Source organism: Pseudopipra pipra, chromosome 8 (assembly GCF_036250125.1).
Source record: "Pseudopipra pipra isolate bDixPip1 chromosome 8, bDixPip1.hap1, whole genome shotgun sequence".
Taxonomy (NCBI): Eukaryota; Metazoa; Chordata; class Aves; order Passeriformes; family Pipridae; genus Pseudopipra; species Pseudopipra pipra.
The window spans coordinates 837,722-976,699 of record NC_087556.1 but is presented as its reverse complement, the minus strand read 5'-3'; the positions used below and the strand labels follow the sequence as shown (position 1 = coordinate 976,699).

The window sequence follows — 138,978 nt, the reverse complement described above, 5'->3', positions numbered from 1 at the left end:
GAGCAGATGGAGCAGCCCAGGCAGAAGGCCCTGGGGGTGCTGGTGGGGCAGAGGCTGGACCTGCCCCGGCCCAGAAACCCCCCGTGCCCTGGGCTGATCCCCCAGCGTGGGCAGCAGGGCAGGGGGGGATTCTGCCCCTCTGCCCCTCAGGGGAGACCCCCCTGCAGAGCTGCTCCAGCCCTGGGAACAGCCCAGCAAGGACATGGAGCTGCTGGAGCCAGTCCAGAGGAGGCCCCAAGAGGATCAGAGGGCTGGAGCAGCTCTGCTGGGAGGAAAGGCTGGGAGAGTTGGGATTGTTCAGCCTGGAGAGGAGAAGCTTTGGGGTGACCTGATTGCAGACATAAAATTACCTTCCATGACATGAAGGGAGCCTGCAAGAAAGATGGAGAGAGACTATTTATAAGGGCCTGGAGTGCCAGGATGAGGGGGAATGGCTTCCCCCTGACAAAGGACAAGGTTAGATATGGGAAGAATGGGATATTGGGAAGGAATTGTTCCCTGTGAGGGTGGGGAGGCCCTGGCACAGGTTGCCCAGAGAAGCTGTGGCTGCCCCTGGATCCCTGGAAGTGTCCAAGGCCAGGTTGGATGGGGCTTGGAGCAACCTGGGCTAGTGGGAGGTGTCCCTGCCCATGGCAGGGGGTGGCACTGGATGGGCTTTAAGGTCCCTTCCAACCCAAACCATTCTATGATTCTATAATTATTTCCTCTCCTAAAACCACAGCTGGCCACCAGATAATAAGGGATGGCTGCAAACCAGCAGGAAGAGATCTTTGCTTGGAGATCCATTCCTTGAAAGTAAAGGAATGAGGTTGCATGGGAAAGAAAACAGAACACAAAATTCAAGGGTGACACCTTTTCCTCCCTGGACCATGGAATTGATATCATTGGGTTCTAAGGCGTTATACAGAGAGCTGAAACCTAGAACCACTCCTGACCTTTACAGCTGCAGGCAGGCAGTTCTGTAGGATGGGAATGACCCCAAGGCTCAGACTGGCCACGGGAGCAGTTTCTTCACTCCTGAGAAGACCAGGTAATAGCATACACTCAGCCAGGGATGCAGTAAACTATGGTTTTTCTGCCCTTTGACTGCTAAAGAAATATATCACCATTAATTGCAATTACAGGCCACCAAAGCACTGAGGAGCAGGAAGGATTGATAAGAAAAAAGGTGCTTTCATAAGAGGTTGGTGCATTAACTTCCTCGGTCATTTGGAACGTAGCTTGGGTGGGAAATTGAGGGACACCTCTATGGAAAATCCACAGATGAAGCAGAAATAAAGAACTTGTCCAGGACAGGACTAATTTGACTGCACTCTCTGTAAGAGAACAAAAAAATGCTACTGAATGGAAACATGAGTCATGAAATAACCACCCTCAACATCACCACACTTGGAAATGGAAAGAAACAAAAAAGATAAAGGAGAAAGGGAGAGAGAACAATCTGATAATGTTGCATTTGGAACAGGCATGTTTGTAAATGCTTTTGGCTTCTAATTTAAACACAAACAAGAATGAAAAAGAAAATGACAATATTGTGGAGGATGAAAATGGTAACATGGCTGTTGTGTAAATGCTTTGTCCGTGGTTTTGGGATATGAACTGGACTTGTCCTGACTCCTTATAGAGTGATATCTTATTAATGGGATTATCCATGTCTTAACAGATACATAGAAAAAAATCCTGTGAAACCATTCAAATGACATAACTGAACAATTTAATGTTCAAACCAACTTAAGACACTATTTTCTGAAAACTGCACTGTAAGTAGTTCCATGCTGGTTTTGTTGTAACAGATGATGTGCTAGGAATTATTGTGGTAGATGTGCCTCATATAAACTATGGAATTATGTTGGAGTATTTGCATTTTATCCCCTCTGGACCTGTTTTCAACCTGAAATCCAAATTCATTCTCTGTGCTGGTCTTGAAACGCTTACTTACCAATTTAGTCCAGCCTTGTAAAATTACAAAGCCCCCGGAATAATTTTTGAGGAACCATTTAAATCTAAAAGACCCACACTTAAACAAATGATAAAACCAGTTTTGTTTGTCTCACTGTTCCTGAAAACTACTGTTTTATAGTGGTGTCCTCTTTTTTAAAACAATAGCCAGTGTTTAGCTTCACCTTTGTGCACAAACTGGGGTTTAACCCTTCCCAGCACAGCTCCATGAGCAGTGAAATGCATGTGCAGTCATTAAGAGTTTGTTTACCTGCTCGACGTGGTGCTGGCAATTAAAATGAGGTGCAATGGGGTTTCCACCTCTGCACTGGGGAGATTGTCCTCTGAATCACCATGGAATTTGCTCCCTCTCCCTTCACACCCTTCAGTGTGGCTCACACACAAGGGTCTTGTGATGGAACCCCCAGCAGAACAACCGAGGGCGTTACCTGTCAAGTGAGATGAATTTGAGGACAGCTGGTGGTGTTCAGACATCACAAATCCAACCCTGTATTATCTTTATGAAACAAACGGCACAAAATCCCCCCCTGTCCACAGTTCTTGCTCTATACCCTGAAAGTTGCCATTCTGCTTGATAAGATGTAACCTTTCACACACTACAGAGGGTCAAGCCAAAGCCTCCAAGAAGATAATGTAGTTTGCAGTCATACTTTTCCTTTCCCAAAGCCAGCAGGAAACGTGCCAAGTAGCCCTGCACAGTATCACTGGCAGACAGCTAAGTCTGCTTAGCTTTGAGAGCCCATAACCTTGCCCAGAAGCTTTAAAACTTACTTATTCCCATATTTTCTCCCATGAAAATTTATTTATTCAGTGAAAGTTGTCAACTGTGTAAGCAACAGCCTGACTGTGTAGGCAGGGAGTAAAATCTGCCTGTATAAAACATAGGTCTCCCCAGGACATCCTGTGGGCCAAAAGCTAAGCCTTTCTCATGAGACTGGAGATGTTTTTGTTAACAACAAGCCTCGCTTTTTGCTACAGATAACTCTGTTTCCTTAGCTACAAACTGTTACCTATTCAGAAGTGAGGGTTTATGTGAAAATGGGTATAATCAGCACTGGGGATGTTTTGCTTATGCTTTTGCCCAAATGGTTTTATAACCTGATGTGTCACCAGCGTGCTCAGGCTTTTCCACAGGATGACTCTTTTTATTCTTTGCTTTTCTAAGCCTTTCTAAGCTTTTCTGGATAGATTATTACAATGCCTTCATTCCATGCTGCCAGCAGTGCCACGGGATGGGATTGAGTATCTGCAGGGAGGGGGCAGAGGATGGAGCAGGCTCTGCTCAGGGGGCCCAGCAATGGCACAAGAGGAACGGGCAGGAACTGATGGCTAGGAAGTTCCAGCTGGACAGGAGGAAGAATCTATGCAGTGACCAAGCACTGAACAGGCTGCCCAGAGAGGGTATGGAGTCTCCTCACTGGAGATACTTCAGAGCTGTGTGGACACACTCCTGTGCCCTGTGCTCTGGGATAGCCCTGCTGGAGCAGGGAGGTGGCACCAGATGCCCACTGTGGTCCCTTCCAGCCTGACCCAATCTGATCCTGTGATTATTACCAATACTGGTGGCTCTCTGGATACCTGTCCTGGCTGGAAGCATCCCTGGCTGCAAACTCTGTGCTGGCACTCGTTTTTCCACTGCTCCATATTTCCACCTGTTCCTGCTGGGAACACAAAAACCATGTTAAACAAAGTTGGACTCCTCTGAGGAGGCTCAGGGATGTGTCTTATCATTGTCTGCAACTCCCTGACAGGAGGGGGGAGTTCCCTTGTTCCCTGGGAGCAGAGCCCAAAGGACAGGACAAGAGGATACAGCCTTAAGCTGTGCCAGGGGAGGGTCAGGTTGGACATCAGGAGGAATTTCTTGCTGGAAAGGGTGGTGAGGCCTTGGCAGGGGCTGCCCAGGGAGGTTTGGAGTCCCCAGCCCAGGAGGTGTCCCAGGAAGGCCTGGCCGTGGCACTCAGTGCTCTGGGCTGGGGGATAAGGGGGGGGATCAGGCACAGGTTGGACTTGATCGTCTTGGAGGTCTTCTTCAACCTAAATGATCCTGTGATTCAATGATCCATATGGATCCCTTCCAACTCAGGATATTGATTCTATGATTCTATTGAAAAAGCCACATGCCCCACACTGCCAGCCCCTGCAGCAGTGACACACAGTCCCCTCACAGCATCACTGCCTGTGTTTTGAGTGCAATCCAACTGCTTTTTGGCAAAAAAGGGGCCAAAAACACCCTCGAAAGCCCCTTCTTGAGTTAGCTTACCCATGTTGGAGGACAAAGTGGGCTCTGAGGGAAGCTGTAGCCTCTGGCAGCATTCCTGGTTTGGGATGAAATTTTATCATGGAAAAGCACAAAGAAAGAGAACGTGCTGACTTTTTAAAAATCTATCTAAGCCAAGGCTTTTTTGATGCTGGAGATAGGAACACCTTATCTGAAGTTTTCACACAGCTCTGAGAAACAGAGATAGCTCTAAAGTTTACTTCCACATCCCCACTTGCCCAATTTCCAGCATGGCCCAGGTCCAGGGTTTTGCTGAGGCTTATGTCTTAATATTTAGCTAATTTAAATGCTAATTAGACTAATTTGTTGAATAAAACATGGTAGGGATTTCTCAACAAGTTTCTGCTACTGCTTTACATCTACAGAGAGATTTTCTGAAACAGGACACCAGGGACAGTACCACATCTGTTACCAGTCAAACAAGTTGGATTTTCTGTAATCCTAAATATACTGCAGAACTGCAGGGAAGACGGAGGAGCAGTATTAAATTCTTGAGACCTAGCACATCTGGGACACAGGAGCCCATCTGCTCCATGGGGTTTGCTTTGAGTTTTATATGCAAAGAAAACGTACCTTTTCTCTGCCTCTCATTCCTTACTGCAGTCGATCCAGTTGCTCTGCCTGGCGTTATTGGCGCCTGCACAGAGAAAATAAACCTTTCCCCTCGTGTCTGATACTGCGGGTAAACCTCTATGGGTTTAAGGAGCTCCGTGCAGTCCGTGAGGCTCCACAGAGGCAAAGGAAGTACAAAAATAGGCCTGACGGCTCATGGCTCCCCTCAGGGGTCCCGCCGCTCCCTCGCCGGGTGCGAGTGTCCCGGGCTGAGGCGGGCGAAGCTGTGAAGGGACAGCTCTGTACGAGACCCCGGGCTGAGGGGCGGCTCCTGAGACGGGTGAAGCCGGGAGGGGACAGCTCTGTACAAGACCCCGGGCTGAGGGGCGGCTCCTGAGGCGGGTGAAGCCGGGAGGTGGGCGGCTCTGCTTCGCTCCGCCGGAGTACGAGAGCCCCAGGCTGAGGCGTGTGAAGCCGTGAGGAGAAGGCTCTGCTCCGCCTGGGCACGAGACCCCCGGGCTGAGGCAACCTGTGAAGGGGCGGGTGAAGCTGTGAGCGGTTGGCTCGGCTCGGACTCGGTACAAGACCCCCAGACCGAGGCGAGTGAAGCCCTGAGGAGGCGGTTCCTTCACCTGGCTCTGAGTGTTCCGGGCTGGGGCGGTCCCGGGGGAGGGTGCAGCCGTGAGGGCGCGGCTCCGCTCCTCCCGGCTATAAGAGCCCCGGGCTGGGGCGGCGCCTCCCGCGGGTGAAGCCGTGAGGAGGCGCCGCCGCTCCGCCTCTTCCTGCGGCAGTCGCCGCCATGGCGCCGTGCCGGGCAGCCGCTCCTCTCCTCCTGCTGCTCCTCGTCCTGCGGCCGGCGAGCGCGGGCTTGAGCGGCTACTTCGGCACCAAGTCCCGCTACGAGGAGGTGAACCCGCACCTGGTGCGCGACCCGCTGTCGCTGGGTCCCGGCGCGATCGAGTCGCCGCCCGTCACTTGCGCTCCGCTGCAGCTCCGCGCCGTGCTCCGGCACGGCACCCGCTACCCCACGGCCGGGCAGGTCCGCCGGCTGGGCGAGCTGCACGCCCGGCTGCTCCGCCGGCCCGCGGAGCCCGCAGCCTGCCCCGCCGCCGCCGCGCTGGCCGCCTGGCCCATGTGGTACGAGGAGAGCCTGGACGGGCGGCTGGCGCCGCAGGGCCGGCGCGACATGGAGCAGCTGGCCCGCCGCCTGGCCGCCCGCTTCCCCGCGCTCTTCGCCGCCCGCCGCCGCCTGGCGCTGGCCAGCAGCTCCAAGCACCGCTGCCTGCAGAGCGGGGCCGCCTTCCGCCGCGGGCTCGGGCCCGACCTCAGCCTCGGCGGCGACGGTGAGTCCGGCACACCCGACCCCGTTCCCTGCGAGAGCCCCGCGCCCTCCTAGAAGGTCAGGGGAGTCCCACACCCTCCCTGAAGGACTCCCAGCTCTCCCGAGGGGGTTGAGGGGCTCCTGTGCTCTCACCGAAGGAGCCCCCCCTGCTCCCAGAGGGAGACCCGTGCCCTGACTGAGGGATTCCCGTGTCCTCCCAGTGGGGCCGGGGAAGTCCCTGGGAGGCCTTCCCTGAGGGATTCCCGTCTCTCCCCAAGGGGATGGGGCTGTCCCGTACCCTCCCAGAAGGAGAGAGGCTGAGGACTCAAAGAGGGTCTCAAGACAAGAGGGCATGGTCTCAAGTTGTGCCAGGGGAGGTTTAGCTTAGATATTAGAAAGAATTTCTTTACAGAGAGGGTGGTCAGACATTGGAATGGGCTGCCCAGGGAAGGAGTGGATTCTCTGTCCCTAGAGATTTTTAAAAAGAGACTGGATGTGGCACTTAGTGCCATGGTCTAGTAACCGCAGTGGTAGTGGATCAAGGGTTGGACTTGATGATCTCAAAGGTCCCTTCCAACCCAGCTGATTCTATGATTGTAAGGGCTGGCAGAGTCCTGTGCCCACCCTGAGGGAGCTGCATGTCCCCCTCCGAGAAACTCCCAAGCCCTCCTTGAGGGATTCCCGGTTCTGCCAAAGGGCCTCCCATGCCCTCCATGAGGGAGCCCCCAGCGCTCCCTGAGTAGCTGAGGGAGATGCATGCCCTCGCTGAGGGATTTCCAACTCTCCCAAAGGAGCTGGAGGAGCCCCGCGCCCTTCCTGAGGGGTTGCAGGTGTCCCATGCCCTCCCTGAGGGGCTGGAGGAGCCCTATGCCCTCTCCACTGGCCTGTGGCTGAGGGAAGCCACGAGCCCAATGCCATGTCCCCCATGCCCAGGCTGAGGGGACCTCGCACTCTGCATGCCCTTCGTGGGGACACTGCAGTGGTGGGCAGACCAGGAGGGTGTCGGGGTGGCCGGGCGCTGATGCCCTTGGGGATGGCGGTGCTTCTCCTGATGCCCCCGTTTGCTTTCAGAGGTGGAGGTCCAAGTGAACGATTCCTTGATGCGGTTTTTTGATCACTGTGCCAAGTTCGTGGCCCTGGTGGAGGAGAACGATGCGGCCATGTGCCAGGTGAGCGCCTTCAAAGAGGGGCCCGAGATGAAGAAGGTCTTGGAGAAGGTCGCGAGTGCCTTGTGTTTGCCAGTGGAGGAGCTAAATGCAGGTAAGGGATTCCTGTTACAAGTGACTTTGGCTCCGAGTCTGGCCCAGAACAACTTCCAAGGCTTATAGTTATGCAGAGTAGGTAATTTAGAGTGTGCTGTAAGTTGGAGATGCAGCCAATAATTAAATGCGTGAGGCTGTAAGTGTATGTTGGTGTTGCAGTAATGAATGGTTGTTAGTTACTGGTCACAAGAAGATGATGTTTGAAAACATCTCTCCCTTAGATTGAACCGACTTTACCTTTGTTTGGAGGGATTTGAGTGTTATTCTTTTAATTCTGCTTTCTGGAGTGGGCAAGTTGAGAGAAAGTTGCTACTTGTGTAGCAGTGCTTTATCTTTTGCTTGTTTGTTGGATTTGTTGCAGATCTTGTTCAAGTGGCTTTTCTCACCTGCTCTTATGAGTTGGCTATAAAAAATGTGACCTCCCCATGGTGTTCACTCTTCACTGAAGAAGATGCCAAGGTATGTGGGGCTCAGAGCAACCTGGAATAGTGGAAGGTGTCCCTGCCCATGGCAAGGTGTTGGAATTAGATAATCTTTAAGGTCCTTTCAAACCCAAACCATTCTATAATGCACTAAAAGGGAGAGATTTGAGAAGCCTTCAAAAGATGCCATAATGTTCAGATTTAACTCTTTGCACAGTCAGAAGTTGTGTTTTGTTAAGTCAAGAGGCACAAAACTTACTTTGTTCTCCAAAGAACTCTGAATTAATCAAGCAGCAAGACTGAAATATCCTTTATTCAGACTTGAGTGCTGGTGCAGTCTTGATTTGTCCTGATATAAAGTGTCTTTTCCTGTTGTGCTTAATTCATATAATACTTATTTCTGTGACATCAGAAAAACTCTGGACAGCTTTCATATGATAAAATTTGTTCCAGATAGAATGATAGAATTTATTCTAGAGGACATCAAATGAAGTCTTCTAGGGACTCTTTTTATATGGTTTTGGGGACTATCAGATACCTAAATCAAACGCATGTTAATAAAACCCAGTAGAACCCAGATAAATGAGACAAATTTTTGTTTTTCCTCTTTCAAAAAGTGTTTGATGTACTCTTTGATGTTCTGTAAGGCTTCTCTGAGGCTGTTAAGGAAATTTCCACCCTTAGGAAAGCGAGGAGATGTGCATGGGTAGGTTGGCTAAAGGGTAGGCAGTGGAGTCAGAAGAATCAGGATCACCATGGGCTTCTGCTGAGACCCACTCTGTTAGATGTGTTTCTAAATAACTCGGCAGTGAGATGGGAAACAACTTTGATGGCAGGAACTGCAAGCAAAGGAACAGAGAACAGGGAGAGCACCGTGTGCTCCTGCATAAACCCAAGGCACAGTTGTGTCTGTTTGAGGTGTGTGCACATCTCCAGAATGTCAAAGCAGAGAAGCTCAGCTAAAGGTGTGGGATGGCTTCTGTGGGAAGGGTGGTGAGCTCAAGGCACAATCAGAAATGCTAAAAAAGCAGTGGATAGTGGCTGTCCTGTGATGTGCAGCACCTCACCTGGCTGTGAGGGTGGTCAGATGCTGAATGTGGTGGCTCTTCAGCTTGATCTATTTTTTTAGCTCTCCTTTTATGCTGAAGTTTCAACTGGAGCCTACATGTTTGGGGTTGATTTTGCATCAGCTTTGTCCATTTCTTTCAGTGTTAGCAACATCATTGCTCCAGGTTGGGGGGCTTGTTTTCCCTCAGAGCTCACAGGTGTTTATTATTGCACTACTTTAGGTCCTGGAATACCTGAATGACCTGAAGCAGTACTGGAAGAGAGGGTATGGCTATGACATCAATAGTCGCTCCAGCTGCATTTTATTCCAGGATATCTTCCAGCATTTGGACAAAGCAGTGGAAGAGAGCAAAAGGTAAATCAAAAGGCTTCAGTGTTTTGAGTATTAGTTTTCTATGGTCAGTCCTGAGCTGGATATCATGTGAATAGAAGCTCAGTACTTTACTTCCAAATATGACAATATTAGGAGAGTTTGAGCCAGGTGAATTTTAACAGAGATAATGCAATTTTTAAGGGAACAGTATTACTTTGAAGTGTATATATTTTTTTTTTCATTGATGCTCTTGTGCCCAGCTCCTGTAATTCCATCCTTTAACTTGCTGATCCACAGAGGCCTTTGTGGACAGCCAGCTGCTGTCTGATAGTGGTGTTCTCTTCCTACACAGTTTGAGGAGAGACCATTGAGTTAAAGCAATGAGGTTGTTTTGTTTAAAGTGTCCTTGTTAAAAATCATTTGTGGCAGAAATGGCAAACTGTGGGCTGAAAGCACCCTCATAACACATTGTGACAGTCTGTCTGTCTGTCTGCCTATGTTTGCCTTGAGTCTCTTGTGTTACTAAACCTTTCTGTTCACATTAAAGGCGTTGAAATGCAATTACAGAAAATAATTATTACAGATCAATCCCAACAGTGACTTTTAGACCAGAACAGGCTGCTGCAGGATCCAAGAGGCTGGAGAGGGAACTGCAAACCAGCCTTCTTGTAACCTGCTTTGTTGGAACTAGGGAAGGGCAGACTTTAGGGGATAACACTCAGTGTCTTGTAAGAAGAGGAAAAAGACACTTCTCCTGAAATTGGGTTCACGTGACAAATCAAGCCATTTACAACACAGTCAGTAGTTCAGCCCATCAGTCTGAGACCTCTGCCTGGGGTATTTAGTTTCCCACTGTTTAGGATGTTTAGTTTCCCATCCTCTCACAGCAAAGACATAGTTTGGGAGCAGCACTGGAGCTGTAGGAAGATATTAGGCTTTACAAGCAACCGTTAGTAGACTCAAAGATGCAATACCCAGGTGCCCTCAAAGGCTGGTGCCCTGATAAAGTCATTTGTCTTGGATTATTCCCAGGATTTGACAAGCCACTCTGTGTCAGTGGAAGAACAGTAGCAGTGGCACTGCAACCACTGTGTTGTGCAGTCCTCAAAACTGCCTTTGTAGTGTCATGGACCTGACTGTCCCTGTGCTTGCTCAAAAATGACAGGGGAGATGCCTGTGCTATTTTTGGGTGGTGTTCACTCCTCTGAGCCTGTAGCAGTTGGGGTTTGGGAGTTGTTTGGTGTTGCTCTTGTCTTGTGTGGATTGGTCTGATGGGGAGAAGTAAAACAGGGACAAAAGTGGGATCAGTTTTGGTTCAGTTACAGGTTGGGATGTCTGTGTCACAGAATCACCTGCATTTGCTTACGTGTGCTGATAACTTTTGTTGAGAAAGCTGCTTTAAATGGTAATTTATGATCTGTGTGCATGTTCCTCTTGCCAACTGAACAATTGCAAATTCATAGTTCAGTGATCAGTCACATGAATTAATACCTTGGCAGATTAGCATGGAAATGTTGGAAAAAAGTACATGATATCAAGGATATGACCATTAAATACTTGTGCCGTTAAATACTTGCTAAAAATTCATAAGTAACTTTGAATTGCAACCAGCAAACTCAGCTTTGGGGTTGATATGTAAGCATTGGACCCCTCTAGAGCCAGGCTGGGTTGAGGAATTGTGCTGTGTTGTCTGGAAGTGGAAGGTTGGTGTGGGAGTAGTGAAACCTTGTTGGTAGGGATGGAGTTAAAGCAGTGGTTGTGCTACACCACTGTTTATTTAAACTCCTTCATCCTTTCTTAACACCCTGTTGGGAACAGAGGATTGCTGTGTCTGTCAGGATGATCAGGAAGAAGTGCAGGTTAACAGATAAACAGAAAAGGAAGGCCCTTAGACTGCTCTGTCCTTCTGAAATCTGGGGGGGAAAAAAAAATAATAAAAAAAAACCACAACCAACCCTGAATCACAGACTTGTTAAGCACAGAAAGGCCCTTGAGATCACTGAGCCATGTCCCCAGGTGCCACATCCAGATGTGAGGATGTACCTTGAGTCATCAATTTTGTTTCCTTTCAGTGGAATTTACTCTTTGAACAGTGACAGCCTTTCCATCCTTATATTCCATGCACTGGTCACAGCTGTGTGTAAGACATCCCTGTAAGTTAAACAGTAATTTAAAACCCCCCAAAAAAGCTGTAAGAAAATGCTCTTATCTCCTGAGCACTGGGTCAGCAGTGCTGCATTAGGAGCTGGGAAGAGCAGACGTTGAAGGTATCCAAAGGAACGGTGTAACTGCATCCTCCCTTCCAGCCTTGGCTGGGGAAGTTCAGTTGCAATCCCCGGGGCTCTCGTGGTGTTTTGCCACCACAGAGGGAAGCGGGCAGTGAGTGTGAAGGGTCGGGACCCTAAATCTTGCGACATTCCGAGCTGGGTGAGCGGGCTCGAGGATGAGCATCCTCCTGAGCAGGAGGCGGCGGCTCCCGGGGTGAAGCAGTGTGTCACTCCGCTCCACAACGGAAGGTGGCAGTCGTAAAGCACCGGAGCCACGGCAATAACCTGGCTGGGTAACCCTGCAGAGGATGTGGGAATCTGCCGCGGCGTTGGAACGCCTTGTCTCTCTCGGGATCTAGGGAGCGGAGGTGCGGCTAATCCTTTTCCAGCTGGGAGAGAGGCTTAGCCCGGATGCCGCGGCCACCTGAGAGTACAGATGAAAACAAAATGTACGACACCAGTGTTAATAACAGAAAATATTTGTGTGTGAGCATCTCTTCTTTCTCTTTCAACTTCGGGGCAACGGGTTAAATATTTTTGCAGCAATTCCTTACTCAGAAAATGAACTGTTGTGATGACAAAATGTCTCTTAGAGGAATGCTGTTCCAATTTGACAGTGTTTTGTATCTGGCTGTTTGCTCTAAAAATTTAAGAACAGGAAATTTACTTCCAATTGCCCCAAGATCTCTTTTCTTTCTGGAAAGCTTAGCTTGGGCTATCCAAAAGTAGAAGGAGAAGCATTTGTGTTCCAGCAAGAAGCTGAGGGATCTGGATTATCTGTTCTGCTTCAGGCTTGGCAGTAGAGAACAGTGTTGGCAAGGCTGTATTTCTGTAGAATACTTTATGTATTTCTGTTGAATAGCTTTGTCCTGTTTTCATTGCCAGTTACTACAGAATTAAAAAGAGCAACGTTGCTTTTATTGTGACCCTTTTTCTTCCATTAAGTGGTTGCTGACCTTGCAACCTGCTCACCTTCTTACAGTCTGTAAGGAAGTGTCATGAGCCCATTTCTAGGGAGAGATTGGGAAGCAGGACTCTCTTCCATACAAATTTTCTTAAGTACAAAAAAAGGTATTAATTAAATGTACCACAGGGTTTGCACATAAAATGAAGCCAGGTGATTTGCTGTGCTGAAATGGCATTCTTGGGCAGTGTCTTAGTCCATAAAGCACTTTATTTTTGTGAAGGCATAAGAACTGTGGTTTTCCCAGGTCTTCCTCTTAGGGATAGAAAATAGTCAGGCTATGCAACTATGTGGCAAAGAAGTTAACTGGGAATTCTTCCTCACTTTTGATTTTCCCAGCAGTTTAGTGAAGAGTATTCTGCCAGCAGTGTGTGTTGATGAGAAATCTGTGTGTTTTGGTAGTTAATGTAATATGAAGCTGCTAATCTGATTTTAAAAGCCTTTGCAACCACACACTTGGGCAAGGGTGGATTTGCAAATGGGTTGTGGCACTATTTAAACATACCAGCTATTCACTATAACTGTTTTAAACTTTTTTTTTTCCTTTCTAGCTTCAAATATTTAACAATTCTGCCTTTCTTGCTCGTGAAAGAATATGAAATCCCAGTTATTATGGATTGCCATAAGGATCTGGAAATTGGGAGGCATGCTTTGGGCAGCCTTCTCAGTATTTATAGTATGGATGGAAAATACCAACCAGGCTACACATATACATGGCAAAATATTTGGGGGTTTCCTCTGAGTGAAAGCAGGTTCAAGGTATTTAAAAAAAAAAAAAGACTTATTTGAATGTAGTTCAAGATCAAGTGAAGGTGATCTTTGTGAGTTATACCAGGCGAAGCTGTAAGGTAAACAGACTAATTTGGCAATTTACTGGTAGTTTTTATTGTTCCCTGTAATTTGCCATCCTCTTTCAGGTCACTTCCCCACGCAATTGGTCACCTTTCAGTAGTCATTGACTCTCATTGCTCCTCCAAAGCTGTGACTCAGTGCAAAAGAACACAGTGCGTGATCGAAAATCACTTAATTATTCAAAACTCTTTTTATAGCCTGTACAAAGGGACCAAAGCCAAAGCTTCCCAAAAGGGAAGTAGAAATGAAATAATTTAAAGAACCCTTTTGTTCAGATCCGAATTGTTCCATCATTTCTTTTGCTAAACCCCCTTTGTTGCTGCTGGGATCCCACGTTTGCACAGTGCAGGGCTGTGGCTCCGGGTGCATCAGCAGGTTCAGGCTGTCCTGTGAGCTGTTCCTCTGTCTGCCTAGCACTAGATATTTCAAGTGTTTCTTGGGCCTTTCAGTCTCCCCAGGATGTGCTTAAATCTCTCCTTAGTTACCCAAAGTGTGCTTGCTCAGGACTGCTCTGAAAAAGTATCTCAGCAACTTTTATGGAGTTGTATCCTTTCATGTAAGCAATTAAAAGCCCAAACAAAACAGTAACAAAGCTAACACACCAAGGGACTGATCTAAGCAGTGTCCACCTTGGGCAGGAAGTGGCAAGACCCTCTTGGTTTGGTTTGGGCTCGTTGTAGTGAATCAACATTCAGCATCAATGTGCTGCTGGTGCATTAATGCATCTCATCTCTGAGGTGTGAAAGAACAGAGAGGTGGGATCAGCCAAAAAAACAGCCTTTGGAAGTGCAGGAGCTCTGAAGTGAAACCCAGTAAAGCCTAATTAGCTGAGTGGTTAACTCTTTCAGGACTCCATAAGAGCTGTTGGTTTTTAATGAACTTTGTGTAGTCCCTTCAGCTGTTCCAGTTTGCCTTTGTCACAAGTGAGCTCATGTGGGGCCTTGTTGGAAAAGAAGAAACATTTTACCTTGTCAGTATTTGCAGTTGCTCTGAGCAACACCACTTTTTAATATTTCTGCTGCCCTTTGAGTCCCACCACTGCCACTGCATTCCCTGTTCTCTGCTGTTTCCGTGTAGGTTTAAGGTTCCTCCAGCTGTTTTTCCCAGAAATAAATCACAGGGAGGGGAGGAAGGATGAATTCATCCTACAGCTGAAAACAGGTTTTGGAGTGTTTAGTCCTGGCTCTTTTATTAGGGAGAAAAAGGACAGAATGTAATCTAAGCTTGCTTGTTAAATAGGTGTTAAAACTTACATTCTCTGAACTTGTTGGAGGGATTTTTACATGAGGTTTGAAGGTTTTGCTGTAGGAAATGTCTTTTGTGTTATCTCTAACTGAAAGTCATATCAGTTCTTAGGAAATACAGTTAAAAGAAATATCACTTTGGATATGGAACAAGTGAACTCTCAGTAGTCCTGGGAAAGGTAGGAATGCTGTGCTGTTGAGGGTGGGTGAGCTGGTGCAGAAGATTCTGGGTTAAACCCGAATCTGCTGAGACCGACAAGAAGTAGAACTTGCCTGGCTGATAAATCCCATGTCTCTGCTTTTCCACCATGCCTTATTTTTTTCCCCATGGTGAGACTTGGCTTTCAGGACTGTTCAGCTGTGGTGAGATTTACTTAAAAGGTAAAACTAACACCTAAAACCCCAGTGTGGGTGGTTCAGTGGCTGGAGCTGCCACATGTCTCCAGTGAACCCCGAGCAAGCCCTTGACAGCCACTGCTGCTCCCTTGGAAGTGCCCCATGAAATGGGTACAAAGCCAACCTGCAGCAATCACTTTTACACAAGCTCTCAATATTTTATGGTCGAGTTTTATGCAACTGCATTCCAAGGTGGAGGTTTATGCAGTGGGCTTTCCCTGCTGAGTGCACAGCAGTGGGTTGAAGGACCGGTGGCAGTTGCCAGAGTGCGATGTCGAGAACTTTGGTGCTTCCAACACGATGCTGAGTCATGAATTGATTGTGAAGCAGATTGAGTGAGTGTGGAAACATCAGGCCTTTCTTCTAATATTTATTAGCCTGTGCTACTGTTCTGAGTTTATCAGTGGTTTGTGGCTTGTCCTGCCTTTATCAGAACTGTAGGGACAGCGGTAACCTTTGCCTGCGTGCATTCTCTGAAGAGGCAATCTCTCACTCTCCCCATAATTAAAAATATTGCTGCTTTAACCTTGATGGCCACTTTTATTGTCATCATTAGATGATATGAAACCCCATCTGAACTGGAGTCCTGACCCCAGAGGCTGATCAGGGAGTGCTTGAGCAGTCTGGGAAATGAGACACCAAGACACCTCTACTGTGTTAGAGGGTGTTGAAGACTCAGGATTGTGTCGTATCAGGAAACAGTTTTAATCCTCATTAAAATAATCCAGTGGGATACTTGTGAGTGGGAGAGGTTTGTTTTGCCTCCCAGGACGGTTTGACCACTCAGCATGAGCATTTCATGAGACTAAAGCAGGTGAGGTAAAAACTCAAGTTACAGTGAGAACAAGCACCTTGTTTAATCCTTCTTTTGTCTTCAGGAGCTGTTCTTTCCTTGTCCTTATAAACTTTTCTCTGTATATGCTATAATTTGTTTCCTGCTTTGGAAACATATGTCTTGCTGTTTTTTTTAACTCAGATATTCACCATCTTTTTGGTGATTTACTTCCATTTCAACATCCCTGCTAGCTGGAAGACAGAGCCAAACCTTGCTGAAAGCCAGCACTGATAGCCAGAATGTTAATTTATTTTTTTCTTTTTTGGTCTTAGCATTTCTGAAGCATTTTTTGGAGGGGTGGGATATGAAATCCACTCCCCGTGGAATGAATAATGTCTGTGTAATGCTGGTTTTGGAGACTTTAGCAGCATATTTACATTACTGGCTTCCTTGCTTAGTAAACTGTAAAACTAAAGAGACCACCACGCAGCTGGGAGGACATGAAAATGTGCCAAGTTGCTCGAGCTGGGTGATATTACCCCAAGAGTGCTAAAAACTTGAAGGAAGTAGCTGAAATAAGAGCCAACAAGCTTCTGGGGCCTGGCAGATGTGATGATTTAAATACAAATAGTTAAATAAAGGGGAAATGCAAAAAGCAGCTCCAGGAGCAAATCAGAATTACAGGCCATTCTTGTAGAGATAAAGCCCAAAACTAGTTTTGGTGAGCTCCCTGATGAACATGAGTAGTGTCAGTGAAAGGAAATCATGGCTCTTGGAGCTCTTAGGAAGGGTCAGGGAGTATAAAATAGGGTGTTATGGGAGCCACAGTCATGATTTCCAGGCATCTTTCCACAGGTTTCCTTATCTAAAGAAATCATGTGGGTGGGGTTAAAGGGGAAAGGTCCTTACAGGGGTAGAAATGAATAAAATTACAAGAAATGGAGGGTAGGGACAGCTGATGGATATTTTTTTTCCTGGCAGAGATGGATCTGGAAGGATTTGCATGTTGTATATATAGAAAAAAGGAGGTGAGAAGTTCAGTGGCACTGCAAATGTGGCAGTTTCAATCAAGATAAATAGGAGGGATTGTTTCTACTGGGAAGATTGTAAAGTTGGTGAGACCAGCAGAGCTTTCAAGTAATCCCCACAGGAAAAACCATCTTATCACCTGTCAGGTAGAGTCTGGGATAAGTCACTGCTCAGGAGTCCAGTTTTGAGGTCACTGTAGCTGGAAAGAATATTATTGCAAGGCTGTAAGTAGAAAGGATTAAATGGGCCACAGCCTCTACAAACAGAACAAATTCAGAGCAGTGTGTGAAGCTGGGCAGCTCCTTGCCATAGGATGCTGCGTGTTAGAAACGTGTGTGGCTTTAAGGAGAGATTTGGCAAAGGAAAGGTTGATTAGATGGGTGACCCAGGAGACCTCTGAGCTGGAAATTGCACGAGATCAAAGGAGCAGCCTTTTGTCTCCTAACATAGGCATCTGTGTTTTGCTGCTGCTCCTCTTTGTTGACTGACAGAAGGGATGTGAACGTGTCCCAAAACCTAAAAATACTTCCCTGCAGGTGTATGTGGACGGGCAGGAGGATATACAGGAACTAGTCAAATGAGTAAGAGGGCTGAACAAAGAACAGAGAGGGAAGAGAAAGGCACTGATGGATCCAAAAGCTTGACAATTTTAAAATGAGCGAAGAGGTCATAAATAGCAAGGGGAGAAACACTAATTTTGGAGAAGCTGGAAGAGGGGCTGTGGTGAATGTACAGCTCCTGGTGCACCAAGGGTGGGAAAAACAATGTCCTCCAGACAGAACCCCTCTGTGTTTGAATGCTGCTTCTTCTGAAGGGGAAGCAGAGGCATGGTTGGGTCTATCTTGGGATGTTTTGCCTGAGGGGAGAGTCTCAGACACGTGTGTACGTACGTGCACAGGAGTGGAGGCAGAAGGGCCCGGGTTCCCTGGGAGCAGCATGGTGCAGGGCAGGTCAGGCTCCCAAACACCATGGCTCCATGGAGCTGGTGGGACCCAGCCTGTGCCAGCACCGAATTCCAGCTTATCTGATCCAAGTTCCAATCCACAGGCAGGTCTCCCAGTTAACCAGTCTGGCACTGCTTTAGGTTGGAGCAGAGGAAACACCTCCTCTTCAGGCCAATCGAGATGTGTCTCCCAAAAGCCACGTATTTACACGTGCTAGATCAAGTGACCTGGGCTCTGTGTGCCACCTGGAATTGGTTCCCAAAAGCCATGATCCTCCTCTGGAGCAAGGGTCAGGTTTTCCTCTTGGCTGGTGCTTCCTGGCCCAGCAAGCCAGCTCTTCTCTTCCCTTGGGCTGAGCAGTGTGTGTCCTTTTGTTGCACAAACGCTCCTCGTTTTAGGCTCTGTTCTTGGTAGAATCAGTGGCTTAACTGGCTGTCCTGTGTGCTGCTTGTCCTTGACTAGCTAGTATCCTCATGACTTGGGAATAGCAGTATTCCTGCTTATAATTTGGACTAATAAATTGGGGAAGGACAACTGTTTTCTTCCAGTGACTGGACTGCTGTCTTCAGACTAAATTTGGGAAATGCTGCTGATGATCGGAAGAGGACTCTCACATCTAGTGAAGGGCTTGACTCTGTATGTTGGCAAAGCTTTGCAGTGGGCTTAATGATCTGCTGACCTTATCTGATGGGAGGAGGCAGTGCTATCTAAAAATCTGACACTTAATCCAAACCTGTTCTTCACTGTTGCTTGGTCACTGGATCATCCCATACTCGGGAAGAGCACAAGTGAGCAGGTTCACACCAGGAGTCAGAGATATGCTGAGTATAGAGATGCAAACCATTAATCTATTTCTTACTTTTGGTATTCATATTAGGCTCTAGCAGTAGCCTAACTGCATTTATTACAACTTAGAATCCCAGAATCATTCAGGCTGGAAAAGGCCTTCAACACCACAGTCCCCCCTGTGCCCGATGCCCACCTTGTCCCCCAGCCCAGAGCACTGAGTGCCACGGCCAGGCCTTCCTGGGACACCTCCAGGGGTGGGGACTCCAAACCTCCCTGGGCAGCCCCTGCCAAGGCCTGACCACCCTTTCCAGCAACAAATTCCTCCTCCTGGCCAACCTGACCCTCCCCTGGCACAGCTGGAGGCCGTTCCCTCTCCTCCTGTCCCTTGTTCCCTGGCAGCAGAGCCCGACCCCCCCCCCAGCTCCCCCCTCCTGTCAGGGACTTGCAGAGCCAGAAGGTCCCCCCTGAGCCTCCTTTTCTCCAGGCTGAGCCCCCCCAGCTCCCTCAGCCGCTCCTGCTGCTCCAGCCCCTTCCCAGCTCCGTTCCCTTCCCTGCACACGCTCCAGCCCCTCCGGGTCTCTCCTGTTGAGGGCCCAGAACTGGGCCCAGCCCTCGCGGTCCCTCAGCGGTGCCAGCACAGGGACGGGCACTGCCCTGGGCCTGTGCCCACACCATGGCTGGCACAGCCCAGGGGCCCTTGGCCTTCTTGCCCCCCTGGGCACAGCCGGGCTCGTGTCCAGCCGCTGTCACCAGCACCCCCAGGGCCTTTCCCAGCTTTGCAGCCCCTCTGCCCCAGCCTGGAGCTGCAGGGGTTGGTGTGACCCAAGGGCAGGACCCGGCACTGGGCCTTGTTGTCCCTCAGCCCAGGGATCCAGCCTGTCCAGCTCCCTCTGCAGAGCCTTCCTGCCCTCCAAAGGTCAGCAATCCCACCCCACTTGGTGTTGCCTTACTTAGAGTGCACTCTACAGTTTCTGTAAGAATTGATGCCTTAAACTGAGACAAAATTTAGGAAGCTGCTTTTCAAACTGTGATAACTGATATTCCCAAGCAGGTTTTTCTCAGGACTAAACCAGGCTCAAGGTGTCCCTGGGCCTTGGCTGCTGGCAGCTGTGCCCTGTGTCGCTGTGTTGGTTTGAAAGCCCAGGCTCTCGCTCATCCCTTGCGCTTTTTTCTTTTGTAGTTCAAAACCCATTTCTTCACCTCTGATTGTCCAAGTTGGGCATGCAGAGACACTCCAGCCCCTGCTTGCCCTGATGGGTTTCTTCAAAGACAAGGAGCCTCTCCTGGCCAACAATTTCGCCAGGCAAACGCACCGGAAGTTCCGCAGCGGCCGGATCGTGCCCTACGCGGCCAACCTGGTGTTCGTGCTCTACCACTGCGACCACGTGAACGCCTCCAGGGAGGAGTACCAGGTGCAGATGCTGCTCAATGAGAGACCAATGTCCTTCCATCACTCCAACGAAACCATCTCCACCTACGCCGACCTCAAGGACTACTACAGGGACATCCTGGAGAACTGCCACTTCAAGGAGGAGTGTGAACTGCCCAGAGTCAATGTGACTGCTGTGGATGAGCTCTGAGGGTGTTCTGCTCATTGATCTCGGGTCAGTTCAACAGGCCCTGCAAACAAGCACTTTGGATGTTTTGCTGCTGCTGTGTTAACTTCCTAGACTTGCAGATGGGGTGGGTTGTCTCAGCTCAGTGTGCTGGTTCTCTGTTGCATAAGCAGAACTACAAAAACAAATGCTGTAACAGGGAAGTTGCTGAGCATTTGTAACAAATATGTGATGCAAGACACAAGTCCCTGTGTGTTTATATGTACCAATAAGCTAAGTTCATTGGTCAGTCCCTCTATGAATATGCTATAGATGGATTTAAGAGCTAGGGCAGCTTCTGTTTTATCAGAGCTGCAGGTGGTTGGACTAATTCAATGTTGCTTTGCACTGCCTGTGTTGCTTGCTGCTGTTTCCCTGTGCCAGGCATGAAATACTTCAAACCTGTGAGCTTTTTTTTACTCTTTTTCCCAAGTTTGTAGAAGGGAGAGAGTACAGAGCCTTTCTTCACAGCTGCACAACTTCTGCCTGGACAGCACCATCTCTTTTTTTTTCTTTGGGCCTTTTAAAGCAGGAGGAGTTGCAGTGTTCCTGCATGCATTACCTGCCTGAAAAGGGGTGAGGAGTTAGAAATCTTAAAGTCCTCACCGACCCATCCCACATGCCAAGTTAGCCTCCAGGGTAAGTAAATCATCTTTAAAAAGGAGTAAAAATAAACAGAAAGAAGTGAGGGAGTGGAAAGTAGCAACTCTTCCTTTAAGTTGCTCTGGGAGATGCAGCAGTTGTTCTCTAAAATAATCTGGGGTGTCCTTTCCCTGTCACCTTCCGTTTCTGGTGTTGAATCCTTGGGCTGGGACATTTGGGTTAAGCTCTGCTATGGCTCTGAACAGCTTGGTCCTGTCTAGGTGCTGGCAGTTTTCCCAGCAGCTCTGGATGGAAGGGATCTCTGGATGTCTCCAGCCTCCTGCTTGAAATGGGATTAATGCTAACCCTAAATCCAGGCAGGTTTTGGACTATATAAAGATCTGGGTGAGACTTGACTTCTGCTGCCTTTAAGCCACCACATTTGGTGCCACTTACATAGGCCTTATATGTTTGATGTGCCACCTTGGTTTTGAAGTGCAGCTGGTTTTAAAGAGATGAATTGTGTAGAAGGACTGGTGATCTCTTAAAGCAACTGCACTTTAAAGTTGTTTCACTTGTGACTGAAAGCTGGGAAGTGTTTTAGAGCTCTGCAGTGTGGCAGAGAGAGGAAAACTGAAGATAACTGATGAGATGTGTCTGAAATGCAGGGAGTCAGATAAAATTCCTTCCTCACCTGGAAGGGAATGGCTGTGTGAACAAATGAAGCAAATGAAGGTGTGGATTTATGGTGCTGGTAACTCCTGAAGTGTGTACTCTCACCCCACAGTGAGTGTTCCAGGGCTCAGCCTCTCAAGTGAGCCATGTTTTGCTGTGTTTCCTGGTGAGGAGGGGAAAGGTTGGAATAAGTGATTACCACAGCATATCAGGAGCACTATATGTTTATACCCTCATTTGCTGAGGGCTAAGTTCTTTTTGTGGGCTCACCTTCAGAACTGGGAATTTAACTGCTGCAAAAACAAGAGCAGAAAAGAGAAAGCCAACCTGGCTCAAAGCTGAGGAGTTAAACTTAGTGTGGGATATTTTTTTTTTTTTTTTAATCTTTCTTGAGGACTTAGGCTTCTGTCACTCCTTTGCAGTATGGCTTGTGGAAAAACACTTAAGATTTACATACCTGTGAGTTAAGGAGCCATCAAACACCTGGTTTTTACTGTTGTTCTTGGAGTTAAGGGCTTTTCCCTACCTGGGCACGTAGGGCCCTGTTTCATTAGTGCACCAGCAGCTGCAGAGACCAAGAGATTACTGAATATACTGGCAAAATCTGGTGGGTGTTCCAGCATTAACATCCCAGTGAAACACTTGGCCTGTGATGGCTCTGCAGCTCCCTCTGAAGCTGGTGACAAGGCTGGGGAGGAGTTCAGTGCTGCCACCAATGTAGGGATATAGGTCAGGGTAATTGTCAGGCCCTGCATCTGACTTTACTGCTCTATAAGCTTTGCATGTCTCCTTTTTCACATGATCCTGCCTTGGGACCAAGTCAACTGATGGTAATTGCTGTGACTGATGCCAGGTAGGGACTTGGTTGCAACATTTGAGGCGAGCTACAAAGAAATGAACCTTTGTTTAAAGGCAGCTGAGTTTGGAAATAGCAGATAGCAGAGTGAGAAAATCCACCTCTGAACAAATATTTTTTTTTTTTTCTGTGAGTCAGTCGCCCTGAGATGATTCATGGACAGAAAGGATGAAAGCCTGACTATGGGAGATGGATGGAGGATTCTGTTGTCAGTTCAGCAAGACTGACTTTAAGACATCACATTTGTTAAAAGATACATCCTTTTTCCTTGTGGAGGGAGGAGTACAGTGCACTTGACTGCTTTTTTGACTGTGTGCCAGGTGAGGTGGAGGAACCAAAAAATTCCTTCTGCAGTGGAGTATCACGTGCTGCTGCATTAGCAAGTTGATGGTGTGCTTAAATTTTGTGCAAAGGATGGTTCCTCAGGGGCTATTCCCTGTTTTACCTTGGACTGCAGGTCTGTCACCCCTCCAGCCAAGCACATCTGGCTTCAGTGGTGTCAGCAATTAACTGGAAAGGGAAATGTGCTGCCTGGGCTCTGGTCTGGGTTTAGAGGATGCTCTGACTCACCCCTTTGGCACAACTGGAGGCTCAGTGTGGAAACTTTGCACCAGTAGAAGTGTTGGGACATGTAAATACTCTGGGCACTTAATGTGATTTTTACCACTGGGGAGGTGACTTCACTCTGACCCTTTTATCTGGTTAACACAGACACTTGTTTAGACACTGGAATGGATTGAAATATTCCTATCAAGTTGGGCACTAGCTCAGTGTGAGCAGTGCTTGAAGAGGCTGCCACATCTCCTGGCATAGCACATTCCCACACCCTGCAAGAAAAACAATGCTTTCTCCTCCTTCACCTTGCCTCTGGATGCCTCATCTCAGTCTTCTGTCAAGGACTCCTTGCAACCTTTCTCAAACTGGAAGCTCTCACTGATGGAAAATACTGACAGTGTTCTTGGCTGCTGGCCTTAAATATCTGTGAAATGTGTTTTAATTTGTTAAATGTCTAATCTTTCTGGCAAATCAGTTTTTTTTTCCTCCTAGAAGGTACTGCTGTCGAGCTGGCCAATGCCAGTTTGTAATAATAATGGCACTAACTGGATGAATTTTGAGAACTTATGTGGATTTGTGGTGAAATAAAACTGCACCCTTCTTTCATCTCTATTTGATGATCTCCAGTACCATGGCTGTGTTCTGCTTCAAAATACATTTGGTGGGTTGATATTACTTATGTTGGTGTCTCTGATTATTTTAAGTGTTCAAATTAATGGTTAATAGAAAATGCCTCAATTGGGTTTTTACTCTCATATTTTGAGGGAAGTGTAAAGATTTACTCTAGTTTCCAGGAGCCCTGGTTTAAAACAACAGCAGCAGTTTTGTGGCAGGGTTTTTGCAGATGCAGAAAGGATGTGATGACTGAACAGCATCTTTGATCAAGTGCTGTTTCTGCATTTTCTATGAAGATGTGTTAGTCTGTAAGGTGGAAATAGAAAATAATTGAGGCTGTTTTTTTTAAAACAAAGAAACCCCCCCAAACTCTTTAGGAAAAGGAATGAAATGCCTCAAACATGAAGACCCCAAAACTGTATAGAACCTTCAGGGGGAGGAATACAATCACCACCATCCATCTCCCCTGCTCTGTATTTTAGATGTGGGTGTGTTTTGCCACCTTCAAAGTCATCTTCACCAAGACTCAGCAACTCCTTTGTATCCAGTTCAGCTGCTGAGTGCTGTTTGTCTGCCTGATTCCTCAGGATTTGGGATCCAGTAAATAGAAAGCTGTTTCTGATGTTCATAGTGTTTTTGAAGAGGTTGGTTTTTTTGGCTGTGGAATATATGCCAGGCCAGAGCTGGGTTCTGCTTCCAGATCTGATACAGGGATGTGTTTATAAAGGTCCTGTGACTTTATTCCCCTCCCTTGTTTGCATCTAGAAGTGGAAAATGAAGATTATATATAGATAGTTAGTTACATTTACAGCTATTTTTTTCCCACCCAACTTATTTCAATACCTTGAAGAGTTATTTTTATGTAAAATCAAGACAGAGGAGGTTCAGGCTGACACCATATGAAGTTTATGGTGGTGGATTCAATCACTTATTTATTTTAACAATCCCTTTCAGAAGGGGTTTAAAGGGAGCATTGTTTTTCTGCCATTCTGTTGAAAGGTTTGAGCACACCTCTTACTGTGTTCAGTTAACAGAAACAAATCTCTGCTCTTCAGGGAAGGGATTATTGTTGAAGGGCTAGTATGGAAGGAGCTGAATTCCTTATTTATTCAGGGGTCAGAAGAGCTCTGCAGACTTTTCCACACCAATAACCTGCAGCTCTCAAATGGCTCAGTGGATGTGATAACCAGTCTTGAACCTAGTACAGCAATGGAAGGTGCCCAGCTGATCCCAGGAAGCACTCCAGAAAGAGGAACCAGCTTGGATGGGGCTGAAGGTCCTTTAGCCTGGTGACCTCTGGTTTTTGGTAGGAAGTGGTGCCTGAGCAGATGCACAGGGATAGAGCAAATATTTCCCATACACTCCTGGCTGTGGCTGTGGGGTTTCTTTGAGTTAAGCAAAGTGGATTTGTGTTTAGCTTTTTATATGTCTCATAAGGAATTTCCCTTTGGCACAACTCTCCTGACCCAAAGCTGTGATCCTGCCCCTCTCAGGTGAGACCCCCCCCCTGCAGAGCTGCTCCAGCCCTGGGAACAGCCCAGCAAGGACATGGAGCTGCTGGAGCCAGTCCAGAGGAGGAACCAAGAGGATCAGAGGGCTGGAGCAGCTCTGCTGGGAGGAAAGGCTGGGAGAGTTGGGATTGTTCAGCCTGGAGAGGAGAAGCTTTGGGGTGACCTAATTGTGACCTTCTGGGGCCTGAAGGGGCCGACAGGGAAGATGGAGAGGAACTGTTTGTACTCCAAGGTCTGGAGTGCTAGGACAAGGGGGAATGGCTTCCCACTGCCAGAGGGCAGAGATGGATGGGATATTAGGATGAAATTGTTCCCTGTGAGGGTGGGGAGGCCCTGGCACAGGTTGCCCAGAGAAGCTGTGGCTGCCCCTGGATCCCTGGAAGTGTCCAAGGCCAGGTTGGACGGGGCTTGGAGCAACCTGGGCTGGTGGGAGGTGTCCCTGCCCATGGCAGGGGTGGGACTGGGTGATCTCTTAGCTCCCTCCCAACCCAAACCAATCTGTGACTCTATGATTTGCTTTGCAGTGGGATGTGGATGCTGCAGCTCAGCTGGAGCTTTGGGAAAGTTCAGCTCCTTCCATTTGAGCCTCCTGCTAGGCTGGAATTTCAGCCACGGTTTTGGGAGCTGTGATTTTTTAGAACAGTAATAGCTTCCAGCATACTCAATTAGCAGAGTTGATTACCACATGCAAATGGTAAAGCTAAAGCTTGGCATGTGTTCTGGAGCAGTTCTTGTGATACAGATCTTGTTTCAGTGTTGTGTTTTCCTGAACACCAGCAATCCATCTGATTCCTTGGAGCACTTCTCCTGGGAGAGGAGTTAAACACTCGATCTCTTTGCATCCCACCTGTGCTACTTGGGACTTGTTCCCCCCCCCCCAGATGGCAGTGGCTTATCTTGCTTATTTGTTCCTTGTGCTGAAATCACTCTGTTCTTCTCATGGTTATCATTGCTACCTTCATTTTTGGCTTGGTGTTACCCTGTGCCTATAAATACTTTTCCTGGGCCGGACTTGCACACCCTGTTCAAGGTGAGGCTTCTCTGTCAGCTTGAAAAGGGGTGAAATGATAATTCCTGTGAAATTTTCTAGGGTTTTATTTCACACTTCCCCCACACCAAATAGCATCCCAAAAAAACCTCTGTCCTCTATGTATAATGTATTCCTCCTTCTTGCTATTAGAGGCTATTTACTGCTCTCTGAGGATTTTGGTTATGTAAAAATACCTGTGCACACTGGAACAGCTTTTTATCCTCATGTTTACAAATTTATGGTATCCTGTATTTTTTAACTACAGTATTTTGAAATGAATAATTGGTTCTTTAAAATAAACAGGCAAGGGATGAACGGTAGAGGGAATATTTTCAAACCATCAGGTAGTTCTGGCCAAAGCACAGGGAGGTGGCTCTTAATCCTCTGTGATCATACCTTTGCTTGATCAGCCCAGGACACAGTTGGCTTTCTGGGCTGCCAGCACACATGGCCAGGTCACGTCCAGCCTCTCCCCCCACCTAGCAATTTAAAACCCCAACCCCCTCAGCTCTAGTTCCTGGTGTCCCTGCCAGGAGAGATTGGAAAACCTTTGTGCTTTGATGTTCAGCCTGCAACTTTACACTTGGCCTCTATCTCCCAGTTCTGTGTTTGGACATCCAGTCACTGACCTGCCTGATCCCTCTGGAGATGCCACTTGCCTCTGACTTCAGTCTTTGCTTTGCCAGATCTGATAGGTCAGTCCTTCATCTCCTCCTCACCTGACTTATTTCTCCTGGTTCGCTTCACTTCAGTTCTTTTCAACTTAAATGCCCACAACTGTACTTGGTTTTCCAGATGAGGTCCTGCTGGCAGGGAGATTTCCCCACCTTCCCTTTGGGAAGGTTAATCATTATGCAAGTGGGGTTTTTGTGTTCATTTGGTTGGCCGAGGGCTGTTTTCTGTGGCACTGGGAAGGTTTTGTGCTCTGGCTCCCCTCTTCTGCCACAGAACCTTTTCACCAGGTGTCACAGGCCATTTCTTGTACTTTGATCTATGTAGAACAAAGTTTTGTTATAATATAAAGAGTATTACTGATTATACTCTGCATGTCTGCTGCCCTTAGGATCCAGTACCTGGTGTCCTGGGGCCTTGTGCTTCCAGCCCTCTCAAGCATGAAGCATCTGCCAAGTCCTGCTGTGATTTGGCTTTGCAGGAAAGCCTTTGGGACTCAGATTTTATTTCACATAACCCAGAATTTAGAGGGCTATTCCTCAGCCCTCACAGGCAGTGGTGTGGCAAAGAATGGCACATCTTTCCTCTGCAGGGAATTCAGGCTCTGCCCTGAACCCACCAGCCTGGATGTCTGGTTTTACAGGGATCGATTATCCCCAGGGATAATCAGAAGGTTCTTCCTTTGCCTTTCCTTTTCTGGGTTTGAGGTCAGATGAGATGGATTCTCCAGTGTTGCCCTGCAGATCTGCCCTGTCTCCATCTCTCAGCCTTCCATGCAGAATTGGTAGCACGTGTCATTCCCAACGTGCCATGGCCTGGCTGTCCCGTGTCCGTGTGCTCTGTGCCCCTGGTCAGCCAGGTGAGAGGTGGTAAATCAAACAGGTTCTCGATGAGTTCAAGTTCCTCTCTTTTCTTTTTCCCCAGAAGGTTCTGCTGCTCCCAACCAGCTTTTGGCACGGGGCTGGAGTTGGGTGCCAAAGCCAAATCTGGGGGTGTTGCTTTGAGCCTCAGGCTTCCAGCTGGATGAGGCAACACAAGGAACAGCAGAGGCTCATGTGACCTAATTCTTAAAGCTTGCAGCCTGCAGAGCAGAGACCTGGAGACAGCTCTCAGAGTAAATGAGGAATTGCTTCCATCCTGCATGGCCATGGAGAGCTTTCAGGGTGTTTTTAACTATCATGGTTAATGGGCCACTTTGCCCAGAGAAGCTGGGGCTGCCCCTGGATCCCTGGGAGTGTCCAAGGCCAGGTTGGATGGGGCTTGGAGCAACCTGGGCTAGTGGAAGGTGTCCCTGCCCATGGCAGGGGGTGGAAAGAGATGGTCTTTAAGGTCCCTTCCAACCCAAACCATTCTGTGAAAATCAGTGTTTGGATAAAGCACCCAACGGGTGTCATAACTAGTAAATGACAACCCGAGTTTTAAAGCTTATCACCTCCAATTAAGGATGGCTTTTCTAGGAGAGTGGTAAAAAGGCTTCTCTAGATTACTCTAAAAATTGCAAATTAAAGTTCCCCGAACCTGGAAAAGTTTCCCTTCCCGTGGTTTCCTGTAGGAACAGTCAGTAACCTGTGTGACAAATCCTGCTAGGAAATGGCAGGGAGGGAGAAGTGCTGAAATGCAGCAGTGTATTGCAGATCCAAAATCTGTCCCTGCACAGGAGTGAAACAGGTGAAACCAGAGGGGACTGTGGGGTTGTTCACTGTGCTGGCTGGAAAAGTGCCTGGTGCTGGAGAGCTCCTGTTCCCAACTGCCTGGAGTATGGAGATGGAGGGAGTGAGGGCTGGGAGCTGCTGTCACACACAGCTGGGTGCTTTGGAAAAGGATTAGGATGAAATTAAACTTGGGAATGTGGTAGGAGCTGATTTTGCTTACCTGCCTGTGCTCTTCTAGCTCTAACACTGCCCAGCCCTGGAGAGGCTGGATTTTTCCTTGGCCTTTCCTTAGCCTCTATTAATTCCCCTTCAATTGTGACTGCTCTGGCAGCACTTTTGTCTGCAAAGATCCCAGAGTGGCTATTTTATGCCTTTTTCTCTGTTAACTTGCTCTTAGAAGAAGCCCCATGTGGCTTCTGAGTTCCCAGTTTAGAGCAGCCTGTAGGGAAGTGAGTCTGAAAATTTCAGGAACTGAGATCTTTATTCCAGTATTGTAAAAGGAACAGGGTAGGGATATGGGTCAAAGTCTGTGATAGGGATAAGAAATTACACGGGGCAAAGGCAGTGGACCTGTAGTAGATAATGACACTCAATAAATAAATAAATATCTTTACTGCAATACGATACAGCACAAAAATGATAAGAATCTTTGCTTCTGGAGAAAGAGATTTGTGAAATCAATACTCCTTTCCTTGTGGAATGTTGTCTGAGCCTTGGTAGGAGTGTATTTTACATATTTTATATCTTGAAGCTGTGGCCTGAGGTCTCTCTGCAAACAGGAGCTGGGATTGCTCCAGCCTCGCCAGGGAAATCTCGAAGGCACTGGAGGTTTGTGAAGGCAGGCAAAGGAAAAAAAGAGAAATAAGAACAAATAGGTGAGTGAGAAAAATCAAAGACCCCTGTTAGTTTACAGATCTGGTGGGCACAAACTGATGTCCATGAAGTTCCACCTGAACATGAGGAAGAACTTCCTTTCTGAGCAGCGCCCAAGCACTGGAACAATTGCCCAGAAAGGGTGTGGAGTCTGCCTTGCTGGGGATATTCCAGAAGTGTCTGGATGAAATCCTGTGCCATGTGCTCTGGGATGGCCCTTCTGGAGCAGGGAGGTGGGCCCAGGTGTCCCACTGTGTCCTTTCCAGCCTGTGATCCTGTGTTGAGCGGTGCTCGGAGGACAGGACACGTGTTTGTACCCACTCCAAAAAGCAGAGTGGCAGAAGCAGCTGTGGGATTGTGCATTTTTCCTTAGTACCATTCCCCTAATGATTATGGGGATTTGCTGCATTTGGGCTGCTTGTGTGGGATCCTATCCCACTGGCTGGCCCAGCTGCACTGGGCACCTTCAGAACTGTCAGGCACAGAGCAGAGAGGGTGCAGGAGAGCAGGATCCTCACGGTGCTGAGCATTAGTGGACATGTCACTGGGGCAGGGCCATTCAAACCCCCCTGGCAGTCCCACATCTGGCTTGTTTCAGGTGAGCTCTGCAGCACAAGGAGACCCAGGTAGGTGCAAAGCTCCCTCCTGGCTTGGGCTCGTTTCTCCCATTGTGAAATCCTGGCAAACTGGTTTTGAGCTCAGTTTCTGGCTGGCTGTGGCAGTCCCCACCAGCAGTGGGAGTTGCCAATGCTGGAGGTTTCAGTGGCTGATTTGTTGTCCCTTCTGGAGCTCATGTTTCTCTCCAACAGCTTTCTGAAAGTTAGGGATGATCACACATGTTTGAATTGTAGAACAAGGAAAAGGAAAAAAGTTTCCTGCTCTCATTGAAGTCCTCATTGCTTGTGCCAGGAGGTAGTGCCTTACCAACCTGTATCTCTGGTGCTTCCATTAATCTGTGCTTTGTTTTTGTGGTTTCTTTCTAATTTGTTATCTCACCAGTGAGGTTTTAGGGCTGCAGATCCAGACTTGACTTACACACAGAATTCACAACTCTCTTTGAAAGGCCCTGGGTGAAAGGTGAGGTAGATAAGCTGGAACTGCTTGTTGGGGCAGTTCAGTATCGCTGTATCTCTGCGGGCCGATGCCAGAGGTATTACACGTGTTCACTGGGGAATATTTAGGTTTCAGAAGCACTGATCTTAATGCATTTGGGATTGCACGAGCAGAATTCCACTCCTGGTGACTGGAGGATGCTCCTTTCACTGGGGTGACAGCCTCCCCTGGGACTGCTGTCTGCATGCAGCCAAAAGCTGCTGAGCCTGCATCTGCCTCGGGTGTTCTGCCACTTGTTTCCTCCTGAGAGCTGTCTTTAGGCTGTGTGCCCTCTAGGATCTCAGGTGGGGAACTCCTGGAGAAGCACTGTGACAGGTGTGGATTGAGGGAGCGTGGAAGTGGAAGTGCAGGCACTTCACTCTTCATGTAGGAGAACAAACAAAGCCAGAGAGTCTGAGAAAGTGCTGCTGAAGATGACAACTGTGTCTCCTTGGAAAACTAAGCAAAGTGCTGAACCTTCATCTGCAGGTTCCCCAGTTCTAGGAAAGCAGATAAACAAGAGCAGAGACACTTGTAGTAGTTTGAGTGCAGGGTGGATGTGGCCAGTATAGCCCTGGCACATGGGAAAGCTTGGCCATCCTCCCTGCTTCCTCCACCCTCTGCTCCCGCTGTGCCAGGCGGACAGCAGGGAGCAGGCAGGGGCCAGGGAGGGAATGGTGTCACTAGTAACTTCACAGCTGGTCTCTGGGCTCCTTCTCCAGAGGTTTGATGCTAATTTGGGTGGTGCTTTTCCAGCAAGATGTCATCAAGGGGGAGGCAATTCCTGCAAGGATTCAAGAGTACAGAGTTGTGCCAAGTCAGAGACAGTGACATTCCCCAATTTCCACGTGGGAGAACACTGCAGGGGACACCCCTCTCCTTCCATGACACCTGCCCAAAGGCTGCAGCACCTGGGGGTTGATACCACTGAGCAAAAAGGATGTGTGGCCTGTTTTAATATCCACCTCTACCACCTTGGTGCTGGTGAACTTGTTGGGCATGTTGAGGTGGGTGTTCAGGAAACCAGCGCTCGTGCCTGGCTTTGTAAACACTCACAGGAGTGCTGGCACTTTGGGGTCATTTCTAGGGTTCTGCTAGGACAGGAATTTCGATTAAAAAGGTGATTTGGAACAGGAAGATGGCTGTAGCAGAGGCCTCCCATGCAGCTGCTCACGGGGCCTGTGGTGGTTACACACAGGCTTTGCTCTCTGGGGGTCCTGTTGGTGTAACAGGTCACACAGCAGGCTCTGAGAGAGCTTTTGGTCAAGGGATTTATTGTCTGTCTGAGATCAGGGTGTTGGGGCAGTACAGGCTTCCCAAGGAAGTGCTGAGTCTACGTGCACAAGGGCAGGTACCCAGAGCATGACTTTCTTGTGTCCCTCTCAGTAGGGAAAGGAACAAGTCTCCCGTCCTGTAAGTGTGGTGAGAATCCCCCCCAGATAAAAATATTCCCTGGAATGAGAGAATCATAGAATGGGTTGGGTTGGAAGGGACATTAAAACTCATCCAGTCCCACCCCCTGCCATGGGCAGGGACACCTTCCACTGTCCCAGGTTGCTCCAAGCCCTGTCCAACCTGGCCTTGGACGCTTCCAGGGATCCAGGGGCAGCCACAGCTTCTCTGGGCAACCTGTGCCAGGGCCTCACTTCCCTCAAAGGGAACAATTTTATCCCAATATCCCATCTAACCATGTTCTCTGGCAGTGAAAAGCCATTCTTCCTTGTCTTGGCACTCCAGGCCCTTGGAAATGGTCTCTCTCCATCTTTCCTGTTGGCCTCTTCAGGCCCTGGAAGGCCACAATTGGGTCACCCCAAAGCTTCTCCTCTCCAGGTTGAACAATCCCAGCTCTCCCAGCCTTTCCTCCCAGCAGAGCTGCTCCAGCCCTCTGATCATCTTGATGCCTCCCTGGACTCTCTCCAGCAGCTCCATGTCCTTGCTGGGCTGTTCCCAGGGCTGGAGCAGCTCTGCAGGGGGGTCTCCCCTAAGGGGCAGAGGGGCAGAATCCCCCCCTGCCCTGCTGGCCTTAGGTACCAGTGCTGTAAGTTGCCAAATCATTCCTGAAAGTGCTTGTTATCAAGCAAGGCAGCTGCTCAAGTGCCCTTTTCTTTCCATCTGGAGAGATTTTGCCCCCATGTCTGCTCTGCTGGAGTGCTGCTGCTTCTCCCAGCTGTGTCAGCTGAAGTTCTTACAGCTTGTTCAAGAGCCCAAGAAGTTCTTCCATGGAAATGGAGTGTCACTAATACATATGTCTCCTGAGGTAAGCAACTAGATTTTCTTCTTTTTTGCTTAATTTCTGATTCTGTTTCATCATCACTTCCTTGAAAAGCCCACACAAATTAAAACTTGAGGCAATAGACACATGTATTTAGTTATTAGAGGTTCATGTTACAGAAGTTCATACCATTTTTTGCATTATACTTGGGAAAAATTGGAGAGGAAAACCCCCTTGATCTTTGGTACAGAAAATACTAATTGTCCCAATTCTTAGGTAGGTTGTGAGCAGTCAATTTAATTCCTAGAAGGGAAATAACTTTGAAGTTAGAAATGAAGAATGATGCAACAAATGGAGATCATGTTGACTCATTTTCTGTCTGATAGATATCTAAGGGGAACATGGAGGTGTTACATGTTTTTGATGCTAATTTTTCTGTTACATAGTAACACAAGTTTTTTGTCTTTCCCCTGACCTTCCTACTGCTTATTTTTAGTGAGAACTGCTTTTCCTTCCAAAGTGCCCTCATTGGAACCAGTTGTGTGTCAGGCTGGAATGGTTTAGAGTGGTCAGTGGTTAGAGAGGCCCCTCTTTGTGACTTGTCCTCATAGACACCTTCTTGCTGCTCCTTTTTCTTCAGTAAATGTATTTCCCCCCTTGCTTTGGTCTGTTGGGCATGTTTTACTGAAGGTACACAGAGGCAAAGTAACACAGAAAGGCTGCAAAGATGTGAGCTTAAAATTCATCCCACAGAAGCAGAAGATTAAATGTTTTTATCCAACTAAACAAACAAACAAAAAACCCCTTAAAAGTAATACTTACAGGAATCAAAATGCACAATTGACTCATGAGAGATGACTTTCAGTCATTTAACTTGTCTTTCTCCTGGTGTCCTCCACTGGATGAGATGTAGCCTGTGTCCTGTCCAGGCAATGGCTGTGGGAGGGTTCCTTGTGCCAGATGTGCTTTTCCAATGGATATTGTGTTGGGGCTCATTTTCCTGTTCTTCCAACTTTGCTGTATTGATTTTTATGGCAGAAACTTTAATCTGCCCTTAATTGAGGAAAAACCCCAACCCAGTGTAAGGAAAAGCACGAAATGAGTGATGCTAAAAAGCGACCCTGGTATTATTTAGCTGAGCTAATCCCGAGTGTAATGCCATGGGTTTAACTGGAATTACACTGGGGATTAGTGCAGTTGATAGCTGATTGCACTCTAATAGCTGCCTGGCTCCAGGAGCTATTGGTTGACTAAGTGCTGCTTGCCTCCTTCCAGCCCCATTCCTTCACTTCCATGTTTTCCCTGCTCCCACGGCAGAGCCCAGTTCTTCTTCCAACAGGAACCCCACCTATTCCACTGTCTCTCCTCTCACCTCTGCCCTGGGGTTTCCCACTTTCTGTTTTAAGGGTTCTTCGGGAGAACGAGCCTTTTTTTCCTCTTCCACTGAGGGGCTTCACTCAGGGCATCGTGACTTTAAACTGCTGGAATGAAGGACAGAGGTGGAACGGGAGTGTTTTTATGGGGAGGGACATGCACGGCTGGTGGTGGCTGTGTGCTGAACAGGTACTAGGAGCAGCCCAGAGTCGGCTCGGCATGTTGGACCTGTCTGAGAGATATCTGAGAGCACTTGCTCTTCTGGGCACGATGAGAAGTGAGTTATCTCCTCCTAGAGGAGAGGCAGCACAGCGTGCACAGCCATCCTGACAGCCCTGGGCTGGGTGCATGGATGGATGGGTATGGATCAGGAGACAGTGGTCAGAGGACATGTGCCATGCTGGACCGGGCTGTGCGTGCCCAGGTGCAGAATTACACACCCATGGGGATCATTTCTTCCTGTCTCTGGCTCCTGGGCCATCCCAAGGATGAACGGTGGTTTCCCTCCTCCAGCACACTGCCTGTCCTCCAGTTCAGCAGCATCCTGGGATTTGAGCTTTTCCGGTGGTGGAAAATGGCAGATTTGGGGCAAAGCTGTCAGGTGTGGTGTTTCTGCTCCCCTCACATGCTGAGCTTTGTGTGCTGGTAGACTCCTCCGTGTTTCTTTTTAACTTCCTTTGGCATTTTGGCCAAACACTCGGGGACTATCCTCCAGCACTGCTTGGTCTTAGACATCATCATCATCATCCTTATCATCCTCCTCCAGAGGTGACTTTTCGAGTCGTTTCGTGCAGGCTCTTGTTCCTGCTCTCCCTCCCGGAGCCCGGACTGGTCGGAGCTGATTTTAGGGCAGCTTTACGTTGTTGCCCAGCGCTCCGGGAGGGTTCCCCTCGGCCCTGGCCGGGTGGGTGACACGTCCCCCCGGTGCCGGAGCGCCCTGCCCGCTGCCCCGGGGGGCCGGGCCGGAGGAGGCGGCGGCGGGGGCGGGCGCAGGGCGAGAGGGGCCGGCCCAGGGCCGCGCTACGTGTCGCCGAGCCCTTATAGCCCCGGCCCGCCCGGCCCTGCGCGCCGCCCGCACCATGTCGAGCACCGAGCACACGGTAGGGACGCGCCGGGGGGGCCCTGCAGAACCCGCTGTGCCCCGGGATCCCCGCGGGCATCCAGCGCCTCCGGGAGCCGGGCCGGCAGAGCATCACCCGGGGGTGCCGGGATGGGAGGACGCTCCTGGCAGCGGGCAGGGGCGTGCCCGGCCATCCCTGCCAGGGGTGCCACGGGCTGCCGGCTGCCATCCCCGCCGAGGCAGCGGGAAGGCTGAGCCTCGCTCCTCGGGGGGCTTTTTGGGCGTCCTCTGCCCCGCTCCCACCCCGGGGAAGGCAGCCTGGCGATGGGCTCCCAGCACCCTGCACAGCCGGCGCTTTAAAAATATGTAACGCGCGCAGAGCGATGAAAAAATAAGCGTAGCCAGGGCAGAGTTCAGTTAGAAATTAAAATTGCAAATCGCACTCGCAGCCTGAAGTCGCCTTCCGCTTGCCAGCTGCCCTCCCTTACTCCTTGGATTTGGGATGCGAGCCCCGGGTCCCTCCGGCTGCGCCATACGTTTTCCAGGTTTTAAATCAGAACCAGAAGAAATCTTGACGGAAGTCTTTCGGGCTGCCGTTGCTGGTTGATTTTTACTTTTTTTTTTTTTTTTTTTACTTCGTCGTACGTTTTTCAGATGCGTTTTGGGCACCCCGGTAATGTGTGCGGGTAGGAATGCAACCCCAAACCACGCGGAACAAAGCGCGCCTGTGCAGCCGGGTGTTCTTGGGCACGCGAAAACCTGTGGTTTAGGGATTATTTCAGGGAGGGGAGGTGCAAGCTCTGAGCTGTGCATGGGAGTTCTGTTTATTGCTGTGTGACAGGAGAGAGGCATTACTGAACTTCCAGAATAATCCCTCTCCTTTGCCTCCACCCTTGGCTGGAAAAATGACATTTATAAGCAAGTTTGCGGCTGACCTTTGTACGGTGACTGTCAAAACAGATCCTATCTGGGTGACAGTTGTGGGCGGATTTTCGTGTGCTTATCTGCCAGGTATCTGATGGACTGAGAAAAGGCGTGATTTCACTAATTACCAGAGGTTTTGGGGATGGTGATGAAATGGTGATGTCCCATTAGTGATGTGTTGCACAGAGCGTGGAGGAAGTTCTCCCCCCTCACGCAACCTCAGCGGCTTCTCGGTTTCAGCCATCTCCAGCTGATATCAAAGGCACGGGATGAGGGATTTCCCTTTGATAGGGATCCTTTGATCAGCACGATTATTTGCATGTGCACGTGGACGATTTCTCCCGACACTTTCTGTAGCTGCAGCCGAGGCAGTTCCATTCGAAAATGAAGACGGGACACACAATAATTTGTCCTATTAGGATGGGTACAGCCCCCTTCTTAATCCCCATTCTTCGTTCTCCCAGTTGCATGAATCGTTATTACTCCTAAAAATCCCTGTTACTAATAAAATCCCAGTTTTACCACGTTTCCATGACGTGGGTGGTGTGTTAATGTTTCTCCCACAGCCCAGGTTCTGTGAGGCTGGATGTTAGCAGCATTTTGCACTGGCTGAGAGTATGCCAGAGCCGGGATTTGCAGGTGATGTCGATCAGCTGTGAGCCTTTGAAAGGCATAGCAGTGCCACCTGTGGCAAGATGGACAGCTGTGTTATTTGACTGTGCTCCTCCTTTTGTAAATTGAATAATTAGAAGCCCAAGATTTAAATCCGAAATTCAGCCTGAATGCCCTTTGGAGTTTGAGGATGGTTTGAGGATGCTTTGGCTGCATTTATTAATAGAAGCTTCTGGTAGGGTGCAGAGAAGAAAACTTAGATTTATTTTTTTTTTTTGCTTTTGCATGTGTTGTCCTTGAAAATGACCATGGCTCCTTAATTCTGCCTTGTCTGAGGACCCAAAACTTGGTGTGCAGGAATCTCTGTGGCCGGTTAGTTTGGAAATGCTTTGTGCTCTTTGTTTCTGCTCACAACGTTGCAAGAGGCATGAAGTCCTCTGTGTGCCAGGCAGCATCCTCCTGTTCCCAGACCTCGCTGACAGAACACATTTATTACTGACCTGTTTCAGGGCTGATTTTTGGGGGGAGAAGAACGTTCTTTAACGATGACCTCAAAGACTTAATGTTCCTCACACAGCCCTCCTGTGTGCTCGCAGGCAAACCCCAGCTCTCAGGAGCGAGCACACGGGGAAGGAGTTGCAGCGAGGAAGGTGGAGCTGTGGGACTGCCCTTGTTTATTGTGTGGGCTCCTGCACAGCGTGGCATTCAGGGCTGAGGGGTTCTTTTAGCTCTGTCCAGACAGCAGCCTGTTCTCCCTCCACCTGCGGCGTCCCTGGTATTTCCGCAGCCCGGCCCCAGCCTTTCCAGGAGGATACAGATGGTGCAGTGTGCTCCAGGCGAGTTGGCCACGGAGCCCAAAGCCACAGGCACGGCCTGGGAAGGGCTGGCCCCTCGCTGGGGTGACTGCCTGCGTGGCTTTGTGTCCCTGTGGGTGCATGGAAAATGCAGCTCAGTGCTTCTCGTGGGATGGAGGCGTTGGGAGTTCTGTCCCTGGCAGGGGAACGTCCTGAGTTTCTCTTAGAGGTGCTTAGGGCAGAATGAGAGCCTGGCACTGAAACTGCCCTTTTCAGGGTAAGTGTCACAGCTTTGTGAGCCCCCTGCCCTTGTCACGGCATCTCCAGGAATCCCACTGGAGTGTGGCATCCCTCCCACTGGAGTGTGGCATCCCTCGCTCTCACCGGGATGCTGCCGCTGGAGCCTGATGGGGCACAAAGCTGTAACTTCTGCTAATTCACTTCTGTTTGTGTAGGGCTTATGTGCAAATGGTGTGGGCTTATTTAAATTTATTTAAAGAGAAGGGGAAAAAACCACAAGCTCAGATGACAACCCTGAAGAAAGAGGCTTAGTTTCTTTGCCTAAAAACAACTCTCGTGTTGAAAAAACTGGGGCCACGGGGCAGAGTTCAGATGGACTGAGTGATATCCCAGGCAGAGCAGTAGCATATGTACAGCTTCATCAATTTAATTGCTAAGCAACATAGAAGAAAAAGCTTATTAAAAAAACCCAGACTGGGTGTTTATCTCCTCTCAGGCTTCCTCTTAACTGTTGCCTTGAACACAAAGAGCGAAACACCTTTAAAGGTGTTTATTTTCCAAGCAGTTGTGAATAGCTCAGCTATTCACTGACACTTGTCCAGGTGACAGTGCACCCTGATTTTGGGGAATTAGTGTGGCTTGCTCTGGGTTGAATTACTCGAGGAAGAGTTTCTCAGGTTTTATCCAGCGAGTCACAAGCCTTGTTCTTACAGCATGATTTATTTTGTGAGATACAGTGCCTAACTCATTGCACCATGACAGTCAAAGGAGATGGTTTTCCTGCTGCTCATCACGTGCTTAGGATTTCTTGGTTTATATTCTATTATTTTTTTTGCTTTACATCTGTTTTCTTTGAAGATCAGGGAAAGGTGAGGTGATTAACTTTTGTTAACTGTAGCTCTCTCCCCTTTTCTCCTCATTTCTTTTGAAGCCCTTTGCTATTAACAAGTTCCCTTTCCAGTCTGTTGCCCACACCTTGCTGTTTCATTCACTTGGGCTGCCCCAAGACCCTGTTTGGTAACAATATCCCGCTCTGTTGGGGAATTCAGGGAAGAAAAGCCAGAAAAAGTTGCAGTCTTCTAAATATGAATGCCTTTTTCTTTCCGTGGCTGAGCCCTGCAGGGGTTGGGGAGTTAAATAACCACCTTGGTGTGGTCCAGCCCCAGAAGCTGCAAGCTGGGGACCTTGGGGGACCTTCCCCAAGTGCAGGAGGGCTTCTCTGGTGTTCCCTGGCAGTGCCATGGCAGCAGGAGCAGCGGGGTGTGTTTTCCAAGGAGCTGCCTGGACAGACCATCTGCCAGGACCGCAGAAGGACGTGCACGTGGAAAAGTAGAAGGGTTTTTCTGCTGGGGTGGGTGGTTCCTGCCTGAACACCCCTTCCCTCTGAGGAGAGAGGCAGACAGGGCAGGCCTGATCCCTGCAGGTGAGCTTGGAGGGTAATCTTTCGCTTTCCCAGGAGGAACGGTGGCTCTGCAGGACATCTCCATCTCCCGGGGGTCACCAGCTGAGCTGCTGCTGTGGGTTGCTGGGGTGGTGGCTCTGAGTCAGTATGTCCCTCCTGTCCTGCTCCTGAACTCCTGGATAAACACAGACTCCAGCCTCATCCGCTTTTCAGGGTGCACAGATGAAGTCACAGCCAGTTACAAATCCGTGTCCAAACCTGTGACACAGGCAGAGGTTTCCATCCCTGGGCAGCCCCTACAAGAGCTTTGATGCAAGATAAATGATGTTGAAGACCCCCCACACCCCACACTACCCAGACATGTGCAGTGCAGCTGCAGCTTGGATTTAGGCCACGGGGATTTTGTTTTTCTGGAGGGTTTTCAAGAGAAACACTGGCATACTTGCCTTTTTTTTTGTTTGTTTGTTTTGTTTTTACTGGGCTAATGTTGATCCTGGAGGGTGTCTCGAAATAGAAATGAAAAGACCTTGCCTATCTGAAACCAGGTGTTTTAGATAAACTTCCAGCTGTATGTGCCCCCAGAAGATAAGTGGTGTGCAGGGCCTGTGTTAGTGCTGGTCCTGCTATGTCCTGCCTTGAGCTTGTACTTTGGTCACGCTGCTCCTACGCTTTGATATCTTAAAAAGTCCATTAAGAAGGAGGCTGTTCAGTTCAGGTTTGCATTCATGAATTTTCTGTTATCGTGAGCAGGGTGACTACTAATGGTTATCTCTGATTGAGCTCTGAATCACAGCTGGGGGAAGTGAGAAGTAGTTCCTTAATGGTTTCACAGCTTAATAATTTCCAAGGGAAAATTTACCCCGAGTGTATCATTAACAGAAAGGAGGGATGCGAAAAGCCCGGTTCAGGTGTTCTGTGCTGGGCCTGCGTCACAAAATGGGGTGTGGGAAGTTGGGATTTGCCTGTGGGGCCGGTAGTTCCTTGCCAGCCCTGCCTCCCATCCCTCACAGAGCGGGCCTTGCTCCTTTGCTTGCAGCTTGGCTCAGTTCCAGTGATATGTGTCAAAAGCTTTGTTTGCTGACTCGGTGCCAACGTGAGCTTGAGAAAGGAGTTGGTTTGCATAGATTTGATTTGATTTTTTTTTTATTTTTTTTTTTTAGATGCAGCACTTGGTGGTTTGTTGGGATGAGCTTTTTTTGAGCACTGTTGGAAAACAACGGTCTGTACCTACATTTCCAAGACTTTCTGACCTCGAGGTCTTCACGGCCTCTCTGGCAGAACAAAATGTTTTCTTCGATATCAAACCCTTTTTTAGCTTCCCATTGTGGTGCAAAAAAGTGTGTCGGGCAGGAGGTCATTTTTCAGGCCTGCCCAGCCCTTCTGATGGGAAGATCATTAGGCTGTGCTGCCAGAGAGTGTGGGAAGAGGGGAAAAAAACCTTGTTTTAGAGGAGGGTTTTATAGAGGGCTGCTGTGGGGGATCTGAGTTGTGGGTTTGCCTCTGGGAATGATGTGGATGAGTCCCCACAGCCATGGCTGGGGCAGCTCATTGCATCTGCCCTCATCTCTGTAAAGCTGGTCTGAGGCCACGGGGATGGATGTGAGGAGTGTTGAGCTCTCAGAGGTGCAGCCTGAAGTCTGGGGGAGCTGCTCAAACGTGTGTCACTTTTATGTCTTAAATGTTGTGTGGGATCTCGAGTCTTCATCTGCTGTTGGCCTTACTCTGGGCTGCTCTTCCATGGCTGTAAAATTGGGGATGATGCCACCCTTAGAGAGATACTGGGAGTTTTCATCAACTTCTGAGGGACCAATTAACAGTAAACTCCAAGGAAAATGTGTAACTGCCCTTCAGCAAGCCTTGGAATAGCGTGGAATGACGAAGATCTGTGCCTACACCTGGTTTAGGGAGGGATGATGGAAATGCCAAATAGCCCCTTGTTCAGGAAGGGTACAGCATTCTTGGTGCTGCCTTAGGCCAGGCTCTGGGTAACCCCCTGTGCACTCCTGTGATTAAAAGCCCGTCTTGCAGCTTGTAGGGGTCAGGTGCACAGGGAGATGGGTCAGGAAACCTTCATCCTGCCGCCTCCAAACTCGAGTCCTCAACTTGGACGTGTCCCCTGCAGCTCGTTGTGCAGGGTGGCACATTCAGTGGTGTGACGATGAAAACAACCCTGTCTTCATCCAACAGAAATTCCAAGGGGACTGAGGAGGTACTGAGTGATGGGGAGGCTTGTTTGGCTCCATCTGTTGATTCCAGTAGCACCCAAGAGCGGGAGCCAGGCGAGACTTTATGGCTGGGGCACCACAGTTCATTGTCCACCCTTCCACTGGTTTGTGACCCGAGGTACCAGAGGCTGTGCCTTTCTTCCTGATAGCGCTGGATGAACTTCCCTTCCATGAATTCATCGTAATGATTTCTTCCAGCCAAGTGACCTTTTGCCCTCCCCATTTAATCGTGTCCTTAGCGGTGTTTCTGGCCAAGCTTCCCTTCGCTCCTTCCTCCCGCTGCTTTTGCGCTTTGCAAGCCTTAACAGAGTTGCTGAGGTGGAGAGAGATCTCCTGTTGCCTGCTGGTGGCCATCCACCATTGCAGAGTCAAGCACACGGGGTTCAAGATGCCGGGTTCAAGCCTGAGCATCCAGCCTGAGGCAGAGAGAGGCACTGTGAGACCCAGCCTGGGCTTGAGTCCAGCTTTTTCCTTTCATCAGGCTGCTGAGATGTCCTGTAGAGGACAAGTGATGCAGGAGGATTAGTTCTTTTACAGAATCAAGGATTCATTTAGGTTGGAAAAGACCTCTGAGATCAAATCCACCCTGTACCTGATGCCCACCTTGTCCCCCAGCCCAGAGCACCGAGTGCTATGGCCAGTCCTTCCTTGGACACCTCCAGGGCTGGGGACTCCACCCTCTCCCTGGGCAGCCCTTGCCCCTGATTGACTCTTCTGTGAAGAAATTCCTCCTGATGTCCAACCTGACCCTCCCCTGGTACAGCTTAAGGCCTCTTCCTCTCATCCTGTTGGTGGTTGCCCAGGAGAAGAGACCAATTCCCCCCCAGCTCCCCCCTCCTGTCAGGGACTTGCAGAGCCAGAAGGTCCCCCCCGAGCCTCCTTTTCTCCAGGCTGAGCCCCCCCAGCTCCCTCAGCTGCTCCTGCTGCTCCAGCCCCTTCCCAGCTCCGTTCCTTTCCCTGGATTCGGAAATATATGCATTTTAAAACCTGACGGAGCTGCTTGAAATCTTGATCCTCTGTAGTTCCCACTGCTTATGAACCACTAGAGCCTCTCTGAAGGTGCAGGATTTCTCTCCTGAGAGGAATATGTCAAAAATGGATATCTTATCCTATCATTGAGAGCTGAGCTGGGTTCAACCTGTGCTGGCTGAAAGGCTGGAAGGAGGTTCTGCTTTCTGACTTAAGCCCTCTGGACTCACATGGCATTTCTGATCAGCAGAGCTTGTGTTTCTGGTTGTGTCTTACAATTTAGCTCAGCTGATGGTCTCCTTGCATGGTGCTTGGAGCAGGAGTGCTGGCATGTTTTCAGGGACAGGGTGCCTGGCCTGCCACAGTAGGAGGTGGGACACGTACGGGGGTGTATTTACCATAGAGAACCACAGCCCAGTAATTAAATCCCTCAATCTCATATTCAAGTGAAAAGAAATTGATTACCTGTGGATGCAACTCCCACCTGGAAAGCTCTTTGATACCGAGGTTAATGTGTAGTCAAAATCTGTACCTTTGTTCTCCTTCCCTCTTGTCCGAGGGACTGATCCTCAGTTTCCCATTCCCATAGCTGGTTGTTTCTCTCCAGAAGAAGACAGAGAAGTGTGGCCATGTGTTCTGGGTGGGTTTTCCTGGCAGGGGAGCAGTGTTTTGGTGTGCCATTTCCCAAGCAGATGCTGTTGCTCCGTGCAGGGCAGCTCAGGGCTGTCAGTCGTGGCTCTGCCAGGCACAGCTGGATTTGCCAACAGGCTGCACCATCTCTGCTTTTTAACTCGTCATCTGCCTTCTGGTCACCTAATTCCCTTTGGTTTAGTTTCCTGGGAGGTTAAACAGACGTGCTTGATCACTTCCTGTGAGTGTTCAATCCCCAAACTGGTCTGTACTGTGCAAGACCATCATTTATGCTCCTTTCTTTTTGCAAGACTTTGGCATTGAAGGTGGTCCCGCGGCCTTGGCACCATCCAGAGTAGCCTTGTGACAGACCCCTGGCATCAAAGCAAGGCAGTTCTCCCTCTGCAATGTCAAACCTATTGTTTGCAAAACGAGCAGGGCTCATTTGGGAGAGATCATTCAGCAGAACCGCTCTGAATATTAAAAATTGGGCAGCCATGGAGGGATTTCGTGTTTATATTGTTATTTTTGTCAGCAGCTGACTAGACGGCTTTGTTTGTCAAATATTTGTTACCCCTGCAGCTGTCTCTTGGGATTCCAGGAATGAAGATGGGGAAGATTGTTTTTATAACAGCTGGCCTGGCCTTGCAAATTCATCCCGAAAATGCAGGAGCACAGGATGACTCACTAGTTTTTTCTGTGAGGAAATTAAAGTAGTGACATCATCTAATTCCGAGATAAGGGAACGCCTGGGCTGGGAGCCTTCAGAGAGGCAGATTTTAGTGCCTAGCCTGCTGATTTGGACTCACACAGAGTAGAGATCACTGCCTCATGTGCCAAGTGAGCCTGGAACGTGAGCCTGGAACGTGAGCCTGATTTTGTTGATTTTATTTTTTTTTTAAATTTATTTTTTTCTTTTCGTGCCAAGGCTGTACAGAACTTGATTGTGGCCATCCAAGCCATGCAAATGTATGCCAAGAAAAAAATATTTGAGCAGCCATCAAAAAAACAAGGTCTTGCCAAGAGCTCAGAAATTCTTGTGGCTTAAGGAAGGAAAAAAGAAAAAACAAAACACTTTAGCTGACAGCAGCTTGAAAATCCCGTGTGGTAGCAACGTTTGGCATCTCCAACCGTCTGCTTCCGAGCTGAAAGGCTGCTTGTTTCGGGGAACTGGGATGTCCCTGCTGCTCTCCTGAAGGTCTCCTGTGTTACACTCCTGGCAGTGCCCGGGGGTTGAGGTGATGCCAGGAGGAACGGCCGTCAGAGGTGGCGGGTGCCAAGGAGCAAGTGAGGTCTGCTGGGGTTTATTCCCAGTGCTGGATGAAGAAAGGAAGGCCAGTCCTGCTCCCAGCCTGGGCATGGGAGTGCTGGCAACCCCTCAGCCTCAGTGGGGTGTTTGGTGACACGTCCCCGTGTGCTCAGCTCAGGCTGGAAGGAAAACAACGTTGTTCCTGCTCGAGTCCAGGTGGTGGGAGAGGAGACATCCTGAGGGCAGGGAAGAGGGAGGACCACCAGCATGGGAAGCAGGAGGGTGGATACCATGATGGGAACACCAGCATGGGAAGCAGGAAGGTGGATGGCACAGTGGGAACACCAGCATGGGAAGCAGGAAGGTGGATACCATGATGGGAACACCAGCATGGGAAGCAGGAAGGTGGATACCATGATATGAACACCAGCATGGGAAGCAGGAAGGTGGATACCATGATGGGAACACCAGCATGGGAAGCAGGAAGGTGGATGGCACGGCAGCAGGTACCACTTCCCTGTCCAGGCCTGCATCCTGAGAGGTTAAACAGGCAAAATTTCCAGGGTAGCTCCGTCTTGGTGGGGTTTTCCCCTGGGAAAGAAGGGGATCAGTTTGAAGCGTTTACTGCCTTAGTCCATTAAATGAATGTTTGGGAAAATCCATAGGTTTAGGGTTACAGGAGCTAAATCAAGACTTAAGAAATGCTGAGGTTTCTCCATCTTCTGTATGGTCATAATTAAATCTTTGTTTCCACTGGCAAAAACCACCCTTTTGCCTCTCTTCCTCCTTCTGAGTATAATCATTTTGCTCTTCTGCAGCGAATGTCTCTTTTCTAGAAGGTTCTTTCCCCATTGTTGCTGATGGATTACAGTATCACCCTTTTGCCAGAGCACCCAGTGGGAGTTGCCCTGCTAGAAGAAATTCATTTTTACCAAAAAAATCGATGAACTTAATTTTTATGCTTCAAATTCAACTGGTAGGGCAAAAGATCTTTTAAACTTGGGGGTTTTTTTCAGTTCAGGTGGCAGAATTTGGGAGGGGATTTTTTAACAGTAAGTTAGATCCATCTCCAGAGGCTTAAGCAAGTGTTTTATTTCAAAGTCATGGAGTCACAGAATCTCCTGAGCTGGAAGGGACCCCCAGGGTCCTGGAGTCCAGCTCCTGGTCCCAACAATGCCACCCTGTGCCTGTGCAAGTGAAAGCTTGCTTGGATCATTTTATCACTTGAAAAGCCCGTTTTACCATTTGCAAATAGGATCAGCTGAAAACCTTTTGAAAGCCTCTGTTTTTATTTTGACCTTGTTTTTCCCTTCCTGGAGACATGTCCAGGCTGCGGGACCGAAATAGGGTGTGTGTGAAATGCTTGACTGGAAAGAAATGAATCATATTGCTGGTGCAGTGAGCTAGCCCTATAAATAAAGATGCAGCTGGGGGAGTCCTGACCCTCCCCTGGCTGTTGGGTCAGGGTTTCCCTGGGGCTGTGAGCGCTGCCAGCTTCCAGCTGGATGCTCAGAGGAGGAGTGAGCCGGACGTGTGACTAACGTGCCCTTAATAGCTCTTCTCGGCTGATCGTGTTTTCAGGAGGGAGTCCCTCTCCAGAGTGGGATGCTGCTGCAGCCTGCTGTGAGCTGTGGCTCCTGGACAGCTTCCAGAGCCCTGCCTGTGCCAGCTGCAGCAGGCAGAGGTGCTCCTGTGGCAGCAGGGGGTGAGTTGAGGGCACAATGAGTGCGTTGGGTTGGACCTCCTCGGCCGTCGCGATGTCCAGCTCGGCTTTCTCATGGCAAACCTCCTTCTGCAACATCACAGAGTGGCTGGAGAGCAGCCAGGCAGGAAGGGAGCTGGGAGTGTGGATGGACAGGAAGCTGAACAGGAGCCAGAGTGTGCCCAGGTGGCCAAGAGGGCCAATGGATCCTGGCCTGGCTCAGGAACAGTGTAGCAGCAGGAGCAGGGAAGTGATTCTTGGCCTGAACTCAGGGCTGGTGAGGCCACCCCTGGAGTGCTGTGTCCAGCTCTGGGCCCCTCAGCTCAGGAAGGACATGGAGGGGCTGGAGCAGGTCCAGAGAAGGGCAGCAAGGCTGGGGAAGGGACTGGAGCACAAGTGCTGTGAGGAGAGGCTGAGGGAGCTGGGGGGGCTCAGCCTGGAGAAGAGGAGGCTCAGGGGAGACCTCCTCACTCTCTGCAACTCCCTGACAGGAGGGGGGAGCCAGGGGGGGGTTGGGCTCTTCTCCCAGAAAGCAGCAGTAGGACAAGAGGGCTGGGTCTTCAGCTGTGCCAGGGGAGGGTCAGGTTGGATATTAAGAAAAAATTCTTTCCAGAGAGGGTAATCAACCATTGGAATGGGCTGCCCAGGGAAGGGGTGGATTCTCCGTCTCTGGAGGTGTTGAAGGTGAGACTGGATGTGGCATCAGTGCCATGGACTGGGAACCACAGTGGGGCTGGATCAAGGGTTGGACTTGATGATATCTGAGGTCTCTTCCAACCCAGCTGATTCTGTGATCAGAGAGCTCTGCCTTCTGTGGGTGGCTGAGCAAGGGATGGCCTGAGGATGTTGTGTGCACTAAGAGGGTCTGTTGGATGTCCTGCTCAGCTCCTGTCTCTTCTCTTTACCTTCCTCTCGGCTGTGGCACGTGGCACTCGCCCCCAGTTCTCACCCTGGTCCCACTCATGATGCAGGGGTTGGTTAAAGAAGTGGGGATGTGGGGGCAGGAGCAGGCACTGCCTAAGGAACAGAGTTTATAAATACTTGGGTTTCGAGTGGAAGATGGGTAAACAACCATATAATTTGTTTTGATAACCCTAAACACAAAAGGGCAACAAAGGAGCGGCTGAGGGAGCTGGGGGGGCTCAGCCTGGAAGAAGGAGGCTCAGGGGGGACCTTCTGGCTCTGCAAGTCCCTGACAGGAGGGGGGAGCCGGGGGGGGGTCAGGCTCTGCTCCCAGGGAACAAGGGACAGGAGGAGAGGGAACGGCCTCCAGCTGTGCTGGGGGAGGTTTAGATTGAATATTAGGAAATTTTCTTTTAATGGAAAGCGTTGTAAAGCATTGGAACTGGCTGTTCAGGGAAGTGGTGGAGTCACCATCCCTGGAAGTGTTCAAGAAAAAGTGGGCACTTGAGGATGTGGTTTAGTTGATAGCTGGACTTGATAACCTTAAAAGTCTTTTCCAGCCTTGGCAGTTCTACAATGTTGTTTGTCTGGTGCATTTTCTGTTATTTGTGCAGTGGTTCTGCTCCCAACAAACATCAGCAGTGGCTGGGAGAGGTCCCCCAGCCCTTGTGCCCTTAGCTGTCAGATGTGTTGTCAGGGAGCATCTTCTCCTCTCATCTCCTGAGAACAGTCACACACAGCCTTTGTGGGCAAGGACAGCTACTCCCCTCCAGGCCAAATACTTCAGGAAGGGCTGAGTTTGCTTTTCTGGACACTGAATTGGAGCAGAGGACACTGATGGTTTCTGATTTCCAAGAAGACTCTCTTGTCTCAGAGCTCCCATCTCTTTATTCAGGAGGAGCACTAAGGACAAACCTCCTGGCTCTGCCTGCAACCTGCTTTCAGAAAGCAGGGGAGCATCTTGTCCCATCAGGATGGTTGATGAAAAGCTTGTTTGCTTTGGAAACCAGGTGAGGAGACACTTGGTAGTTAGCTTAGTTAAACCTGATCTTAAAGAGCCGAGATCTTGGTGTCTCCCAGTTTGCCAACCTCATGGAAGGGTTCAGTAGGAGGGAAGACCAAAAGCGGAGTTCAGATTTGGTTTCTTGGTCCACTGCAGCCTCAGTTACAAGGTTTGGAGTGATGTCTTTATTTTTTCCCAATTTCCTGGATGAGCTAAGATGGGGTGGGCTGAGCACTGACATCATCCAGACAGGCCCAAACAGCAGTTTTTCAAGGAAAGGGGGAGAGTGTGGCAGTGTCCTCTTTAACCATCTGTCTGGCAGAGGCTGCACAGCTCTTCTTTGGAGACCTGCTGGATCATTTATTGCCTTGTTTGGGACTGAATTATAGGTAAGAAGTTCCTCTTCCAAACCTCACTTCCTTGATCTAGACTATTCCAAGACATGCTGACCAGTGTCCCTAAATTGTCCCTGCTGTAGGGCCCAAAATGCAGGTGTGTGATGATTGGATTAATTGTTTAAATATGTTTGATTTATGATGACAAGGTTAAAACCCTGAGAATAAAATCAGTAGGACAGCCCTGCATCTGATTAAACCCTGTTCATCCCTTCTCTCTGCCTCCCAACCATCTTGCAGGACGTGCCCTTCCTAGGTGAAATCTCTCCAGGATTTGCTCTCAGGCCACTGATGCTTATTTTTCCTGGTGCCTTCACTCCCTTCCATCTTGTTTCAGCTCTGGCTTCCCAAGCCACTTCAGGGCTGCTGAATTATGAAGTGGGAAGTCCATGTTTCCCACTGAACAGCCCATTCCCAGCCAAGGAAAAGCCTCCAGCCCAGCCATCCAGTTGCTCAGGGTTAAGAAGAGTTTCCCAGGACAATTATTAACAGAGCTGGAAAATCTGAGGGCTTGGTACCACCTGGAGCTGCCGGCAGGAAGGAGAGGTCTGACAGTGTTGCTGAATTGCAAAAATGCCCTCAGTGATGCCTCCCCAAGCTCCCAAAAGATGCCAGTGTGCAAAACAGCAGGTCTGAGATGCGCTCCCAGCGCAGATTTCTGGCACAGCAACATGTGCTCACAACAGGCTCGTTACGTCAGCCCCGGAGGAATGTGTCAGATCCTGCGCCTGCCCGCGGTATCGGGGCTCATCTCCTGCAGGACACAGCCAGCACATCAACACTTTGCAAAGGCTGCAGTCCCTGCTGATGCAAAAGAGAGATTGGAAGTGTGCAGGTTCGTTTCTCCATGTGGAAATATCAGTCTTGCTCGTTCACATCAGTCCTTTGGTCTCTGCTGGAGCCTGAGCCCCAGGGACAGGTGGAAACGGAACCATGGTGTTGCTGTCTCACCTTGGCAAGCTCAAAAAATGTTCTGACTTTTGACAACCCCCCTGCAAAAAAAACCCCACGAAAAACAGCAGAACAGAACAAACCACAAAAACCAGATCTTGAGCTACTTATCTTTTATTCTCTGAGTCACAGGATGTGCAGTGTTCACTCGCTTTTTCAGGGGCAGGTCTAGAGCTGTTTTAAGTTTTTCATCAAATCCCAGACTGGTTTGGGTTGGAAGGGACCTTAAAGCTCATCCAGTTCCACCCCCTGCCATGGGCAGGGACGCCTTCCAGGTTGCTCAGAGCTCCATCCAGCCTGGCCTTGGACACTTCCAGGGATCCAGGGGAAGCCACAGCTTCTCTGGGCAACCTGTGCCAGGGCCTCCCCACCCTCACAGGGAACAATTCCTTCTCAGTATCCCATCTAACCCTGCTCTCTGGTAGTGGGAAACCATTCCCCCTTGTCCTGTCACTCCAGTTCCTGATGAACATTCCCTCTCTGGCCTCCTCTGTAGGTCCCTTCAGATCCTGGAAGGTGCTGTGAGGTCTCCACACAACCTTCGCTCCTCCAATATACATCTTTCTCCAGGATATATTTATATCCTTGTTCTCTCCTGCTCCTTTCCATTGGATACCTCAACTAGAAAGATGATCCTTGCAATGAATAAGGTCTTGCAGATACTTTATGTGCACAATTCCTCGTCGAGCTGCTGCTGCTGGAGCTGCAGGGGCACAGACAGGCTGTTCCATCTGCATCCAGCGGAGAGGCCGGGGTGGGCAACATTAGGAAGCACCAAAATTCAGGCCTGTGGCTCAGCGTTGTGCCAGTCCCTTGTTTGCTCTGGGAAGTGCCCACAAACCCCCCAGGTGTTGTTCCCCTGCCTCCCATGGCCGTGTGTCCCTGGCGTCGCTCAGCTCGGTGGGGCTGTGCCGCCGTCTCCTGCCCCGGTTCTTAACGGCCAACTTCTGCCAAACACAGCAGGTGAACGAGCACCTGAAGTTGCCCCTGTTTTGCAAACACAGTTAAAATTATTGGCGAGTCTGTTTGTGTTTTAAAATGTGGAAAAGGCGGGGGGGTGTCTCTGTGCCTGGGCTCTGTGTCCTCCCTCCCCTCCCTGGCAGTGCTCCTGCAGCAGAGCGAGGCGCGGGCACCGAGGCATCGCCACCAGGAGCACTCTGGGCACAGGCACAGAGCCTTCAGCAGATCACTCTGTGCTGCTGGGACACAAATCCAACTTACACCAAAGTTTGCTGCGTGGCTCGTTGATGAATTTGTATTTCTCTCCCATCTGTCAGTCCCAGCAGAAGTTTTCTTTGTTGCTCCCGGTACGAAAATGCTTTGCTTTGTTTTCCTCAGGGATCAACCAACGTGGTTTACCAAGCCCACCACGTGAGCAGGAGTAAGAGAGGACAAGTTGTGGGTACCAGAGGAGGATTTCGAGGCTGCACCGTTTGGCTGACAGGTACTTTCAGCTGGGTGTGAGAGCGTGGCGTCCCCTGTGCAACTCCCTGCACGAGCGCGGCTCGGAGGAGGGGATCTGGGATCTGCAGGAAACGTCAGCATTCCTTGGGAGCTGGGAATTGCAAAACATTCACACGTGGGAAACACAGACACGCGGTGCTGGCGCAGCAAGATGTTCTCCCTGGCAGCTGCTGCCCAGAACTGGTGTTTTGATGTATTTCCCAGCTGTTATCAGGCTCCTTTGAACACGTCAGAGGCCCTAAGGGGAGCACTTGTTGTTCCCAGGTGTGTAGCTGAGGAAGCCTTGGCTCAACCCCAGCCAGTCCTTGGCAGTGAAACGTGCCCAGGGCTGTCCAAAATGCGGATGTTTTCATTCAGGGGCGGTGGGAAGTCTACTGGGACGTGCAGGTTTGCTGTGTGTAAGGCAGCACAAGGCAGTCACCTTGTCTGGAGAGTAAATACTCCCAGCCAGTCGCACTGGAAGAAATTCCTTGCTTGTGTTTTGTTGCCCTTCTCTTCTGCTTTGAAAAATAAACTCATTGTTTGGGGATTAGGGGCTGCTGGAAGTGACAATTGCATTTCTCATTTCTAATGTTTAGACAGCTCTGTCTTTTGCCACTTGTCCAGTTGTTCCTTTGCTTGTTAAATATTGGCATTTTTGTTGATGGAGGATGTTGAAGGACGTGCTTGGGAGGGTTTGTAAAGCCATTCTGATTTGCCTTCCTGTCAGTTTAGGTGGTAGATGTTGGATTACAACACATTTCTGTTTTGTTCTCCTCTTCAACTTCAGTTCAATTTCAAAAAACCTGTCCAAGGCAATTTCCTTCTCCTTAGAGTACCACACAAAAAACCTTGTGTCTGAAAGGTTTGAGCTTCTCTGGCTTGTGATTATTCTTTGAAATATGCACCTGGAGAAGGAGTGTCTGTGGATGCAGAGGGGCCATTGCTGCTGGGGCCTGTCCCACCCCACACAGTTGCCACAAGAGCCTTTCCTTGGGTTCAGTCTGGAAGAGCAGTTGGCTCTCAGTGGGAACAGAAGGAGGAAGAGGAGGCAACAGCACCCTTCCAAACTTCCCCTACTTCCTGGTGCCTATTTGTCCCACCACAGCCCAGCAAGAGGTGCTTTTGCAGCACTGCTGGGTTGAGCCCCTCCAGACATTGAGATGTAGCAGCTTTTCTCATGGCAAGATAAGGGGGCTTGGTCTTAAGCTCTGCCAGGGGAGGTTTAGGTTGGATATCAGGAAGAAATTCTTTACAGAGAGGGTAACCAGCCATTGGAATGGGCTGCCCAGGGAGGAGGTGGATTCTCCATCCCTGGAGGTGTTTAAGGACAGACTGGATGTGGCATCAGTGCCATGGGCTGGGAACCACGGCGGGGTTGGATCAAGGGTTGGACCTGATGATCTCCAAGGTCTTCTCCAACTCGACTGATTCTATGGTTCTATCATTAATAAGAAGGGTTGACCCAGGTGTGCTAAAAAGATGAATCCAACTTCCCTTCCTCATTCCTTCCTGAAGTACCTTCAGACAGAAGGAGTCTCTCTGCCAGTGTCCCAGGAGGTCTCACGTTACCCCCTCACTCTTTCGCCCTCACACCTGACCCTGGCTGCTCTGCCTCCAACAGGCCTTTCTGGAGCCGGCAAGACAACCATTGGCTTTGCCCTGGAAGAGTACCTGGTCTCCCATGGCATCCCTTGCTATTCCCTGGACGGCGACAACGTCCGGCACGGCTTGAACAAGAACCTGGGTTTCTCGGCGTCGGACCGCGAGGAGAACATCCGGCGCATCGCCGAGGTCGCCCGGCTCTTCGCCGACGCGGGGCTTGTCTGCATCACCAGCTTCATTTCTCCTTTCACCAAGGTACCTCCCCGCAGCACGGCCTGCCCTCCGCCCCGGGATCGTTCCTGGGGAAGGGGGGTTTGCACAGAGCGCTTCCCAAACGATGCTTCTGCCCACTGCTGCTCTCTTCCCTCGTCAGACAGCTGCGCACCGTCGGTTTTAGGGGGGCGGTTTGACGTGGTACAGATTGATGAAGAGCTAAGAGGGGTTTAAAATGTCCCTGCAGAAGGCAGAAACGAGGCACAGAAGCAATAGCCTATCCTAGAGAGAGTTATCTCTGCTCATTTGGAATAAGATGTGATTGTGGGGTTTCTTGCTTCCTGAGAGGACTGAGTAGCTGCTGTTATCAAGCTGCTGCAAGCAGTTCCTATTTTCATAGGACCACAGAATCATTAGAGGTTGGAAAAGACCTCTAAGATCATCAAGTCCAGCTGTTTTTTTGGCACAGGGCAGATAATTATTCACAATCTGAAGTTCTGCTGTCCTGCTTCACAAAAAGATCTTGGGGTTTCGGATGGAAAAAGCTGAAAACAGAACGAGCTCGTAGATTTGTACAATTTTTTTTCAAGTATCTTTAAAGAAAAGGAGGGAAGGGAGATGAAAAACCCTTATTAGAATTAGTGTAAATTTAATAAATCTGTAGCAGAGACACATTTGCCTGTGTCAAATTCCAGGACACATCATGTAGCAGGAAGGTGCTTGCTGCAGTTTGGACACACAGGATTTTCCCATCTGTCTTCTAACAGGATCGTCAAAATGCACGGAAAATTCACGAGGCAGCTGGACTTCCTTTCTTTGAAATCTTTGTAGATGCTCCTTTAAATATCTGTGAAAGCAGAGATGTGAAGGGTCTGTACAAAAAGGCAAGAGCTGGAGAGATCAAAGGTATGGAGGAGCGAGGTCTTATTTTGCCTTTACTTTCCAAAGCATTGAACACCTCGTTGCACGTAGAGGTGGGTTTCTAAAGGCTCTTTGTGGAGCACAAGAGGATCCTGTTTCCCTAATCTTGCTGTCACAAGTGTCACTTGTCATACCCAGCATGGTTGAATGCCTGCTGGTTGTTTGTACAGCGCTGTTGGCTCTGGGGCGCCGAGTATAATATTAAATAAATTGAATTTGGGGTTTAATTGCCCGCAGGATTCACAGGGATTGACTCAGAGTACGAGAAGCCTGAAGCTCCTGAACTAGTGTTGAAAACGAATGTTGCATCAGTGTCTGAATGTATCCAGCAGGTTGTGGAGCTCCTCCAAGCACAGGTAGGTCGTTTTTATGCCACTGTCACCAGCAGATTTGGAATCCTGCTTTGGGACATGGACTTTTTGATGTGCACATAAAACCCAGTGTGTTTCTTACAAGTGCTGTCTCTTCTCTGTCTTTCAGAATATCGTTCCCTGGGGCTCAATTAAGGATGTTCTTGAGCTGTTTGTGCCTGAAAATAAGCTCAGCAGTGTCCGAGCTGAGGCAGAGAAGCTGCCATCCGTGGAGATCACTAAGGTACTGTCAGGGTCAGGGGTTCTGTCATTCTTTAGCTGTTCCACGGGTCGAAGCTTCCAGGAGAGTGTTGCCAGAGGGGCCTGTGTTCCTGTGATGGCCATGTCCCTTTCTGGCTGTGGGTTGTGGTGAGCTGAGGTGTGATCCTGACCCTCAGCTGTTTTCTGCTGTGTCTCTGCCCTGTGCTGGTGGAAGTCAGGGCTGTCAGTCCCCTTTGTTGTGTTAATACAGTCCCACAAGTTCACACTGACAGGTTGGATATGAGGAAGAAATCCTTTCCTGTGAGGGTGGGGAGGCCCTGGCACAGGTTGCCCAGAGAAGCTGTGGCTGCCCCTGGATCCCTGGAAGTGCCCAAGGCCAGGTTGGACGGGGCTTGGAGCATCCTGGGCTAGTGGGAGGTGTCCCTGCCCATGGCTGGGGGTGGAGCTAGATGAGCTTTCAGGTCCCTTCCAGCCCAACCCATTCTGTGACCCTACAGGAGTGTGACAGGGGTGCCCTGTGGGTTTGTTTTGCAGCTGGATCTGCAGTGGGTGCAGGTGCTGAGCGAAGGCTGGGCCACTCCGCTGAAGGGCTTCATGCGGGAGGCAGAGTACCTGCAAGTGCTGCACTTTGGCACCCTGCTCAACGGTATGGATCCCCACTCCCTGTGGGAATGCTGGCCTGGGAGCCACTGTGGGATGGCATTCTCACCCCACAGAGCACCTTCATGCTTGGCCTGCTCTCATCTCCTGTGTTAAATGCAGGGGCTCCTGAAGGTGGCCGAGGTCACGGCCCTGGCTCACAGCTCTGACACCCTGCAGGCATTTCAGGGACCCTTGTGTAGCTCTTTCCACGCTTGGTTATACCAGGGTAAATAGAGATGCAACCCCGAGGCCAGGCTGGGCTTGGAGGTGGGAGGAGAAGGCACCTGTTCCTTGGAAACAGGAGCAGAGCCTGATTTTTCTCCCCCCACCCCACTTCCCTGCTTATCCAATACGGTAACTTGAGACGACTCAGATTTCTCTATCCATTGGCAGCATGTGCTCCATCCCTGGAAAAGGCAGGGAGTGCTCAGGTTATGATCATCCACAGCTGAGAGAGGGGCATGGATGTTCCCATCCAGTTTCTCAACTGTAGATGCTGTCACTGTGACCTCACTTAGGGGTTTGTAGACCTGGTAGTGATCTCTGCCCTCAGGGATCTGGGATCTTGGTGAGCCTTTGAGCCTGGCCTTCCCTCTAGAAGATCCCATGGTCAGCTGGAGCAGTGACTCCCTGCTGTTATTAGGATTTGTGCAGCAGAGTCAAAGCCCAGGGCTGCTCCCTTTGGACTGGAGGAGTGTCTGGGTGGGGGCTTCTGCTCTCAGACACGTCGTAGCCTTTCACCTCCTTCCCAGGGTGCAGATAGTGTTCAGCAGCACATGTCCTTGTTATCAGAGCCTGCTCTGTGGTCTTTGAGCTGCCTGCTGTGCCTGACGGGGTCGCAGAGGTGCCCCTTGATGACCACGTTGCTTCAGAGCTCTGTACTTTGCGCCGGAGGCTCGTCTCGGAGAGCATCTGGTTTTGGGGTGCTCCCCCATCCCTGCAGGCATCACTGAGCAGAGCTCCTCTGAGCTCTGTGGGCACGTGTGCAGGATCTGTGGAGCTCTGTGGGGTCAGGGACAAAGCCAGGACAGCAGCTTTGCAGGGGGATGGACTCTTCAGAGCGAGGTCTTTGCAGCAGAGAGCATCAGCGTCAGTCCCTGCTCCACCTCATCTCCATGGAGGTCTCCAAGCTCTCCTGCATGGTCAGGCCCTCAGGGTGACTTCTGGGCAGGAAGGAGAACATTCCAGCCGCTCCTGGATGAGCCTTAGGAAATGGTGGAAGGTTCCATAACGTGCCTGTGAGTGTTAATTATCTTAATTGTGTTTGTGTTCTCGCAGGAAGGAGTCGCTTGGTAGCTGGTATGTATGTAACTGTCCTTAGACTGAACACAAATTACTGCAATTGAGATTTTTTTGCTGTAATTTTTTGAGATTTATTAAAAAAAGAAAAAAAAAAAGGAAATTATTAACCGTGGCCTGGCACATCCCATGTCATCCAGACCACAAACATCCCAGCTGTGCAGTTCTGTGATTACCATCACTGGGGTGATCTTTTGTTAAATCTCCATCTTGCATTGGGAAATAGAGCCTGAATATCCTCCCTTGCAGCATCATTGGTTGGTTTCATAATCCAGCTTTTTGTTTTTCCTGTGCTGACTTCATTGACTGATCAGTGTCAATGTGATTTGAATGTATGAAGTTGATATTGATTGGATCCCATGTGACTGTAATTCTGATTATTCATGAAAATTGCTGCCTGGCAGACGAATGATACCCGGTTGTGAATTAAAAGTAAATGCAAATATTTTAATAAGGATTAAAAAATCTACAACCCAGTCAAAATGCTCAAATTAAGACTCTCAGGGGTCCAAACTGATTTCAGTCGGATCAGAACGAAGTGAATCAGTGATTTGTTTGTGACTGGAAGCTCATGGGAGGGACTGATTCTTCTGTATTAACACTGGAATTATCCAAGGAGAAATGGGAGGGCTTTAGTGGAGGACTGGGAAATTGGGGGAGCAGGGATAAAACCAACATGATTGCAAGGTATTTAGGGACAGCACCGAAATTAGGAAGTTCATGTGCAAATACAGACTTGCTGTATAGACACGGATTAAACATGGAGAGTGCAGAGATGTCAGGGAGGGGGAGTAGCAGTATCCAGATATCCTGAAAAAAACCCCAAACAAACCAAGCGTGGTGGTGTTCTCCCTGCTGGAAGAGGCAGCTCAGGAGGTGTGCAGGGAATGGGATGCTCCAGGGAACACCATCTCCACGGAGGTGGCTCTCCCGGAGGAGAGGCAGGGGTTACATCCAGCACTGCATTTTCCAAGCACATTTGCATTCTTCACCTTTACAACTGATGGAGAAAAACCAGGGGAAGAGCAGGAGTGCAGGAAGTAATGAGATGCTCCATGTGTCTCGGAGACATCAGTGTCCCTGGGATGAGGAGCTTTTGTATCCCACTGACGTCACAACTTATGGGCAGCGCCGAAGAGAAACCGGCACCACGACCAAACTTCCGTGGAAACCTCCTTTTCCTGTGTCCCCGAGCCCCGGGGCTGGAGGATGGTAAAGTTGTGCCCCTCTCTTGGCAGATGGTGTGGTGAACCTGAGCATCCCCATCGTGCTGCCGGTGTCGGAGGAGGACAAGCAGCGGCTGGAGGGCTGCGAGGCGCTGGCGCTCAGCTTCCAGGGCCGCAGGGTGGCCGTGCTCAGGAGCCCCGAGTTCTTCCAGCACAGGAAGGAGGAGCGCTGTGCCCGCGTCTGGGGCACCACCTGCCCCAGGCACCCCCACATCCAGGTAAGGGTTGTCCCCCTGCTGCCCTGGGAAGCCTGGCTGGGGGGGACAAACGCAGGCAGGGGCTGGGGAACCGAACCTTTCCCGGGTTTTGAGGGCCACGGTTTCCTGTTTGCCCAGTTCCTTGCTGGGAATCGTCGCATCCCGAGCAGGCAGGACTGAAGAGTCGGACTCGATGGTGCTGGTGGGTCCCTTCCATTTCAGAATATTCTGTGAAATTTTGGGCTAATGAGTTAGTGCTCCTCAATTTGGCTGTTCTGTACAGGCAGCCAACGGGGGTGTCATGTTTTTACGGCTCCTCTCTTCCCACTTACTCTCTGGCAGTACAAGGAACTTCATCCCTCAGAAAGGGAGAGCTCTGGGTGCCACCCAGTGACTTGAGCTGTCAGAACTTGTGACTCTGCTTAGAAAGGCTAGAGCTGTGTTAGTCCTTTCCTGCTCCCTCAAAACACCTCTTGTAATAAATCAGCAGCAGGTGTTCACCATGCAACAGGCGTATTCCTCCTGCATATTCCCAGGAGGAAAGAGCAAAGAGTGAGGTGGAGGAAGGTCTTGTGCCAGAGTGCAGCACAAGTGGTGGGTGCAGTGGTGGGGACTGGGTGGCTGGTGCCTTGTGCTGCTCGTGACATTCAGTTCCTGTGGTCACTGTAAGGATGTTTTCTGCCCACAACGTGCTGAAGGAGAAGGGAAAATCACCCCACCAGCTGAGTCAAGCCTAACACTTTCCAAAGGGAGAGGGAAAAGGATGTACTTGCTGCCCCCTCTGCACTGCACGTGTGTGTCATTCACAGATGGTGATGGAGAGCGGAGACTGGCTGGTTGGTGGAGACCTCCTTGCCCTGGAGAAGATCAAGTGGAACGATGGGCTGGACCAGTACCGCCTCACCCCACGGGCTCTGAAGCAGAAGTTCAGGGAGATGAATGCTGGTGAGTGCCCTGGGTTGGCACTGGGGACACGGCTCTCCCTGCCCCAGCTGGCACCAGGAGGTTGGTGTGATCCGTGGTGCTCCCAAGCTCACAACACTTGCCAGGTTGCTTCTGGATCCTCCCAAAATGGGGCTGTTCAGGTGGGGTTGAGCAGTAAGAGGGACCCAGGGCGTGGCACGAAAAGTGGAGCAGGGTCTTCATGGTTTAAGGATGGTGCTTGTGATGGGCTGGACAGTGCTGAGCATCCTGCTCGTGTCCTCCCTGGCAGGTCAGAGCCCCCCTGTCTGCACTGACATGGTTGGCCTTGAACATGGGCACAGCTCAGGTGTCTGCTCCCAGGGGGCTATCCCACAGAATCACAGAATGGTTTGGGTTGGAAGAGACCTTAAGGATCATCTCATTGCAACCCCATGCCATGGGCAGGGACACCTTCCACTAGACCAGGGTTGCTCCAAGCCCTGTCCCACCTCATCCCAGCAGGCTGGCAGAGGTCGGACACCCACCCTTGCTTTGGGGAGAGTGTTGGTCTTCCTGAAGGTGCCATTGAGCTCATGGAGCTGGCAGGTCACTCAGGAAGTTGGGGAACTTGCTGGAGGTGTCCAGTGGCACTTACAAAACATGACAGAAGGGCTGAACATTTTAGGACTGAAACCAGCCCCAAAGGAAAGGGGTGTAATGAGAACAACCTTGGCAGAACGATGGATCTGTGTGAAACACTCACCTGAGGCATTTAAGGCCTCACTAGTGTGGAGACAGGACACACTCGTGGCTGTGTGGGAATGCCAGGGGTGTGAGATGAAGCCAAGGCGCCCGAGGGTCGGTGCCAGCCCCTGACCCTCTGCATCCTGCCCTTCCAGACGCCGTCTTCGCGTTCCAGCTGCGCAACCCCGTGCACAACGGGCACGCCCTGCTCATGCAGGACACGCGGCGCCAGCTCCTGGAGAGGGGCTACAAGAACCCTGTGCTCCTCCTGCACCCCCTGGGGGGGTGGACCAAGGATGACGACGTGCCGCTGGAGTGGCGGATGAAGCAGCACGCGGCTGTGCTGGAGGAGCAGGTCCTGGACCCCAAGTCGACCGTCGTGGCCATCTTCCCCTCTCCCATGCTCTACGCCGGCCCCACCGAGGTAACATAGCCCCTGGCTGCTCCCCAGGGCAAGGTGTGAAGCCTGTCCGTGGGGATTCTGCTGCCAGCCTACTCCTGCTGCTCCGGGAAGTCCCAGGAAGGGAGGTGTAGCCTCACTGTTAGTTCCCTCCACAGTTCCCCTGCCCTTGCTGCCACAGCCATGTCCCGGCAGAGCTCCCATCCCCTCACTGGGGACAAGGGGGAGAAACAAGATTTCACCTTTTCCTGTCAGGCAGGGACATTCATTTGGTTTCCCTCAGTGTTTCCCTTCCGTCCCTAAGTCGCTGGGACGAAAAGGGTCAGTGCTGGACCTGCCCTGAGGGAGGAGTGGAGGGATGTGTGGGCAGCCTTTGGTGTGTGAACACGCGCTGCTTTTGCATGTTCAAGGTTCCAACTGCGACCTCCATTTGCCACCAGTCTGGGACAAACCCCGTTCCCATGCCCAGTGTTTCCATGGAAATACGTGTCCTTAGGAGAACTGTGGTTGCATCGGGTCCAAGCAGTGGAAGATGTGTCTGGGCGGCCTGAGTGCTGCGACAAACCCCAGCGCGGCTGCTGACACATCTCCTGCCTTCCTTCCTTCTTTCCTGGGAGTGCCTGGCCAGGATGTCTCTTGCAGCCCGGGCTGGGTGGCCCCGTTGCTGCTCAGCCCTCAGCCCTGTGTCCCCCCGTGCAGGTGCAGTGGCACTGCCGAGCCCGGATGATGGCGGGGGCCAACTTCTACATCGTGGGGCGCGATCCCGCGGGGATGCCGCACCCCGACACCAAGAAGGACCTCTACGAGCCCACGCACGGCGGGAAGGTGCTCAGCATGGCCCCGGGGCTCACCTCGGTGGAGATCATCCCCTTCAGGGTGGCTGCCTACAACAAGCTGAAAAGGGCCATGGATTTTTATGACCCCAAAAGGTAACGCAGCAGCGGCGTCGCGGCTCCTTCGGCCCCCACGGCACGTGGGGTTTGTGGTCACCTCGGGCTCACGGCTTGCCAGGGTGGAGGGAAAACCCTTGGTGTTCTTCTTAAGGAGAGGAGTGGGGGGAGAACCTGGGAAAGCCACTTGGAATTCCCCCCCAGGAGCTGTCACCAGGTCAAGGATGGGTCACGTAGAACTAAAGATGGCACAGGGAGGATAAGCAGCACAGTCTGGGGACTGAGTGGCAGGAGAAACAGCCTCTCCCAGCTGGGGAAGTGTGTCCTGGATGCTGCAGCTCCTCTCGGCCGAGGAACCCCCGGGGGCTGACTGGGGCCAGCCGTGCTGATGTCGCCTGTCTCTGTTTTGCACAGGCACGACGACTTTGACTTCATCTCAGGAACACGCATGAGGAAACTCGCTCGGGAAGGGGAGAACCCCCCGGACGGCTTCATGGCCCCCAAGGCCTGGAAAGTCCTCACCACCTACTACCAGTCGCTGGAAAAGAACTAACACTCCTCCTCCTCCTCCCCAGAAATACTTGTATTAAGAGTGAGCAATGATTGATTGATTCCCTATGACACAGATCAGTTACTTGGCATTTCCAGTGCTCTGACTGTGGGATTTTCCTACCCAGGTCAGAGTGGTTTTTACTAATCAGAAATACTTTGAGCCTGGTCCTTCTCCCCTTGAAGCTGCTGGGAGCATCCTTGTGGAGCCGGAAGGGAGAAGGGCAGCAGGTCCTTCATTCCCAGCTGAGCCTGGTGGCAGGAAGCCCAGCACAGCCTCCAGATGGGCCACACGGATATTTTGGTGCTGCCGGGGCCACGCACCGGCTCCCAGTGCAGAGGTGGGGCCTCAGCACCAGGATAAATCCTGCCTGTCCCTGCGTGCAGCAGGAATGAAGAAGTGCCTTCCCAGTGCCCCTCTCCCAGCACTGCCTGACGAGGCAGGAGCAGGTGCTGAAGCCAGGAGCAGATGCTGCTGCTGGGGTGGGAAACGGGCACCCAGTGCCCGGATCCAGTCACTGCCCTCCAGGTTGTGCCTTAGACAATTTTTCCTGATAAACAGCGGAATCTTTTTAATGCCCTTTTTTAAAAGGATTTTTTAAAATCAGCCTTGACCACCACCAGTTCCTTGTGGCCGAGCCAGTTGCTCACTGTCAGTCCTTGCTTCCTTCCTCCCGTTTGACCTCTCTGGTCACACAAAACCCTGGATGAGTGTTTCTGGTGCTCTGAGCTCAGCTCTCTGCGGGGACTGTGCCGTGGTGCTCCCTGTGCTCACAGCCTGGCAGGGGAAGCTGGCCTGGGAGGCACCTGAGATCTCTGAGGAAGATCTGAGCAGCAAGAAAAAACTGGGGATGCCATCCACATGCTATGGAGTATCTTCCTGCCTGGGAGGATCGGATCCCCCTTCCCTCTGCCTGCGCTCCTCCCATCCCAAAGGCAAATCAAAGGCCAAACAGCCAAGTGGCCACGTGAGGGGGGTCTGAGCAGCTGCCCGTGGTAAACCAGGTGAGAGGAGGCTGAAGCTCCTGCCCCCCTCTGTACCTGCAGCCCTGTGTGGGTACAGGTGACCCAATTCCCTCCGTGCCAGTGGGATGGGATCAGTGGCTCTGGCTGGGGGACGGCAGGAAAGCCCTTGGGCCCCCCCAGCCCTTTGGGGAGCTGAGAGCCAGTGCCTGGTGCTGCTCCCAGCTCTGGCTGGTGGAAAGTTACCCCAGACTTCACCTCCTTCCCCGGCCTCAGCCCCAGCTGGACTTTGCCGCTGTGCCTGAGGCTTTTCCACTGCCTCCCTGGGCCGGGAGCGGGCAGTGATGCAACCCTGGAGCCTCACCCGCTGTGCTGCACCCCGAGCATCCCCCTGGGAGCCCCATGGCCACCTGCCCCTGCCTCAGGTGCTCCCTGTGGCCAGCAGAGCTTTCCCAGGGAAAGGGCTGATCCCACTCCACCTTCCCGGGCGGGAGGTGCCAGCAGAGGACAGTCATGCACTCATTTGTTACTCCAACGACCTGAATTTGTGATTTTTGTACCTGTCCTTCTTTAGTAGCTGCCCCAGATCCGGTCAGGATGTGTTCCCAATGAACAGGAACCAGCGTTCCCTTCTCCTTGTGCTTCAGTGTTAATGACAAACGGATCTGTGCTCAGCAAAACCCACCAGCTTCCCCTGTCAGGGTCGGGAGCGACACCCCCAGCTCCGAGCTGCTGTGCTGGGGCCACGGCACAGCCTCCAAGCCTTTGGGCATGGCTGGAAAACAGCCTTGCAAAAAGGCTTGTTGGGTGGGTTTTTAAGTCATTTTTTAAAAGTATTTGGAGCAAAGAGCCCAAAGCTTGTGTCATACCCCAAGGAAATGCTGCAGCCCCCGTGGTGGGAGCCGACAGCACCTCAGCACCTCACCTGCTCAGGCCCTCTGGCAGGGACCTGGAAGCCAAAAGCAATATTCCCACTTTGGATTTTTAAGGAGTGAAGTAGCACTGTTGCTGCTCATCGTAAAACAATCCAACATTAAAAAAACCCTCTGTGGTAAATCCAAGTGGTTACAGCAAACACAGACGTTGTATTATCCTGTTAAACCAGCGCAGTGTCCCGATTACCTCTGATCAGAGTATGTGGGCCGGGGGTTTTATAGTGTATTTATTGAAGACATGAGACTGGAATTTGTACTTCAACTGATGCCTCTCATGATTTAATATATTCTGAACTCGATAGTCTGCTACGAAACACTCACTTTTAGTACAAATAAATATTTATACACGGAAGGAGCTCTCACTTGGATTTTTTGGAGGGGGGAGCTTTGCTTTGCATCTCGGAGCTCAACGCTGGAGACTCGACGCAGTTTGAGGAGCTGGCCCTGGAGATGTGGGAGAGGGATCAGGCTCACCCCCAGCTCTGAGGAGAGGCAGGAGCAGAGGGTGAGGATTGGATCAAACTGCTGGAGCCATGGGATCATAGCAGCCACATTCCTGCAGGACAAACCATGCTGCCTCCCCAGCCTTTCTAGCAGGGTTTGTGCTTTGACGAGGACTCCTGAGGCGGCAGCAAGAGCAGACAAGTCTGGAAAGGTTCTTGGAGAAGTGGGACTTGCAGTTCAACTGCAGTAACTGCCCTCAGGGGCAAGTAGAAATAACTCCTTGTGCCTCTTCAGTCAGCCCCTTACGCCTGCGGTGACACGGGCATGAGGAAAAGGCAAGCTCCAGCCATGCCAAGAGCCAGGATTTTGGAGAAACAGGCAGATCAGAGCTCAGCCAGAGGCTGCCCCTGGCACCTGCCAACAGCCCGGGGTTTGTTCCTGCTCCCCTGCCCTCAGTGGGACATTAAAGCTCCCCTGAGGATACACTTTACACTCAATTCATGCCAATTAAGACCTGCCTGTGCTGGGTCTTTACCAAATAGTGAGCAGCCTGAAAAAAAGGAGGTGCAGGAGGAGCTTCCCAGCCTGGCATTTCTCAGGTGTAACAACCCCAGAGAGGGGCTGGAAGAGTGTCAGAATGGGCATGGAACACATGGATCAGCTGGAGCACCTGGCACAGGCGTCATTCCAACATCCCCAGAAACAGATCCTGGTAAGTAGCACAATTTACAGGTTTAATTCTGAGGTGAGTCACAGAATCATGGAATGGTTTGGGCTGGAAGGGACCTGACAGACCATCCACTCCCACCCCCTGCAGGGACACCTCCCACTAGCCCAGGTTGCTCCAGCCTGGCCTTGGACACTTCCAGGGATCCAGGGGCAGCCACAGCTTCTCTGGGCAACCTGTGCCAGGGCCTCCCCACCCTCACAGGGAACAATTCCTTCCCAATATCCCATCTCTCCCTGCCCTCTGGCAGTGAGAAGCCATTCCCCCTTGTCCTGGCACTCCAGGCTCTTGGAAATAGTCTCTCTCCATCTTTCCTACAGGCTCCCTTCAGGCCCTGGAAGGCCACAATCAGGTCACCCCAAAGCTTCTCCTCTCCAGGCTGAACAATCCCAGCTCTCCCAGCCTTTCCTCCCAGCAGAGCTGCTCCAGCCCTCTGATCCTCTTGGGGCCTCCTCTGGCCTGGCTCCCTGAACCCAGAGCCAGCACTGTCACTCATCCCTGCCCTCAGCCCCAGCACTAACATGACAGGGCAGGATTAGCATCCCACATCCCACATCCCAGACTTTTCCCATTTCCGTAGCAGGGTGTTTCTGCTGTGCCTAATTTCCCACCCCCTGTGTTAGAGCAATGTGCATCTCCCATTGTTTTTTGATACGAGAAAAGGAGTCTAAGCAATCACTCAGTTACTTTTAAACCCCCCTCCCTCCTCATTTGCTTTTAAGATTAAATGGGTCAAGCTCAGCCCTGCTGCATCCCCAGCCCAGCATTCCAGGAATAGCAGGGAGCAAGCTGTGCTGGATGGACACTGTCAGCAGCCCCCGACACTGACGGCAGGGCTCCAGCCCTCTTTATTTCACTTTATTTTCCTTTGCAGTGTGTTTGGTTTTACATCATTCTCTGCTTCCAGCGCCTCCCTCCCCTCACAGGCAGCAGAGCTGTGACACAACACTCCACCCCAGGGGTAGGAAACAATTCCCTTTACAGATTTGTGTTCAGTTAGTGCACAGTTCGTAAAATTAGACAAAGAAAAATCAAGTTCCTGAATATCTCTGACAAAAACTTCACCAAAACACTTTTGCCACTCACATTTGCAACCCTTCGCCTCCGTCGCGACAGAACATGAACTCACCACAACTGTTACCAACAAGTACAGCACGCTGCTAAATCACATTTACAAGCCTAAAGCCCTTCCTCTCCTCTCCAGTGTCACGGATCCAAGCGTGTGACAGAGCCAAACATCACACAGCGTCCCCCCCGTGCCCCAGAGCTGTGACACTTCACGGGGTGGTGCCACACTGGGGCCTCCAGAGGAGACACAGAGAGCAGCCAGTCCTCAGCACAATGCACAGGAGCTCAGAAAGCCACGGCTCCAGAGAGCTCAGAACACGTGGGGCTTCAGGAGAGACCAGGGAAGAGTCTACTCTAATTGCTCACATCAAGGGAAAACCCAAAATAAAACCAGCGTTCATTTAAAAAGCAGGATTCATACAAAATTAAAAGTATTCAAACGTTTGTACAGAGTAGTTTGCTATCTTTACTAAATGGCACCAGATTTCAAGTGGTCACGTGAAAGAGAAATCAGTAGCATTTCAAAGTTTGCTTTGTTCTAGAAGCAGTTTCTATCTTGGTATTTGCTGCTAAAAGGTAGAAGTGAACTGAGTATCGAGGAACCTTTCGTCTATACATCTTCTGATTTGGTTTGCTTCAGTTAAGTAGAAAAGATTTTCCATACTCAAGTTATCTACAGATTATGTCTATATATAAAAAAAAGTGTGGCTATATACAGGTCACAGGTAGCACAGCCCTGCCACGGATTGTCCCCCTCACCCCCGGTGCCCCCGTGTCCCACCTGCTGGAAGGCTCCTCAGTGGATCAGTGTGGGACAACACTCTCGGGCTGGGCTCAATTGTTCCACTCATGATCTCTTGCTGCACTTCCAGTGGCGCGCGATGGAATTTCAATAACTTAGAAGTTGTTGTATCAAAACGATTCCAGAAAGCAGAACTCCCCGGGCCACCCCCGCTCCCGCCCCCGGCACTGGTTTTGCTAACTGATTACAGAAGTCAAACTAAATCACGTCAGGAACTGCAAACACGCTCTTTGGGCTTAATCAAACACAATCTCCATGGCGAGGTTCTGCATGGACACATCCTTGGATTTCCTCATCTTCTCGATGGCCCTGTGGAGATCCTGCTGCTGCACGGGCCGGATTTCATCCTCGTCGTGGCTTCGAGAGAGAGGGAGAAACAGCAAGGTGAGGGTTCAGCTGCTGTGGAACAGCTATTCCAGCAGTGAGCAGCAATCACTGGAAACAGGGGCTCTGATGTGGATCCAGCATCACACTGGAATCCCAGAATCATTCAGGCTGGAAAAGCCCTCCAAGGTCACCGAGTCCCCCCTGTGCCCGATGCCCACCTTGTCCCCCAGCCCAGAGCACTGAGTGCCACGGCCAGGCCTTCCTGGGACACCTCCAGGGATGGGCACTCCAAACCTCCCTGGGCAGCCCCTGCCAAGGCCTGACCACCCTTTCCAGCAACAAATTCCTCCTCCTGGCCAACCTGAGCCTCCCCTGGCACAGCTGGAGGCCGTTCCCTCTCCTCCTGTCCCTTGTTCCCTGGCAGCAGAGCCCGACCCCCCCCAGCTCCCCCCTCCTGTCAGGGACTTGCAGAGCCAGAAGGTCCCCCTTGAGCCTCCTTTTCTCCAGGCTGAGCCCCCCCAGCTCCCTCAGCCGCTCCTGCTGCTCCAGCCCCTTCCCAGCTCCGTTCCCTTCCCTGCACATGCTCCAGCACAGCCCCTGTGCACGCAGGGATTCCCTGGAGGTGTGGGAGATCCCAGAGGAACGTTGGTGTCACCAGCACTGAACCCTGGTACCAGATAGTGCAGCACCACGACTTGCTGGCTCATGGCATCTCCAGCCTGGCACCTTGGCACAAACACTGTTATTTCCAGAGGCAAAATCAGTAATGGTAACTTTGATTTTGAAAGTTGGGCGGGTTTTGGAAAGGCAAACGAGACCCTCCCGCACTGCGAGGGGGTCGAACCCCCTGTAAATTCCTGATTCCAGTGAGAGCACACCAAGGCCAGGCTGGGCAGGGCCCGGGGGGTGAGGCACGTACGTGTCCTCCTCGCAGGCGTTGTTGACGTACTCCCGCACGCAGAGCAGCGCCGCGTCCCGGCACATCTCCTTCAGGTCGCTGCCCGAGAACCCGTCCGTCTCCTTGGCGATCTGCAGGAGGTCCACGTGCCTGTCCACCTGCCACAGACCACAGGGGCACAGCATGGAAACTCCACAAGTGTTGACTTCCCTCACCAAGGACAATCAAGTCAACCCCCAGTACTCTTCCCTGCCCCGAGATCACCTCCTTCACCCCATGTTTTGTGAGATGAATTATCGACTCACAGCTTGCACTCAGAACCCTCCGAGGAGTTCATTTCAGTAAGGGAACTGAGGCTTCAGCTCATCAAACTCTGGACTTGATGAAGAAAACCCACCAAGAGCCAACCAAAAGCCAACCATCCCACTGGTCTATCCCACCACTAATCGAGCTCCTGCCTGGATCTGGGTGGCAAAAACTGGAGCACAGGAACAATGCCCCGTTTTCCCGGGTGCCCACAGAAGTTTCTCAGCAACTCTGTTGTCTGGACACCTGCTCCTACTTTATACGACCCCAAAATGGGGATTTAGAGGCAAAATAACGTGTCTGCCTCCACGCACTGGACCACACTGGACTATTCCCAGTCAAGACCCCACATTTATTCCATCTTTTTATGGCCCCTTCCAGCACATTCTTCCAGTCCATCGGTATTTGCTTTACCTTTGCAGCAGCAGATTCGAGACAAACAGTGCTGCTGACTAAATCTGGGAGGGACCACTGATAACATGGATCCCATATCCTGCCCACAGACACTTCCAGGTGTGCTCACACCGACCCCTCAGAGGGCAGATGGGACACAAACACCACACAGTAATGGTAACAACATCTCTAAACATATTCCTCTAAAAGAAATATGAATTATGGAGCAAAAGCAGCACTGTAAAAAAGTCACTGCTCCTTTCTTGACTTGAGCCAAGAAAAAGTTAGAGTCGGTATCTCCCTGCTTCAAGAGGTCTTGAAATGTCCTTCACTCATCCAAATGGGATTCAGCATCCTTAGGGAGATAAATATATCATCTAGTTACAGCATTAGTAAATGGAGACAGAGAAATGAAGTAACTCTGCTCAGAGATGGTGATTCACCCCCAAATCAAGGCTGCTGCTCTGCTGAGGCTCCTGCTTACAGGGGAGGCACCTCTAGTGCTTTAATGTGAGGCCACACCTAAATCCACAAAAGATTCCCAAGTTATCAGCACGAATACCTTGGTAGATAAACTCCCCCTCCCTCCAAGGCAGGCAATTATAAAACATGTTTTCTGCAAGGCCCCTGATGTCACCAGCAAAGGACACATTAACGGGGCTCTACTTACATTTTCATTTTTCAGGATGAGCTTCAGGATGGCTTCTCTTTGCTTCAGAGCCTGCAACAGAAGAGATCAAAGTTACCAGGGGACAAAGCCAAACCCATGGAGCTCCATGGTGGGGCTTTTGGTCCCAGTTCAGCCACACGAGCTGTGGAAACCTGTCTGAGAGCAAATGGAGTTCTCCAGGTGCAACAGAAATCCCACACTGTAATGAGGTCACTGACAGAACAGCTGAGCCCTGAGCAGATCCCTACCAGCAAGGTAAGACACAGGCAGCAAAGACTTGGGGTTTGTGTCTCCCAAACTTCACCTACATCCTTAAAAAGGGAAAACAATCCCCTATAGATACTCTGGCAGCTGCACAGTTGCTACTCTGTCCCAAAAAGTACTTCTTCCACTTCCCTCTGCCTTGCAGATAATTTTTAATGAGTGATTTGGGGCATTTTCAGCTCAAACTCATCTCTAAAATCTGCAAGGCTTTCCCACCTACCTGTGGCCATTCCCAATCCACAGCACATCAGTTATCCCAGTGGGGATCAATCCTGCCTGATCCCGAGCACAAGAGCCAAGCAGTAAGTTCATGATAGGGCTGTAGTGGGGTAAGGAAAATCTGTTCCCTAAATGACACCTCCCTTGGTAACTCTCATCCTGGGAGAGGGAGCCAATCCCTGGAATATCCCAAGGCTCTGTTACCTGCACATAATTCCTCCTTCTAATGAGGGTCTTGCTAGAAAGACAAGAGGAAGTACTAAAATCCACATCCTTGCCCCTTGCTAATTCAAGGAACACCTGGAGATGAGGAAGGGCTACGGGACAGGTATGGAAGCTCAGCAGTCACTGGGTTATAAATGCCTTGTTTCCAAGAGGATCCTCCCACACAGAGTGAAAGCCAGTTCACACAACGTGGGCCTGGGAACACAGGTACTCTCTTGCACAATCAGTAAGATTGAGTTTTGTCTCTTTAAGTTTCAGCAAAAAATGAATAATTATTTCTGTAGCCAGAAGGGAATTCTGACAGGGACTGAACTCCCAATAACACCAACACAGAAACGGCTGGTGACGAAGCCAAGTGTTCAAAGGAGACTAAAATACCTGGAAAAGGGTGGCAATAGCAACACTGGGAGTAAGGGCAACCTTGTGACAGCTGGCTAATTGATAAAGAGCTTAATTACTGCCTCTTTGTCATAAATCATCGAATCATGGAATGGATTGGCTTGGAACTATCTCATTCCAACCCCACCATAAGCAGAATAAACCTGTTTTTCCAGAGTGCCCAGCTGTGGAAAGGCCTGAGCAGAACACAGGCTTTCATAGGCAGAGTTCATTCCCTCTTCCCTCCTTGCAAACTGTGTATCCAGAAGGCATAAATGGCACTCAGCATGTACCTGCTTCTCCCCCCAGCTGACCTGGGTGCCATCCTCACCCACAGGCGAGTGTGTGCAGCCACTTTCGTGCTTTCTGTGGCTGTTTCCAAGTTAAAAACAAGCTGTTTCCCAGTGTGCAGCATCTAAACCACTCCATTCTCCAGGAGGAAGAGGAGGGGTGGGAAGTGTTTTTCACATAAAAGACCCAGGGCATCAAAACCTCCCTGAGAAACATCACCTCGCAAAGCCGAGTTACGGACGCGCTTCTGAAAAACAACACCCAGACCAAAGGAATGCAGGGAAAAAAAGGATCTAAAGAAAAAACTCCCAGAGATGTGCATCTGCTGGGTGCTGAGCCCCTTGCTGTGGCTGTGGCAGGACTCACAGGCTGGTTGATGTGGAAGCGGGTGGGCATCCTCCTCATGATGGCCGAGTCCAGGTCCTGGGGGCGGTTGGTGGCTCCCATCACGATCACCTGGGAATGCCAGCACACAACACCAGTCAGCCTGACAGCAGCTTTGGAAAGCATGGAGGGATTGGGAGTTTCGAAACCAAACAAGTGACTCTTCCCCACTTTATCAAGAACATCGACATCTGAAGAAGTTACATAAGGTTTCCTGGCAGTGATTTCAGCACCAGGCAGCTGAGGAGAGAACTGCTGCCACAAACACCACCTGGGGGGAGATTCTGACATCAGGCTGAACTTTATGAGCCCAGTTTGAAAGTTCAAGCTCTAAGAGGGAACTTTAAAACTTCTGCTTATAACTCTTGGTGATGTCACTCTTAGTTCCTGGTGCTCTGGGAGGAGGAGGAGTTTGAAAGGAGACGTTTTGGTAAGGTATTCAAAAAATGTGGTGGTTTTGTGTTGAAAAAAGAATCCCAGGACGGTTTGGGTTGGAAGGGACCTTAAAGATCATCTTGTCCCAGGGCCAGGAGCACCTTCCACTAGACAAGAAAGGCAATCAGCACCTGGCAGCTTCCACATGCACTAGAAGGGTGTCTCTGTTTTTTCAAGCATTAAAAAAAGCATTAAATTAATCTCTATATGCACAGGTCCATTTGCCAGCAGTGGGTTACACTGTCCAAGCCAAGTCCAACACAAGGGCACTGTTTACCTCCTTGGAGCACTCCAGTTATTAATTCCAGAACAAATTTACTTCCCATTCACACCGGCCTTGTTTTCCCATTTGTTACTCCGAGTTATGTACATGGTAAACACCCAGTGGGGAAGGGGAAAAATGTCAGGGCAATTAATCTCCACTCCAGAGGTTTTCCTGCCGTGCTCCTGGCCTTGTGTCCAGGCTCGGTGCTGCAGGGCAGCTCCAGCAGGGCTGGTGGCACAGACTCACCCTGCCACCTAGAGGCACCGGGGTCGCCGCCTCGCTGCTCCCATCCACGCTTCCCTGGCCATTATTTCCTTTGGCTTTCTAGCCCAAAGGCATATTTTTCATCAGGGCTCTGCCCCCGAGTTCCTGCCAGACTCCTGACTCCATCCTCAGCAGGTTTAGCCCAAAACTGAGCATGGTTTCCAGGTGCATGGGAACAAATAACATCCATCACAACGCTGATTGACAATTTCCTCCGAGCCTTTAGGATTTTTGGTACTGCAGCAAAAGCCAAATTCTGCTGAACTGGAGAGCCCCTAAATTGTCTTACTGCAGGGAATGAACAATTTGACTTGTTCCAAGAAATTGTCAGTGTACTGGGAAAAAAACCAATACACTGTGATTGAAAGATGATATTAGTTTGTAGTGAAGTGTTCATGCCATTTTATTAATGGTAAGCAAACATCCTGCTTTAAGCTCCTCAGTGTATATATATATATATATGTGTGTGTGTGTGTGTGTGTGTGTGTGTATATTTACACTGTCTTCTACTCCTTTTTGGGGAAATCAACTTAAAAACATCTTTAGCACAAGCTTGAGAGAGGAGGAAAAGCAGATTTTACAAACCAACGGATGTCAGTGCATCAGCCATTTACACAAATACAGATGAAAAAGGCTGAAAACTTTAAACTGGGAGAATAAACATCCTTTTTAAAGGTTTTCAAAGCATTGTTCCAGGTGACAGTTCAGAACAACACCACGCAGGCTTTTTGCTGCATTCAAGTACTTTAGAATCCCAGACTGGTTTGGGTTGGAAGGGACCTTAAAGCTCCTGTCATTCCACCTCCCCTGCCATGGGCAGGGACACCTTCCACTAGCCCAGGTTTATTATAGAAATATTTACTTCATGAATGTTTTTTGTTGGTTTGTTTTTACAGCACCAGCAACTTTTGTATTAGTTTTCCTCCCCAAAACACAACAGTTCAGTTGAGATCAAGGAGGGGGACGGAAGCACTTGGGAATAATGGGATGGAACCATGGCTCCACTTAACACAATCATCTGCCTTTTGGTAATATTCACTTCTCTACCCTTGCAGATTAACTCCAGAGTCTAGTGCTTGTCTAATCCCTGGAAGTGTTCCAGGCCAGGCTGGACAGGGCTTGGAGCAACCTGGGACAGTGGAAGGTCTCCCTGCCCATGGCAGGGGTTAGGAAAGGGACGATCTTTAAAACCCTTTCAACCCAAACCATCCCATGATTCCATGACAAACCAACCAACCTGCACCTGGGATGAATACTGGGATGAATGCTCAGAGCTTTCAATAGCTTTTCCTGAAATCAAAGATTCCCTTCACCTGAAGAAACTATTCTCCAGACAATGTTTTTTGAAACAGTTTAAAAATTCCCAGTGTTGGCAGCTCAGACTATACACTTGCATTGCTGACACTTCTGGAAATAACACCTCAAATAAAACCCAAATAAGTCCAAACACGGTCTTCTCAGGAAGCAAAACAATCTGTTAATATCTCACCTCGTTGCCATGAAGTGCTACTCATCACTGTCAGGTAATGAAACTATTTGACAATTCCTGCTCCGTGCAACCTGCCATCCTTCCAAAGGGGCTCCGTGCACAACAGCCCAGAGGAAGGAATCCCATCCCTTTTCCCACCATCCTCTGTCCTTACCTGGCAGTTATAGTCAGTGTCCAGCCCATCCCAGAGGCTCATGAACTGAGCTTTCATCATGGCTGTGGCTTCGTGGTCAGTGCTCGACCGGTTCCGTAGGAAGGAATCTGTGTTGAGGGAGAAAAGCAGTTCACTCCCAACCCAGCTGGATTCCTCCTGGGCTGTTCTCTTACCTTAGAAATGCATTTTTAATAACCACTGTCACCAAACAAAAAGCATTGCTCGGGATGAAGAGCAGCAAAGTGGAACCCCCCCATCTTTTCCATGGCATTACACAAGTGTGGACCCATCACACAAGCTCACCCCAAACCTTGTGCTCCAAACTTTCACCTTCCTGAATTCATGGAAAGCAGCCTCCCCTCCTACTTCTTCAGCCTTATTAAACTGCTGTTCCAGAGCTCTCCTAAACCCACAGTTTGTTTTCCATTATGAGCCCTCATGGCAGAAGCACTGAAGTGTGCTCAGTGATGGGTTTCCTTGTGAACCAAAAATAAGCAGCAACTTGTTCTAAATGTAAATTCCTCCACTACCATGAGGAAGAAATACATTATTTTTCCTGATTTGCCATCAGTACTTTAAGTTTATTACTGAACCTTTCTTCAGTTCTATTTCTATTCCTGAACCTTCCCTCTTTACAAGGAAAAGATGACAGCGATCAATATATCACTGAACCCACAGTTCCATGTCACTCTGCTACAGGTACTTCCATAAAAAGAGAGATTTTTACCTATTTCATCAATGAAGATGATGGATGGTTGGAGCTTTATAGCCAGGGAGAAGACAGCAGCAGCCAGTTTTTGGGACTCTCCATACCACTTGTCTGTCAGCGTGGAAGGCTGGAGGTTGATAAATCTGCACCCTGCTTCCTTGGCTGTAGCTTTGGCAATCAGGGTTTTGCCACAACCAGGGGGGCCATAGAGAAGGACTCCTGCAAAATTCACGGGGTTAATGACAGACCTGAGCGTGTCCAGGCTTGGATTTCATCCAGGCCTTAAAAGGGAAGAAAGCAAGATAAGGAAACGCTGTTCCATCAAAGCAAATTCAGAGATATTTAAGATAATCCTTATTAAATTACAGCTGAGACTATCTAAAGACAGGTATAGGGAAACTGGAGGGAGACATTTGGAAAAGGGCTGGTTTATTGTCCCTGCCCATGGCAGGGGGTTGGAATGAGACAATCTTTAAGGTCCCTTCCAGCCCAAACCATTCCGTGACTCCATCCTATGATTCTATTTCTGTGCCTATAAAGGTTCCATAAAAAAAAAAAAAACTAAGCCCCCATTTATTTCCTGTCAGCATCTGACAGGCCCTGTTTATAGCCAGTTTCTGCCCTGCTAATAAAACTTAGCACAGAGGGGTGAGAAAAGGAAAAAAAAGAAAACCACCATAAAACTGAGCCCACTGACATTTTAAACAAATTACCCCCAATTAAACATGACGTCTCGTATTATTTTTAAAGCTGTCACAGTGAAAGGACTCACAGGGGTGTTTTTCTACCACAGCTGTAAAGAAATTACAGAATTACAATTTAAAGAGAGAAAATTCAGCCCAAGAAAAGCCTGAAACACAGAGAATTATGAAGGGTTTTTTCCCCTGTTTACGTGACTGAAGGCCACAAACATCATCACTCTGCAGCAGTGGCTTGGTATTAACACACAGCACAAGCCACTAATAAAGCTGGGGAGCTGCCCTAGGTGGAAAGTCTGCTTTAAAAAAGATAAATAAAAATATCATTTTTTCCCTTCAGCTTATTAGATCATGGCATTCAAGTAATTTTCCAGACAGCTTCAATCTGTGACTTGAAACAGAGAGTTAGCCTGGAAAAACCAAACCAGCCACAAAAGTGCTGCATTTTCCATCCCTTGGGGCACAGAAGAGAGAGGGTCACAGATCCAGGCAGGAATTAATAGGTTCAGAAGACAATATTCCAGGGATCAGAGCAGGAAAGATAAACTTTGGTGGTTTGTCCAGTGGTTTAGGTTTAAACTCTGCTTTGCTTTGTAACAACATCCCACAAATGTGGCTGTAAGGATTCCAGCAGGGCCCAGCTGTCCTGTTTAACTGGAAAGTTGATTCTCCACCTGCCAGTTTCCTCACTGCCCCAACTCCAGAGAAAATCAAGGGATCTCTGGAGTAAAACTGGGATGTCTGTCTTGTTGGATGATGGGAATTTCCAGGATTAGAGCAGAGAGATGCCTCAAGCTTGGCTCCCATTGAGGGCTCATGTTATGACTTCTGTTTCTACAACAACACAGAAACATTAACCAAGTGTCAAAGCTGCAGAGCAAAGTTATAACTCAACTGCCAAAGGACAAGATGGGGTGCAAGATGAAAAACAAGACAATTTAGGCAGTGAAAAATGCAGGATATATGGATTACATGGGGCTGGAGCAGGGGGACAAGGGGGAATGGCTTCCCACTGCCAGAGGGCAGGGTTAGATGGGATTTGGGAAGGAATTGTTCCCTGTGAGGGTGGGGAGGCCCTGGCACAGGTTGCCCAGAGAAGCTGTGGCTGCCCCTGGATCCCTGGAAGTGTCCAAGGCCAGGCTGGACAGGGCTTGGAGCAACCTGGGCTGGTGGGAGGTGTCCCTGCCCATGGCAGGGGGTGGCATGAGATGGGATTTAAGGTCCTTCCAACCCAACCCATTCCACGGTTCTATGATTAGTGCCCCAAAGTGTATCATCAATGACCATCATTAACATGAAACTTCTTCACTAAAGCAGGAGAAGAGGGAAAATCTGAGGGTTTTCCCTGGCATCAGTCCTAATGGTTGCCCTTTGGCCTGGCAACACACTTCCCCTTCCCTTTTTGAGGAACTGCACCTTTTGTTTTTAAATACCAGCACACAGATCCATAACATTCCTCTCCTACCTTTTGGGGGCTGTAAGAGCCTGGAATTCTCAAACAAATATTTCTTCTTGATGGGCAAAATGACAGTGTCTTTCAGATCTGTAATGACATCATCCAAGCCTGCAATATCACTCCAGGTGACCTAGGAGGGAAAAACAATATTAGGGATGATCAGCATAGTTCCTGACAAGGGGAAAATATCCTAAATTCCCCAAGGAAAAATACAAAAGCTTCAAAGTAGTGCATGGCCTCAAAAATAAGAGACAAGGGATTAAAAACCTCTGCTCTCAACGACACAGTTGTAGTTTTAAACCACAGGAACGTTTTCTGTGTGTTTCCACAGATGTGTATATGTGACAACTAATGAAATCCAGAGTCAAAGCCAAGATATTCCATGTCTGAAGAGCAGGAGGAGCAGGGAAAACTTACATGCATGCTAAGTGGGTCCACGAGATGTGCAGCAATGCTCATTTCATATTCTGTCAGCTTGACATTTTTCACTCCAATTTGCTTCATTAGTTTTTCAGCCTGGGGGGAAATCAAACACCAGGAGAATCAGAGACAGAACTGGAGTGTTCCCCTCAAAAATTAGCTTTCTAAAATCTTCTGTGTGGTGTTTGGAAAGAAAAATCTTTTATGTGTCCCTAAGTCACACCCTAAAAGAGGTTAAATCTTGCTTTAAGTAGAGAGTTCTGCTGCCTCCTAAAGATTTGTTGTCACCTGAGTGAAACCAAGTCAGATGCCTCAGTTCCCTCCAAAGCAGTGTCACCCCAGCCCTCCCAGTCCACATCCATGACTCAGCCAGTATGACCCAAAAAACAACCCCAATAAACATTAAAACACGGAGTTTGGCTCCCCCCAAACCTCCACAGTGCTGCATCAAGGAGAGATTAATGTATTTTTAAGGTAAAAAAAGCTAATTCCCAGAAGCCAGTCAATTTTTTAATAGGCAGTCAGTGGGTTTTCCCCAGTTTAAAAGGAAAAGTCATGAGCTGTGCCAACACCCTTGCACAACTTAGTTCCTCTTTCTGCTCAAACTGGCACTAAGTCCAACGTGCTTTTGGGATATTGCAGCTTCTTATATAACAGCTGGCACTGGCACAGATTGGGAAAAGCTGATTTTTAACTCAAAAGTTCGTCAGAAAAGGAAAACCCGCCAAAACAGGCTGAGGTTGCTCAAAAACTGCTCTTTGAACCTGTGAAATTTATGTCAGCCAGAAAGCAAACCAAACAGCTGCCACAATTCCAAAGGAAACATCTCCCTTTTGGTTCTGAACTGCCCATAAAGGTTTTCCCAGGGCATGAATTGTTTTAATTTAACATAAGGCTTTTCCCTTTTTTTCCTCCCCTTTCCAGGAAGGCAGTTTGACTGCTCCCAGAGGTCTCTGCCATTAAAAGCAGCAGGGAATTAAGTTCTCTCTGCTCAAGGTTTTAAAAAGCAACCAAGAGACTGATGAGGGTGTGATTTAAAGCAACTGCTGCTCAGCAAAGCTGTCAGGAGGAGAAGCAGCACCGGGACTTGCTGAAAACCAGAACCAACATCAGCCTCCAGTTCAGCAGTTTTGCAGTTTTTCCACCACTTCAAGGCAGAAGCTGTAATTCTGGAATTTTTTGAAGAGACCAGCAGCCTAAATCCTGAGATTTACTAAAAAAGGAAACCCCAGTTTTCTTTTGGATTATCCCACGTGCTTTCATCCGTTTTGTCGTCGCCACGGCCAGTCCGCTTTTCCACCAGAACATCCCGACATTCCACAGAAATGCTGGAGAACGGAGCGCTACCTGCTTCTGAGCTTCTACTTTCTGCTTCCTGGTGGGATCGATGGCATCAACCATCCACTTGATGGTGAAGTAGGTGACGGCCCCGAAGATGGTCAGGCGGAAGATCAGCCCCACCACCTCGTTCCGGCTCAGGGGCCGCGAGAAGGCCTCGGCGTGGACCATCCTGCTCCCGGCTCTGCAGGGGGGGAACCACAGGGAGGGGCAGAAGGAAGGAAAAATCAAAGCTGGGAAAACGTCTGCCTCGTGTTTAAACACTGAGTTATGAAAGCTGTTTGCCAGGGCCTTTGGAGAAGGGCCTGCAGGGACAGGACAAGGGGGAATGGGTTCAAACTGAAGAGAGGAGGGTTAGGTGGGATATTGGGAAGGAATTGTTCCCTGTGAGGGTGGGGAGGCCCTGGCACAGGTTGCCCAGAGAAGCTGTGGCTGCCCCTGGATCCCTGAAAGTGTCCAAAGCCAGGTTGGACGGGGCTTGGAGCAACCTGGGCTAGTGGAAGGCGTCCCTGCCCATGGCAGGGGTGGAATGAGATGATCCTTAATTTCCCTTGCAACCCAAACCATCCTGGGATCCTGTGTACACATTCCCACTAAGACCATCATTTTGGGACTGTTCTTGACCCAAGAATGCTAAATCCTGGAGACAGAGAACTCCATTATTTAACCAGAGAGGTCTTTTCCCTTCACCCAAGTGCCACATTCCGGAGCGATGGATGACTTGGATTTGATTAAAACGAGGTTAAGAGCTGGAGGCTGCAGCTGGCAGGATAGATGTGGAGTTATTAGTATCCGTGGAAACCTGAAAATGCTGGATGTGGCTCACAGCTATCCAGGGAAAAGCCTGACTGCTGTAGGAGCCAAGCCCAGACAGCACAGCGCCTTCAGTGTAGGGGACGTGCTGCACAGAGGAAGGACTTTTCCTAAAACATTGGGAAATGGCTGGGAAAAACAGGGTCCACTTCCTCCTCAGCTGGTGGGGGGGTTCCTCTTGACAATCCCCAATCACTCCTCGTGCACTGCCCCGTTTTCCTGCTGCAAGGAAAAGCCAGTGGCAATTCCTCTGGCAGCTCCTGACATTCCCTGGCCACTCTCCAAAGGGAACTTTGGCAGCCAGGGCAAAGCTGGAGCACCCACAGCCAAGATATTCTTGGATTCCCCCTGCCCAGGGCAAAGCCGGAGCTCCTACAGCCAACATATCCCTGGATCCCCCTCCCTGTGTTATGCTGACCCCAAGGCTCTGCCACACCACTGACTCTGGAATCTGGAATTCCACTGGGACTGGGCTCAGGAGAAGCACCACTTGGTGGACATCAACCCCCGGCTCCTGTATCCCAGCAGGATCACTGGAATCACTGGGTTTGGGGTTTTTTAACACTGCCTTCCCTGTTCAGGCAGTTAAAAATCCAGCCTGTCGCTGTGCCCACCTGCCTGGAAACCAAATTAAATTTGCCTGCTTTGGGATTTAAGCAAGTCATCCCGAGCTGGAGGGCTCTGTGTGCCCTCCTCAGCCTGATTCATTAAAATAAAAGGGCTCTGGGTCACTGAACAAGGGAAAATCCTTCCCAAAAAGCCGCGGAAGGAACCTCCTCTTTATGCAACCCGTGCCCTGAGCACCAACTGTGAGGAAAAGCTGTAACAGGAGAGAAACCGGAGCACAGCCTCGCTGAGCAGAGCCCTGACAACAAACGGAAGGTAAATCCCGCAGGACTTGAGCGTTTATTTCCTCAGCGGGGAGGACGGTTCGCTCCGCTCCGCCCATGCCGGCGCCAAAGGGAAACCAAAAGCACGGCGGCTGTTCCGCTCCCAGGGAATGCTGAGGCACTGCCGGGAACCCCCCGCCTGTGGCGGGCCCGGCGATGCCCTCCCATGCCGGGGATCCCCTCCCGGGCCCCTCATCCCCCCACGGTGACCCCGCGAGGGCCGGACCGGCCCGGGCCGCCCGTGACCTTCCCGCCGCCCCGCAGCTGCGGCGCGGCCGCGGCCGCTCCCCCGGCCGGCACTCACCGTGGGCCCGGCGGGTCACTCGCGCTGCGGGACGCGGGGCGGGCCCGGAGGAGGAGGAGGAGGAGGAGGAGGAGGAGGAGGAGGAGGGAGCGGCAGGAGCAGAAGGAGCCGCCGGCGGCACCGAGGGCCCGGCAGCGGCCGCGGCGCGTCCCGTGCTTCCTCCGGCCGGCCGGCGCCCGCGCCCCGCACGAACGTTCCGCCCGCCGCCGGCCCGCGCGAAGGTTCCGCCCCCCGGATAATCGGGAGCTCCAGCCTGGAAATGGTTCGGGGTGGGACGGATCGACCGGAACGAGCGTCAGCGGAAGGGAAGGATTCACCGCTAATTCAGCCGCACACACCGCGGGCACGGGGTTCCAACTGCAGCTGTGATGAGAGCAGTGACTTCAGGCTCTCTGCTCATGTGTGAAAGGCGTATAAAATATAACGTCTGTATGACATAACATATCCGTAACACATGCTCGGTATAGAGATAGAGACATATACAGGTGGATATATAAGTGTCTATATGACTGATGATGAGTATGTATATATAAGTGTCTATATAGTATATCTTTTATATATCATATATATTTTATATATACATATATATACATAAGCCTAAATAAATATATTTTTATATATTATATGGAAAGTTATCTATATCTATTCATATATTTTATATAGAAATTATATTTTTTATATATCTTAAATATATAAGTATATATATACTTATATACATAAGTAAATAAATATGTATTTTTATATTATATAGAAAGATATATTTTTATATATTATATAGAAATTTATTTTATATATGTAAATCATAGATAAGTAATTTGTATATATTACCATATATTATATATTACTATAAATTATATAGTGTATATTTTGTATTATATAATAGTATGTAAATATATATTTTTATATATTATATAGAAAGCTATCTATATTTAGATATATAGATTATATAGAAAGTTATATAGATTATATAGAAAGTTATAGATTTTATATATATTATATATTGTAGATGAGTAATTTGTATATATTACTATATATTCTATATTACCATATACTATATAGTATATATTATATATTAGTATATATTATATATTAGTATATATTACATACACATACATACTATACATATATATGTATAATATATAGGGATAACATGTTTTATATATACAGTATATATATTTCATATATATATGTAATATATGTAACATATATATATGAATAACTTTACTGTATATATACAGAAATACGTCCAGGAAAAGGTTAAAATAGCAGGATCTCTGTAATTCCTGTAATTAACCCAAAGGTTTGGCAATTCCCCTTCAACCCTCCTGCTCTTGTGTCCGTGTTTTCCAGGGAACAAGGGGCAGGACAAGAGGAAAGGGCCTGGAGCTGTGCCAGGGCAGGGGCAGGTTGGACAGCAGGAGGAATTTCTTCCTGGAAAGGCTGCTCAGGCCTTGGAAGGGGCCTCAAAGCCCATCCCATTCCACAGGGACACCTTCCACTAGCCCAGGTTGCTCCAACCTGTCCTGGAACACTTCCAGGGATGGGCAGCCACAATTTTATCAACTTTGGGGTTGGAGCCTTGGGGGAAAAAAAAAAACCAAACAAACATTTTGGGTTTTCCAGTGAAACGTGTGGCTGAGTTGGTTGGACTCCGTGAGACTGTAGTAGGAAAACTCCTGGGAGAAGGTAAGCTGGAGGCCCTGGGATGCAGCCACTGGAAGGGGGAGCCTGGAATTGGAGGGGAGCTGGGCAGAGCTGCCCATGGCCCAGGGGATGTGTGTGCCCCTGGGAGCACAGAGTGCCACACAGCAGGAGCTATTTAAGGCCAGTGCTGGCACAGGGATAAGTGGAGACTGACCAGTCCCAAATACATTTAGCCTGAAAACCAGCAGAAGGTTCTGGGAACGGCTTCCCAGTGGGAATAATGGTGGCAAAAGATCTTAAGATGCAACTTGATACGTTTATGAAAGGAATTATATAATACAGCATTTGCAAAGGCTGGAGGCTGCAGCAGCCCAGGAAATCCCTCCACCTTATGTTCCAGTTTATTTTGAGCCCTTAAAGGAAAAGCTAAGCTTTCTTCCCCCTTCTCCCTGTTCCTTTTCCTGCTCCAGCATCTGCTGCCAGACCCCAGCACCTCTTAAAAGTGTTTAAAGATGGAGCAAGTCACTGAAGTAACTATTTATTTATTTATTAATTTTTGGTTATTATTGACATTCATTATTTAGATACAAAGTGTCTTCAGTGAGATGCCTTTCCCTGCCAGCCCAAGAAACATTTGAGGTGGACTTACAGATCTGGTTTTTTGGGAGATACCTGGTTTACATCATGTGCTTTTTATGGAAAAAGGGGTACATGGATTCTCCTCGTCCCCTCAGGACACTCCTTTCCGTGGTGTCTCTTTTCTGGTTGCACAAAAAGTGGTTTTTCAATTTTCCTCTTGTTTTTTTTTTCTTTGCAGATTTTTTTATAAAACAACCAACCACCCTTTAAAGATTTCCTTCCAAGGTGTGTTATCCTTGGCTTCTATGGGATATCCCTCATCCCTGCCCAGCGATGGGATGACATGAAGACCGTTTTTGAGGGAGGCAAATTTACACATGGATTGTCCCGGTAATCCCATTTTCCCAAACATATCACGTGCCAAGCTTCCTCCTGATCCCTCAGCAGCTGGGGCAGATGCTGATCTCCAACAGATCCCATTCCTGATGCTTTGCAGAGGTCCTACATGCCAAACTGCCTCCAAATTTTAGTTTTTATTACCTCAGGAACCCAATATCTCACCTCTCTGCACAGCAGAGGAAAAAAATCACACAAAAGATCCCAAAAAAAAGCCCTACCAAACAGTGAGAAAGATGGAAACTGGTCCCAGACTGCAGCCAGTGTTGATATCCAGAAGCTCAGGCTGCACCAGGATTCCTGATGGTCGTTTTCCTGCAGAACATTAACATGGGTAATTCCCAAAGACTTGCAAGAATTCTCAGCTTAGACTGTGAAGGACCTTGTAGGCTGGGGTTAAAAGGGGTTTAAAGGCTGATTTAGAGATTTATAGACAGTGCTTTCCCCCTGCCAGGATAATTGTCATCCATGTGGGAAGGGGGATGGAGTGGGACAGAAAACTCCATGGAAACAGCACAGCCGGGAGGGCTGAGCCAGCCGGCACGACCCGGGGGGACTGTCAGGTCCCCGTGCCCATGCTTGGATTGTCCCGAGGACACGAGGAGGAATTTCTTGCTGGAAAAGGTTGTCAGGTATCGATTGTCAGGGGCTGCCCGGGGAGGTTTGGAGTGCCCATCCCTGGAGGTGTCCCAGGAAGGCCTGGCCGTGGCACTCAGTGCTCTGGGCTGGGGGACAAGGTGGGCATCGGGCACAGGGGGGGATCCATGGGCTGGGAGGGCTTTTCCCACCTCAACGATCGTGTGACTCCGAGGGCAGCAGGTGGCCCCAAACCCCCTCTCCCTCCCTTCCTCCGTGCCCGGTGGCTGCAGGGGGCGATCGGCGCTCGCTCACCGCGGGCGCCCCGCTCCTCGCCAAACCCGGCGGGGCCACAGCGGAGGACACTCAGCCCCCTCAACCCGCCGGGCTCAAACCCCCCCCCCTCACCGGGGCCGCACCGAAACCGCTCTTCCCCTGTGCTCGGCGGGGCGGGCCTGACTGGGGGGCGGCGGGGCGCGGAAGGCCAGCTCGGGGGGGGTGGGGAGCTCGGAAGGGTTTCGGGGCGCCCCGAGGGTGCTCAGGGGTGCTCCGAGACGGCTCGGGGGGCTCTGAGGGGGCTCCGTAGCCGCCCCGTCCCCTCACGGCCACTTCCGCCCGCGGGGGAGGCGCCGCCGCGAGCGCCCACGTGACCCGCCGGGCCGCAGAGCACCCACCGAGCCTCACCTCACCGCCCGTATCCCTCCGCCCGCCGGCCCTCCCCTCGCTCCCGGACGGAGCGAGGGGGGGGCCGGCGGGCTGAGGGGTACGGGCGGCGCGCTCGCAGCGAGCCTCTCCCCCCCCTTACCCGGCCCGCTCTCCGCTCCCCCGGTCCTCCGGTGGCGGATCCCCGGAGCGGACTACTTTTCTCTCTCGGCGGATGCGGCGCGGTGGGCGTGGCGGCGCCGCCCGCCGTCCCTCTCGGAAGCCGCGGCCATGATGGGAGCCCCGCGCCGGCGAGCGCTGCGGGCCGGGGGATGAGCGCGGCCGCGCCGCCCTGAGGGAGCCGCCGCCGCCGCTGCTGCCGCCGCCGCCCGGGGGGAGGAAAAAAAAAAAAAAAAAAAAAAAGAGGCGCCGAAAGGAGCGACCGGCCGAGCCCCCGGGGGGCGCGGAGGGCGGGCGGGGGGGGGGGAGGGAAACGGGGAGCCGGCTCCGGTGGTGGGGACTGGGGGGGGGGCGCGCCCCGCGCCCGCTGTCACCATTGCCGGGGCCCGGAGCGCCGCAGAGCTGCTCCCCCCGCCGCCGCCGCGCTCGCCCCAAACACGGCGGCGGCGGCGGCACCGCCCGCAGGGGCTCGGCGCGGCTCCCGACGCGCTCGGGGGAGGAGGAGGAGAAGGAGGAGGAGGAGGGAGCGGCAACAGCGGCAGCGGCGGCAGCAGCGGCCGGTGCCGCCGCCGGCAGGAGCCGGGCCCGCCCGGGGCTGAGCCGGCGGAGCATCCGCGCCCGGGGCCGCCCGGTGGTGCCTCTCGGCCGCCGCCCGGGCCCTGCGCGCTGCCCCGGAGCGGCCCCCGGCTGCCAGACATGACCGCCATCATCAAAGAGATCGTCAGCAGGAACAAAAGGCGATACCAGGAGGATGGCTTCGACCTGGACCTGACCTGTATCCTCTTCCTCTCTGTCTCTCCCCCCCCCACCACCACCCTTGCTCCTTGCTCTTTTTTCCCCCCCGCACGTCCCCGGCGATTGCATCAGACCCCGGCGCGGCGTTACCTAACGCGCTGCCCCGCGGCCGCTCCGCCGGGGCTCGCCCGGGCCGCCGCGCCCTCCCCCGCCGCCGCCTCGGCCGCCTTTTGTCCGGGCCCGGCAGATTAACGGAGCTCCAGGATTAACGCCAGCGCTCCGAGCCGCCCGGGGGCCGTGCCCCCCCAGCCCCCACCCGGCCCCGCAGCCGCTTATCTCGGGCCGGGGTGGCTTTTTGGGCTCTGGGCGCCGCGAACGTGCCCGTCCCGCCGTGACTCGGGTCCACAGCGCTTTTTTTTTTTTATTATTTTTTTATTTTTAATTTAGCAGCTCGGATTGCGAGTATAATCGTGGCAGGCCTGTGGCTTTCCTCGGGTTGCTTGAGTCGAAGGCTGTGTCCTCTGCCCTGATTTCCATCCCTTCGCCGAGGCAGAGCTGTTCCTTAGGATGCTGCGAGGCTCCCCACGGCAAGAGGTGGCAATCGCTGCTGCCAGATTAAAAACCCCACGGTTTATTTCCTGGTGGACCGCACGAGGATGTGTCAGAGACACGGGTGCATCGGGTCTCGTCGAGGAGGATTGTATAGAATACTTACTCTGGAATAAGTAATTAGCGAGCAATTACGGCTAATGAGGCAAAACCCAGGGTGTAGTTTTGGTGGCCTTTGGAGCAGATGTGCTGGAGCGGCGGCAGGCAGATGTTTGGCTTGGAGTGCCTTGCAGGGTTAATGGTGTGTGGGGGCTCTGCTGTGGCCACGGTCTTGCTCCTTGGAGAAAGATCAGTGCTGGGTGGGAGGGATTTTGGAGCAAGAACCTCGCTTAGAAGTTGGAAAAATGAATATTGACAGTAGTGTTCAGGGCTGGACTTAGCCCTTTAGAGAGATCTTTCTGTTCTGCAACAGGAGCAGGGGGAAACTTACTGGGTTTTGGAGTAATTACGCTCGTGTCCGAGCAAGTTCTCCAAATAAATCCAGTTCTTGGGCAGGATCAAAGCTGATAACAGCTGGAACCAGCACAGAGCTCTTGCTGTTCCATTGAGCCTTGGCCTAAAATTTTAGTGGCTTTAAAACAGCCCAAAAGGTTCTGGACTTTAGCAAGTGGCTGCTGAGCTCTGGGTGAAAAAGCAGCAGCTCTGGTACATAATTCCTGCATTCTGTCTGCGATAAATATAATTTTAGGCCTGAAAGCGTTTTCACTTGGCCACTGGGGTTATGAAAAGAGTGAAGTGGTGGCAAAACCAAGAGCTTTTGGCTTCACAGTGCAAGAGTTTGGTATTTCAGGTATCTTTGCCCAGATATGCCAGTCGTAGGGAGAGATTTTTTTGGCCCAAGCTGATCTTTTTAACTAGTCATATGGTCCCAGCAAGAAAACTGGTGAATGTAGAACCCTGATATTCCTGCTCAAGACTGCTAATGATGTGTCAAATGGAACTTATTGCTTATTTTCTTACTTTTTTTTTCTCCTTGTCTCATTAATTTTATTCTTAGAATTTTGTGTTATAAACAGGCCACTAGAGTGGGCTTAGGCTGGCTTTTCTAAAAGGAGCAGCTGGCTGCAGTTCTGCAATGAAAAGTGTAGAAAAGGTGGGGGTTTTTTCCAAAAATATTTTAGGAATAAGCTTATACTCAATCCTTATTTTTATAGCTGCACATTTTGAGCAGATAATTAATGAATGAAGACTTCTGCCTTTACAGTGCCATGGCTTTGCTTGGAGGCTGGTGTTGCTGCACAAGTGGAAGTTGAATTTTTTGATGACTCTGTGCAGGGTGGGATTGTTTCTCACCATACCTGGCAGCTGGAAAATAACCTGTTTGTTCTTTACACCTGTAGGCAGGGAGTTAAATCTCCAACCATGTGGTATTAGGGGAAGGAAGAGAAAACTTGAAGGCCAAGCGAGGTGTTCAGCAAGGCATGGCAGGAGGACCAGGTGGTGCAGATCATGGTGAGTTCAGGGAGTGAAGAAGGGAAGGCTGACATGAATTGGAGAGCCCAGGGATTTTGGCATTTACCTGGGATATGGGAAGAGGAGGCCTGAGTTCCTCCTGCAGTAAATATTTCTGTGTGAGGGGTTCAGTGGTGGTTGCTCCAAAATCCTCAGTAGCTGGTCATTGATTACCTGGGCTTTGGGAGGTGGAAATCAAAGGAATGATGGTGAATCCAGGTGAGGTGCCTGATCTCCAGCCTGTCTTCTGTGACCTGCCCTTTCCTCCCACCCGTCTTTGAGGGAGGGTCTGTGTCTTGGTGGCCCAGGTGGACAAAGATTTGTGGTCTTTGCATTTCGGTCGTGGCTGATTCTCCCAGGCCTTGGAGGAACACCTGAGTGCCAAAGCCAGGCTGGGTCAGGTGCTGGAGTGCCAGAATTCCCTCTGAGGACCTCTCTTCCTCGTTTGGGCTGTGTCAGATCCTTTTAAAACTGATGCTGGTGCAGGTACAGTACAGGACGTTGTGCTTGGGACTCTCAGTTCCTGAGGAGTTGGTTCAGAATTCCTCTTGTGTGGGTAATGTAGGATTTCAGCAAAGGGAAGTAGCACCTCCTCAGAATCAGTGAACAGTCTGAGAATGGTCCTGTGTGTCCTTAAAATCCACACTGACATTACTTTTCATCTAGGCAGATGTTCTCCGTGAACAGTCCTTTTTAATGCACCTCTTGGAAAAAAAATACTTTGAATTTAGAAGAAGAAAGGTTTTGAAGGCGGAGGCATTAAACAAGCTTTTTAATACTTTATTTCAGCTGTTTATTCCGGGTTTGTTTGGGTTTGCAGTTGCTTTCTGTAATACTGGCTGCCTTTTTGTGCAGATGGGAGAGAAGGAAAGTTGGGATTAGCGGCTTTCTTCTGCCATGGTGACATTTCTTGATGCTGCAGCCACCGGTCTGTTTTCTGAGGCACTGTAATGTTTGGTATTTCTGAAATTGTGCAGCTTGGTTCATGTCCACTTCAGGAAACGGGGCCTGGATTGCTTGTGTCTTCAGAGCTTTACTGTGTTTAGCAAGTGGCTCAACTATTTGAGGCTGGAAAAAAGCGGTGGAGCTGCTTCTGGCTTTGGTTAAACTGTCTCGTGTTTCCAGGCCTTCTGTCAGGGGTGAAAATGGCCAACTAGGCTGAGCTCAGGGCTTGACTGAAGCATGTGCAGCTCGTGACCTACATAGTGGTACAAACTGCAGCAATATTCAGTGAAGATGAGATGTTGGGTGCAGTTTACACGTCTCACACGTCGTTTGTCTCGTGCAACGAAAGGCAGAGAACGCTCAGATTGTGAGAGGGAGCTTCTGACAATCTCCTCCTGCTTTCTGCTGCTTGCAGTCCTAAAGCTCTTTGCATTTTTAATGAAATTTTAAATTATGGGACTTGACTCAAAATGGCTCAGCTTCCAGGGGAAAAAAAATGAATTAGTGGCATGAGGTACATACCGTGTTTAAAAATAGAGCCCGGCTTGGAAATGCCATTCGTTTGAGGGACTTGGTTTCATTTTAAAATTGAAGTTTGTCAGAGGTTTTGTAACAAGTTTTTCGTGAGGGTTTAGAGGAAACTAGAAGAGACCAACTGGCAACATCTTTTATTGGTGGAAAAGTATTTCTTTGTTCTGGAGTAAACCACGTTACTTAGCAGTGTTTGGAGCTCGTTTTGCTTCTGGAGCCCGGGATGATCTTGGGTTTTGGACAGGGAGATGAGTGCTGGGAATTCATGTAACAAGTCAGTTTGCACAGACAGCAGTACAATGGTCCTGCTGGCTGGGGACTCCTCGGAGTTCCAGTTCCCTGCTCGCTGTAGGATATGTTTGATCCCAGGAAAATGGCTCTTTCTGCTCTTAGCAAGGAGAGGGATGTCTGGAATTGCCCAGGTGGTGGTTGCTGGAGGTGTGTTTGTGTGTTTTTCTCTTCTGGGGTTGCACGTGAGCTGGATCATTTACTGTTGCTCACAACCCAAAGAAGCCCCAAACCCTTTGCCATGCTGCTGTAGAACATGTGGCTGGTGGTGTTTGACAGCTGAATTTTTTCCCACAACCCCCCCCATTTCAGCAGGTGCTCCGTTGTGCAATCCCATTCAGAGTCACTCGGCCCCTTCCTGCCCTGCTTTTTGGGTGCTGCTGCTCAGAAAGGGGCTTAAAAGAAGCTTCACAAATTACAGCTCATCTCTTTGCCCTTGTTTAAGTGCAGGCTTCCCCATGTACTGCTTCCTCTTGGATCATCAGGAATTTTTAATCCATGTGGATGCTGTTTGCACAGGGCTGAACTCCAGGTTAAGAATTCCCTGACAGAAGGTTCTCCTTGGTTTCATGCTGAGGTGGTGGCTGTGTGTTCTCAAGGTGGGGAGAGGAACAAGTACAGCTCATGTGGACACTGCAGAACACTTGTGACCCTTTGGAAAAACCCCAGCTGAAGTGACTGATTGTTGAAATCTGGGTGGAAGCTCAGCTAAGTGTTTGAAACCTTCAGAACATCCAAAGCTTTGCCATTAAACAGGAAGAAGGTGGTGCTGAACAAAGTGCAAGCTTTGCTAGGACTGGTATTGGTTTTGAGTGTTTCCTTTCCAAGGAGAAATCCAAGTTCCTCCTCATGGCACTGAGCCTGATGGGCTGTTGGCACTTGAGAGGTTCCCTTTGTGGGTCTAATCAGTGGCTCTGGTGGGGACTCCTGAAAATCCCTCCCCTTTGCTCTGCGGGTGGTTGGTTGGCCACGTGTCAACTGGAGTCTTGAAGGGTGGTGAGTTTTGGAAATGCATCTTTCTAGGAATCTCTGCCAGTCAGGGAGGCCTTTCCATCCAGGGGATAATTCCACCTGACTTGCAGTGCCTCAGTGAGGGAGAGGACACAGCCTTGAGTGTGGGGCTTATGCAACACTGCAACTGGCTCTTACTGCTCAGTTTAGTACATGCCCAAAGATTAGCTGGCTCTTGGTGCCTGCTAGGCTGGGATCAGCAGGTTTCTTTGGGACAAAACTGTGGTTTTCCAGTGGCCATCCAGTGCCTCACTCCTGTAGGACCTTGGTTTTACAACCAGCATAGTCTGAAGCACAGTGACTGCTGTAGAGACAGTGAGTATTTGTTAAATGTCTTAAAACACTGCCTAGAGGAGGACAGAATTGTCTTATTTTGGAATTTCTACTGTATTCCTCCTTGTAGGTTGTTTTGTACACCTCAATCCTCTTTGTTGTGCAAGCAGTTGATACAATTTGCTCAGTAATAATATTGCTGCAAAAATGTGTTTCTTTAATACATTGTGTTTAAACCCCCCCTCATGCTAAAAAGCATAAAGCCAAAACTAAACTTCAGGATGTAACAACTGCAGAGTTCAAATATTATATGTAAAGTTTCTGTCTACCAAGGTTTTTTTCTGCTGATTGTGAATCTCTGAGCAGTTCCTTGAATGAAATTATATTTTTAATGGATTAATGTTGTTGCCACATTAATTCTGCATAAGCTGACAAATTATACCCCTGGTACCTTAGCCTAGGGACTTCCCCTGCAACGGGTTTAAACATGAAAATGGTCCTTGTGTAATGATCTAAAGGACAATAGTTGTGTTCTGACAAAGTGGGAGAAAAGGGAGGGAATAGGCAGATGAGCTGTCAAATCCCTTTATTACATTAGAGCCCAAAGCTGGTGTCATTACTCATAACTAACTCCCTTTTAAAGCCCCCCTCCTTTCTGGTTTAAGTCATCTGCAGCTTGGAGCTGCATGCAATGTGTATTTATTTACTGTGCCCAGTGTGGGGGGGATATTCAAGGTTAATTATGGCATGGCTTTTTGGGGGGGAAGATGGGATGTAGCCTGGAGTGATTGCTGGACATGCCCAGTGCCTCATCCTAATCCCTGAGGTAGATGTGGGCTCCTTTGACTTGGCAGGATTAGAGCTGTGCACATCCCATGAGTTACTGGAAGGCTGATTCCTGGGCTGGAAAGAAGGGAATTTATTGGAAAACGAATTCCTGTCAAGCAGAATCTTTCCTGAAACACGGCTGCTTTGTGGGTGGTTGCCTCTGCTTTGGGTTCTGTTGGTTTCTGAGCGTGTCTTGGGCCCAGGTTGATATTTCAGATGTAAACAAATCCTCGTTCCAGTTTCTAATTGGAGCCAGCATCCTCTTCGCTCCTGTCGTCATCTGCCTCGGTCGCCGTCTCGCCTGCGAGGCCCTGAGAGAAGAAAAAATACAGCAGCACTTTTGTAGAATGGAAGTAAATAATCTTGCAATTAGGCCCTGTATCATGCTGCATAAATCTGGGTTATCTTAATAACGATTTTTAGGCAACAGGGCTCAAGTAGTGGCTCGGTGATTCAAATGGTAATTGACTGTGCAGCTAAAAAATTAAACTCAACTGCTCTGTGTTTGGGATGATGACTATTGCAAAAGCTGGCATTGTTCCCTTTAAAGATGAACTCCCAGCTTCACAGCCCCAGCGTGCAGCAGTGCAGAAAAACTGCTTAATATCCAGTTTTTGGTAGTGAAGTGCTTAAGAAACGTCTTTATAAACTTAATTCTGCCTTTGTGGAGCGGTAGTAGAATAGCTTTTAATTGCATGATTAATTTTCTTAGAGGCCTCTGCTTAATTCATTGCATTGCCTGGGTGTATATCAGGCTAGAATTGAAGGAGTTGTGTATTTTCTGCTCTTTAATTTCTTGTGTGGGTGAGTCACAGAAGTAATGTCCTTTTTTTATACTAACATTTAAAGGAGGGAAACACTAGATCTCATCAGAATGAAATTATCTGCTTGGGGCTTACTGGTTGAGGAACAGTTTATTAGGATGGCCTTGTGTCTTGTTTTGCCACTTGCCATTATCTTCTCTTGGACTCCAAAGAAGGTTTGATAAATCCATACAAATCCTAGTTTTTGTAGCTTCTGTTTTAGAAAGCTTTTTAAACGTGTGCCACATTTGTCCTCTTTGAAATTCCCTTGTCTCTGAAAGTTTTGGATGTTCTTTCAGGCTTGCAAAAAGTTGAGTCTGAGCCATTTTTCACTTCCTGTCAGTAAATATCAAAGTAGTGACTCTTCTGTGCTGACTTTTCGTTACTGAATAAAATTCTTGTATTTTTCTGGGGGTGTCTGAGGTTAGGATGTGCTTCAATGCACGTTAAAGGAGACCCTGCCAAGTGAGGTGGCGTGCTGGGAACATGGACCAGGGAGACCTCAAACTTCTTCTTGAAAGGGTTCATGTGGTTGGTGGGTTAAAATAGACAAATCTGGCACTTCAGAAACTCAAACTGAGGTGTCTGGTCTGGTTGACAAGGTGGTGATGGGTCACAGTTGGACTGGATGATCCCAGAGGTCTTTTCCAGCCTTGGTGATCGGGTGAACCTGCCCCACTGACCTTCCCCACTGGCACAGCTCTTGCTCTTGGGCCTCCCTGTGTTGCTGCAGCTGGTTGGGATGCCAGGGTAGGGAGGGTAAGATGGGATGCAGCTTGTTCCAAAATGGGAGCAGAAACAAAAGAACCTTTTTAACTGGCCCCCTCTGCATGTTTCCATCTCTGGGAATCCCTTGGGATTGCAGGGTTTTGTTCCCTGCTGTAGATCTGGACTTGAGGTTGAGTTAGGGAGTTGAGGCCCAATCTCTGACTTCTCAGCTGAAGAGTCCTTTCTGTCAAATTTTGTGTGAATAATACAAAGTTTGGTGCATCATTTGTTATGTTCCTGTTTACTCTTAGTTTTCTTTGAATGGGAAGGACAGCTTTTTTTCTGTCTGTAATACCATCAGCTATTTTAGAGGGATTTCATAGAGTCATAGGATATCCTGAGCTGGAAGGGACCCACAGGGATCATCCAGTCCAACTCCTGGCCCTGCACAGGACACCCCAACAGTCCCACTGTGTCCCTGTGAGTGTTTGTCCAAACACTTCTTGCAGCTCTGCACAACCAGCTCATGTTTCCTTTATTACCTGCATGCTTTTCTATATCTATGATTCCAGACCATTTTGAAATGAAAGTTTAAGGCATCCTTTTCTCAGCCTTTGTCAGAACAAGCTCTTCTCTAGAGCAGCCATCGTCTTTCATGCTGCTTTTAGCACTTCTTGTATCTCTGCTGGGAGGTTTAGGGGTTTTTTCCCAATCTTAGTAACCCCATTAGCTGTTCAGCAAAGCCTCCCTGTGGCTTAGAGCTCCAGGACACATTTCATACACCTCACAGAGGAAGGAGAGGCTCTTGCTCTGGGAATACTTCCCAAATCAATGTAGTAAGCAGATCTAGAAGCCCTGCTGTGGGATAGAACTGAGTTATGGCTGTAGACAACCTGGCAGTATCCCCTTCAGGCATCTTTGGATTTCCCTCTTTGTACTGGGGGAATTTGAGTTCCCTTCCAGACATGTTGTCAGCCCCATGACTTCATCTGGACAGGTTTGCCTCCTGGATAGGAAGGAGCTGCAGTTTTGTTGTTCCTTGTCTAGGTTGCTGTGTTTAAACTGCAAGCTGAAATCTGAAAAAACTAAAAAATGGGGGGGGGGGGGGGGGGAAGATCATAGTTGAAATATGGAGCATTAAGGGGTTAAATGCATTTCTTCTAAATCATAAAATGTTTCAGCCACATCTGAGTTGGTCCCTTTTCTTGTTCTTTAAGGCACAGATGGTAGAGTTGGCAAGTGCAGCTGGCTGGCTACAAGGAATCCTCCTTTGCTCTGAAGAACTTTCTTCCTGTTCATTTCCCCTCTACTTCCTGATGATCCAGGCTCATAGAAAAATAGTAAACTTATTTTGTGTTTCATGCTGGCTAATGGAAATGCTGCCTGTTGAACAGAAATTTATGCCTGGGTCCAGTTTGAACAGCATATCTGCTAGGAAACTTTCCCAGATTGGTCTGGGTGTATTTTCCCATGTCTTTTGCTTTTTTTTTTTTTTTTTTTTTTTTTTGTAGGGATGCTGTCAAGAAAATGGCACTAATAGGAGCTTGGCCATTTGTCAGGGCTCTTAAATCTGTTTGAGGATGGAGTGTGGACACTTCTCATAACACTCCCCCCGTAGCTTCAGGCTGTCAAGCTGTTGAACAGCAAGAACAGTGTGAGGGTTTTTTTTTTTAATCCTTGCTGTTGGTAGATGGACTCGTTTAAGCTGGACTTAAAGGGCTGGAGGTCACTGCTTCATGGCTGGCAGAGCATTGGGAGAAAGGGGCTCGTTGTTTTGTTGGCAGGGGGCTGGTTCAGGTTGTGCAGTAAGGTTTTAGCTCCAGAGCATGATTTGAGCAGTGCCATCAGTCACAGCTTCAGGAACACTCAGCTTGTTTTAAATTTCCTTCCTAAAGGAAGAGGAAGTCTAATGCCTGGTAGGTCTTCTGAAGCCTTTGGTTCAGAGTGATAGGATGGCTTGGATTGGAAGGGACCTTAAAGATCATCCAGTCCCACCCCTTGCCATGGGCAGGACACCTTCCACTAGCCCAGGTTGCTCCAACCTGGCCTTGGACACTTCCAGGGATCCAGGGGCAGCCACAGCTTCTCTGGGCAACCTGTGCCAGGGCCTCCCCACCCTCCCAGGGAACAATTCCTTCCCAATATCCCATCTATCCCTGCCCTCTGGCAGTGGGAAGCCATTCCCCCTTGTCCTGCCACTCCAGGCCCTTGTAAACAGTAAATATTTATAAGACTGTAAAGGGCTCTGAGTTTTAAAGTTGTTTTTTATTTGCATTTTGATGTAAAATCTGTCCTCAGTGTTGGGTTTGGAAAGTAAAGCTCTGTGTAAATTCTGAAGCTCTGCATGCTCTGGCCTGCTTATAAAATAGGAGATGAGGTCATTTGCTCTTTGTTTTCCCTTTAAAGCCACCATAATGAGTGGAGTGAGGATCCTATATTTGAAATATAACACTTCATAAAATTACTCAGAAATTCTAATGCCGTTGTAGTTCACTAATTGAGAATGTTGATCATTGCAAGAAAGGCTGCAGCTGTCTGTTCTTGTGGCTGTTTAAGAATTAAGAATTGGTAAATATTTCGGTATGTTTTTTTGGCCACCTTCCATTATTAGGCAAAAGGCTGAATTTGTGAGCAGAATCAGTTACAGGACCAACATGAGTAATTTACTTTTATATCTCCATGTATGTGAAGTTGCAAGTGTATACTGCATATTCTTTAATTTGATCTTGGCATAGTGTGAATATATAGACAGCTATTTTTGAAAGTGATTATAACTGCTGATTTGCATAATGATCCAGGATTTTTCTCATAGCAACTGCAAAGACTGTCATCTTCAGCAATGTGGGAATGATTTCAGGCTTTAAGGAGCACTGTTTTGTTAAATCTCTGAGCAGCATTAGAGCAGAGGCATCTCTGAAGTGGCACATGGATTATTTACTTTGGTCTGGTTTCAATGTCGACACTTTCTCATTGTGGATGATTTAGCAAATCATTGGATGTTTTGATTTTAAGGTTCCTTGGGCACACCACAGTGTCTTGGTTCCTGCAAAAGCTGCAGTTGGGTAGTTAGTGAGAGGTAAGAACTTGAGCAGAGGATGGTGTTTTGGGATTTTGTTGTTGGACTCTGTGTTAGAGTCCAGCCTCTAAATTCCAGGGGAAACGTGTGTCTTAGGAAAGACCTACTTTGGCAAACTGTGGCAGGGTTTATTTTATGCTGTTTAAGAAAGCCCAGTTCAAAATTTGGTAGTTACAGCTCTCTGGTTGACTTTGTTTTGTGTGTGTTGAACTGCCTCAGTCAAGGCCTGAGGCTTTTTCCGTTTTTGTTTGCCTGCCCTAAAACAAAAAAAAGCTTGGAATTGACAATGAATTTGTTGCAGGTTTTAAATGATCAGTTCTTCCAGATTTCTAAAATTAGCAGTATCATTACCAATTTCATGATGACTCAGAGTTCTCCCTTTGAATGGAAGCCCAGCTTCCAGGCTCCTGTGTAAGAAATCTCCTCTTGGTAGGGAATATCTTAATTTCAGCTTTGGGAATCAATGTTAAATGAAGTGAGGTGTGAAAAGGAGTGTCTGTGAACTGTTGAGCGTGGCTGGTGATAGAACTCCATGAAGATGATGTTCCCTGATGCTCCTAGAACTGCTCTGTGCAGTGATCACGGGCTGTCCCTGTCCCCGAAGAGGGGTTTTATTCCCCAGCATGGGGATAAAAACATGCAGGAATATCCCCTCCACTTGAGGCAAATCTTAGGGTGGAAGAACTTTGGTTTCATGGCAGCTTTTCCAATTAAATGTTGAATCTTCTCTTTCTGCTCAGAGATGTAGATCATGTGTGCAAACAGCAGCACCACTTCCACCATGTTCTTCCATCTTATGGTGCTCCTTAAGGCCAAAGGCTTTTCTTCAGTTGCTTGAACCAACAAAAGAGCTTCAAAGCCACATGTCAAGGCTGCCAGAGCTCCAGGAGCGTTTGGGCAACGCTTCCAGGGCCAGGGTGGGATTGTTGGGGTGTCTGTGCAGGGCCAGGAGTCCCTCACACTCCTTGTGAGTCCCTTCCAGCTCAGGATATTCCGTCTTGAGCACATATTGAAAAGACATAAAGTTATCTTGCCCAGCAGTAGGAATGCATTTGTCATGGCTGTTCCTTGCTTTCCTTGGGAGCAGAGGAAGCCTGGTGCCATGAAAGGGTGTCACTGGCTGGCAGGGCCGTGTCCTTTAGCACACAGGGGTGAGTCAGCAGTGGCGTGTGAACTGCATTCCTGCCTAATACTTTGAGATAATCACTGAGGTACTTCAGGACGATTATATTTAGGTGGTGGAGAGAGATTGCCTCGCCTGTTTTTTAAAAAAAACAACCCAATCATATTTTTCTAAAATAACCCCCCCTCCTCAGTGGGCTCACTGTTGGATGTGTGGTTTTGAGAAGCCCCTGAGTTCTTGTGCTCTCAGGTTGCCAAGCCCCAGAGCACACAAAATGCTTTTAGTGAATCAGCATCACAGACTCACAGAATAGCTGGGGTTGGAAGGCACCTCTGGAGATCATCCAGTCCAACCCCCTGCCCAGGCAGGGACTCCCAGAGCAGGTGACACAGGAACATGTCCAGGTGGGTTTGGAATGTCTCCAGAGAGGAGACTCCACAGCTTCCCTGGGCAGCTGTTCCAGTACTCTGCCACTCTTCATGGAAAGGTCTTCTTCATGTCGAGGTGGCCTCAGTAAATAGATCTTATATTTTCCCCCACCCTGCCCCTTTTGAAGTATTTTTCCATTTTTTGTTCTTTACTGGGATATCGTGGAACACCTTTTGCAATACCCACTCTGCACTTAAAAAATAATTGTGATGATCCTGGTATAGTTTAAGAGACCTTAAAGCTCATCCAGTCCCACCCCCTGCCATGGGCAGGGACACCTCCCACTAGCCCAGGTTGCTCCAAGCCCTGTCCAGCCTGGCCTTGGACACTTCCAGGGATAGGGCATGGCTAAGCTTAAGCATTCCTAGTGATTCCTAGTGGTGATCAGTCAAAGGTTGGATGATCTCAGAGGTCTTTTCCAGCCTAATTGATTCTGTGATTTAATTCTGCCCCTCTTTAAAAGCAGAAATGGCTGTGAGCTGTGCATGTGCCCTTGAGCCTGGGAGGGGAGAGGGGTCACAGGAGAGGCAGGATCCAGGCGGGAATTGCGCTTTCCAAAAGCCGGAGCCCGCCCCGGTTATTTTGGAACTTTTTATCTCCCTCTGCCTGCATGTTTTGAAGCTTTGGTGTTTGGACAAGTCTGGGAACCTGCTGACTGGAAAGGCTGCTGTTGAGATGTTCTCTTCCCTTTGCTTGGGGTGTCTGCTTCGCTTCCATCTTGCACCAGCTGGGAATCCTGGAAAGTGTCTCATGGCTCAGCCTCTGGGAGAGGAAAAACATCTGAGCATAAACCACAGGCTGCAATGCCTGAAAAAACCCTGGAGTAAAGCTCACAAACCGAAATCTGAGCAAGTTGCAGCGTAATTTGGTGAAGTTTGGGCATCTGTCTCACGGGTGATACTCAGCTGAAACTGGAGTTTGATGTGGTGTGTCAAAATGAATTGATTTTACCCCTGGTTTTTTTATTTTACCCTGGCAGGAGTGCTTGTGTTGCACAAAGAAGTGCTGGGGAAAGCAGCCTAATATATTGGATTATTTTGCTGTGGTAATTTATGTGGCCCTGCTGCTCAGGGTGGGACCCAAAAGGAGGTGCTTTGCAGGAGAAATGCTGGGAGCAGGGAGAAATCAGGTTGAAATCAAGGAGGGAGTGATGTGTGTAGCTGAAAGCCAGATAATTCATTGTTAGCATAATATAGAACCAGTTTCTTCTTCTTATAGCAAGGAGGAACTGATAAAATAGTGAAGGTACTGCTAATTATATAGCACCTTTTCTTAATTAAGGAGGTGTGAACTGCTTGAGGAGTAAAATACCATCAGAGTGGTGTTCAAAGTTTGTTATTTGAAGTTATCACAAGCTCTGTAATTTAAGCAATTTAATGTTTAGGGTTTTTTTTTCCTCCAGTGTAAGTGTTTTTTAGGGTTTGAGCAAGTACAGAATAAACTGGAAACCAGCCACAAGCCCCTTTCAGCGTCTGTATTTAAGGCAGCTACAAATATTTATTTCATTTACTCAAAAGCTTTCCTATTTTTCTCATTGTCTGCACAAATCATCTGTTGAATGGCCCGAGCAGACCAATGTCTATTAATACTTGGATTACAACACAGTAAATGCTAATTCTTTTTTTTTTTTCTGAGAGTACAAAACATTATTTCCGTGTATTCAGCTCTTAATGTTTTTCTGGAGTCTTGCAGTTAACGGTGTAAATGCAGAACTTGGTCTGTACTGCTCTGCTGTGAGGGCTTGAGCTTGTGGGAATTCTGCAAGGGTGGAGTAAAGGAGTTTGTGTCCTACTTCAGGCTTTGCTTTGTGGACAACTAACTGGAATTTTAATATCTTGGAAGCTGCTGCAGTGTCTTCCATCCTGATGTTCCTGCCCTTTGCAGCTTTGGGATATTTTGACCATAAAAATGCTTCTTGAAAGGGTGGGATAATTTAGGTTAAAAGGGCCCTCTGGAAACCACCTCCTTCAGCCCCCTTGTTTAAAGCAGGGCCAACTTCAAACATATCATGCTTTGTTCTTGCTCCTTCTAAAATTAGTTTGAGGAGGAGTATGTTAATGCAGCAGGGTATGGGCTGTTGGAGCTGCTGCTTTCATTTCTGGTTTGATTTGCAGTGAAGCTCCTTCACTACATTATCATTTCTAATAACGTTTGAAACTTGGGAGTGCTTTCTTTATTGGAGTTATGTTAAAAAAAAAATAAAAATCCATGTATCATTTCACCACCAGAAAAATAAATACCAGTAATTCTCTAGCAATTTGCTGTGAATTCTTTAGAGATGTAAACTTAGAGTTTTCTTGTTTGCCCTTTTTCCTTAGCACTGATTTGTTTGGGCTAAGAGGTCCTTTGCCTAAATTCTTTTATCCCAGGTTGCTTTTGGCAAGTGAATTGCAGGTAGTTCAGAATAAGAGATGAGGATATTTTTTCAGTTGGGTTTTTTTGATAAACAAGATACATAATCCTTTTCACATTCCCATCTGTTGTGTGGAGTCGGTTGGAGTTGTTGCTTTGACTTGGATACAGTAAAACATTGGATTAATGTCCATTTAATGCTACTGCAGACATTTCACTTGCTTTACAAATATTTCCTTAACTTGCATATCCAGATATTTATCCAAACATAATTGCTATGGGCTTTCCTGCAGAGAGGCTTGAAGGAGTGTACAGGAACAACATTGATGATGTAGTAAGGTAAGGCTTTGTTTTTTCTTTTCCTTAACTTATGAAGCTGGAATATTCTTTTCTGTACTTATCTGTGTTCTGCTAAGGAAAGGATGTGTGTTCTGACTGGTAGAAATGGCAAGGTTTTTGCATCTTGTCGATGTTGCCTTATTAGTTTTCCTGGAAAATGTTGGAAACAAAGAAAATGGTCAGGCTGCTCCTGTGGGTTGATCTCAAATGCACGTAATCTGCTTTTTTTAAGGTGAAAATTCACTTCAGTGAGTTGTGTTGGAGTAAAAAGGAGGTTCTTTGCTTTTAGCAAGACATGGGTCCATCACATTTCAGGATATGTTTGCCCTTACCCTTTCTTCAGTCATTAATAAAGTACTTCATAAGTTAATTTTGAGTCAAAGTACTAAATGTAGGTGACTTTGTCTAAAGGCCTTTACTTTGGGTTGTATTCAGTAATCATGGATGAGAAGAAAAATCAGCTAAAATTCATTATTGCTGCTAAAAACCCCTCCAGGTTGTCGTTTTTATCATCAAATAAAGTCATTTGCTGTGAATTGCTGGCTGCAGCTGCAGGAGGGGTGCTGAGTGTTTTGGGAGCATCCTTGTAATTCTTTAGTCATCAGCACCCAACCTGGAGAGTGCAGTGTGAGAGGCTGCATTAAAAACTAAATACTTGGGAGAAGCTGCCAAAAGTCTGTGTGTTTGGGATCCTAGGCTGTGGTTTTTTGAAGCCATGTGTGATGCTCTAGAGATCATTTGAGGCCAGGAGCTCAGTAGCTCCAGGAGAGACATGATGTTTGGGTTGGGGGTAGGGCAGGAGGGTTTGCAGTGCAGTCAGAAGGAGGGGTGTCCGGGCAGGAAGGTGCTGCTCCCAGGTTTGAGAGTTTCTCCTGATTGTGCAAAGGGTTTGTCGCTCCCACACAACATCCTTGGCTCTGAACTGGAGAGACATGGATTTGCTGGATGGACCACTGGGTGGGTGAAGGATTGGCTGGGTGGCTGCACACACAGAGCTGTGGTTGAGGGCTCAGTGTCCACATGGAGAGCAGTGAGGAATGGGCTGATCCCACAGCGTGGGCAGCAGGGGAGGGGAGGGGGGGATTCTGCCCCTCTGCTCCATTCTGACGGGACCCCACCTGGAATGCCGTGCACAGTTCTGGTGCCCCCAACACACAAAGGACTTGGAGCAAGTCTGGAGGAGGCCACAAAGTTGCTGAGGGGGCTGGAGCACCTCCCCTGTAGAGACAGGCTGGGAGAGCTGGGATTGTTCAGCCTGGAGAGGAGAAGGTTGTGTGGAGACCTCACAGCACCTTCCAGGGTCTGAAGGGGCTGTTCATCAGGAACTGGAGTGACAGGACAAGGGGGAGTGGGTTCAGATTGACACAGGGCAGGGTTAGATGGGATGTTGAGATGAAATTCTTGGCTATGAGGGTGGGGAGGCCCTGGCACAGGTTGTCCAGAGAAGCTGTGGCTGCCCCTGGATCCCTGGAAGTGTCCAAGGCCAGGTTGGACGGGGCTTGGAGCAACCTTGGATAGTGGAAGGTGTCCTGCCCTGCAGGGGGTGGAACTGGATGCTCTTTAAAGTCTCTTCCAAATCAAACCATTCTGGACTTCCATAATCATGGACAGTCAGAATTAGCTCTGCTTGGTTTCACAGGTGACTGTTTGCATCCAGTTTAACCAAGAGCTGAGTTGAGAGCAAGTTGAGCTCCTCAGTTCCCACACTGGGAGGAGTCGTAGCCCTCACCTGGGCAGCAGTGGTCCTGAGGCAGTGGCTTCCCTGCACAGCTGCAGTGAGCTGGGCTCAGGGGGTTGGTTTTGCATGTCCAGCTGTCGTGACAAAGCTCCCCATCCACAGACAGCACTGAGAACATCAGAGACCAGACCTGACCAGGCTTGCGGAAGCCACTGCGTTCTCTGAGGCAACAGGGAGGTGTCGTCACTTATCCAGAGCTGGTCGTGTCAGGGAGGTCCAGTAGCAAGCTGGAAATACTCATGCAGAGTGTGTGTGTGTGTGTGTGTGTGTCTCTGCTGGGATTGTTAACAGAGGTTGGAGTTGTGTTCTATGATCATACGGTTGCACACAAGAAAAGTTTTCCCAGAGAGATTGTGGGCTCCCCATCCCTGGAAGTGTCCAAGGCCAGGTTGGTCAGAGCTTGGAGCAACCTGGGCTAGTGAAAGGTGTCCCTGCCTATGGCAGGGAGGTGGAACTGGGTGGTCTTAAGGTCCTTCCCCACCCATAAAACTCAGCCTCTGTAGCCAGCTTTCACTGCCAGCAGTCAGAGCCACGTTTTCGTGGAGCTGGTGGGGGCTTTGCATCTGCTGAGTGAAATATCTGTTCCCTGAGGGGCCCCATCTTTGGGAACTGTGGGATAGGGGCAAAGGCTGCATTTAAAATAAATCCTAGAATGGTTTGGCTGGGAAGGGACCTTAAAGCTCATCTTGTTCCAACCCCCTGCCATGGGCAGGGACACCTTCCACTAGCCCAGGTTGCTCCAAGCCCCGTCCAACCTGGCCTTGGACACTGCCAGGGATGGGGAGTCCAAAAAAACCTCTCTGGACAGCTCATGCCAGGCCCTCACCACCCTCACAAGGAAGAATTTTCTCCTAATATCTGACATGGGAATAATCCAAATAAATAACAATAGGCAGCAGCCTTTGAAGGCCCTCTTTTATTCCCAGCATTGATTTCAGTTGCTTCTGGATGAAGGGAAATACATTTTATTGAGTACATAGGTATGTGTAAAATAGACTTTTGAAAGAGAATGCCTATCTAATTATTAAGCTGTCCATAAACACTCTGATCAAAAGGAGCAGTGATCACCTAAAAGCATAATCAACCAAATTAAGATATGGAGAGATGTAAATTAAGTGGCTGTAGGGAACTGGATGCTGAGGTGTGATATGTTTGTTGCCTCCTATTTTTAAACAAGAATAAAATGTGATCATGCAGCGTTTTCCACGTTGCACTCCTCATCTGCTCCGGTCATTTTTTATTGTGGAATTATTTTTCCAAGAGCTTTTTATGAGAAATTCAACGTTCTTGAGCCCTGGAGCAATTGGCATCGAGCCAGGATCCACCAGTGGGCTTTTTCTGACTATCCTGACAAATTCCAGGCTAATACTGCGTGAGAAGTACGACCTGGACCGCTGGCAGTGTCACTTGGAGAGGTTTTGGATGGAATTTTGTCCTTAGAAAAATGACTTCTCCTCCTCCCTGTGGATATTACTGGCAGAAGCAGAGTCAGCTCTCCTCGCTCTGGGGTGTGTGTGAACCGAGCAGGAATATCTCCCAAAAACAGCTCTCCTTGTCCATCCACCATCTTCCTTGGGCTCTCCAAGCCTGCCAGGGGAACCAGCAGGAGTCCTGGGATACGTTTTCCTGGTGAAATTGGAATCTCCCCCTCGCTGTGGCGTGAGGAGCGCTCACATCTGTTCCTGTTTTAACGCCCGGCTGTAACCACGGACTTCTTCTGGGTTCTTCTGGAATATTATGACTGATAACCAGAGCTTGTTTTTGCTTGAGCTTTCCAGGATTTTAGCAGCTAGTGTTTCTTTTCAATTCGAACAGCATGTTCTGTCATGGCTAATTAAATTCCTCCTGGCTGATGTGCAGATACACACTGTTGATGATGTTAAGTGTAAACATTTGTATGTTATTCCTTCTTGCACATTGCCAGGTGACACATCATATATAATCACGGCAATTTTGATGAATCATGTTTGCAGTTTGGCTTGCCGAGGCTTGTATGGGAAGTTTTTTTTTTGGTTTTTGGTTTTTTTTTGTTCCAAAGTGAGCTTGGAAATGAAAGGAGTGTGAAAAAGTGATCTCCCTCCTTCCTTTCAGAACCCACAATATCACCGGGGACAGACTTTGGTGGCAAATAATGGCCATTTAAAAGGGGATTAAAAGGAACGGCTCAGGCTGCAGTTGGAACACAAAAGTTACTTTAACTGCTCTTTTTCGTCGTGGCACTAAAAATATTTTGCATAGATGATGAAATGGGAAGTGTTTACAGATCCCTGGTGCGATCAGTGCTTTCTGCTTTTCAAAATAACCAACCCTTCCTCAGCTTAACACAACGATCTGCAGCTATTTCAGGGGTTAGAAAACCAGTCCATACAGTAAATATTTCGATTGCAGGCCAGATCTTGGTTTTCTGAGTTGCAGTAATCATTTTATCCATGTTGCTGGATTATTTGGATGAGTGAGGCTTTGGGGCACTGCAGGGAATGCAGAGCTGCACATGCTGGGTGGTGCTTTGAGGATGCTGCAAATTAAGGTCAACATTATTGCAATGTATATTAATACACGTTTTGTTTTTTCTTTCCTTCCTATTTAAGGTTTTTGGATTCAAAGCATAAAAACCATTACAAGATATACAATCTGTAAGTATGCTCTTAGAGATGCATTTTCCCAAAATAATGACTTCTAAAAATAGCTTTGGGGGGGGGAGTGCAAATGGCTTCTTGTTGCTGTCCCGAAGCGGAGCCGGGGATGTTTTGCACATTTCTTAAAACAATTAAGGCTGATTGAGAGCACTGGTACTTCATTTAGAGGAGCTGAGTGAGGTTAAATGAAATGCTGGGGTGTATTCACATTACTTGAACGCTTTTAAATGACTTGGCACCCAGCCCATCTGGAGCTTGTACCATGTGATTAAAAAGTGAAAAGTAATTCACAGCAGGCTTTCTGTTCGTGTATTAATGTCCAATTGCCAAATGAATATTTTCCTGGGGTTTTTTTTCTCTGGTTTTGGGTTGGTTGTTTTTTTTTTAATCCAGCTACATTGGTACCGTGGCTCTGTTTGCTTCCTCACTCCTCTTGTCTGTCCCTATTTATTACTTTAAAAAAAGCTGTTGGAGCGATGGGTGATGGTTTCTCACTTCTCTAAGTGCAATGTTTTTCCTCTGAAAATTTAGTTATGCAGAAAGCTGTTATTGTTGCTGTTCCCTGATCAGATTTATATGTTAGCTTAGGCTAATTTCATTTGTATAAATGATTTGGTGATGTCAGCTGCCGTTGAAAAGTAGGTCGTGGTTTTCCTACCCCTCATCTTTTTCCTAGAAATCTTAGTTGAAGATTGATTCTCTGAAGTGCTACAGTTTTATTTTTATTTTTTTTAATGAATATGTTTCCAAATATCTGCAATTAATGGAAAAAATTACTGCAGTCTGGAAATCCAGGCAATGCATGACACTGTAATCTGTCAGTCATTAAAAAATAAGAATTTAAAAACGAGGATTTAAATCTGCCTCTAAGTTAGCTGAAGGATTATGCATCAAGCAGCTCTGTTTCGTGATGTTGGGGAGAAGTGACAGTAGAAACTGAGAAACTGTATTCTGATTTTGAAGTTTTCTGGAGGGTAGGATGGGACAGAAGATATATGGACATATAGTCAGTGGCTATCTTTCGTACAGTTTAGGAGCAAAATTGTATTTTTCAGCTTAGAAGCCCTCCAGAATGTTATCCTGTGAATAAATGGATACAATTTCTGGGAGGAGGTTGCTGTGTGTAAACCAGGCTTGGTCAGAAAGTAGGATTTTAGTAAGCCTGATGTGCATCTTAGCAAGGCGCTCCTCGGGGAGGTGGTGCCTGAAAAGTTTCCACTTGGTCTGCCAGCAACCTCATTTTACTTAAAAAAAAAAAAAAGTGAAAAAGGGCAAACCCCAGTCCCCCAGCCCTACACAGGAACAGCTTTAAAGTTTGTAAGTGAGAAGAGCTGTGATGAGACAAATGCATTTGACATTTACGTTGCTGGGCCGTGTGTTTTCAGCTGTGAAAAGGACTTGTCCAGGTGTGCCAGAGGCTTTTGTTTGCAAGTTCTTCGTGTAAAAATGGATTTCCCTCTTGCTGACCTTGAAAACAAATAAAGCTTCCTAAAATTACTCACCCTCAGATGAAAACTTTTGGAGGGTAAAACATCCTGTTAAAGTGTTGAGGGGGTTTTTTTCTTCCCCAAGGCGTGGGTCAGTTGCAAATGAAGATTTAAGTGATTTACTTGGAAAGTGGAGCTTTTAAACTGTGCATCCACGTGTGGAGAGGCCAGATTATCTCTTGGATCCTTTTGCAGGCAAGGTTTATACACATAAAATGCCACCAGGTGACTTGCTGCAGTGTTTGGTCAGGAGATGGGAAGGAATTGCATCCATCAGGTCTTCCAGAGAACTTCATCTCTTCAGATGGAGCTGTAAATAATCACCTATTGTCTGTGTTTCAAAGGAGGAGGTGGGAGCTCAGAGGAGCTACGTGATTATAGTCAGAATTATTTCAAACTGTCACGGGGTTTGAGTTCCCTTAAGGTGGCTGTTCTATGAAGTTGGATTTAAAAGGATTTAGAGGTTTTTCTGAAATTATATCAGTTATGCTGCATCCTCACATCTTGGCTTTTTAACTGCTTGAGCAGGTTCATTTTGCTCCTTGTTTGTGTGGGTTCTCTCCTGTGTTCCTTTAACCCTTTGCTTTCTCAGTATTCTTCTTTATTTATATTCATCCCCTTTCAGTTCACGTGCTGCCAGATCGTTACCTCCCCTTCTGGAATCCTCTCCATCTCCTCCAGGGTATTTCCTACAGGCAGATGGTTGAAGGAAGGAGCTGTGATGAACAATGTGGATTTTATGTGCATGTTTGTTGCTCTGGGGCAGAGGAGGCCTGAAGTCCTGTTGGCAGTGGGATCATGATTGATCAGGAAGGTGCCTGGCAGCCCTTTGGTGCTTTAAACTCCCTTTAATCCTAGGGAGGGTTATAAGACCTGTGCCAACCCTCTCCTTACCCCCAAAATGCAAAGAAATATTCAGGTTTCATCTGGAGACCTGACTGTTACAGGTGTTTAAAAAAAAAAAACAAACCAAAATGCTTTTGAAGTATTAAGCCCCTCCAGCACCCTCCAAAGTGTGTGTTGGTGGGATCTCTGCTGCAAATACACGGGATTTTGGTGCAGCTGTGCCTGGATCTCTGCTTCAGTTGTGTTCAGCTCCCAAAAGAGGGCACAGAGAGGACCATGGCTGTGTTCTGTGCTCAGTTTCTATCCTTGGTATCAGCAAAACTATTTCTTATCCCTCATGGTATTTGACTTGATACTCTCTCAAACTTCAAATTTTGAAGGCTGCCCGTATGCAGATTAATTTTTTTGTGTGTGTTTTGAAGACTTTCATCTCTTCCTACCCGTTTGAACTGGGTGTTTCTTTAAAAGGAAGCAGGAAACCTTCTTGGATAAGATGCTTTGTGTTAACTGCTTTGCTTCCTAGCAGGCTCTGCTTCCAAAGTGCAGGTGCTGAATGGTGACTCCATCCTGGGGGAACATCCTGCATCCAACCTTTCTTCTGCAAGGGTTGAGTGCAGATAATGTTTTTGGGAGTCCCACCTACCTTCACCTGTGTCGGGTCACTTCTGACCCGGGGAAAGTGTCAGCAATGTGGTGGGAGCTGTAAAAGCTGCCAGAGTTCTCCCTAGGTGAGGGTAGAGTCAAGAAGGCTCTGGAATGCTGAGAGAGGGAAGCACTGAGAGCACGTGTAACCCCAGCAGAGCTGCCTCTGTCTGGTGTGTGTCTCGTGGACAAAGCTCAGAGCAGCTCTGTGGGGCTCCAGTTACAGTCACAAGTAGGAGCCCAAAAGTTTACGTGTCTGAAAGTGTCAAGTCAGCTCCATATGGCTCCAAAGGCTGCAGTCATAACAGACCTGGGGAGGAGAGATGAGTTCATCCCAGTCCTGAAACTGCTGTGGGAATTGGAGTCCTGGGAAGAGCAGAGGTTGCAGTCAAAGCAGAAGATCTACGTGTGCTTCATCTGCTGAAATGACTCCTGGCTGTTGTGTTTCAACCTGGGGTCCTGTTAGTTAATAGATTTACAGGATGGTTTGGGTTGGAAGTGACCTCAAATCTCTCCTCATTGCACCTCCTGCCATGGACAGGGACACCTCCCACTAGCCCAGGTTGCTCCAAGCCCGGTCCAACCTGGCCTTGGCAGGATTTGAGTCAGGATTGTTCTTTTCCTTTCTGAACTGAACTTTCACTCCTGTCATTTGGCCTCAGAGAGCAGCTCCAAGGAACATTGCAAGGGCAGCCACTCTTGCCTTCTCTCCCTTTATCCCAACATCTGATCTGGTTGTTCCCTTAGCATGTGCCATTTGGGCTGGTTTAGAGCCCAGCTGCTGGAGTTCTGTCTGATCCCTGGTGTTTGTCACCCTGCAGGACAGCCCCAGGGTGGGTCACTGCTCTTGCTTCAGTGGGTCTCTTTGAGTGGTGAGAGGCACTGATGCAACTCCCAAGTCTTCAGAAATGTGCCATTTTCCTGTGTCTGGGGGGGAGAAACTGGCTGACTGGCATTTTAAGTTCACTTAAATTCAAGAAGCAATGCCAAGTGTGGTCTCTGTGAGAATATTTGGTGGAGCTTTCAGTTGTCTGTGGTGGTCCTGAAATGGCCTCGTGATCCCCATCACTCCTCTGTTGCTGTAGAGGCATCTTGATGTGTGTTTTGAGTTCAGGATCAGTTGGATGAAGGTCACAGCTGTCTGCTCTTCATGTGTTTGGGAGCATAAAGCTGCTGGAGTGGCTGGAGCTGTTAATACCACAGGTTAAAAAGTAATTATATATTGCATTACTTGGGTGAATTGTGTCACGTTGGTTAAACATACCAATGGACTACAGTTAGCAGAGGGTAAGTTTTGCCTTTCAGTAAAATAACTTGATATTTTAGTGAGCAGTTTTCTATATCTGCAGCAAAGCAGTTTTTCTGTGTGTAACCTCTAGCTATAGTTTTAAATCCTAAAGGTGGTGGGCGCACAGGATCTTCCCAGCTGTGTGTTCCAAGGTGTGACAGATGTTGGGAGTGTCTCAGAGACTTGAACTCTTGTCTGTTTTTCTTTTTCAGATGTGCTGAAAGACATTATGACACCGCCAAATTTAACTGCAGAGGTATGTTTTTACTGTTTGATATGTGTCCTCTTTAAACTTCAGTGAATGAAGGGCTAAAGGAGGAGCTGATGAACAGTCATGTAGGAGATCTGGGCACCAGGAATGATGTCAGATTGCTTTGAGTCATTGGAAAAACTTGCTGTGTTCTTGGTGCTTTCAAAAAATGTTCCTGACAGTTAAAGATCAGGACCTAATAAGAAATGTACTGTTGCAAAAATCTTTGCAGGAGGGGTTGTAGAGAAGTTTCAGTTCAGTTCAGCGAGCAAACTTACTGTACAGTTTACACGTGAAGCTTTGGAGGAGTCTGGTTCTTAGGAAGCATAAAAGTGGAGAACACTTAAGCCACCGTCACTGTTGGTATAAAGCAGCTTTTTGAAGATCTGACATAACCTTCAGGGGCTTAAAAAAAAAATGAATTCCCGTGTGGTGCCTCTTAGAGATGAGCTGGGTTTGAGACACTTTGCAGGGCTACTAAAACCAGCAGGGAAACTTTCAGGAGGGCCTTTTGACCAGGTCTTTGGTGAATGGATATTGATATGCCTGTTGTGTCAGTATTAACTCCCCAGGTAATGAATAAATACAGATTTCCCTTCATTCTTTGGGCAGAGGAACTCTCTGGCCACAGTAGCAGAGCTGCCTGGGTGGGTGAGGAGTTCTTTTGTCTGCACAATTGTAGGAGGTGACCAAATTTTGGCAGCGTGGGCTAATCCTACATCATAGCAAGAGCTCATCTTCTTTTTTTATTTTTTTTTAATTATTATTATTTCAAACCATCCTTCTAGTTATAAAAGAGGGGTTTAGGATGTGACCAAAATATAATTGGCTGCTTTAATGTGTGAATATAGGACTGAAATTGTCATGTTGAAGCCATCATCACTTCTGATTTGCTCTCACCGTGCTGAATGACATGTCCTGAAACCTCACTCCATATATAAAAGCCAGGAAAAAAAAGTATTTTAAGATGTGCTTGAGCAGTGCTTTGGGTGAGGAGAGAAAAGGCGTAAATGAAAAGGACGTGGTTCTAATATGGCCAGAACATATGTTTGCTTTAATTTATGCTTTTGGATAGGGAGGTGTCAGATCCCTTCACTGTCAATCCCAGCCCCAAGTGTTGTTTGTGACAGCACCTTTCACAGCTCCTCTGCACATGTAGCATTTTTTTTCTTTTCATCCCTGAATTAGTTAACCTTAGATAACCAAATTGGTGACTCAGGACTTCCCTTAGCAGAGGAACAACAGCTCTACTTTGAAATCCCCTGAAGTGAATTAATTGCAGAGGGAACTTCTTACTTGTACATTTAGCATGAAACACCAGAGTAGTTCATTATTCACCTTGGATGCTCTTGCATCAAATTAAACCCTAAAAAGCTCTTCATCTTCTTTGGGAATTTGCTTTCTGTCCCGGGTTTTGCAGTTCCCAGAGTACTTCTGTGCTGGAAATTACCTTCTGCTTTGCCACAGACTTTCCTTTTTTTTTTTCCCCACTCCTTTATATGCTGTGGGATTGGAGAGAGTGATCAGGCTCATGCTCCAGCGTTAGGAATCAAAATCCACCGAGGACCTGCACCTTCTCAAGGACCAGCTCGAGGCTGGTGAATGTTTCCTTCCTCTTAATCCCCCCCCAACATCACAGGGCACCATTTCATCTTCAACTCATTCCATCTCTGAAGAAATTGCCACGAGGTTTGCCTTTGATCCCAGACCTTGGAGAGCACCTTCAGCATGCTGTGACTTCTTGGGATTTTTCAGGCTGTTCTTTCAGGACTGTTTTACTCCCCTTTCCACGGGAACCTTGCTGGCTGAGAGGAGACTCAGAGTTGGATGGACAAATTTGCAGCGTTTTTGCAGCTTCTTTTCTTAGGGATTTCTAAGTAAATTCCTGCTTTCATTTACATCTGCAAAAAATGGCATCTCTGAGTTCACATAAAACGATCGTTTGGGGAGTCTTTGGATCTTCCACGTGGGAGAATTTATTAGTTATGTGTTCATGTTGGTGAACCTTCATTGTTTCTTTAGCAAAGATTATTCACTTTGTTGGGCTCCCCTATTTGGTCTTCTGGGAGAAGTGAATAAACTGTCCTTGTAGATCCTTGCAAAAGGCTTCAGCCTTGTGCTGCAGTCATTTAGCAGTTCCATAACTTCATCCCTCACTTCTGCTCTTTTAAGTCCTTGGGGATTCATCAAAAGGAGCCTTGTGTGTGTGACCAGAGAGTAGGGCTTACGAAACAAGTGCAGACCCTTGCCAAAAAATGGAATGTATTCATTTTTAGCCCAGAAAAGGAAATGGTGTTCCTAGCTGAGAGTTTTTTCAGCGAACCAGAGTTGTGTTTATAAGATCCCAAGGCAGATGGAGAATTGGGGTGCACTTCATCAAGTGCCTTCTCCTGGTGAAACTAAAACATCCCTTGGAATTCTGCTGGTCAGCCTGACATTGTCTGTCATGTGATCTGAAGTGGTCAAAGTCTGGGTGCTTCTCTCTGCTTATTTTTTGCTCTCTCGAGTTTCCTTTCGTTTCTGGCGTGAAATTCTTTCCATCTCCAGATGGAACAAAGTGTGTGTGTGTGTGTGTGAATACACCCATGTGAGAAAGGAGGACTGCAAACCCCACAAGTATTGCCAGTGTTTTATATGGGATTTCTCTTTTGATTACCATTATTTTTTTAAATATGGAAATGGCAGGTTTTTGTTTCAAAGCACCTTTGAGAGTTTGTTCCCAGTGCAGACCCAACTGTGCTCAGTTATTTTTCAGCAAAATTCCTGTTGCCTGCCCAGTGACTGAGGTCTGGCCCTATTCTCTCTCAGCAGGTAGTTTAATTATTGCTGGAGTAATGGGTTTCCACAAGGCTATTCTTTGTGCCAGCACGCTCTGAAATTCTAGAAGATTCCTGTTGCAGAGCCTGTGCCTCTCATTTCAATAGAGGTGTGAAATAGTTGCTTCATGGAGCAGGATTCTTATGGATTACTAGAGAAATGTCTGCAGTGCTTATAATATACTGACTAATATTAGAATAAAAAATAGATACCTATATGTAAATTGGGGGGGGTTACTTAATAAGTTAATTTTTACATGTTTGTCACCGAGTTGCTCTGTCTGAGCTCTCTGCATTCCCCTTGGACATTCTGCTGAATTCCTCCTTCTCCTTGCAGTTGCACAGTACCCTTTTGAAGACCATAACCCACCACAGCTGGAGCTCATCAAACCTTTTTGTGAAGACCTTGACCAGTGGCTGAGTGAGGATGACAATCATGTTGCAGCAATCCACTGTAAAGCTGGAAAGGGACGAACTGGTGTAATGATTTGTGCATATTTGTTGCATCGAGGCAAGTTTTTAAAGGCTCAAGAAGCCCTAGATTTCTATGGGGAAGTAAGGACCAGAGACAAGAAGGTGAGATACTCCCTGTTCTTGTGTTCCCCTCCCTGTAACTTGCTGCTTTTCCTCCTTGGGGTCATTTTGATACTCCAACCCTTAAAGAAAAATACTTCCCATCAGTTGTGATATCTGCTTTGATTGAGCTTTAATATTAGCAGATCAGTGCAGTTACAAATGAAAAGGCTTTCCTAAGCAGTAGCAGCAACTAGTCACAACACTAACACAGCCTGGTTTTTCCATCTCCTGTTCAAGAAGACCTGGACAGTCTATTTTAAATAGCTCTTTCAACAGGGTTCTGCTGTGTGTTACATCAGGTGGACAGTCCATGAGGGAACTTTCTCGTTCAGCATTTTTGCCCCAAATAAGAGGATTATTCCAGCTTGTTTTGCCTGAATGGATGAGCTGTTCATCTCCTCAGGTTCTTTTGACTTCTGTGGTGTTGTTTGGAGATGTGTAGGCATTACAGTTGAATATCCCTACTGTAGGAATATACTGGCATGTTGTTGGATGCCCCTTTTCAATAGAAGGGTAGTTAAGGACCTTTCTGGCCTTGTTATCCCTCATTAATGGGAATTTAACCTCCTTATTTGAAATAAGTTGTGAATTGCAAGGTCACTTGAGCAAGCTTCCCTGCTCATCTTTCATCATTTCCTTGAGTATGTTGGTTGAGCATCCCAAAGGCATCATCCCAGCAGGGCAGTTGTTCCATCTCCTCAAGTACAGAGCTCTCTCTGTTCCCGTAATGTTTGCACAAAGGCTTAATTTCACAGTGTGAAGACCTCTAAAAAGCAGAGCTTCGTGTCTGAAGGCTCTTGAGAGCAGAAGTGGCACGTGAGGAATTGTAGGATTTGGCTGTTAATTCACTGGAAGGAGCAAGTAGCTCCTTAGTTTGCTCCCTGGGCCAGGTGGAGCTGTTACTCCTTGGACTGCTGAGTTGGTTGTGGTGTAACACCAGAGCAGAGGTGCTGTCAAGGTCTCCCATCAGAACTTTGAGGCTTTTGGTGAGAGTCCATGCCTAGGGATGAGTGGGGTGAATAAACACAGGAGATTCCTCCTGCTGATGAGGGTTATCTCAAGAGCTGGCTAAAGCAGCCCAAAAACCACAAAGCTGAAGAAATGCAGGGTAAAAAGGGTGTCGTGCCTCAGTTTCCCTCTTGGAAAAAGGTTGTATTCCTGCACATCACTGGGGTGGGATAAGGGCAGCTGGGTGTTCATCAGTACCCCAGTGATACCTTGGGCAACTTGGAGATAAGGGAACCTTAGTAAGCAGGAATAGTGAGAGCCTTGTTTAGCTTTACTCTAAATACTGTCTGTGACCAGCACTTTGTTTTGGTTTAGATGTCTCTACTGGAAGAGTTGATTTTTTTTTTCTTTTTTTTTCCTTCCCAGCTCCACTTGAGCATGGTTATCTTGATGTGGCCAGTGGGCAGCATTTGATTCACATAATCCTTCAAATAGTGTTTATAAACAGCTATTCCAGTGCAGGTTCTGGGAACCTTTTCCTCCCTTGTGGCCCATATTTCAGTGTTATATGTCAAGTGCTGCTCTCTGATTTGCTCTTTCACCACACCTTTATATAACTGACTTCCTGAATTCGAAGCAAATGAGGCATCAGAAGAGCTGTTTGCATCTAAGGATGAGCAAATGCCTCTTCTCTTTCTTTTTAGTTTATTTTTCCAGACCAACCTATGTATGATGAAGGAAAACTGGCTTTAATCAGGCACCAGATTTTCTTGGTTTAAAGCAAGAACAAGGCACACACTTTGCATGTAGCTGCTGAGAACAGCCCAGCTCAGATCACTGTTGCCATTAATGTTCATGGCAGAGTGATTCTTGGAGGGTTCAGTCGGTGCTGGCAGGAAGTGTGAGTCTGATTGCAGGAGGAAGTGTGACTAATTGGCCAAGGGAACGAGCTCTCAGACTTCTGGAACAGGCTTTTCCCAAGTGCCTGCTGGGAGAAGCAGCTTCAGGGAGGCCTTTGCACCATCCAGTGAGAGCTGTTGTAGGTGAGGCCGAGAGTTGTGCTGTCCTGGGGAATTAAGAGGTTGCAAAACTGAGTCTACAAAGAGACTGGGACCAAAACCTGCCGTGGGGGTTGGTTTTTATTGCCTGGATAAGCTGCCTCTTTTGACTTCTCTAACTCAGGTAGTGGGGGAAACTTTTTCAGAAGAAGGGAATGATGAAGATTAGAAAGTATTGACTGCTGCTGCCTTGATGGGTTTTATGGTGAGGATTAGGCTGGGAAGGAAGCACAGTGTGGACAATGGACAGGTATCAGCTGGGAACAAGTGGGGCTGGAGCTGGAGATGATCCATTCAGGAGCATTGTTTGACTATTATATTGTTGTATTTTCAAGAATGACTTCTAAGAGCTTTCCTATGAGGAAAGGCTGAGAAAATTGAGATTGTTCAGCCTGGAGAAGAAAAGCTTCGGGGTGATTTAATTGTGACCTTCCAGGACCTGAAGGGAGCCTGCAAGAAACATGGAGAGAGGCTCATTGCAAGGCCTTGGAGTGACAGGACAAGGGGGAACGGGTTCAAACTGCCAGAGGGCAGGGTTAGGTGGGATATTGGGAAGAAATCCTTCCCTGGGAGGGTGGGGAGGCCCTGGCACAGGTTGCCCAGAGAAGCTGTGGCTTCCCCTGGATCCCTGGAAGTGTCCAAGGCCAGGCTGGATGGGGCTTGGAGCAACCTGGGCTAGTGGGAGGTGTCCCTGCCTGTGGCAGGGGGTAGAACTGGATGATCTTGAAGGTCCCTTCCAAGCCACAGCACGCTGTGATGCTGTGATTCTGTGGCAGTGGTATAACTGAACAGGAAATGCAAACCAATTCTTTTGTGTGAGGAAGTCTCAGAATGACTCTGTGAGCAGGGCAGGGATCCCGTGGCTGATGGCAGAGCTCAGCACTTGTGATTTCTGTTTGTTGGATGTGCTCAGGTGACAACCTCTGCTAAACCTCATGCCCCAAGCCCAGTGTGAGGCTGCAACTTTACTCTCACAGTAGAGTGTGTTATTGAAGTGAATGTGGGAGTATTACTTCCAAAAATGTTTGTTCTTCATGATACTGCCTGTGCTACATTGAGAGGAGAACCAGGAGCAGCACCTGACAGTTTTTGTGATGTCTACACTGCTCACCAGTGCCCTGGGAAGCTCTGCTACAAGAATTAGAGAAGCTTATCTGACATCCATTTAAAAATGGTGGCAGTGATAGATGGGAAATACCAGCTTCTCAAGGAGAACATACTTGAACTACTTCCTTGTTCTTATTCTCCTGGAGTAAAAGTGAGCAGGGGTTGATTGTAACTCTTGTTATGAAAATGTTCCACTTGGAATTCAGACCTTTGGAAGTGGAGAACTCTGAGTTTTGCTTCAGTGTGCCTGGTTCTTGGGGTGTCTAACGGGAAAGGCTGTGTCTCCAGGGAGTAAATCTCTTTGGCTGGAGGGATAAAACTGCCTTGTTGGACAAGAGGTGGATTTGCTTTGGGATTGACAAGCACTGTGAACGTGACTGTGCTCCCTTGGCTCTGGTCCCAGCCTTGGTTGTTCTGGTGGGGTGCTGGGGTTTCTCTGTAGGACACGTCCTTCAGGACAGGAGGGAGCAGTGAGCAGAGAGGTTTGTCTTCTCCTGACCTGCCTGGTTTTCCTCTGCTTGGCAGCACTGGCAAACTCTGCTGCTCTGCTCTGAGCCTGGGCTGTGCTCAGAGCCCAGGAAAGCAAGGGTGAAAGCTCCCTTAAGAAGTGGGTGTGATAACTGCTGAGGACATCTGAGCCAAAACCACGGGCAATGTAGAAGGCTTAGGAAGGTCATTGTACAAGTGCTGCAGGGAAAGGTCTTTTGTGTAATCTAGAAGCAGCTGAAGTGATAAGGAGACATAATTATCAACATTTTTTTTTTTTAATAATGGCAGGAAGTGACTATTTTCATGTGTGCAGAATAGAGATTTGCTAAATTGAAAGTACTCTGGCCACTCTTAAGCTTATGGCTGCTGTGAGGTGAAGCAGGTGAAACTTAAGAGCTTGTAGAAATAGCTTGGGGTGGGTTTTGTGACCAAAATGCTCACAGACTCATGTATGAAAACCTTTTGCTTATTTTTATTTATTGTAATCCCACCCAGCTTTAATCAGAAAATTTACTTACTGATGCTGTTGTATGTAATACAGGTTATTATAAATGTAAGGCATTTTCTGGGAAATGAAATAATTTTTCATCTTTCTCACTTTTGCTTGAAAATATTAGCTGTAAGAGCTTTAAAACTGTTCCCTTACTTGAAGCTTTAAGATGATTGAAAATCAGTAATGAAAACATTTGTAGGTTATATGCTCTCAAAGCAAATATTTGCTTTAGAGTTGTAACAACTGAAGTCTTTCATTGCACACTTTGGGCTGTAGGGCCTATTGTAATGAAACTTCCCAGCTTTTTGGGGGGAAAACATTTCAGAGGAACATTAGAAGGCAGCATCTGTCCTGAGTACGGTGTGATATTAGTAAACATCAGAATCTTTTGACTTAAACTGCTGTCAAAATGTAATTCCTCTAGTGGTGCTTAAAAATTAGAGTATGTTCAAGGCACCTCCTGCTTAACACCTCACACTGCCCCCTCCAGAAAAAGCGGGAGCATGACCCTCAGGGTGTCTGCAGGGTTTGTTTTTAAGAGATGGGAAAAATCTGCATTCTTTGCCCTCATTACTGGAGGTGGATGTTGGGAGAGCACAGAATCATGGAATGGTTTGGGTTGGAAGGGACCTTGAAGCTCATCTAAGTTCCAGCCAACCTGGCCTTGGACACTTCCAGGGATCCAGGGGCAGGCACAGCTTCTCTGGGCAACCTGTGCCAGGGCCTCCCCACCCTCCCAGGGAAGGATTCCTTCCCACTATCCAGTCTAATCCCACTCTCTGGTCAGTGGGAAGCCATTCCCCCTTGTCCTGTCACCCCAGGCCCTTGTCAGTAGTCTCTCTCCATCTTTCCTGTCATCTCCCTTCAGATCCTGCAAGGCCACAGTTAGGTGACCTCAGAGCCTTCTCTTGTCCAGTCTGAACAATCTCAATTCTCCCAGCCTTCCCTCAGAGCAGAAGTGCTCCAGCCCTTTAGGATGTACTAAAGTTACAGGAAAACCGGTGCCCTGCTTGTTGCTGGAGACTGGTTGCTGATGATTTCCCTGTTCCTTGGTGGTTCCTTTGCCCTCAGGGGTATCTGAGGAGCGGGGCAGGAGCTCTCTCAGTGATGCTGATGAACGGTCAGGGTGGTGTCTGACGCTTGTTTTCCCTCTGTTTAGGGAGTGACAATTCCCAGTCAGAGACGCTACGTGTACTACTATAGCTACCTGTTAAAGAATCACCTGGATTACAGACCAGTGGCACTGCTGTTCCACAAGATGATGTTTGAAACAATTCCCATGTTCAGCAGCGGAACTTGCAGTAAGTACCCGGCCCCCGGTGGGAAACGTGGGCCTTGAGCGTGGTGATGGCACCAAGAGCTGCACACCTCCGTGGAGAAGGTCACATTTACACCCCTCACCTTCCAAAATCTGCTGGGTTAGTGTGGTCTGTCCGCTGGGATCCTCCCAGGTGGGGTAACTCGAGGTCTGGGAGGGACTCGGGATTGGTTTACTGCAGTTTGAAACTGGGAAGTGTTTGATGGTTTGAAGATCAGTGATGCCATATACAGAGTCAGTTAGGTTGGAAAATACCTCCAGGACCATGGAGTCCAACCTCTGACCCACCACCACCTTGTCAACCAGAGCAGAGCACCGAGTGCCACGTTCCTTGAACACGCCCAGGGATGGTGACCCCACCGTCCAATATATTTATATTTCCATATTTGCTCCTTACTTTTATAAAAAGCCTCCTTTTTTTAAAGTACAGCAACTCTTGGGAAACATGAATTGCTGCAAAACATTTGCTTAATGGCATGTTGGCTTCAAATGCAACAACATCATTCTCCCCATGATGTTTAAAAAAATAAATGAATCAGTTCAACTGGGTAAATATCTAATTAACTCTGGAATAAACTTTTCTTTATGTGGAGGCTTCTAAAGCCTGGAATACACCTGTAAATGATTAACCTGATCTGCTGGTACTCAGTGTTAGGAAGGATCAGCAGATTTCTTGAAGCTCTGTAATATAAATACAAACTGCTGTCCTGTGGGCTGCGTGACAGGGCAGTCACTGCCTAGTGCTGCGTGTTCATTTTTTTGGTGGTGGAAAAAATCTTTCTGGTGGTTTTGCTATGGGGATTACAGCAATGTGTAATTAATTCCAGTGCCTCCTGTGGCTTTGATTAAAATGGGCCCTGTTAATATTGTTGTGAGACACTACCTGAACACGTAACACGCAGAAGAAACAATCGAGCAACTTGTCAGGCTGGGCTGAGGAGGAGGAAGGGAGGAGCCTCTGCCAAAAAACCTCTGCCTCTAGGGGAGAGGTGTGGAGGTTACAGATTTCTGCAATTACCACTTATTTAATGTTTTGGATAAACTGTGCTGTACTTGCCAAATGAAGCTACAAGTCTGAATCACTCGTGTGAGCACTGACTTGGGTGTCCATGGCAGGCTCTGGGTGTGCTGTTTTCATGGGATGAACAACAGATTTGCTAAGCACCTGAGAAGACAGATGAACTATCAACTTCAGCATCTTTGTCTGCTGCAATATTTTAAGTTTCTCTGGAGTTTTCAGTGATTTTTCAGAACGTGAAACCCGTGGGCTGTGTTGTTTCTTTAGTTGCATTATCGACTGCGATGGGAGGAATTTTACATTGAACACAGTATCTTCAAATCTGACTTCCTGGTTATCATTGTGCTGTTCTAAAGTCACTGACCAAGAAGGGTTGTGCCTCTCAGGCAAAATGAAAGGATGACAGGGTTTCACAGCTCTGAGGATTTGAGGGAGATAAGGTGAGAGAGTCGGGGCAGTTCGGGCCTGGAGAAGAGAATACTGTGTGGAGACCTCACAGCACCTTCCAGGACCTGAAGGGGCTGCAGGGAGGCCAGAGGAAGACTCTTATCAGGAACTGTGGTGATAGGACAAGGGGGAAGGGCTTGACAATGGCAGAGGGGAAACTTAGGTTGGAAATATGGATGAAATTCTTCCCTGGAAGGATGGGAGGCCCTGGCACAGGTTGCCCAGAGAAGCTGTGGCTGCCCCTGGATCCCTGGAAGTGTCCAAGGCCAGGTTGGACAGGGCTTGGAGCAACCTGGGCTAGTGGGAGGTGTCCCTGCCCATGGTAGGGGGTGGGACTGGATGACCTTTTAGATCCCTTCCAGCCCAAACCATTCCATGGCTCTCCGAGTCTGTAACAGTTTCCCAGCTGGGCCGTTCAGCAGGATAATGTGGACGTGCTCCATAGGGATTCCCACAGCTCTGCAGGGGTGTCTGGCAGTTTCCAAAGAAACCCTGCTTGGACTGCACTGAAAGCCTCTCATAATGTCCCCGTTACCCCTGCAGATGTAATTTGGGAGTTCTGCTGTGGCACTTCTTTGGTGCTGGTGATATGTACAGGACCAAGTCGGTGCTGGTTGGTTTTGTATCTTAATGTTCCATTCTATCCTTGGTTTTGTTTGTTTAACAGTTGTGTTTGTGTAAGAGTAGAAGTTTGTGCTGACATGACCACCCACTCTACAATTGGAAGAAGAGATGAGAGAGAATAAAACCCCTCAGATCCATGTGATGTAGCGAGGAGAGGCAGCACACAAAGAACATCAAGCAGTTGTCACTTCATGTAGTTATTTCTTACTATATTGAAAACAACAACTTCCTAGGAGCTCTGGTTGCCTGAAAGTATTGCCATGAAGGACAGAAATCTGTTGTTTGCAGTAGCCTCTAGAAAAGTTTGATGCCCTGTGGTGCTTAACATTTAAAAGATATTTATTTAACTTTGAAAATATCACGATTCTGCTGCTAACATTGTGCTTTTTGACACTTTGGAGGCATTTCTTACAAAGTGACACTCTGTTTTGCCATGCAGATCCTCAGTTTGTGGTGTACCAGCTCAAGGTAAAGATATTCACCTCCCCTTCAGGACCCTCGAGACGTGAAGACAAGTACATGTACTTTGAATTCCCTCAACCTCTGCCCGTATGCGGTGATATCAAAGTGGAATTCTTCCACAAACAGAACAAGATGTTGAAAAAGGTTGGTTTCCTTGCTTTTCCTGGAAAATGGTGTCGAGCATGATGCAGGGCTGGTACTCTGGTTCTTCTTCAGGGATGTGTAATCACAGTGTTTAGTTCTTTGATTCTTTAATCCTTCGAGTTTTCCCAAGGAGCGGATCCACCACCGAAGGAAAGCTGGGTGTTTGGGGAGCTGGTGAGATTAAGTACAAAGGTTGGATAAAAATGATCCTGGATATGTATTGCAGTCGTTTGGGTAGTAGTGAGTAATCTAATTGAGGAAGAAACATTCTCAGCCTAAAAATAGACTTGCATACTGAGCAAGTTAACTCCAGCTGTTTTCTTCACTAAATTTTCCTAAGGTTTTGAGCAGGCACAGAAGATCCTGTCTGTGCTGTTGGCTGATTCCTACCCATCTGTCAGATGTAGTTGAATTTCTGAGATAATTAAGTTCCTACGCACTCGGTAAAAGTATCTCTGCAGTCTCTTCAACCACCTCTCTGTTCCTGGCTGCAGTGCCTCCACTTCAGAGAATTCACTCACCACTGAGGATTTTATCAGCTGTGGAAAGAAATTAATCTAGAACTTATTTTGAAACCAAGTTCTTAAAGCTGAATGGCTCCTCTCTGGGGTTCATTAGTTCTGGTGCTTGTGGTACCAGTTTGCATCTACCAGAGTGAAAGGTGAGGGTGAGACCATGTTGATTAAAGGCTGCCTTTGGACTTGCTGCTTAAAATTCTTCATCAGTAGTTGCTCATGGTTTAATGGAGGTTCTAAAACTTGAGAGCATCCAGTGAGTGAGTTCTGTATACAGGCAGGGCCTAAAAATAAGAAATCCTGCAGTGGATTGGGAGACAAAACATAAGTGATCAGTCTCTTAAAACTGAGCATGCAGGTTGTACCTAGTAGCTGTGTGTAAATACACATGCACACTGTTTTGTGGGCTTGTTCAGGTACCAGATGTTGTTAACAAGTTTAATCTGTGTGCTGATGTCTGCAAAAGTTTTGAAACTGTTTCTCAGTGGGACTGTTTTCTGTTTAATGAGGTATTTTAGTTGGTCAGTGCAGCTATATGCAATGCAGTGTCTGTAAAACAAAGCTTTTGAAAAGTAGAAATTCTGCTTTCGAGTCAACATTAAGATGATTGGCATTTCAAACAGCCACACAGAGCAGCCACTTTTGGGAACAGGAGCACCCAGGTTGGTACTGTGGGCTAGACATGAGGGATGCAGGGAGGAGATAATACAAACCCCAAACATCTGAGGACAAGGCCCTGTTTTATCTGCACTCTGTCCTATCTGGACTGTGAATTTGCTGGGTTTTTACCATCTCCAGTAGCACATGGATTGCAAACAGGCATTATAGGGAGCACTGTGCTGCCCTGCCCACCCCAGAAATCCCAGTGTGCGGGTCAGCTGCTGGATCTGGGCCCTGTGGCCTCAGGAACACACTCCTGTGTTTGTTTTACCCCTGGAGAGAGCACTGAGATCCAGTGACAGCAGAAACTGGAGCTCCTGGTGAGCACACACCATTTCTGCAGTGTAAATTTGGTCTTCAAGAGCATGTAAAGCTTCAGAACCCCCACAGCAGGAGTGTTACTGGGCCAAACTTTCATTGCAGTGTCAAAGATTGTGGTTTCATTTCTTAAGAGTCCCTTTGTAGTTTCTGAGGAGCTGGTTGATGTATTTTTTTTTTCTTTTTGTGTATTCTTACCAAGCACCAGGACTGTTTGGGTTCTGTGGGTTACAGGTAATGCAGAGGTGCTCCTTTTCTCAGTGTTCTTGGCCTGTTAGGGCCAAGAAGTGGTGAAAGCTCTTTTTTTCACACCTGCAGACTTTTTTGAGATAGAAACCCTTCACCAGACAGTAAAGAAACCACCTTGACAATCAAATATCTGTTGAACTGAGTATCTGATTGCCTCAACTTTCAGTACCAGTGGAGGCTAGAAGGAAATAGGTGTGAGATGTTCCCCAGTTCTGGTAAGATCACCTCTCTCAGCTCTGCTGGAAACACAGGCAGGAGCAGATCCTTCCACATGGTCCTTTGACAGCTTGTTACATGAAAAGGTGGGAACAGGGCAAAGGTGAATACTGGTGACAGAAAAACCTACCTTGGCTCAAGGTTGTACACATTTCTCTGTCCAAGTGTTTCACTTCTCTGCCTGTTCCTTTTCTAGATCAACTGACTGCACAGCTTTTACTCAAAACCCCCAAAGTGAGGGCCTTCCAGTGGGGAGACTTGTGTTCCAGAGCTCACCTCTGCGCAGGGATCACCTGATTCATGAGGAGCCGTATAATTAGGAGTAACAGGATCTTATCTTCCAGAGGTTCTGGCTTAGTCACCAGGTTTATGAAAGGTGGAATTCCAAGTCTGTTGCCTGTCTCTGGTTCTTGTCCTTCCCAGGTTTTCTGTTAGCAGATTTATGGGTAGCTGTGCAAGTCTTAAAAGACATCCCATATTTACCAGTCTGCATTTTTAACTTTAATATAATAAAAAAAACCTAATAAGATCAATTAAAAGTGTTACTCCTGATCCATTCTGAGCCTCAGGCTGAAGAATGGCTGTGACTCAGGCTCTGGAGAGAAGGAAAACTTTTGTGTCCTCCTGCTGGGCCTGGGCTGGTGTTTGACAGCACCGACCTCAGCTGAAGTGCCCCAGATTCCTTCAGCATTACTTGCTTCCAAAGTTCTTAATCCTTTGGAGAGCAGCAGCATTACCTGCAGAGCTCTCTAGTTGGGAGGGTCCTCCTGAAGTTTGATCAAGCTCTTTTTGGATAAATTATTATGCACAAACCAAATCTAACTGGAACAACCAGGGGACCTTAAGCACCTAATATTGCAGAGACAGTGTGAAACTTAAAACAGCCACACGTCCTGCCTTTTAATGGCAAAAGTTAATTTTGGTGGCTGTTGAGGGCTGACCTCAGCCAAAGGATTGTTGGTAAGGGGGTGACTGCTTTGGAAAAGTTTCCCTCTTTCAGCTCCTCCACAGTCTCTGCCACCTGGCATCAGTTAGGAAGTCCAGAGCTTTTGGTCTTTTCTTGTCTAATCAAGTTGTTTACTTTATTCTCAGACCATTTCTTCAGTGTGATGTAGCTACTTCCTTTCAAGAATGAAATGCATGCCCACATGAGAACAAAATGGCTTGGGGCTCCAGTACAGTTATTGTGTATGAATTTCTGATGGATAGAATTTAGCAATCTGGGGGATTTTTTTTGGAGCGTGGCTTTTTGTTGTCCTGCCTTGTAGCTTGACTGTTCTTCCATCTCAGACTGCTGCCATAGTCTCTCTAGGTTTGCTTCCTTGTATCTGTGCAGAGCCTTTTTTCTTCCAGTTATTGATGCTGACATGATAATTTTCAAGTATTTCAGAGTATCCTTAGATCACTTGGTTCAATGAGAGTCTGTTTAAAAATAATACAGAAGATCTTCTAATCTTCCTGCCTCCAGAGCCTGGGGGTGAAGGAGACCTTTTTCAGGAGTCCTCCCAGTACAGATGAGAGGGAAATGCTGCTGTGGGTTTACTTTGTAGGAGTCAGTGGTGTTTTAGTGCCAGTCTCCAGCGTGGGCAGGGCTAACAGCATTGTTAGAGCAGCTGTGTTTCAGCTCTCCAGTCTGGAGATGAGAAGTTCTGCTTCATAGTTCAAGGAGACTTTTGGGCAGTCGCTGTTTGGCAAACACTGAAGAATGAACTCTGAAAATGTCAGAAGACTTGAACTGTTGATCTGAAAATGGTACAAGAAGTTCCCTCAGCCATGACTGTGGGAGGGCTGAGGCCAGCCTGGAACAGGCTAAAACAGGATCTCCATGTCTTGGACAGCATCTCCAAACCCCTTGGTTTGCTGCAGAGTGACTGGAAGGGCCTATAGATCTCCCTGCAAAGTAAACTCTGAGGAGGAGATATGAACTCCTAACTGATGGCTTAAATGATCTTGGGTTGGGTCTCAGCCTGCTGTTAGAGACAGGTCCCAGCTCTGGAGTGAAGAATGTTTTTCTGTCAGTGAGAGCTGAGGAGCTGCACGAGGTAGGAGTAGTCCTGTGTGTCACAATAGGGAGATTAAATCAGCTTTTTTTGGTAGATTTTATGGTACAGATTTGGTTATGGAAGAAGTACAGCTGCGATTTTTTTTTTTTTAAGACAGATGTCTGTGATGTAACTGGAAGTGAAGCAAAACACATTGAAAAACAGTCTCCAATACTCTTTTTCAGAAGCCTATTCATTAAATTGTCTTATGTGAGCACTTGGTCTGGTATTTTGATTTGCTATATAAAGCCCAAATTCAGTTCATGCCTTGATTTTTAAAAATTCCTATCTTTGGCCCATATTACATCATCTTTCTTTGTTGTCTTGCATGAAATATCTTGGAGTCTGATGCTTTAGCTGAATCCTCACTTTGAATAAGGAGGTTTATTCAGTGCAAACAGTGACACTGTTATCACCCATAGGAGCTAATTCTAAAAAACCTGACCAAGTCTTCCCTCAATTTGAGTGACTGTGCCATGTTCCAGGACCCGTGAACTCAGTTTATTAAGCTAATTAAGTTACTGTAGTGGGAAAGAAAGGAAAATAACCCAGTGCTTTACAAAGCTGGAGGGAGATAAAAGGAAAAATGACCAGCTCAGCTGAGTTGTATTGTTTAGTTTGAGTCCCTGAAGACCTCTGGAAATTTATCCCAAGGAAAACAGATTAAAAGCTGTCTAGCAAGAAGTTTGTCATCTGTCTTGTCTTCTCCAGCCTCTGTCTGTGGAGCTGAGTCCCTGCAGTTGCTTGTTCAGGCAGGCCCTCAAATGCCAAGTAAATCCTTCCTGGTTCTGCCCCCGTGCTGGAGTTGAAGGTGAGGCATGACAAGCCCATGCCTTCTGCTGGCATTGCTTCACATCCAGGGGCCTGGTTTTCTTTGGCACTGCTTCCTTCCACTGTTTTGAGCCACTTTCCATCCGTGTGCTGCACACTGGAGGTGACACAGGTGGCACTGAGGACCTGCACCAGTGGCAAAAGTGTTCCCAGAAAAAAGGCTTCCAACACAACTGTAATTGCAGCCTGTAAATTTGGCAGATCAGCTTGATTCCCAAAGGTGCTGGAGAGGCCTGTGGTGAAGTGGGTAACTTCTTAACTTCCAGAAGTGTTTCTGCCTGAATTATTTGACTTCTGTCTCTGCCATTGCCCTTTGTTACAGGCTGGGAGTCTCTCGGGCGCTCACAGAAATGCACACAAGCTGGAAGGGTTTTTTGTAGGCTTTACCTGAAACACTGGAAATGGGGCTGCTGACCTTTGGTAGAGAAGGCAGGCAGGTAGAAGTTGGTTGATCAGACACTTCTGAATTTCCAGGATTTGTGTACTTATTTTTATTGATTTCTGAGGCAGGTGGATGTAAGTTAAGGTTCTGGAATGGAGCAGCAGATTCAGCAGGGATGCAGCAATACTGACCATTGTGGGGCAGAAGGGCAAGAGGTGGAGAGCTAAACCAAGGGCATTCAGTGCATCCTATGGAGCTGCTGAGGGGAAGTTCCTGGGTGTATCACCCTCAGAGCTTGTCCAGCCAAGAGCAAAACCTGTTGAGCACACAGGGAGAGAGACGCTCCCCTGCCAGTCCGAGTGGGGAGTGTGTGATGCTCTGGCCAATATCAGCTGGTTCTCCAGCCTTTAAAATCACTGAGACAGTGATGGTTTGCCTCTTTGTGCAGGTATAGCTGTGCCAGTGTCAGAGTGGGTAACCAAACTTGTACCTGCTGGTCATCTGTGAAGTTCTCCTTAAGCTGGATATACCTCAACTATCCCTGCCTCAGCTCCTCCTTAAAAACCTCCTGCTGAGCAGAAGGACAGCAGACACTGAGTCTGACTTCTCTTAGTACTGGTCATCAAAGGTCTGACTGGTAGGAACCACCTCAGGAAAGCAGTAATGAATCCACTGCTAAAGGAGTCCTGGGTTTGTAGGGTGGTTTTGCTCAGTTACAGCTATTTCTGTATAAAAATAAAGGAAAGCTTTCTGGTGGGGGGTAGACTGTTCTGTATTATCAATGTTTAACTCACCTGAGCTGGTTTACTTGTGTTGTCTGTTAGGTTTGGCAATTGCTTGGCAAGGTGTGAAGCAAACAAAATCTGTTTATGCCTTGTGATTGCAAGTTTAAGACTTATTTAATTTCTTGTCATCCGCTTTTATTGTAGGTGTAAACCCAACTTTGGATAAGGAGTGACTTGTGAAAGCTTGATTGCTTAAAACTGAGCTTGATTAATGCAGAGTTTTGTGTGTTGTGCAGGAGATTTGGTGAAAATGTCTTTGCATGCAATGTAACCAGTGATGTACTGTTGTCCAAACAAGTTTTGTCTGTTATTACCTGTTTGTTTCTGACCAGATGATGATGATATTAGTCTAATGAATGTGCCACTAGTGAATACTAAAGCAAGCTTGTTTTTTGTGTTCTTCCTCCCCCAGGACAAAATGTTTCACTTTTGGGTAAATACATTCTTCATAGGACTGGATGAAAATTCAGACAAAGTAGAAAATGGAAGTCTAGTTGCAGATCAGGAACTTGATGGTATTTTCAGTACAGAGCGCTCAGATAATGATAAGGAATATTTAATCCTTACATTAACAAAAAACGATCTAGACAAAGCAAATAAAGACAAAGCCAACAGATATTTCTCTCCAAACTTCAAGGTCAGTATATATTCTGTCTGAACAAAGCTGAAAAGCTGCATGACTTGCTCTGATTTGTCTGTCTTGCCTCGTGGAGGGATGGTGTGAAACTGCTGGGTAGAGATTGAGTGAGTCCCTGTGTTGGTGTTGCCACCATTTAGCAAAGTTCTTTGCTTTGGATGTTTATCTGCTTTCTGGGAAGCTGATAGATGTTGAGAACTGGGATTAAAGCCTTCAGGTTGTTTCAGGTATTTCTCAAAGCCATTAGAGACAAGTAGCAGGAGAGCCAGTGACCCAGGTGGCATCTTCCCTGTAGCAGCTGCATTGCACGAGCTCTGAGCTTGACACACTAATTCCTGACTTGATTTACCTGTTTTGTGGGAAGCAGAGGGGCCACAGGGATGATGAGGGGTCTGGAGCATCTCTTATGAGGAGAGACTGTAGGAGCTGGGCCTGTTCAGGCTAGAGGAGAGAAAACTGAGAGGGGATCTCATCAATCCACACAAATATCCCCAAGGCAGGTGCCAAGAAGATTGTTCCAGACTCTTTTTGGTGGTGCCTAGCGACAGGATGAGGAGCAACAGCCATAAACTGAAACACAAGAGGTTCCACCTCCACATGAGGAAGAACTTCTTTGTGTTGAGGGTGGCAGAGCACTGGAACAGCTGCCCAGGGGGATGGTGGAGTCTCCCTCTCTGGAGACATTCCAGACCCACCTGAACATGTTCCTGTGCCACCTGCTCCTCTGGGCAGGGCAGTGGGGCTGGGTGATCTCCAGAGGTGCCTTCCAACCCCAGCTCTTCTGTGAGTCTGGGAATACCTTAACCTGGGAGTTAAGCCTTGGGGAATACAAGCCATTGCCAGCAGTGTTTTAAACGTGGGAAAGGCATTTTCTACCTTGCTCAGAAAATATCAGCCAGACCCTGGCAGTGCTGGTTTGAAGGTAATGGTCAGAGCTGCTCGTTGGAATGTTGCTTGGATCAGACTTTTCACTCACCAGTCACCCATTAGAGAGTGTTTTATTCGTTCCTGTGCAGTCTTACCACAATCCCAGAGCTCTGGAAGGCAGGAGGATTGCAAAGCTTGGCCTGCTGTGATGGTGTGTCCTGCTGCTACAGCTCAGGAGCACCAGTGACTGCTGCAGGCAGGCACAATGGGGCTGGAAAATCCTGCTGCTGGGCCAGGTCTTTATTTTGTCTGTTGTGGCAGGGAGAGGCTGGAAAACCTGTCTCTGGAGAGAGGGGAACACTCGTGTGATTCAGTGTAGCTGTTAAAAATTGCTTTGTTACCTGTGCTCGGTTCAAGTCCAGGTTTCCTATTTAAATGTTGTTTTTTCCTTCCCCAGGTGAAGCTATTTTTCACAAAAACAGTAGAAGAGCCATCAAACCCAGAGGCTAGCAGTTCAACTTCTGTAACACCAGATGTTAGTGACAATGAACCTGATCATTATAGATACTCTGACACCACTGACTCTGATCCAGAGAATGAACCTTTTGATGAAGATCAGCATACGCAGATTACAAAAGTCTGAATATTTTTTTTATCGGAGATAAAAAGAAAAAAAAACCATACAAAAAAAACCCCACCAACCATGAAGAGAGACAAACTTGAATAAACTGAAAAAAAAAAAAAAAAAAAAGGACCTTTCTAAATGGCAAAAGGACATAGTGTCAGATTACCAGTTATAGGAACAATTCTTTCCTGACCAATCTTGTTTTGCCCTACGAATCTACAGGGTTTGACACTTGTCCAGTCGGGGGGAAAAAAGGAAGGTTACGTAGCTCTTATATGTATATACCTTTTTGTGTCAAAAGGACATTAAAACTTCAATTAGGAACTATAAACATGGCACTTTCCCATTTTATTCCAGTTTTATAAAAGTGGAGACAGACCTAATGTGTATGCGTAGGAATTTTTCCTTTTGTGTTCTGTCACCAACCGAAGTCCCAAAACCGAAAACGACAACAGCGACGACAAAAAAAAAAATTCCAGGTTCACATCCTGCCCCTTTTTTTGCACTCGTGTGGCAACAGAAAAGTCTGCAGTTGGCTAAGAGATGTCTCTAGAAGGTTTTCCTACATTCTAATGCATGTCTTTTGGCTGGGGGATGGAAAGGAATGCTCGGGAAGGAGCGTGGCCTCCGCCCCGTGCCCGGCTGTTCCATGCACCTTTCCTTAGCATGCTGCCCCAATCCACCCGGGACAATGGAGGAGGAGCCGCCGCTGTCACTGCTTGTCCTTCGTGCATTTTCATTTTTCTTTTTCAGTGTAATGGTGCTAGAAAAGGCAGCTAGAGGGGAGTGATTCTGTGGTTCTGTACCGGGGGGACAGGAGTGAACCTTCCCCGCACCCGCGAGACCCGCGCCAGGAAGGGAGACCAATTCTTGGGGTCACACAAAAAAATATGAAAAAAAAAAGGAAACACAGCAACAATGACTTAACCATACAAATGTGGAGGCTATCAACGAAAATAGGAGCTTGAAAACAAATGGTTACAAAATTTGACAATGATTTATTGGGTTGTTTTTTTTTTTTCCTGAATTGTAAAGGCTGCTCCATCTCCTGTGTAATCAAGGCCAGTGCTAAAAGTCAGATGCTCTTAGTGCAGACATCAGTCAACATCTTACGTTTATATTAGTAGTTTTTCAATCATATTCCTGCTGTGAATACTTCATGTGCTGCCTTGCAAGCTTTTTTTTTTTTTATTATTATTTCCTCATGAATATAAAAATATTTTGTAATGGTGCACAGGAAATGTCATTGGAGATTCTCCAGGTCAGTGTTTGTTTTGAAGGTTTCTGATGCATTTATTCAATCAAACCTCTGTCAGCCGTTCCACCCCTTTGACCTTACACATTCTAATACAATGAGTTTTGCAGTTTTGCACACTTTTAAAAAAGAAGAAAAAAAAAAAGTCAGTAACTGTTAGGGAATTTTACTTGAATGCTCAGTACCTACAACGTTTGAAAAGCAGACCTTACACACGATAGAGAGTGTTGCAGTAAATTCTCAGCACTGCAAAGGAAGAATAAAAAGCAGAACTTGTCCCAGATAAATTGCTTGCTATGAAAAAAAAACCCAGCAAATTAGTTTTGTACACTAACTGACAGCGTTGTGTTATCTGTTTGTAGGGATATTAGCCAAGGGTAGGGCTTGAGATTCCCTTTTGGTGTGTAATTGTCATGCCCAGACTGCAGATGACTTCAGGGTGCAAGTGCTGTGGCATCCAGAGGTGAAGCAGCTGCCCAGATTGTCCCCTCTAAAGTACATGGTGAAGAGCTGAGCCCAAATGGATGCTTTTTTTAGTATATAACTCATCCCCCCCCACCCCCCATTAACTTACTGGTGCTGACAGGGAAGTTCATGAGCTGTGTTCTCACCTGGAATTACTTATGGAATCTGTACAACAGCATTAATGGTTGGAATTGGAACGAGACAAGGCAGGGCTTCCAGTAATTACTGTTGGTAAACAAAGGTATAAAGGGCTTTTTTTTTTTTTTTCTTGTCTGGTATCAGTTGGTCAGTTTTGCTCATCAGATTCATGATTCTAACTTCTAACAAAGCTGGTCAATACTTTCTGACTTAGAGGTTTAATTAGACTTTAATAGCTTAATGGATCAGGATTGCTGGTTCCAGCACTCGTTATTCCCAGTGCTATGACGAGCAGGAGGTGGTTCCCTTGGGACACGAATATTGAACTCTTACCCTTCCAATCACGTTTCACCTTGTCTGGTTTATAACAGTTGAAAGTTGCGTTGGCTAAATAAACAAAAACTGTTGATGCTTTAAAAGTATTTGGATATTGACACTGCTGCGTGTCCTGCTTTGGATAATAAAGGTGGGGTCAGTGTGGTTCCAGCCTGGGACGCTGAGGGATCGGAAATCATGGCGCGATGGGCTTTTGCACTGTTATTTTTCCTTTGGAATGTGAAGGTTGGAATGAGGGTTTTGATTTTTTTTTTTTTTTTTTTTTGAATGTTTCGATGTCTTTGAGAAGCCTTGCTTACATTTTATGGTGTAGTCATTGGAAATGGAAAAATGGCATTATATATATATATTATATATATAAATATATATTATACATACTCTCCTATACTTTATTTCAGTTACCACCCCCATAGAAGTTGACAAGAATTACTATGACTGAAAGGTTTTTGAGTCCTTATTAAAACTTTATTTATGACAGTATTCATAATTAGCTTGAACTGCATTCTGTAGGTAATCTTTCCTTGAGTTTCTGGACTTGTACGCTCCGATCTTTTTGGATGTGCAACAGCTTACATGTCTGAAACTACTTGAAGGCATCACTTTGGTAAGAGCTTACTGTAAGGCCCTGAAAGCATCCCCTGCTCATTGGCAGCCCCAGCTCCAAACCTTGGCCACAGCTGCTGCAGGGCAGCTGCAGAACTCACACCCACATTTCCCCTCGTGGCGTAAACCCAGGTGGAGTTTACACGCAGCATCATTCCAAAAAAAAACAAACCAAACCCCACAAAAAACTCCCTTTGTAACGATCAAAAAACCCCGGGATGCTGGTGTGCAAGTTCCATGTTTAGTCCTAGCAAATGTGTGCAATATGTTAACGATGCCTGTGGTTGCCACGAAGTGCCTCGTTTACCTTTGAAATGCTGTTAGGAAGTGTCGTGCATGCAGATGGATGGGGTGGGACTGTGCACTAAAAGGGGCTCCAACTGCAGCGTTTGGCAGAGCTGCCTTTCTCTGCCGGTTCAGATTTCCAGTCTGTTTTCATATAGCATATATATATATAGATACTAAAAGAAAAACAAAAAAAAAAATCAGTCTGTTAAGCAGCCTTACTCTGATTCAGCCTCTTCAAATACTATTGTGCTGTGCAACAGTGGCTCTGTGTGTAACTGAGAATACACAAAAACCAAGTATGACATGTACAGGATAATGCCTCATACAAATCAGATGTCCGTTTGTTATTGTGTTTAACAACCCTTTATCTCTTAGTGTTAAAACTCCACTTAAAACTGATTAAAGTCTCATTCTTGTCACTGTGTGGGTGTTTTATTGAAGTGCTTTGAGTATGGGAAACAGTCAGCTGGAATGTTCTCCTTGTAAGCCATGAAATTCTGAGCGTGATGGTCGGAGCCAAGGGTGCTCCTTGTGCCTCCAGGGATTTTAAGGGAGCTGCAGCTTAAAACCCTTTTGTGTTCAGAGGCTTTAACAGAGTGCAGGCAGTGGAAGTGCAGATGGGGTGCAGGGATCTCAAACCCTTCCAGTGCCTAAAGGGAGCTGACAAAAACCGTGGAGCCAGACTATTTCCAAGGGCCTGGAGGGCCAGGACAAGGGGGAATGGTTTCCCACTGCCAGAGGCAGGGTTAGATGGGATGCTGGGAAGAAATCCTTCCCTGTGAGGGTGGGGAGGCCCTGGCACGGGTTGCCCAGAGAAGCTGTGGCTGCCCCTGAATCCCTGGAAGTGCTCAAGGCAAGGAGATGCATTTTTCCTATAGAATCATGGAATTCCCTATAGAATCGTTAAGGTTGGAAAAGCCCTTTGAGATCCTCGAGTCCGTGCTCAGCACACACATCAAGTGTGTCATTTGGGGGTTCTTCTGGCTGCTGTTTGCAAACTAGACTTTAAGCTGGCACTTAAATCCTGGGTGGTGTTCCCCTGGTGTGTAGGGTCACCCCCAGAGCCTCTAGGAATGTGAGACCCGTGGCAAGGAACCAGGGAGTTCTTCTGCACCCACGGGTGACTTTGGGTAACTGTGGTTATTCCTCCTGCCTTCCCACTGGTGTTAAGAGTCAGCCCTGTATCACATTTGGCTGTGCATCTCCAAAAACCATGCAGATTGGAGTAGAGGTTTGGTGCTGTGGCCTGTTCTGCTCTTTGGTGGTTTGAGAAATGGCAGTTTTGGTGCTCTGGGGGGGTGGAGGGCTTGGCAGGTGAGTGACACAGGTGACACCATCTTTTTAGAACAGAAGGCGGTACCACCCAAGCTGTTAATGCACCTTCCTTTTGTTGGGGTGAGCTTGTTTTGCATCCAGAAAGTGAAAATAGAGTGGGAAGATGTCCAGGAAGGGTGGGAAGCTTTAAGGAAAGTCGTCTGAACAGCCTTCAGCATGTCGAGTAGCTTGTATAAATATGTAGCTCTCTGTATATGAAGGGTTCTGGTCTGGAGACAGGTGGAAAGCCCTGTGGCAGTGGTGATGCTTGACCTGCCCTCCACGTCCCCTGCTGCAGCCCTTAGCAGCTAAAAGGAGCTTCTGTACAAAAATGCTCATTTTTTTCCCATTTACAGGTGCCTGTACAAGTGCTCTGGTGCCCAGGGTGGTGACTCTGCTCCCCAGGGTGGTGCTGGGTGGCTGCACAGGGGACAGTCCCATGTGCTCCATCCCCTGCACCACTTCCCATGTCCTCTGACCACCCCTCCAGTGGGGAGGCCTGGCTGAGTTTTCCCTGCCTCTGGCACCTGCAGCTCGGTGTATTCAGGTCCCTTTTTAGGCAGCCAAGGAGGTTGGTTAATAATTAATTGCATCTTTTTTTGAAGCTGCAGCCGGAGTTCTGAATTCCACTCTTCCAAGCAGGGGTTCTGTTGGTAGCAGGCTTTTGAACCGCCTTTTTTTGCAGTTGGTTGGTGTTTTGGCTCTGAGATGAGTGCTGGTGTCCACCAGGGAGGATGTTCCCCTGTTAGTCTGGCAGATTCCCTGAGGAATCTCTGCCTGGTGCCACGGAGGGGTGATGGTGTCTGTGGGTGCAGTAGGAGCTGAGAGGCTCAGACAGACAGACAGACAGACAGACCCTCAGGAGGGACAGACCAGAAACAAAGCCCAACAAACCATCCCTCCAGGCTGAGATACAAAGGGAGGGCAGGTCAAACAAAGAGCTGGATCAGTGTCTTCTCAAAACCAGAATATGAATTACTTGCTACAACCTCTTTGGCTCCTTCTCCACCTTATTCTTTGGTATCTTCTCAAGCCCCATCTTTCCTCATCTGTCCTTGGTCATTCTGCTCCTTTTTTTTCTGTACAATCCTGTGCTGGGCAGATGAGAAAATCCATTTATTTTGAACTGATGGTCCTCATAGAATAAAACCCCACACCTGTTTTTTGGGTTTTTTTGCCTTTTGCTGCCTGTGCTTTGAGACTTTTTCTGATTGGGCTTTTTTTAATGCTGTTCCATTCTTTTTCCGTGTGTTTCTTCTCATTCTCCACTTTTCTTCTGTGCCTTCAAACTTCTTAGCCACTGCTCTCTCCGTTGCAAAATAGGACAGATAATTATTTTCTGCCTGCTTCTTATTTCTTTTTTTTTTTTTTTTGGTACACCAAGCTTTAGTCTGAAGGAGAAAAGCTTTTGGGTTGCTTTTTTTTTTAAAAAAAAAAAAATAGCTCTGAAAACCTCAGGGATGTGCAGGTTCAGCAGATGTGTTTGCCTTGGTGAGCTGCTGTTGTGCTGGATGAGTTTCTCCAGCCTAATGGGAACGATGAGCACATGGGCTTGACTTGTGATGAACAGCCTGAATAAAAAAAAACAACTTGTTAATTAACGGCTGGGCTACGGTTTCCAGCTGCAAATGTTTCTCTCTGGGCTGTCCTGATGTAGGAAAAGGGTTTAGTGAGGTGTGTTTTTTGCTTTTTGAGGGCTCTTGTGCTTCACAACTTCGTGTCCCATTGCTGAGATGGTGAGAAAAAGGTGGCACTTTGCCTCCCTGTTCCTGTTCATGGGGCATCCTCTGTTCAGGGAGGAGTTTGAAGTTGTTAAAAGAGGATGTTTTAGAGGCTGAAGTTTGTCCTTTAAAATGCCCTTTGTGTAATTCAGGCTGCTTGAGGGTCTCCTTTTCTTTTTGGCCTTTGAGGGAGCAGTTGGTGGTGGTGATGTTATGTGGGGTTTGGAAGATGAGGAGGCTGAAAGCAGCTGGGTTGGGAATTTGGATTAAGGAATTTGAGGAGCTGGGGGGTGGGGGGGGAACAGAGAGATCAGGGCTGCCCCATCCTCCAGAAGGTTTTTGTGGTAGAAGGAAAATGGCAGAAGGAACCGGGCAGGATCCTGTAATGGAAACCCCGGGCACAAATGAACATTTCAAGTGGAAATTAATGAGTTTCAAGGCGGCAAAGTCTTTAATGTAAAGCAGGATTTGGTAATGGGAGAGAGAAACCTCGTGGGTGGAGGCATGGAACTTGTGAGAAGAGGGGTGATGGCACATGTTTAGACAGATTTGCAGGGCTGGTATAAAACAGCTGATGAGAGGTGGCTGAGAGGCATCTGGAGGGCTGAGTTTAGGCGGGAGATGCGTTTGAGAGGTTGGCTTGGGGATCCTTGGCTTTAAAAGTGTTTGAAACTATGGAAACGGGATGGCTGAGAGCTACAGACCGTGGTTAGGACTGCAGGCAGCTCAGGGAAACCTTGGGATTTGCGTTGGAGGCTGGTGAAGAGCTCATGTTAAGATCACCCAGCAGGGAAAGTGGACTGATAACATGCACTCCCCAGCAAAAAGGAGAGTTCTTGCCCTCCTCTGAGTGTTAGCACTTGGGAAGGACGTGGCTTTTTCACAACTCTGCCTGAAATCTGGAGGTACAGTGAAGGATGCACGGTGGGTTCTGAGAATCTGAAGGTTCAGTGTTGCTCAGATGTGACCTACAGGTGGGCTACTGGTGCAAACCAACCTGCAGCTGAGGGCTGAGGATTTGATGGTTTCTGGGATAAACTGCAGCCCTGCTGGAAGGGGAAAGGGCTGGAAGCAGCTGGGAACCACTGAACTGAGAAATGCAGGCTAATAATAAAAAGCAAAATAGGGAGGTGCTTCTGCCAGGCTGGGGTTATTTTTACCCCAGGTTGTCCATCCTCTTGGCTCTCAATTTAGCTGTTGTGTTGAAGGGAAGGAAGAGCTTTGCACAAGAGCTCACAGCTTGTGTTTGTGCCTTGCTTCAGGAACCTGGAAAGCTGCTGCTTGCTGCCTGTCTCTGGGATGAATTCCTCCCCTCCTCCTGTGGAGCACAGGGGGGTGGCAACTGGTGCTGTACAGGTTGCTTTCCTTGAGTGAAAAGGATTTCTTGACATGCTTTCATCTTTCTCTCACCATTTGACTTCTGATGGCACCTCAGGGTGAAGCCCAAATACCCTTTTCTGGTTGGCTCTGTGCAGCAGCACTCCAGGGAATGCTCTGGCTTCCCCTGAAGGCTGAAGTGAAAAAGAAAGATGCTGCAAGGAACACACTTTGCCTCCTTCATCTCCCCAGCTCCATCTGACAAACTGACACTGCAGACAAGTAAGATCTGGAGATCTTATTTTAGGGGACTCAGATCAGATCTACCAAACTTTTATGTCCACATAGGATAAAACTCTGCCTGTTTGATAAAAACCTGAGCTTTGGCAAAATATCTCTTGACCAATAGCTGGAAGGCCAGGTATTTGTTGAAGAGGTGAAGGTCCCAGCTTGTGATCAGGAGCTTAGATGGGTTGCTTGCTCAAGTTGTGTGCTTAGCAGAGATTTTCCCTCTCCTTTCATCCTCATCCCTCTTATTCCCTGTCCTCGTAGCCAGAAAACTCTGAAGTGGGAAATTTTAATTCCTTTGGTTCAGAGCAGTGCAACAGCAGGACTCCAGGCTCCTCTGGGAAGGTAGGACTTGTTTTTTAAGGATTTGACACATTTCCCAACACCAGGAGGTGGATGGGTGAGCACAATCTCGTGCATGTGCACCCCCTGAGGTGGTCATTCCACTGAGTCTTGCCAGAGGAGGTGGGAAGAGGTGGCATGAGGAGGTGGATGTGCCCTGGAGTCACTTGCACTGGCTATTGATGCTCTCAGGCACATGATGTGGGTCCTGGGCAGGGCTCGATGATCCTTGTGGGTCCCTTCCAACTCAGCATATTCTGTGATTCTGTGAACAGGGAGTTAAGCAATATAGCTGGGAAAGGAAATCAGTTTGGGATCTGTTAAGCACAAGACAGTTTTCTGAGAGCAGTTTGGGACCCTGTACCAGTAACTGCACCTTCATGTAAACGCTGGGGCATGAGCTGGCCAGGAAGCACTGTCCAAAAATCCTGTTGATGTCAAGATGTTCAAGCTGTGGGTTTGACATACCAGTGGCTGCAACCTGATGTTCTCACTTCAACACTTGTCTTCCCTTTGAAGAGCATTTCTCTAACAAAAGGTCATGACCTTTCTGGGATGGAACACCGTGCCCAGGTCATCTGGTGCATGTCTCTGGCTGAGCAGTTCACAGATCAGCCCACTTCCTGCAGCAGTTGCACGGGAGCTGCTCTGTCCTGCGTGGTTTCAGCCCCAGAACAGTCAGGCGGGTCAGACATTCCCCCCTGCTCTCGGTTTGATGCTCTGTACCTGCAGCCTTGGGTGATCTGTCCCTGTCAGGCTGCCAGGAAGATGATGACTCATGGCAGAAGTGGCCCCACTGCTACTTGTCTCTGTCCCTTTTGACAAAAGCACTGGTGTTTGGCACGTTTGCTCATCTGTTTGTGGGGCTGGAGTGGCTCGTTTCGGGCCGTGCATAATCGCGTTCAGCAAAGCTTGTGAAGTGCTGCCCGAGTCCTCTCTCGCCTCTTTCCACATGGAGCACTTTCTTAATGAAGAATTAAGAGACCCTGGGGGCCAGATGCAGCTTGATGATGGAAAGAGTTGCACAACAGAGCATTTGATTAATGCCTTCTGACTTTCCCAAAAGTTGAAGTCCTTCAGACAAAGCAAGCTTGGCTTAACTGCAGGGAGAATGGGGAGGCAAGAGGAGAGGGACAGGCAGGCTGAGATGTCTGGACAAGGAGGTGGAAGGGAAACCTGAGAGAGAAGAATTGAATTGGCCATTGCTGCCTGCTTGCTTTGGGGGGTTGGTTTTGTGGTGGTTTTTTTTTTTAGCTCAGTGTCTTGCTGTAAAGCCTTAAACTATAAGCAGGAGAGTTTTGAGTGTACATCTGCGTAACTGTGCGGCCGTTTGGGTTTGGGGCTTGTGGCAATGGGGGTCCTGCCTCTGTGGCTGGAGGTGACTGCTCAGGGATGAGTAAGAACAGGGTATGCACACGCAAGAGCAGCCTGTAACCAAAACCAGTTGGTGGCCAGGGACTTCCTGAGCCTGAAGTGGTTGGTTTGTTTAGCCACCTTGTCTTCAAAGCACTGGTCCCATTTCCCCTCAAACTGGTGTATAAACTCTTGGCATCTGCTGAATCTTCAGACCAGGGGTTTACAGATCCTATGAGCTTTTGAGTGAAGTGAGGAAACATCTCCTTAACTTCAGTCAGTCACTCCTGGGAGAGCCAGCAGGAGTCCAGTCCTCCCTCCTCCGACCTGCGCCTCCTGCCTCTTTGCAGACCTCCGGCAAAGACACCCCCCAGGCTGAGCAGCCTTCCAGTCTGAACTTCACACAATACTTGTGCAAGAAAGCCTTCTCCAAAGCTTTATGCTGAGGCAAAAAGCACCTCCGAGGCGCCCGTGCCTTTGCCCCCGTGCCTCCCCGCGCAGCTGTGCCCGCCGGACCGCGTTCGGAGTTTGCATTCCCCGAGGGGCCGCGGTTGGGCGTCATCCTCCTCTCTGTCCCCGGGGTGTGATGGTTGGGCGGGGGGACAGGCAAGGCTGGTTTCCCCCGGGGTTTGGGGCGGCGGGAGCCCCGCGTGTGCAGCCCCACAGGTGTGCCCGGCGGATGGGGCGTTTGTGCTAAAATGCTGTTTCTATCTGGCCCGGGTGCTGAATTCAAAATCACAAGATCAAAGTCAGCACTTTCTATCTCAAGCGTCTCAAGCACGTGTTTCCTTTTTTTTTTTTTTTTTTTTTCTAATTGAAGCCCATTAAGGAGTTTAACTGGGAGACGGTTGCTCTTGAATAATAAGCGTTTTGAATTAATGAGCTGGCTTAGCGGTGCTTGTGCCTAATAATGCTTTTTTATCTCGTGCAAGAGTTGGTTCTCACCTGTCTTCTTCCTCTTCGCTGCATTTGGGCGACGAGCCAGGCTTTTTATTCCCTTTGCTTGCTGGGGCCAGCGGGTGCTGTCACACGGTGCAGGCGGCTGGGAAAGGGTTAATCCCCCCTGCGGGGGTGGCTCCCCAGTACTCGCTTAAACAAATAAATAAGCGCTCCGTTCTCACCTCTCAGGACTCAATCAAAGCCCCAGGGGGAATTTTCCAGCCTCTCGTGTCCGTACAGGTGCTCTGCGCTCATGCTGTGCACCAGCATCACCCGGCTGCAGCCTCGGGGCACTCCGCTCTCCTCGGGGCTGCAGCTTCAGTTTTTGCTCCACTTGCTGCTGAAAGTTGACTTTTTATCTTATCTGTGGTCTTTCACCGCGAGCTGATGTGGTCCCCGCTCTGATTTCTGCGCCGGCCCCGCTGAGCTCGGCTCAGGTTGCAGCTGTGGTCTCACAAAGTCTGTTTTCCTTTAGCCTTCGTAGCAGAAATAAATAAAAGCAGAGCCACTCCGTGCCACGTATGCGAGAGCTGCCGCTCCCGCTCCCCTCCCGTGGACACTGATCTCTCCGGGGTTGTGAACAGCTGTGGTCTGACCTCCCCAGCTCCCTCACCTGGAGCCGTATCCTCAGGTTGAGCTACAGCGTCTTTTTAAGGAATTTTTTTGCTCTTTTTCCCGAGGCAGAACACGCTGGTGTTGGGCAACTTCAGCCTGGAGGTGGCAACCACCTGGCTTTCACCCAGGGGCTTTCATGGCAGGAGCCTCTACCAAAGCCTGAGGCCGTGTCCAGCATCTGTGGACCTCAAACAGCTGATCTGGAATGGATCATAAATCCATAGGAAACGCTCTCTCCTCCATGGCCATGGCTGTTCAGCACAGGGTTTGTCCTTCTTGGTGAGGCACCAGAGGCCAAATAACAAACCCACTCCCCCCTGCTGCTGCCACGAGGTGCTGATCTCCCGAGAGCCCAGGGTGTGTGCTCCCCAGGGCCAGTGTCCTCTGAACCTTCCCATCCCCTCCTTTGCAGCTTTTCTTTCCTTTCTGGTTTAGCTGAGCTCCGGGTAGCACGTAATTATCATTCCTTTACTGGGTTAGATCCTAAATTAGGGCCTCATCTCATCTCAAGTGCCTTTGCCAGCACACCCCTGACACCGGGAGCGTGGGGAGCCACCGAGTCCAAAACCCGTCAGCTTTACATGGGACTCGTGGGGGTTTGGGCTTTGCACATGGAGGTTTTTTTATTTCTTTTTGCTTTTTTACTTAAATGTGGAATAAACGCATCCTCATAAGCCCCACGGGTGGAAAGAGCAGCTCTGGCAGGGGATAGGGATGGCTCAAACCAGCAGGAGATGGCTACCACCTCACCTAGGTGGTCTCTTCCTCCTCCAGGAGCTGCTCACGGGGCTGAGATGCTGATAGTTTTGCACTCCCACGAAAAATTAGAAGGTTAGAAATTTCCAGCTTTTTCTCTGCATTGGGACAATCAAAGAAAATGTGAGGTGTGTGCAGGTTTTGGCATCTTCTCGTGGATGCTTCCAGATGGAGCATCCTGTGGCAATGCTGGTGCCTTGTGCCCAACTCTTGATCTTGAGTTGGGTGTAATCAAGAATAACACATGATTTTTTTTTTTCTCCAGGTAGCTCTGGAAAGCTCTAATCAGGTAAC

General features: G+C 48.4%; 4 protein-coding genes and 2 long non-coding RNA genes across 8 annotated transcripts in view; 3 read left to right on the top strand and 3 right to left on the bottom strand.

The window, feature by feature from the left end:
- The window catches only part of LOC135417749 (uncharacterized), a 7,450-nt gene extending 1,861 nt beyond the window's left edge, over nucleotides 1-5,589 (bottom strand). The window contains exons 1-3 of the long non-coding RNA XR_010432190.1: nucleotides 4,811-5,589; nucleotides 3,538-3,617; nucleotides 1-2,387 (exon numbers count right to left, since the gene is read on the bottom strand). The exon at nucleotides 1-2,387 is cut by the window's left edge and continues 1,861 nt beyond it. This is a non-coding gene — a long non-coding RNA (uncharacterized LOC135417749). The remainder of the gene's footprint in view (nucleotides 2,388-3,537; nucleotides 3,618-4,810) is intronic.
- On the top strand, nucleotides 5,552-23,310 carry MINPP1 (multiple inositol-polyphosphate phosphatase 1). Its single transcript, XM_064662156.1, has 5 exons — nucleotides 5,552-6,132; nucleotides 7,182-7,370; nucleotides 7,734-7,831; nucleotides 9,084-9,217; nucleotides 19,616-23,310. Exons 1-5 carry the CDS (start codon nucleotides 5,589-5,591, stop codon nucleotides 20,013-20,015), a joined length of 1,365 nt encoding a protein of 454 aa, XP_064518226.1. The 5' UTR covers nucleotides 5,552-5,588; the 3' UTR covers nucleotides 20,016-23,310.
- An 11,433-nt stretch (nucleotides 23,311-34,743) lies between these two features.
- PAPSS2 (3'-phosphoadenosine 5'-phosphosulfate synthase 2) lies at nucleotides 34,744-64,511 on the top strand. Of its 2 annotated transcripts, XM_064662153.1 has the most exons (13): nucleotides 34,744-34,829; nucleotides 50,127-50,232; nucleotides 51,856-52,091; nucleotides 52,817-52,955; nucleotides 53,208-53,326; nucleotides 53,451-53,564; nucleotides 54,077-54,188; nucleotides 55,463-55,483; nucleotides 56,722-56,927; nucleotides 57,716-57,851; nucleotides 58,709-58,977; nucleotides 59,653-59,882; nucleotides 60,258-64,511. In XM_064662153.1, exons 1-13 carry the CDS (start codon nucleotides 34,809-34,811, stop codon nucleotides 60,394-60,396), a joined length of 1,848 nt encoding a protein of 615 aa, XP_064518223.1. In that variant the 5' UTR covers nucleotides 34,744-34,808; the 3' UTR covers nucleotides 60,397-64,511. The 2 variants fall into 2 exon arrangements, with proteins under 2 accessions (XP_064518223.1, XP_064518225.1); XM_064662155.1 differs by lacking the exon at nucleotides 55,463-55,483.
- Nucleotides 64,287-79,284, bottom strand: ATAD1 (ATPase family AAA domain containing 1). Of its 2 annotated transcripts, none has more exons than XM_064662158.1 (10): nucleotides 78,922-79,284; nucleotides 76,924-77,098; nucleotides 75,574-75,672; nucleotides 75,166-75,286; nucleotides 73,021-73,221; nucleotides 72,294-72,400; nucleotides 69,669-69,758; nucleotides 67,926-67,976; nucleotides 66,608-66,714; nucleotides 64,287-65,688 (listed from the first exon to the last, which is right to left on the bottom strand). In XM_064662158.1, exons 2-10 carry the CDS (start codon nucleotides 77,083-77,085, stop codon nucleotides 65,568-65,570), a joined length of 1,059 nt encoding a protein of 352 aa, XP_064518228.1. In that variant the 5' UTR covers nucleotides 77,086-77,098; nucleotides 78,922-79,284; the 3' UTR covers nucleotides 64,287-65,567. The 2 variants fall into 2 exon arrangements, with proteins under 2 accessions (XP_064518228.1, XP_064518227.1); XM_064662157.1 differs by having other exon boundaries at nucleotides 66,578-66,714; nucleotides 78,922-79,116.
- Nucleotides 79,285-81,096: 1,812 nt separating this feature from the next.
- On the bottom strand, nucleotides 81,097-83,572 carry LOC135417747 (uncharacterized). The gene is made up of 2 exons (XR_010432187.1): nucleotides 81,762-83,572; nucleotides 81,097-81,657 (listed from the first exon to the last, which is right to left on the bottom strand). It is a non-coding gene; the product is annotated as an uncharacterized LOC135417747 (long non-coding RNA).
- Nucleotides 83,318-130,458, top strand: PTEN (phosphatase and tensin homolog). Its single transcript, XM_064662166.1, has 9 exons — nucleotides 83,318-83,713; nucleotides 98,356-98,440; nucleotides 102,767-102,811; nucleotides 107,290-107,333; nucleotides 110,481-110,719; nucleotides 115,974-116,115; nucleotides 118,661-118,827; nucleotides 125,238-125,462; nucleotides 126,787-130,458. Exons 1-9 carry the CDS (start codon nucleotides 83,635-83,637, stop codon nucleotides 126,970-126,972), a joined length of 1,212 nt encoding a protein of 403 aa, XP_064518236.1. The 5' UTR covers nucleotides 83,318-83,634; the 3' UTR covers nucleotides 126,973-130,458.
- The last annotated feature ends 8,520 nt before the right edge of the window (nucleotides 130,459-138,978 follow it).

Excerpts from the sequence above, each read along its gene's own strand:
- MINPP1 (XM_064662156.1), top strand. The coding sequence starts at position 5,589 with ATGGCGCCGTGCCGGGCAGCCGCTCCTCTCCTCCTGCTGCTCCTCGTC. Across the intron at positions 6,133-7,181 it reads CCTCAGCCTCGGCGGCGACG|AGGTGGAGGTCCAAGTGAAC; the intron begins GTGAGTCCGGCA and ends GTTTGCTTTCAG. Across the intron at positions 7,832-9,083 it reads TCACTGAAGAAGATGCCAAG|GTCCTGGAATACCTGAATGA; the intron begins GTATGTGGGGCT and ends GCACTACTTTAG.
- PAPSS2 (XM_064662153.1), top strand. The coding sequence starts at position 34,809 with ATGTCGAGCACCGAGCACACG. Across the intron at positions 52,956-53,207 it reads AAGAGCTGGAGAGATCAAAG|GATTCACAGGGATTGACTCA; the intron begins GTATGGAGGAGC and ends AATTGCCCGCAG. Across the intron at positions 56,928-57,715 it reads CCAGGCACCCCCACATCCAG|ATGGTGATGGAGAGCGGAGA; the intron begins GTAAGGGTTGTC and ends TGTCATTCACAG.
- ATAD1 (XM_064662157.1), bottom strand. The coding sequence starts at position 77,085 with ATGGTCCACGCCGAGGCCTTCTCGCGGCCCCTGAGCCGGAACGAGGTG. Across the intron at positions 73,222-75,165 it reads GCTCTTACAGCCCCCAAAAG|GAGTCCTTCTCTATGGCCCC; the intron begins GTAGGAGAGGAA and ends TGAATTTTGCAG. Across the intron at positions 65,689-66,577 it reads AACGCCTGCGAGGAGGACAC|CCACGACGAGGATGAAATCC; the intron begins GTACGTGCCTCA and ends TCTCTCTCGAAG.
- PTEN (XM_064662166.1), top strand. The coding sequence starts at position 83,635 with ATGACCGCCATCATCAAAGAGATCGTCAGCAGGAACAAAAGGCGATAC. Across the intron at positions 102,812-107,289 it reads CATTACAAGATATACAATCT|ATGTGCTGAAAGACATTATG; the intron begins GTAAGTATGCTC and ends TTTCTTTTTCAG. Across the intron at positions 110,720-115,973 it reads TAAGGACCAGAGACAAGAAG|GGAGTGACAATTCCCAGTCA; the intron begins GTGAGATACTCC and ends CCCTCTGTTTAG.